The following is a 144,179-nucleotide window of genomic DNA, read 5'->3' on the forward strand; positions in this document are numbered from 1 at the left end:
CTTTTGGCCTAAGCAGCTACTCTTCTTTCCCATTCAATTTTATGTTTTCATTGTATTGTACAAATTGATTTATGTTAGGCCAAGGCCAATATATTTATATGTGAATTTGTACTATAAACCTAAATATGAAAAGATTTAAAGGGAAAAAAAACACTCAGAGAAGCACTTGTAAAGTATTTTTCCCTCAGGTTGGACAAGAGGCTACACTTCTCCAACCCTTGAACCCAATCAACAACACACAAGAAGTAGGTCAGGTTGATAGAGTTCATGTAAGGAAAAGATCTTCCTACAGCACTTGCTCTATACAAATTAAGTTTAAGCAATGTGTTAAATACTGACAAAGCAAATAAGTATCGGGTAATAAATAAAGTAATAAACAAATTTGAATTTTTAAACTTATTCTCACTCTGACCTGCAATTTTAAAACTTTTAGTCCAGGTGAGCAAGTAAGCATGAGAACTACAGAAATCAATTTTACGTTTTACTTTCCCAGGCGACCTAGACTGGTAATAAAAACATCAATTCATTTTATCTATGTATATTCTATTCTCTCCTAAATTGCTAGTGTTAAAATTCTTAATGAAGTTATGATAATAATTTTAAAATGGTGATATGGATCTTAATCAAATGATTTGCTGAAATAACCAGTCATTTATTTTAGCTAATAGGGAAATTTGCTGCTGACTGGTAGTAATGTCATAATAATACTATAGGATTTGTATAGCGCATGTATCCACCTTGCAAGGTGCTCAAGGCACTCCTATATTACGCTAGCTAGCTAGTCTACCGATTCTGGTGCTCACAGCTTTTTAAGGAATTTTTGAGGAATTACTTCCTGCTGGTACCCATAATATAGTTCTACAATATGACTACATTTAACATGCATCATTTTGCTTGGGCATTGGAATCACATAAATTGTTACCTTTAAAACAGTCTAAATGTATTTGACTTTGGGCTAATTAGAACTTTTCCAAAGGTACCTTGTACAGTCACACCCGTCTATAGTGGCGCATTGGCTGTTACTATACACAGGTTTGACTGTAATTCTTTCTAATGCCCTCAATGTTATTGAGCACTTTTAGAAACGTACGTCCAAGTAGATGACTGCTATGAGATGACGTCATTTTTTGGCGTTCCATATGCCTCATGTCCTCACACACGTCCACTATTAGAATCGAGAATCTCGCCACATCCATTTTGCAGTTCTCCTAAATCTTAGTCGACGTGCACGTGAGTGACGTCATTTCAACCGCTCAAGCTCAGCATGAAGATCAACCTTTCCCTTTTGAAACACATTTTTCAGTGACTTTTTATAAAATCAATGTAAGTTTTACGATGCATTGTGTTTATCATATTTGAAATTGCTTTTTGATCTCCAAAATATATATTGATATATATCCCAACTCGCGCAAAAAGGAATCAAAGCGAGTGAAAGGGCAAGTGTGCTCAAGTTGCACCTTCGCATCACCCAACCGGGTCACCTGGCGATGGTACGCCAGATCTTCCAGGTCGGGCAGCGTGTCATGACCCGCTGGTTATCGCGCTGTTTCACGTGGAAGTACGTACACATACAAGTCAAGTGAAATCTAAAGTATTCGCATCTGTAGTGAACAAGGGTAGACAACGACGTTGACCCGAACGATCAGACGACTGCTACGCAGTTCTCGTTCACTGCTCCTAAAAGTCTCTATAATATGAATGTTGACAGGTCTGATACCATAGACAATTGACCAAATGATACATCTAGACTATCTCTTTAGATACCTCCATCATCTGACACGCATATTGGCAAAAAAAAAGGTCAATAACTACAGGACTCAAATATGAATCCCTATGGCCCCATTTCTGTTCCCCTATATAGATCTTTCATTGTCTTGTCTTATTACCATATTATCAGACAACTACGGTCATGTCTGATAGAATGAGTTGCATTAAAATGAACCTTAAAAATATCAGGTCCACATTTGATTGTTAAATCAAATTGTGTATGAGTTTTTTTTTCAGTTTGCATTTACAAACTTTATTGGGCAAAGGCCCCAGAAATTCAATAAAACAGAGCAGAAAATCAACATTTTCTGAATGGGGCTCTCTTTCTTTCATTTAAAATAAATACCAAGGTTCTCTCTAGCTTCCTGGTAATTTACAGACCTATTTCATGACAAACACTGACTAAAAAGCCCTTGTGAATCATTTTGACTATAGTGACCAATCTAAATTTTCAATGATTTAAGATGAGGTGGAATTAAGACCAGGGTCCTGTAACACAAAGGTTAGCAATTATCGTAGAACACTTTTCTACGATTGATTGCATTGACTACAACGTACAATCTATCGTGAAAATCAAGCGTGCGATCAATTCCTAACATTTGTGTTACGGGAGACAGGTGGGATTAGGCCAAGGCTGCACGAAAACAAGACATTTTATAACAAAATAATTTGATGTGAAGGTTTTTGGTTCACCATATGATATATGAAGAAGGGAAAGGAAATACAGGCAGAAAAATTGAAATGAAAAGACGAGAAATGGTGAAAAGAGGAAAAGAAAAAAATTTGAGTTTGTGAAATGGTAAAATGGTAAATTTTCCAATGACATACGATTGGTCTGCACGGAGTCAGTTTTGTGTTTTGACTTAACCAAAAGAGCATATAAATAAATCAATTGTTTATATTCAATGGTATCACATGGAAATCATATGCGGTTGAAACAGAAGATAAACGAGTAATCATCAACTATCTTCACAACTACTGCGATTAATGACAGCATCTCTCTCTCACTTTGACTCACCAAAACCAGGTTATCCATTCAAAAACACAAGACCAGGAAAAAGGAATCAAAAAGCAGCTGTCAGTTGTACACCGTCACAAGAAGAATCGGAAGAATCATCGTAAGTAATGCCCTTGACGATCCCTCATCGTCCTACCCAGGATATACAAAGAATTGGTTTCTAGAGGATGCATTTACACCCACCCAATCAAACAAAAAAAGCCTGGGGGCACTCATAAAGAATTTACTGTGACTTATATGCTTTTCTTTAATATATCGTTTCCTTGGCCCGTACTATAACTTTCTCATAGGCCATGCTTTACACTACACTTCTTGTAATGGCACAGGTTCAAATAGTGAAATACCGTTATTCTTGTTGGCTTATACTTTATTCCAGTTTATAAATGTATGATAATAGTGTTTATTCCATTGATATTGGACCTGACATTAGTGAATTACTTCAATAAAAACAAGAAACATTGATCTGTTGGGTGTAATGGCGGGTGGGCACAATAACAAGAATATGCATCATTTGTAAAGGAATACAAGTCGTCGTGTCAGTGCAAGAACGCACTTAGCAAAACATTTTCCCACACCGCATTAGTGCAAAAACGCCCTTACGCAATACACTTATGGGTGCTGCTAAAGGAATTTGTGCACGCATGTGATGTGGGGAAAGTGTGATGTTAAGGGCATACAATTTTTTTTTTTTTTTTACTTTTTATCTTGATGTATATTAGTGATAAGATGACCAACTGATGCGGTATGTCTTCTGCTTGGTTTTTTTTTATTCCCAAATTAAATTTATTAGTACTGTGTAATACATTGTCTTATGTTTTAACAATCAATCATTCATTAATTTTAAAATAATGACAGAGCCCTGAGGAAGACCAGCTTTTAATGTTATTGTATTTTGCATATTTATACATGTATCTTGCCATTTGTATCTTATGAAATATTCTCAAATTTTACTTTTTTGTTCATCTGATATTTTTCTGTATCTCACAATGTCCTGTTACTATGTTTTTTTCATATATTGTATATACATTTTGTATGTTTATATGCTGATCTGGGCACTCTGTTTAAATATTTGAGAATGAGTGAATGAATGAATGAATATATAAAAAAATAAATAAATAAATAAATGAATAAATGAATAAATAAATAAATACATAAATAAACAAATAAATAAATAAATAATTTAATAAATAAATAGTAAATTACACTTTCTGGTTCAGAACAAAGGTTTGTAATAATACAAGTATTTTCTGTGATGAGAGGGGGTGTGATAGCACCTTTCAAATACAATCACCACACAAACTTCCCTTGCGACTGACCGCATGATCCAGAGTGTTGATTTTAACCATGAACTTTAGCCAATAGCTCAATACTTAAAGGCCTAAGGTTTATGGTGTGGTCATATAATATTAAAGATATACCAGGATTTATGAAGATAATATGACAGATAAAAGGTTAGTCTCAAAAGTATACATGCTCTCTTCATAGATAACATACAGTTTTATTCAGTGGTTTTAATATCACATTTAAAGCCAAAGATAGTAGTGTCCTTTAGTAAAGCGAACATTCTCATTACCCAGTCCCTCAGAAAGGATGTATAACTGGAAGTCCTCTGCTTGATAAAAACCATTTGAGGGAAGCTAGTAGGCTTGCAACAAAACCAGTGGAAACATCTGCATGCTGTCCTACGTTTGTAAGAATCATGGTTCTCATGTTCTTGATTTTAGTAAGGAAATTAGGACAGTACTGCTTTGAGCTAACATCACCATATTGATGAGCAAATCTATGACTCCATATTGTGTCATCATTACAAACAATATCTTTTTCTGTGCTTTATTATTTTGATATGATATACATTTGCCATTTGTTTATGAGAATAGGGGCAGACAGGGTTTGGATCACATAGAAATACAAATAATCTTTTTTATATATCTTTTTTCTTCTAAATCTCCTGTGCTTGTTTAGGATGGAGACGCCATAACATGTTCGACCTCCCATTGGGAACAAAAAATTTAATTCTTGTATGAATATTTTGATCTTAGTGTTATATGTGAGGTCCTCAATTTACTGCAAGAGTTCAATCAAGATGAAGTGATGCCATCTGGGAAATAAGCCTGAGTACGCACTCCTTTCATTATAATTAAATTCTCGCTTTCCAGGTTTTCCCCACGCACCACTCGTTCTTGCGAATTTCAACAGGATCTTCCACATTTGTACTTCATATTTTTCTCCCTACGTATATGTCTCTCCACCTCTATATCTCTCTCCATCCCCCTTCTTTCTTGCTCAATATCTCTGTCTTTCTATTTATTTCTTTCTCTTTCTCTCAATCCTTATCTCCCTCTTTTCCTCTTCTGCATCTGATAGTGTGATGTACAAACGCCTGGTGGGGCTATCCCCTATTTTTCGTCACCAAATGTATGAAGTCGGAAGTAAACTTTAATTTAAAGGGTTCGGGTCCGGGCTGAAAGTATTTATAGCTTAATAAATGAGTAGAATTCACTGAGCAAAATGCCGAAAATTTCATCAAAACCGGATATTAACAAATAACAATGTTATTGAATTTCAAAGTTGAGCAATATTTTGTGAAAACAGTCATCATGAATATTACTTAGTTGGGTTGATGATGTCACTCCTCACTTGTTCTTTTGTAATTTATTATATGACATTAGATTTATTCATATTTTTTCCTCCAAGAACTAGAAAACTTGGATTGACAACTCATTTAGTGCATTAGATATTTATTGCTGCAAGTTATTTCATTATAAGGGAGACATTTTATCAACACAAGTATAAAATAATGAAAAAATTATGATTATATGTAATAACATACAAGGCAAAAGCAATTTTGCGTCTCGTCCACTTAACCAGAAATAACCAGAAATATCATGATTTGTGAGGGCACGCAAGAGGATTATATCGAAACTTCATTGTGAAATGACTGGGATGGAACAACACTTGTCATAAGAGCCTTGCACGTAAACTTTAATGTTGACCTGAAAATGACCTTTGACCTTACAATGTGACCTCCGACTGCAGCATAACATGGAGGTCGCCTAAGTACATCTACCATCCAAGTTTGGTTGAAAAGCGACTTACGGTTTCGGAGTTAAGAGTCTTGCATGTAAACTTTAACATTGACCTGAAAATGACCTTTGACCTTACCATATGACCTCAGACTGCAGCATAACATGCAGGTCCCCCAAGTCCATCTACCATCCAAGTTTGGTTGAAAAGTAACTTACGGTTGCAGAGTTAAAGTCTTGCATGTAAACTTTAACGTTGACCCGAAAATGACCTTTGACCTTACCATGTGACCTCCGACTGTAGCATAGCATGCATGTCCCCCAAGTCCATCTACCATCCAAGTTTGGTTGAAAAGCGACATACGGTTGCAGAGTTAGGTGTCCTAAGAGTCTTGCATGTAAACTTTAACATTGACCTGAAAATGACCTTTGACCTTACCATGTGACCTCAGACTGCAGCATAACATGCAGGTCCCCCAAGTCCATCCACCATCCAAGTATGGTTGAAAAGCGACTTATATGGTTGTGGAGTTATGTGTCATTACAGGTTTGTGACGGATGGACGACATTTGGATCCCTAAGTCTCGCCTTCACCTCTGGTGGGCGAGACAATAAAACGGAAAGTGGAGATATGGCATCACCAACCCAACAAATGAATTATTCATGACGACCGTTTTCACAAAATATTGCTAAACTTTAAACTTCAATAACTTTATTATTTCTTATCCGATTTTGATGAAATTTTCGGCATTTTGCTCAGTGAATCCTACTCTATGTATTAAGATAGTATTTTCTGCCCGGATCACCCCTTTATTACTTTTCTTGCTCTCTATCACACACTCTCTCAGTCTATGTTCTATTCACTCACTCCCCTATGCCCTCTCCCTTGCCCCCCTCCCCCTTGCCCCCCTCCCCCTATTTTCCTATCCTTCAGGCTTCATCTGCTACCTGTCTCCAAGGGTGCGTTTATTCGACACTTTTTTACCCTAGAATCATGATTAGAATCATGATTCAAATCACGATTCTGCAGAATCACGATTGCGTTTAGTCGAAATTGAATATAATCATGATTAGAATCACAAACATGAAACACGAAAAAAGGGGCGTTTGGAAAGACGTTTCTGTAGAATCACGAACGAAAAAGGTCGTATGAACGATATCGTGATTTGAATCATGATTCTATGACGTCATTGTGTCGTGCTTCTTCCGGGTTCGACTCAAAGGCGCGCGCTGTGTTTCGTGCAGGTTAATTTTCGTGTAGCAGATTGCCAGTGTACTAGTACCGGTATATGCCAATTGTCATGTGCATTTAGGAATTATCATTCTGTGTATTGCACCCCGGGGTTGTACTGTAGCGTCATTTGTATATTTCACTCAGGGTGACCAGATTTTACAAAATGAAATACGGGACAATTGACAAACGAAGATCAACAAAGAAGCCCACACAAAGTGTGGGCTTCTGAGAATCCATAGTATAATTATAAGACTTTTGAAAAAAATATAAAGAATTAGAAGGGAAGGTGAACGAAAGAATGAAGGAGAGAAAGAAAAGAGATGATTGGGAAGGAAAGAAAATAAAGGAAAACAGAAAAAATAACAGAAAGTTAGAATAAAAGGATGATTAAAGAAATAATAAAAGAGATAAAAAAAGGTTTCCGTCATTCTTTGAAATGAATATAGAAAGAAAGAAAGGAAGGAAGGGAAGATTAATAAATGTCTCGCAAAATAAAGGAGACAAAGGGGGAAAGGGGAGACAAAGGGGGAAAGGTGAGAAAAAGAAGGAGGAAAAAAAGAATGAAGGAAATAAACATGTTTCCTTCATTCTTTTAATGAAAGAAAGAAACAAAAGAAACAAAATAAAAATAAGGGAAAAGAATAAGAAGGAAAAAATGAAGAAAGGAATAAAGAATGGAAGGGAAGAATGAAGGGGAAGAGAACGAAAAAATAGAAAATAATGGAAGGAGAGAAAGAACGAAAAGAAGCAGGAGACGAAGAGAGAAGGAAGCCAAGGTAATTATAAGGAAAGAAAGAATGAAGGAAATAAAAAAGTATATTGGACAAAGAAGGAAAGAAAGAAAAATGAACAGAGAGAGAGAGAGAGAGAAAAGAAAATGTCGAGGAAAGAAAGATAGATGGAACAAAAAAGGCAAGCAGAAAGGATAGGGTATATATAAAATAAAGAAAAGGGAAAAGTTCAAACTTCAAGTAAACAAAAAATCCAATCATCTAATAAAAACCATAACTTTATTTGGTGTTTTTTAAATGTATTTTTAAAATTTTAAACATAAAATGTTTTAGAAATGAATAAAATTTCAAAGTGAAACATATTGTCAAACTTAAAAATTAGATGAAACATCGCGGCATCGTGCACACCAAGACTCAAAACGAAAGCTGAAACAACTAGAAAAGTCAATAACATTTTCCTCCGATTACATCTCCAAATCATTAAACTGAGAATCCATAGTATAATTATAAGAATTTCCCGCCGATTTTGTGATTATTTTGGTGGAAAAACTGTTTATCATGTGAGGTGTTTGCACCATTGAGAATTTGCTTCGATCCTCCATGCCTAGCTAGTAGCCTGCCACACACAGGCAGGAGGCCAGTTCGTTTGCAATGTATTAGCAAGAAATCATCGCAGAACTTGCAAAAGTTTACAGTTATCGATTTAATTGTTGTCCCTGCTTCGTCAGCTGTTGGTAGAAACACGCGCGAAAATGTTGACCTATACTTCCTGGGTCAAACTGCGCACTGTGATGCGCACTGGATCGGCCCGAATTCAGGGAGAAACAGCGTTAGAAAGATGGTCGTATAAACGCTGATTCTGTCGGATCGTGATTCATGTTGCTGTTTTGAATCATGATTCAAATCGTGATTCCAATCATGATTCTGGGTTGAGGTCGCATAAACGCAGCCCAAGTTTCTTTCATTGTCAACCTCTTTCTCTCACAATTTCTCTTTACTCCAACACTGCATTTAGAAGAGAATTATTAAATACATCTAAGATTATTTATCTCCCCCTCTCTCCTCCCCCCCCCCCCCTGTAAAATAGTGTGTAGTTTTGCTTGCATGTTTATTTAGTATCAAATTCCATCCCCTTGTTTTGGTTTTGAGACAAGTGCAACCAAAAGGTATAAAAACCCTTACCCAAAGGCATAAAAAATAATGCAAATTTGGTAGAGAGGGAAATATCAAATGGAAATCAATGAAAATGTTGTGTGAAAAAACACATTGTGATTCTAAATTTTACAATCACAAAAAATGATTTCCTTGTTTCTGTTTCAACCTACAAGTACAAGATAAAGGTGAGTATTACCTAGCCCAATCAAAAAGGAAATTAGATCAGAGTTTGGGGAAGAAAATTAGAATAAATAATAATGATAAACACAGTGTTTATCATAATTCATCAATCTAGAAATTATTCTGAGGTACAGAGGGATAAAATAAGGTAAAGGAGTTAAGGAATTACAGACAATGTGTGCTTATGTTTTAATAAATCATCTGAAATGCATTTGATTTTGTTCAGTATTGAGTGAAGAATCATTTGTGCTGCTATAAAACAAAGAATTAATTCTTGATATCAAGAAATTGAAAAAGCTTGCCATAGCCTGCACTGGTTTTCAACATTCAGGTGTGACTGCGGCTTAAAATATTAATATAGTTTCAGAATTATCTATTAACGGGACGTGATGGAAAGTAATGACATCACTGATTCAAGGAAATGAACTTTGCTGGCAAGTAACATGTGATGCTATGTAATTAAATCTATGCCGTTTATGTGACACATGAAAGGTGATTCTAAATCCACATTTATAGGGGAAATTATAGATATGACGGAACTGAATGGGGGACATGAGCAAAAAAAGGGTTTAAATTCTAACAAGTGGAGTGCTTCTGGCAGTCTCGCCTGCATTACATGATTCAATGTAGCAGCAGTGCTGACTTTGAAAGTGACTATGATATAATTATTCCCCCCAAACACCATTCACATAATATACTACTGTGTTCATAGACCCTAAATGACATTTGACCTTGATCAAGTGACCTACGACTTGTGAAAGATGAGCAATGATACTGGATTACCCCTTTGTCCACAATTCATTCACTATATCCATAAACTTTCAAAGTTATAATGGCAATTCAACAATTACCTACAACAAATTCAACGAATACCCCCAATATGACCAAAGTTCATTGACCCTAAATGACCTTTGACCTTGGTCATGTGATCTGAAACTTGCACAGGATGTTCAGCATTGATTTCTCCTATGTCCAAGTTTTATGAACTTGAATAGTACACTTTCAGAGTTATGATGATAATTCAACAAATACCCCAACATGCCCAAAGTTCATTGACCCTAAATGACCTTTGACCGTGGTCATGTGACCTGAAACTCAGGCAGGATGCTCAGTAATACTTCATTACCCTTATGTGTAAGTTTCATGAACTGGGTCTATATTTTCTAAGTTATGATGTCATCTATAAAGCCTTAGGTTAAGATTTGATACTGACGATGCCGCCGCCGCTGCCGCCGTCGGGAAAGCAGCACCTATAGTCTCGCTCTGCTATGCAGGTGAGACAAAAATGAAAAGAACATATCTTTGCATGAAAATTATGAGCAAAACAGCTGGAGGTGCGGAATGTAGTATATAAAACTAAGTAATGAAGCAAAAACAATTGTAGTTTTAAGAATAATTAATCTAAAGTATTGTAAGCACTTTTGGCCTACTGGGAAAAGCGCAGTCTAAGTAATTATAACATAAATAATGACTTCTGTCAATATTTCTTGTCAACAGCATGCACGGTAGAACATATCATTTATTAATCAAAGGACTAATGGCTCTTGAATGTCCAACAAAAATCATAATAATGAGTAGTGAAAAAATCATTCACATTATACTGTATATCTACTAGAACAAAGCTGCAGAGAGCAATGAAATAGGTCATCGTGAATTGGGTTTATACAAGGTACTCATGTGGCCATGATTAAAGTATGACACCTTAGACATACCCATGAAGAGATAACAGCTGTTATGAACCCCCTCATTTAATTGTCAACATCAACAAAATTGAGACAGACTTCACAGTCACAATCATCATTTCATACTGAATCATCTATACATTGGGTCAGATTAATGTCCTGATATCAAAGCAAAAGATCAAGCCTGAGCAATTGCTTGATTTTGTATGCAAAACCTTTTAGTCAGGCAGCATTTGTCATGATTTACCGGCTACTTCAAGAAATTGGCTAAGTCAGATTTTTCACTTTTATGTGATTGGTGACATCTAAACGAACAACTTCCAACTTGGTGACAAATTTCTAATGGTCATCGTGACCATGTGAGGGGTCAAAATCGGGTCAATAGGGGTCAATTTTTGAAATTGCCCTGATTGTGTCGAGTCATACCTCAAATTGTTTGTCTTGTTATACTGAACTAGAAAGTGTACACAACCATATGCTCTTGACCTCCTGTTAAAAAGTAATGATAGGAAATGTCAAAAGGTCAACGAACTTTCGTTAAATGTCAAATTACACTGAAGGTGTTTAGAAAGCTATTTTTTCTTCTTTTTATATGTGTGTACTTTTTAAATTCAGATTTTGATAAGTTCTAGATCTTCAGAAGTCCTTAACCAGAAGATGTAAATGGTCAAGACAAGGTCAGGGAAAGGTCAAAGGTCGACAAACTTTCATTGGTAGCCAAAATTCACTCAAAACGGTTATAATCTTAGAAGTTGGTTCTTTGTTTTGAAAAGTCTAAGAAGACATCATTTCACACATAAAAGTGAAAAATCAGACTTTGTTGAAGTAGATGACATATGCTGCCTAACTATTTTACTTGCACTATCTTCCCTTCAGCGCACAAGATTGCTAGCGGTTTGATCAATAGTCACGCTGGTGCGAACAAGACTGGCAGAACAAAGGCAGCTCGTAAGCAAACTTATAATACATGTATTGCTAAATGTTTCATGAAAGGGTCTATGTAGCAAGACTACCCTAAAGCAAATGCACCTATAGAATCCCGAGCTCCTTATACCCTTTTTACACAGGATTTTCTTAACCCCAGACTATCGCTAACCCTGTACTATCCTTAACCCCGTACTATTTTTTTCCTTTTCACACATGCCAAATTGTTATTGCTAACCCCGGATAAGGAATGCTTGCTTTTTACACACGAAACTCGCTAACCCCGGACTAGTGGTTTTTGTCGATCATTCGTAGTACAAGTACTTCACTCGTACACTTTTTACACACGCTAAAATTTCCTTTACCCCGTACTATAGGTGGGGCTAAATTGCTATTTAGCCCCACCTATAGTACAGGGTTAAGCTTAGCCCACTTTCGTTTTACACTAGCGATCTTAACCCGTACTATCGCTCTTAGCACCGCAATTGCTGGGATAACCCTGCTTTTTTGCAGGGCCAAATAATCCTGTACTATAGGTGGGGCTAAATGGCAATTTAGCCCCACCTATACAGTGCGTATCAAAAAAAAGTTTACACATTGATAAAATCCTGTAAAACTATACATTTGTAATATCCTGAAAATTGTTCCACATTTTAACATTGGTACAGGTCCATTAAAGCAAATGACGATATAACTGTCAAAAATATTTCCGCTTGAGTGAGCACCACTTACTTTTGAAAAGTTAGTGAAAAATGATTTGCGCAGAAATTTGAAATAGTTATGCGAATAAAAGTAGCCCTTAATCATGAAGAACACATGGAATTTAGCTAGTAAAAGTGATTTGAAGATATCGTCTACATTGTTTGACTTGTTTCCTTGCCCAAAACACTTCGAAGAGTGCATTTTGCCCCACCCCACTACCCCACACACCGAGGCCATCGTGACGATATTTGCTTTACACTGAGCTGTGATTTACATGGAATGGCTTAAGCTTGATTTTCATTTTGTTAATCATCGCTAAGCTTGGGAAAAGTGTGGAGAAACAAGTATTAAATGAAAAATGAAATGTAAACCAACTTTCAATGATAAAAACTTAGTGAAAAAATGCTGGAGATGTCTGATATAAAATTTTGTTCAGATTCAGTTATGTCCTCAGATCCAGCTGGCACAAATAGGGTAAAGGTTGTGCTTATTGAATGTTGAAATTTCAATTTGGGTGGCAAAATTGTCACAAAATGCTTAAATCTATCCGTTTTATTCCAATTGACTGAAAGTGCAAGAGAAATGTATGGTAAATCTTTCGTAGTGTCAGTTTGATTTCGTCCTTTCGACTTGACACAGCATAAAAACGAACATTTCTGCGCAAACAGATTTCTGCGAGCTTTACAGAAATGGACAGTGCTCACTCAAGTGTAACATTCTGACAAATTTTTTACTTTCATTGGATAAATGAGACCCAAACACAAGATCATATGTGAAAAAATTACCCACGTGTTGTGTATTTTTTAATTCCCAGGACTTTTTCAAAGTGTAAACTTTTTTTTGATACGCACTATAGTACGGGGTTAAGGAAATTTTAGCCTGTGTAAAAAGGGTATTAGAGGATTCTTTTCTTTTAGGAAATATTGAAAATGTCCCCCTTATTTCTCTACTCTCCCTCCCTAGACGGCCCCTCTTTCTTTCTCTCCCTCCCTCTATCCCATCCCTCTTCAATTTCCTGACTGAGTTACAATATGAGCTCAATTAGTGATTGTCTAGATTATGAAACCAGACATAACCACAGTTACCCCCTAAAAACAATACCATAATCCTCAAAATTAACATTGGATTTATGATTCAGCTCAACAATAACAAAGATAAATCAGATTCATAACTAGTCTGATGTGCAAACCCTTCACTCGAGTTAAGAGTCTGAATGTGCAGCCTACTCATGCCTTGTGTACTGAAGGCCCTCTGAATTGAAACAGCAAGTATTGTACGTGCTAGTCTCTGCGTGGAGACACACTTCCTGATCAAAGTTTCAATCAGGGTCTGTGCCTGCAGACTAATTCATAACTATCAGCCCAGCCCCCCATACAATATAGTTGGCTCAGGATATCTTGTACTCAAGAATATACTGAAAACAAATAATTACTATTACCCCACAACATATATATATATGAAAATGTGAAAGGTTATTATTTCTTTATGAACACCATTAAATGCAACAATAACAACAACAAATCCACATTTTGTAGTCTCAATGCAAAGACTCTTGTCATACTTCTATAAAATTCTTTGGTCTTGTGAGGAGTGTAGCACTAATTCCACGAAGGGCATGCTACATGGGTTAAAGGGGAAGTTCACCCTGACAAAAAGTTTATTGTAAAAAAAGCAGAAAAAATCATAAAAAATATTGCCGAAGGTTTGAGAAAAATTCATCAAATAATTAAAAAGTTATTAGAATTTCAATTATTTGATTTGTGACGTCATATGCGAGCAGCATTCCTACACAGCGAATGGTAAAAAATCAATGAATGTCATTTTCTCAGAAAATTGAAAATGGTTTTCACTGTAACTTTTGTATATCAATAGACAAATGATTTCACACCAGATCATGAAAAGAAAACAAAATTAAGTCATCAGGAACCATACAAAATTTGAAATTCATACATTTTATATTACATAACACATGGGGCAGCTGCTCGTTTATGACGTCACAAATCCAAAATTTTGAACTCTAATAACTTTCTTACTCTTTAACAGATTTTCCTCAAACCTTCACCAATATTTTTTATTATTTTTTATGCTATTTTTACAACAAAGTTTTCTTCAGGGTGAACTTTCCCTTTAAGTTATTTATTTAAAAAATGCTAAAGGTTTGAGGTTCAAGCCCTGGTCACCTCTTTCAGATGGAAAAATTTAAATGTTAGTCCCAGAAATAAATAATATCTGATTTATTATTTGTATTAAATTAAATTGCACACACACACCCTCAAACACGTTCCTTATGTTGTCAATAATAGTTTAAAATGGATTTAATCACCTTGGAGAATTGAGATATTTATATATTTTCATTTTACCTCTTTGTATTGCAATTCCAAATGATATTGGAATATGAGTTGTACAATGATACTTATATATTCAGATAGTTTTATGACAATTATGATTTAAATCGTCTTGTCACAGCAGTAAAGCCCATTAATATTGTGACATGTATTGCTTGTTGTGCACTATCCTTACAAGCCATCACTCAAAGAGGAAATGGATATCATAATCAAACCAATCACAGTGATCTTGTTTGTTTGTACTGAAAACACTTCATTTCAATGTCATTTACAAGTGATACACTTGATCATTTTTAATACTCTTATTTCCTATTTTTCCTCTTGCATTGTTTTCAGTGTTCCATTATAAACTTCCCATTTCATTTCGTCAAGTTCTTTCCGTATTCTTAATTCGTCATTTCTTTCTTTTTGAATTATTTTTTTACTATGTCCATCACTGACGGTAATGGGGATTCCCCCATTTTTATCCTATAATTGTGATGAATCTGTTGGGGATCCTTGAAAAATTGTTAGATTACGCAGTAAAAGTGCAAAACTTAAAGGAGAATGAAACCATTGGAACAAGATAGCTTGTGTGAAAACAGAAAAATAAAAAAAACAGATCAACAAAAGTTAGAGAAAAATCGGACAAATAATGAGAAAGTTATGAGCATTTGAATATTGCGATCACTAATGCTATGGAGATAGCAAATTGGCAATGCGATAAAGATGTGTGATGTCACTTGTGAACAACTCTCCCCATTACTTTAGTATATATTTCACTTGAATTGCCTCTTTTATCACATCTATCCATAGATCATGTGTTCTTTCTACATGAGGGCATGCATTACATATTTTTTAAGAATACATCATGGATAAAGAGTTTGTATCATCATTAGAAAAAGCAAAAAGAGACATTTTGAGGGTATGTTGTAGTCCACCAAAGGGAAAGTTGTTCATCAGTGACATCACACATCCTTGTCGCATTGCCAATGGGAGGATCTCCATAGCATTAGTGATTGCAATATTCAAATGCTCATAACTTTCTCATTATTTGTCCGATTTTTCTCAAACTTTCTTTATTCTTATTCTTTGATTTTTCTGTTTCTACACAAGTCTATTTGTTCCAAAGGTTTCATTCCCCTTTAAAGTGAATGAATCCATAAGATGAAATGATGACTTGGGGAGAGAATATGTATTTGCTCTGTAATTATCAAAATAAGCATTAGATTAGGGTCAAAATATTGTCCATTTCCACCTGTGCTTATCTGTTTATCTGAAATGCAGCATTCTTGGTTTTCGGATTTATTACATGGGTAAAATTGAGATGAAAAGTATTTTTTACTCCTAAAAAGTATTGTATTTTTAAAGCTTTACTCAGGGTCGCAGCACGCAGTGATATCCTGAAACTGTCTTTAAATTCCAAGGTCAAATGTCACCATATATTCATTTAATACCAAACTAGAAATATTTCAAAATATTTTGACTTCAGATTGTAAGTTAGTGATCATCATTTTTGCATCATTCGTACTATGTATGGCAGTGAGTCCAAACTTCGCGCGTGTCCATACTTCGCGGATGGTCATTATCTCAAAAACTAGCCAATATCCTTAAAATTTGATATCACCAACATGAAAAGCGACCAAAAATTACCCTTTGGTGAAAGTTTCTTCAGTATTCATGAAAATATTGACAAAACATCAGCAAATTTGTCACCGTTAGCGGCCGTTTTTTAAGAAATCTGATATTCTCAACAAGCATCACGATATCACCATTTTGCAAGCAGAAATCATAAAAAATGTGAGTTAAATGTGGTACTTACCGATTCTATAGCATTTTGCCATCAATCTGATATAAATATTTCACTTTTTGAGCTTGAGTTTTTGTTTAAATCTCCATAAAAAATTTGGTCCGTGAAGTTAGGTCACACTTTTCTGAACGGTTTTACAGCACAGCACGCATTCGCCGATCGGAATGGAATTTTGAGATCACGACACCTGCGTAAACCCTTGACCTACTTTACATTTTCGTCTATGATTTTATAGATTATCTTGAATTGGTTTTGTATAATTATGAATATTTTGTGAAAAAATGTAAGCCTGATAATATTTTTGAAAAGTGTGCGAAGTTTGGAAACCCCATCATATGTTGGAAATCATACTCTATGATTAACTTTAAATGTTGAAAGTCACTTCAAAGCTTTATTGATATTCCCTATAACTTTACAGTCTTTCAGGAGATATGTGAATTACCCAGTATATGAATCTCTGAGCATGTTTTGATAAATATATCGACAACAATTTTTAAATGAAATGAATAATAATTCTGATTCTATGCAAAGGAAACTGATAGCATGGTGTAACCAGCAAGAGAGGGGGTTTTCATAAAATGACAATCCTCAAGATTGCATCATTTGATTCCACATATCATAGGTGGAGATCATTAAAGCTAAATGCCAGTTTTGGTAACGATATCAAAATGAGTTCGTACAGAATCCAATGAAATGACCACAAAGTGTCTATTTGTATAAATAAAGAATATGTGCCAAAGGATTCTGGAAGAAATTGTGTAATTGCTGAGAAATTAGCAAATAAGCACAAGATTCGGGTCAAGCGTCGGGCACGACATTCAAAGCAATAATAATACACTGTCCCACGTGTGCTTTATCTGTGTTGGTGATCTTCAGTGAATATTTTTCAGCGTAGATTTCAAGATTTCATAAAGTTCAGTTTATGTGACTGTACCAGATCTAGATCCTCGATGATGAACTGACAAATAAGCCTGGTTTTACAGACTTTCTCATGAAATCAGTGTTTACTGCAACTACTGGTATTTCTCTTTAATTCATTTTTTTTATCAATTTCCACGTTATTCATCAAGGGATAATACAGTAAAAGATGCACTGCTCTCAGCAAATGTGGTTGACTTGATAGTGGTGGTCCAAACATTTAACATACACAATCTGTCTTCAGAACATCATAAACAACATCACCCAAACAATTTCTTCCACATTTCAATCTGATGACCACAAGTCGCTCATCTAATAACCACTTGATTGATGTAAACTTTATATCAAGTTAAATATAAACCATATATCAATTGTTAACGAACTATTGGAATTTTCTCACACAGTAAAATGGATGCTTTGCTCTCATGAATATAAAATATTTGAACTTACCTGTTAGTATCAGATCAGTGACAGGTTGTTGATATGTAAGATGAAATACAGGGAAAGAGAGAGAGAGGGGGGGAGGGGAGAGAGAAGATGAGAGGAGAGTTAGAAAAGCAAGCGAGAGATAAAAAAAATAATTTGATTAGCATACAAAATCTGAGCTTTCAAAATTGGAGGGTATATTAGCTAATTTACTTCTTTTAATTAGTTCAGATAAGTATTCATTTTGTAAGATGAAAAAAAAATCATATCATATGGCATATATATATGCAACAATTATTGAATTAGAATTCCATACTATATGGTTTGTACTAGGTTACATGCACATGTAGAACAAAACAGTATGCAGTTTCACATCAACTATTTCTCAAAATACAACCAATGTACAATCAAATAAAGTTACTATGAAAACGTTTATTCTGCCTCTGGCAGTCTCACGTGCATTACGTGCACTCTAAAAAATAAATGTTAACTGAACATTTGAAAGGTTGGAGGAATGACAACATTTTCTAACTGTTGCATTTACCACTTTAAATGGTTCTACCCAACACTCAAAATGTTGGATTCAGCTTTATACAAGGTTGGATGTAACTAACATTTGGAAAAGGTTGTCACTCGTCCAACCTTTCAAATGTTGATTTAATGATTTCAAATTTTTAGAGTGTGATTCAATATAGCAGCAGTGTTGACTTTGAAAATGACTATCAAATAATTATTGACAAAAAGCACCATTCATATGAGAATACAATACTATGTCCATTGACACTAAATGACATTTGATCTTGATCACCTGACCAAAGACTCACCCAAGATGATCAGTGATACTTGATTACCCCTATGTCTACATTTCATAAACTATATCCTTAAACTTTTAAAGTTATGATTAAACTTCATCGGCCTTAACCGACCTTTGACCTTGGTCATGTGACCTGAAACTTAAAGGGCTGGTCCGGGCTGAAAATATCAATTTTATATCTAATACATAGAGTAGAATCCACTGAGCAAAATGCCGAAAGTTTCATCAAAATCAGATAACAAATAATAAAGTATTATTTTTTGAAAACAATCGTCATGAATATTCCTTAGGTGGGCTGATGATGTCAAATCTCCACTTTTCGTTTTCTTATGTTATTACAAAAAATCATATTTTTCATTATTTCATACTTGACTTGTGTGAATGATATGTCTCCCTTATAGTGAAATAAATTGCAGCAATAAATATCTAATGCACTAAATCAGTTGTCCATCCTATTTTTCTAGCTTTTGGAGGAAAAAAATTGAATAAACCTCATTTCATATGATAAAATACAAAAGAAGAAGTGGAGTTGTGACATCATCAGCCCGCCTAATGAATATTCAGGACGACTGTTTTCACAAAATATTGCTAAACTTTAAAATTCAATAACTTTGTTATTTGTTATCCGATTTTGATGAAATTTTCGGCATTTTGCTCAGTGAATTCTACTTTATTAAGCTATATATATATAAGCAATATATTCACTGATAATTGATTACTCTCAGTCTCATATATCAGAGTTTCATAAACTAGACCCATGGATATACTTTCACAGTTATGATGTTTAAAAAAAATAACCTTGGTTAAGATTTTGTTTTGATTCCCCCAACATAATCATCATTTTACTCTAAATGACCTTTGAACTTGATCATGTGACCTGAAACTTGCATGTGATGATCAGTGACACTTGATTAGTCTCCCTGATAGCCTCCACGTTTCATGAACTAGGTTCATATACTTTCTAAGTTTTCTAAGTTATGATGATATTTCAAAAACTTAACCAATAGTTTAAGATTTAAATGTTGATGACACTGTCGGAAAATCGGCCCCTTAGTCTCGCTCTGCTATGCAGGGGAGACAAAAATGATATTTTGACTTCCTTTAAACAAAGCCAAATTGAACAGAATAAATAAATATGCATAGTATGTTTCCAGTTTTTCTTATATAAGTGTAAAATCCAAACATGTACAGGATAAATAGCAATGTTTTAATTTCATCAGTAAAAGACTCACTAAATGAAAACACTGATATCATGAATCCCTATAGTTTTCACACTAAGGGGATGAATACGTGATCCCAGAGGAAGCTCTTTACGCAGAGGTCAATTAACAGGATTAATTTGTTAACTACACTTTATCACTAATGACTAGTATCTTGGAGGGTTTCTCATGATATCAATTCAACTTTTATCATCATAAGGTTTCCACAAAACTATTCCTAGTTTAAGCGATATCAATGGGAGGATTCTAAAATTAATGTGAAAAAATAAGACAATTTGCAAATGGATTTCATACAGGTGATAATGTAGTATCAATAACGGTCCACTATATCCATGGAAATGCTCTTAATGTGCAAAGGAACTTGAAATAAGCCTCCTCTGCAGCCCACCCCCCCCCCAAAAAAAAAAGAAGCTGCTGATGTATTTGGGTCAAATATCAGTCCTATACACAGGTCATAAATAGAACCTTCTAAGGGGCTGTTTACACAGGGCTCATGAAGGTTTTGTGAAGATTCTTTAAGGATGCAAAACTCAAGAAATGACCAAAATCCAAAATTTGTATTTCATGCGACAAAAGTGCACGAAATGTGCATTTCAATGTTTGGAAGCTTTGCCAATTGTTCATGGGGTTTGCTTGTAGTCACTTTTTCTTCAGGAGTAAATTTAAGTTTCTTCCGAATAAAAAGCAACCTAAGCAACCCCCACGAACAATGGGCGAAGCTGCCAAGCATTTAGGTGAATATTTCACACACTTTTGTTGTATCTATTACGAATGTTGTACTATACCATTTTTTATATACATGGCCTTGCAAATTTGCGAGCCCCGTGAGAATGCCGCATAATCATACGAATGGCGCCCTCTCTAAGATTCAATCAAATGCAGGGGGGCCTAACACCCTATCCACCCAGATTGAGTTGTGTATGTACTACATGCCACTCTTAACAAAACAGACCAGTTTTTTTTGTCTCGCCCACCAGAGGTGAAGGCGAGATTTATAGGGAGCCAAATGTCGTCCTTCCGTCACAAACCTTATGACACCTAACTCCGCAACCGTAAGTCACTTTTCAACTAAACATGGATGGTAGATGCACTTGGGGACCTGCATGTTAGGCAGCAGTCGGAGGTCACATGGTAAGGTCAAAGGTCATTTTACTCCCTGGGGAGTATACTGGCCAGGCAATCGTTTACCAGTACACACGTGCTAATCTAATCACATTGACATTCATATCCTCCCGGGTACCCATTTAACACCTGGGTCCAGAGTGGCAAAGTGTGAGTTAACACCTTGCAAAGGGACGCTAGGCCACTGTGAGATTTGAACACACGACCCTGTGATTACATGGCAAGAGTCAAAACCACGACACCAGGATGCAAATAAAGCTTCCATACCAATGATATTCTATTGAAGAATAACACCTTCATCAGGTCAATTAACATTACATAGCTGCATCTATGCACCTGTTCATCATTCATCAGTTAAGAGAATCTGAAATTGGCTCTACTAATTATCAACAACAGTTGATGACTCTCATCAGCTGGATCATCAGAATCTACAACCCTGTTCTCATTACCATCCTTAAACTAGTTTAGTGGGAACTAGTTGAACATGTAATCTGAACAGTCAAGGAAGTCTTGGAGGTGATCTTCTTAACTGGTTTGGAAAACACCTCGCGATGTAGTTTTCAGGATCGCTTTACCTCTTTAAACTGGTTTTAGCGTGAGGACACAACATTCTTCAGGAAGTGATCTTCGCACATTTTGAGCACGCTACTCCACACGTACACTGTGTGCGGAATGCGTACGTTGTGGTTTCAAATTTCCCGCGAAACACATCATCCCACTGACAGCGTTCCCGTGGCAACAAGACTGCTTCACATGAAGTGGGTTTTGAGAACCGTGATCGAATGGGAATGATACCCAAGCTATCTTCCAAACTGGCTGACCCTAAACCAGTTTCTTCTTAACTAGTTTTAAGATTGTTTTAAGATTGCAATGAGAACTGTGTCTAATATTAAAAAAAACTGTGCACCTGTACTCAGAACTTTTCTTTGGGTAATCTTTAGCAGGATAATTGCTTGTTCTCATAATATCAATAATGATTTTCTACATGAATATGCATTCATGTTAAAGGAGGATTATAAGGAATGTTGCATGTGAGTAATATGGAGGGGGAGGGGCAAGGTAGGGGCGAGTAAAGGGGGTTACGCCATGTTACATCTATCGCTACATGGTGATTCCATTACTAGGTCATTGGAAATGAGATAATGATTTCAAAAAGATAGATATGGTTATGGTGATTATGTAAATGATGGTGGTGGGGATGATAATGGTGATGGCAGTGGGGATGATATTGGTGGTGGCAGTGGGGATGATATTGATGGGGGCAGTGGGGATGATATTGGTGGCGGTGGGAATGATAGTGGTGTTGGTGGTGCATGTGATGGTGTTAGTGGTATTTATCGAGGTGGTAGTGATGATGGTGGTAGTGATGATAGCAGTGGTAAGAGTGTTGCCAGTGGTAGTGATGGTTGCAGAGTTGGTAGTGGTGATTATGATATAAGATGGTGATGACTGCATTGAAACAGCAATCATGGTGATAAATGCGATGACGATGATGATGACGATGATGAAGATGATGATGATGACGATGATGATGATGATGATGATGATGATGATGATGATGATGATGGTGATGATGGTGATGACGATGATGATGATGATGATGAAAACTATGTTTGGTAGAGCTAGATCTAGCTCTACGAAACTTTTCACTGGTGCTCAGAGCAAAGTTTTGTCCTGAACAGATGTAGACTGCTCAGAAGATCAACTCAAATATTCATCCTTCAACTTACATAAATACTGCTGACGTGGAATACTTTCCCTAGAAAATATACCATTTGGATATCAATCTCTGATTGCAATTTATTCAAGCTGAAGATATAATGTCCACCTGATATCCAATGGATTCCACTCATTTAAATCAAATGATGTTAATATGAACTTTCAAAACATCATCTCGCATGCATCATCACCAGGTAGCAAAGGATCATTAGACTCATTAAAACTAATAAATGTGATTGTTTGTAGAAGAAACATGATAATTACAAGCTAGCTATCCTGGGTAGATGTGAACATGGTGAGAGGTATCATCTCATTTTCAAACTATTGAAATTAAATAAAATCAGATATAGGCTGATCCGTCAAATGCCACTTTTTATAGTGGCATGTTGTAGAAGTACAAGGAGTAGTAGTAGTAGTAGTAGTAGTAGTAGTAGTAGTAGTAGTAGTAGTAGTAGTAGTAGTAGTAGTAGTAGTAGTAGTAGTAGTAGTAGTAGTAGTAGTAGTAGTAGTAGTAGTAGTAGTAGTAGTAGTAGTAATAGTATTGTAGTAATACCAGAAGTAGTAGTAGTAGTAGTAGTAGTAGTAGTAGTAGTAGTAGTAGTAGTAGTAGTAGTAGAAGAAGAAGTAGAAGTAGTAGTAGAAGTAGAAGAATAAGAAGAAATAGTAGACATGGTAGTATATGTTGTAGAAGTGTTTAGTATATAGTAGCAATAAAGAATACTCCAATGTTTTGAATCAGTTTTTCATCAATATCCTGACAATATTTTACTTCTTTCATCAATAACAAATATTTATTCAAGCCTCAATGACAACAGCCTTGACCATCATTTTTTTTATAGGGCAACCATCATTGAGCTTGATTCTATTCATAACAAGAGACCTGGGAACCACCTCAGCTTATCGTCTCGTCTCATGTGTCTCATCGTTGACAAAAGACAAACAGACGATAGGTTACTGTTATCTGTGGCACGCATTATGTCCATTTGGTTGGTGAAATGCAAGTAGAGACAAATTGCCATGTAACCATGGCAACCAAACCAGGGTCTAATTGTTGATAAGACTCTTTGCTATTCAACCTGTAGCTATCAGGGTATGATACTGATGAATGAAAATCAAAATTTAAAGGAAGAAGATAACAGAAAGGAGAAAGAGAAACTGAAGGAAGAGGAAGATGAGAAGAAGAATCATAGCTTCTGTATCTTTTTTTTTATTTTTTTTTTATAACTTCAGGGGTCTTTGCACTCCATATTATGAACACAAGCGAATCACAGTCTCGTCATCAATCTCTTATTAAAATGTAATTTTAATATGACATTTTTCTACTGAAAAGGAGACTTTCCCTGTGAAAAATAACTGGAAAACTGTATTGGTTGAGAAACCAACACCCCTTCTCACATAAAACATTCTAAGACCTAAATAAGATGTAGTATGTGTTGGCATACATGCAAGAAAACAGTACATAGTTTGGCACAGGTTCAAATATTCCACAAGTACTCTCATGTGTATTAACACTTAGTGAATAAGTCAAGGACAGTGATAGTGACATAGATAGATAGGTATCACATTAGCTTGAGATATGTACATGAGGCCCCACTCACACCTTGAAGATGATATACTCCTGGCAATGAGAGTAGGTGAAATTAGTCCACTCCCATTTGGTCTAATGTATGGTTCGATCTCTTCCCACCCTGGGAGCATTTCAATTATTTTCAGTGGTTTTCACAAAGTAATTTGCTCTTAGCCAATCAGATGCTAGGATTTCAGAAGCTTATAACAATAGCCAGTGATCAGTTTCACAAAATGTTTAATTTCTTGCTGATGCGTAAAAGAAAACAGCTTGTGGCTGGGATATGAACCCACAACCCTATGATTGAAAGATGAGAATCAGAACCACTAAACCATCCACTATACAGACCTGCCAACCAATGGGAATTAAAAATTGTATTCTTTCATTAAACAAAAATAATTTTTCCCAAAAAAGTGTATTTCATAATAAAGTGAGTGGCACACTTGCTCATCGTGGCGCTCAAGCTGCATGCAAGCTGAAATGCACACTGCTCTTGCATATGAAAAAAAAAAAACATTGAAACATGTGTATATCTCACCCTGGTTTTAACAAAATGATTGAAAAAAAAACAAGTTACTTGAAATTCATTGATCTAATAACCATATTTGTGAAATAGTGACATATAGAGATGATTTTTCTCAATAAATTATGATTTTGTATAACCAAAAAACATTAAACAAAACATATTTTTAAAGAAAAAACGTACTGTCGTATTTTGGTAGCAAAAACGTACAAAATACGCCAAAAATGTACCGCTTGGCAGGTCTGACTACAAGTATATGGAGGAGATTAGATAGTTTATTCTGTGAGCAGTGTGAAAGATCCCTTCTTATTGAAGAGGACAAGATGTAATTTATCCTGAACAATCAATATTCTCTTTCCATCAATCTGTTTCCATTTATGGTCTTTAGGGTCTACCAGCAGTAATTGCTGACACGAAATTAAGTATTTGGGACTGACAAGGATGTGAGGTACTCAATCAATGGGTACACAAACCACTATAGATGGGATTGACAATCTTTCCTATGACTATTAGGGGTAATATGGTGAATTATTCCCATTTTTTTGTCATAAATTTGAGAAAAATTAAGATGAATATGAAACAAAATTTCCTTGTGACTACACATTGCTCCTGTACATAATACTTCCATATTCGGAAGGGACCAAAAGAACTTTCACAAGCTGTTATCTGTTTAATCCCATCATGATTTGTAATTGAAATATTTAGACTGTCAAATCTGAACTGAAAACCTATCTTTTCCGGCAACTGTGTGAAATATTTGGGCAGTCAGCGGCTTTGAATTTTTTTCTACAGCAAGTGGTACTAAACAAATGCTATTCTCCATCTTTATCATCATCATTACTATAACCATCATCACCACCACTATCACCACTACTATCACCACCATTACCATCATCACCACTATCACAATTATCACCACCATTACCATCACTATCATTGTCACCACCACAACTACCATCACTACCACTATCATCATCACCAACACCATCATTACCACTATCACCAACATCACTACCACCACCATCATCACCACCATCACTATCATCACCACCACCATCATCACCACTATCACCATCACAACCATCATTACCATTACCAACATCGTCATGCTAATCAACATCTATCACATCCTTCAGAATGTCTTCAAAATCTTTCCAGGGTTGCCTTAGTAGGTCTATTTTCATGAAAATACCATTTATCTTAAATGAAAAAGAGAATAAAAATTGAAGTTGAAGAGGAAGAGAGTCAGATGATTTATCAACCACAAACTTCCTAAAATATCTGCATCTGGACAACAACAAAAGCCTTCAGACTTTATCCGCTCATATCTCGTTACATGCTGAGGAGACAGTTATAAATACTTGGGGTCTGGACTATGTAAGTCAGAATAGTCTACTTTTATTTAGTGATGACTCCTTAAAGGTTGACATCAGTTTCCTACTAGATAATGATAATACTTTGTGGTAACTTAGACAGAAGCTTACGGCCTATCACATTGTTCCGTGCAAGCTTTCTGTGTGACTTACTGGTGACCAATTTTGCTACCCACATCTCACCCGCAAGTTACCCGCATTGACAATATCTCGCACAAATCCCACACGCAGTTGCTGCTCAAGCACACGCAGTCTGATTTGCACACAGAAAAATGTTGAAGATGCATCATAACTTTGTTGCGGGTGAGTTGCAGGCAATCCCGGAACGATATGACTGGGCCCGAAAGCACATACACATTATCATTACTAAAGCCATTTGATATGTTGCATATTTTCAATATCATTATTATTATTGATAATGCATGTGTGCATGCTCCTTATTTTGCCTCTTTCTTGCTGGTTACTTGAACAAGTGAATCTCCTCTACAGCCCCTGATACATATGCATCAACTTTGAAGCTGGCCCAGAATCACCATCAAACCTGAAATTTGAAGCCAGCTCAACATCACTAGTCCCCTGTTACACATGGTCCAAGTCCTCCAAATCAAGTGCATACAGTTAAGTCGGCTTCACGCCTCCTATTCACGTGATCTTAAAATCCATAATTTATTGTTTGAAATAGACACCAGAAATGAAATACTCCGAAAATTTGTTTTGCCCAATTGATCGTGGGCCCGGCAGCCGCTGTGCAGCGCCAGATCGACGAGGCTCTATCCCTTTAATTGTTGAACGCCAAACAGGGTAGCAGCAACTCCCATCTTTTAACGTCTATTGGTCTGATGCGGCTGGGGTTTGAACCCCCGACCTCCTGGTTGTGGGACGGACGCTCTACCAACTTAGCCAAGACACTGGTTCCTGATACCAGTCACCTGACTTTTAATGTAAACATTCTACATGGTTCTTACACAGTTTGTTAGCTATTTTGTTTGTTATCATGTCAAGCTGGCCCAAGCCAACTTGAGGGTGATACACATACCTATTGCATGGGGCCATTTGATAAAGCTGTTTGTAAGTTCAGAGCGACTTTAAGAACGACTGGTGATCCTTTCTTACGCGCTAACCATCACCATTAAATATACCATCTACCATTTAAGAAAGGATAACGAGTCATTCTTAAATTCACTCTTAACTTACGAACAGCTTTATGAAACACCAACCAGGACTGAAGCCGGCACGATGCTAGCTTCAAACCACATCCAGAGGTTTGACTCAGTCCGAGCCGGCGTCAGTATTGGGGTATGTTACACATACATCAAACCGCCTCCAGAGCTGGCCTCAGTCCACTTTCTTTGTATGTATTAAATCCCCCCAATTTGCCTTGGAGTTTGTATTTAATAGCGATAATGTTATTTTTTCCAAAGATAAATTTAAACTTTCCTAATATTGATCCATTATATGTATTTCCAAATTCCCCAAATTCTCTCAATTCAGCTTTATATTTGTAAACTCATGTTGTAGTAGGTCCATGGTATAACGATGTTCTATATGATTGTTTTTGTTGTTTTTTTTGGCTTTCTCATTCCAAATTTTTTGAGCACTAAGAGACTTAACTAATTTATGCTACATAAAAACTTAGTATAATTATTATCATTATCACAAACAAGAATATTCAAAGACAAGAGGGATAATTGAATTTGTCAAAGCTGTACTTTAGCTTTAACATTTTTTGGAAATTGAAAATGATACTATGTAGGCCTACACAATAAGGGCTCCTTACTGATTTTAATGAGGGTCATATTGTGGGCATTGCAATAAAAAAAAGAATTGCACAAGTGCAAGGTCTTTGATTGTTCAAATAATCCTTGTCATTTTGATTAAATGACAAGGTGATAAGGTGATTTGTATTTGAGTTTAGACAATGACAGATTTTACAAGGTCACATCTTAATACCAAGGATTTGAAATAAATCCAGATCCACTGTGAATAGTGACCTGCAGAATGTTAAATTTAGATTTAAACCATGTTGATTTAAATATAATACCCTTTTCATAAACCTATCCTCCAATTAGCCGCCTAAGAGTAATGCGGATAATTCAATAAAAATTGCGTTCATAAACTCCGAAAATAAGCCGCATTATTTTTACGAGCGCCCGTCCTGAAAAAGGCGGATAATCGCCATGACAACTGGACACGCCCCCTCCGATGCGGTTGTGTTGGAAAAGGGTGACCTTGTGACCGCACCATGGCAATTATCCGCATTATTTGGAAATGCGTTCATAAACTCAAAATCTTATCCCGATGCCGCTATTATGCGGATAATAGCAGCATCAGAGTAATGCGGATAACTCTTGTCCTCCTCCAATTTTACGACCAAATTATGCTGCTATTAGCCGCCTAACTCATTTTAATTGGGTTTATGAAAGGGGTATAAATCTAAAAGATTTGAATTTAAATCTTTTGAGATTTAAAGGTTAATCATTAAGATTTAAAATGAATTTAAGATTTATTTCAAATCCTTGGAATGTAGAGTGCACCACAGCATACCCATGGTGCTAAAAACAGTTGTTAGCCTCCAGGGATTGCTTTCATGTTATCACAAAAACTGAACAATACCTTTAAGTCCCTTTCCCAATTTTAGATAGCTGACAGAAAAAAAAACTGAGATGAGATAGGACAGGATGAGAGGCAGCTGAAGTTTTTTTACCTTGTAAAGCGTTAATGGGTGCTAGATTTAGAGAGACTCTATAAAGTACAGAGGGTTTATGAGGGTAAAGTATGGAGAGGAATTGTGGGGTGATTCTGTGCAGGTGAATTTGGATATCACATAATACATCATTCATGCGAGATGGGAGACGTGTTCACACAAAAATTTTGGCAGAGAATTTAAACCAAATGTAAATCATGATACAAATTGCTAATTCAAACAACAAAAAAAAATTGTGACTTTGCCAAATTCTTGCTTTTTTCTATTATAAAGCAGATTCTCCTGAAGTTAGCCCATCACCCGGGAAACCTTGGACTTTCATGTAATTCAACTTTGGAGCAAAGATTCAACAAGTAGCATGCCATGGGGACAGGGTGACATTATTATTATGAATACGATTGTGTTCTCAAATGAATCAAGGCAATTACAATGATACCACATCCAACTATTCATCTTTTTCTAAATCTAAACCTACCCTTACTGATAAAGCATTTGCATGTATGTGGCTCTCAAATTATGGGACACGCTCTATAAGGGACAGTAGAGGTTCAATTTACCAGCTCATTTGACTCCCAAAACATTATTAACTGCCTGGGAAGAATAAGTATGACAGTTGTCTTCACCATTGAAGAATTAGTAAAGAGCACAGTAAACATGAGAAGCATTCACTGTACACAAAATTTTTGAAATGTTTGGCTTCCCATAATTTTAGCACAGAGTTTGACCAAGGTCTAAGTTAAACCTGACTTCAGAAAACGGGCCTTAATGTTTAAAACTCATCTCAAGGCTTATCTTCCTATAGTAATACTCTTTACAATGTACAGTTTATTTACTTACTTTCATAATATCTGTGACAGAAAACTCATCATTCAATTTATCTCCCAAGGAGTGTAATTGTAACACAAGTCAAGCCAATTTTAATGTTTAATTTTATGATGGCCTCAATGAAGGACTACTACATAAAACATGCGCCTTCTTGTGTAATGAAAAGATCGTTCGACTTTTTGTACAGGCTCATTCTTCTTACCCCTCTCAAATAGAGCGTTGAGAGTTAGGTCAGAATGTCGTCAAACGCCCGAAGACAATACCCTTCTAAAGTAGAACATGCGGATAAGAAATCAATTTCCCTCTCAAGGAGGAGTCTTTGAAAGGAAATCTTCAAAGGCCTTCCTAAGAAGGATGAATACATGTTCGTCGTGAGAGGGGGGGTTGAAACATTAGCTTATCTGGGACACGCAGTCAGTGCACGCGTGCAAGAGTTCATTAGGCACTTCTGACTTGGTTTACGTCTTTGAGAGGATAATATTTCACATGAAGCAGACAATCGCTTAATAAAGATTATTTTTATGTCAAAAACAGCATCCATTCAGTGACACTTATCTTTGCACCTTTTTGGGTTCTTTTATTCTCATGAACTCTCTACATTTGGGTTTGATAAATGTTTGTAAATACAGCATTTTTATGTCATGCTTTAATTTTGCGTGAAGAACTTGTCGCACACTGAAAATTCAAAGCAAATAATACAAAAATACTGATGTGATGATATAACACGAAGCAGATTCATGGACAAGTTGAATAGGTGTCATAGATGACTCTAATATGCTTTTCACATTGCATTTCCTTAACCCCATACTATCTTTTTTTCGATTTACATTGTCTTTCTTAACCCCATACTATCTGCTCAAGCATGGTTAATGCCTTAACCCCGGACTATCCCTCAGCTCATGAATATTGATGGTTTTACAAATAGAGCGTGATTAACGTGCAATTCGACCTCTGTGATTGGCTAATGCTTAGCCCCATGCTTAGCCCCACTTTCCTTAGCCCTGTTTCGTTTTCACACTGCATCTCTTAGCACCGCAATTGTGGTGCTAGCACCACAATAAGCCGGCTAACCCTGCTTTTTTGCAGGGCAAGATAGTACCGTACTATTTACCGTGCTAGCCACTTTGCTAAACCGTAGTGTGAAAACAAAGTGGGCTAAGCTTATAACCCCGGGAAATTGGTGGAGCTAAGACCCCCCCCCCTTAGCCCCACCAATTTAGGACAAAAAGTGCAGTGTGAAAAGCATTTAAGTTCACCTCAAGATAAAGTGTTACAACCATTTTTATGAGTTACTGGCCTCTGAATGAACCTTCATTATTAGAAGTTTATTAGACCTAATCACTGTTCCACGGATCATCAATATGCTGAGAAATCCCATGGGAAGAGTGCAATGACCCTGTCATGCAAGTAAAAATAATTTCTAATGATAAATTAATGTTTCTAGGGCTACATGAATCAGCATAAAACATCCACAGGGCAAATAAAGTTTAATCTAAAAACGAATTTAAGGAGTGACAGAGCCAACTAACTTTGACTATGGTCTAACCTAAGGCTAAATTATGGGAAGCCAAAAATTTAAACAGTTTATTTCTACACATATTTCAAGGCCTGGTTTCACTGGCCAATGGGTGCGAAACGTATTCATATAGGACACAGGGGACGAGCAAAATTTCAGGGGTGGCTCCATTCATTTTCATCCGCTCCAGAAATTGACAGATTAAGCGAAATAATTTGCGAAAAACATAACAGAAATAATAGACGTCGGTAGTATTTAGAGGGGATGTTAAACAAATGTTCATCAGAAGCCTAGTGGATAGAAGTGAATGGCAGCTCCGAAGGGGTTACTGGGGGCTTTGATACTTTATATATGAGATGCATTTGCTTACATCCTTTCTATTTCCGTGGTACTAACGATGTATAGACATTCCATGTATCTTAGATTTTCTCCCTCTTTCCATTGTTCCGCTGCAGTGAATTGGAGTTGCGAGGATGCCCAGAGGATGCAGCGGACGTTTAACGGAAGATAACGGACATGGGATGTTTGTTGCTTGTTAACCTTGTGGATTTACGTCATACACGGTGGAAAGTTCATCTGCTCTTTAAGTTTTGTGCAGCTCAAAACTTTTGCGCGGATAAAATCACTGTGGACGGAGACTTGGATAGAGCATATGTAACACCTATGCAATGAGCCTACAACAAATGCATAGCATTATACAACGGATGGCAAGGTTTTTTTAATGTTTTACATCCGCTTTGCATCCATGGGACTGGCTATTACCTTTCTTATATACCCTTTATTCTTTGCCCATGCTTCAAAAGTGAAGAAAACTATTTTATTTATTTTATACAGACATTTGATAAGGAACTGAGCATCAAATGTACTTATCACTTAAACCTCTATTGTTGAATATCCATAGTTCACAAACATACACCAGTGAAGAATGTATGCCAGTATAATTGATTTAGTGCAAAGAACGAACAACAGTAGGAACACTATATCTCACTGCCATAGTAATTTTCGTCATCATGGGGTTTTCTTATTATCCACTAGTAATTTTATATCATTTTTCTGGTTAAAAATCATCAAAAGGGAAAGTTTACTACTGAAGTCTTCAACACTTCTCTCATTTTCTAAACATCCATTATCATCTTTCGGAACCCGGAACTAAACTGATGTCCGAACCCCCCCCCCCCTCAACCCCTTTATCAATATGTAGACAATGAGACTAGAAACCATAGTAAATATACTGCCTGGTCTATGGGCATAGTGTTCTTTTAGAGTGACTTCATTCTGTGCTTGGCACATTTTTCATAGGATCGCCTTTCGCCAAACTTGAAATCTGCAATTCCAACGAGACATCGCAATAAAGCAAAACTGAGGAAGAAATGGAAGCACCATGATTTGAGTCATTATATGCAATCTGGCTCCATTCTGAATAGAATTCTGCAGCTCGCTCCACCGTCAATGCACATACGGAATCAGGATTGCCAATTTGACGCCTTGCGGGTAATCCAATGCCGCTTTATTTGGATACTGATGCCTCCAACGCTCCTTGAAATGTCAGAGCATCATAAAAATAAAACCATCAAGTGAAACTTTATTTCTACTTTCTACATTCTTTGTGCAACACGTGGAAGAACCATATGCTGTGTGTGCCTCAGGGATGTGTCAGCTCTCTTCAAGCATGCAGCCAGACATACTGATCAGTGCATAAAGGACACTATTCACATCAGCAAACATTGACTTAATGCTCTTCTGCCTCTCAACACACAGTTTTATTTGGCTCTCTTGGATTTGGTTGTTTATCAAGGGATGTTAAGAGAACCATGAAAAGTATTTCAGCTTAGTTCATATCTACCCGAGATCAGGTGCAACAATTATATAAGCATGACTGCAGTAGACTAGATTACCAGTACTTACACTGCAAAGACATGGATGATGATTGGTCTACATCAAGAACCACATTAGCCATTTTAATCCAGTGCTGATCCAGGTTCAATTTCATGCCTAGGATTAGTTTTTTAATCTCAGAGGATTTGAATTCTTATCTGAAAGCTTTAAATTTAAACCTGAATCTAGGGGAGGACTTGTAGTTGTCGGATCCTCTGTAAAGGTGGTGTCACACCTTGGCGTTTTATTCAGCGTATGCCCGACGTATCAAAATTTCTCTAAAACGTCGGCATACGCTGAACTTTGATATTTTTTGTTCAACTCTGGGCGTATACTTAGCGTATTCATAACGAGTTGGACGTATACATAACGTATTAGTAACTTATATCGAACGCTTCGTTAACTTATAAGTAACGTATTCCAACGAATGCTTAGCGTAATGCTGGCGTACACAACTTATGCCCTACGATAGCCTAACTTACGCATAGCGCGCGGCAGCGTATCGCTGACGAACACGTGTCGTAGCCTATAAAAATGCTGCCGCTCGACTATTCAAATCATAACCGCACGATACATCACCGTATCAACACCACCGCCATGCCGAAGAAAACTCCTGTGAACCCCACCTTTATATACCAATTCCTATAAACGTTGTCAATACGCCATTATACGGTAGCTGTAAGTTATACGTCAATATATTTCACGTCAAATTTCATACGTCAATATAGGTTGGAGTTTAGTTACACATACGTTCAAAGCACGTTAATCATAGGTTAGAAGTAAGTTTTAAGGTACGCTGGCCATTATCTCGACGTACATCGACTTATGAGTAACTTACGAGTAACGTGTGTCAACGTGTATCAACGATCGCGTAACTTGCCTCCAACTTATGGCCCGCGTATGCGGGACGTATGAGCCATACGCTGGCATACGTCGAAAAATTGTGTGCTTGCACAAAATTTTTCGACGACCTCGCCGTATGACGACGTATACCAGCGTGTTTAAGCGTACTCTTAACGTATGCAAAACTTACCCGTAACGTATTCGACGTACGCCAGCGTATTCGCCAAATTCTTCACACGTTGGGCATACGCTGTCTAAAACGCCAAGGTGTGACAGCGCCTTTAGACAAAATTTTGCGAGTGTTTCATAAACCTTTTTTGTTGTTAGATCTGACAACTTTTCTTCATTCTGATTGTCTTAGAACCACTATTAGTATTGTAACTGTCGGATAAATGGAACTTGTCGGATAAAATGTCTGGCAAGCCCTTTCACGAAACACTCCTTTTTTTACAGTTACCACATCAAGTGTTTCTCAGCCTAATTAACATATAAAGGACAGATTACAAATATTTATGAAACACCCCTCTGGTCACACTATTCATACCTAGAGTATATGAGTGCAAGGTAAAGGGAGGGGAGGAGTCTAGGTAAGAGTGATAGAGAAGGACAAACACAAAAAGAAAAGAGAGAGGAAAAGAGAAACCAACTGATATGAGAGAGGGAGAAAGATGAAAGAAAGAGGGATACGGGACAGAAAATAAAGAGAGGCTAATGGAGTAGAGGAAAAAAGTGGGGCCAACTTAAGAGAGAGGAACAATAGAGAGAAGGAAAGTAAAAAACAAGGTGATTAGAGAAAGACGAAAACAGATAAAGGAAAGAAAGAGATAGAGAAACAAGGGAGAAAAAGAGGAAAAGAACAAAGAAGAGAAGGTGGGGTTGATGGAGAGAGGGAGAAGACAGTCGGACAGAAGAAAGAAAGAGAAGTGAGGGGAGAAAAAGAAACAGGGAAAAGGAAAGAGATGGAGATGGTATGAGGAAAGAGAGAAAGAATAGAAACAAGAAAGCAAGATAACTAGACATAGCATGAGGTAAAAGAATAGAGTATGAGAAAGACAAGAAGAAAGATAGAGTGAGAGGAATGGATGGATGCCCCATACACTCAAAATCGACAGATGACTCGGATTTCTACCACTCAACTGGCCAGGGATAACGTTTCTCTCCATTAGAAAGAAAATTGATCTTACTCGGTCAAAAGGTAAATAATGATAGCTTCCCGGAACGCTGATGATTTTGAGGCTCCCTCGTCTTTGGAAAAAGATTGCTTTTGAGAAAGACAAAAGCATTGCCTTTGTTTTAACCAGACATTACGGGTCATGATGAGTTCACATGGTGATCGTTAATCATGCATCATTGGAAAGGAGATGAACATACTAATATTATAAATAGCAGATATCATACAGTATAATACACACAACACACACCCTTCCCCCACACACACAAATAAAACAAATAGTAGGTTAGTACTAAAGTTTTAGATATATTTTAGTATGTACAATTAGAAGTAGCAGTAGTAATGGTAGAATTGTAGCGAGTGTAGCAATAACAGATGTTGAAGTAGAAGATGTAGAAGTAGTAGATAAATTGATGTAGAAGTAGGAGACGTAGAAGTAGTTAATGTAGAAGTAGTTGATGTAGAAAAAGTTGATGTAGAAGTAGATAGATGTAGAAGTAGTTGATGTAGAAGTAGATAGATGTAGAATTAGCAGATATCGAAGTAGTAGATGTAGAAGCAGATGTAGAAGTAGTAGATGTAGAAGTAGTAGAAGTAGTATAGGTAGAAGCAGATGTAGAAGTAGTAGATGTACAAGCGGTAGATGTAGAAGTTGTAGATGTAGAAGTAGTAGATGTAGAAGTAGTAGATGTAGAAGTAGTAGATGTAGAAGCAGATGTAGAAGTAGTAGATGTAGAAGTAGTAGAAGTAGTATAGGTAGAAGCAGATGTAGAAGTAGTAGATGTAGAAGTAGTAGATGTAGAAGTAGTAGATGTAGAAGTAGTAGATGTAGAAGTAGTAGATGTAGAAGTAGTTGATGTAGAAGTAGAAGATGTAGAAGTAGTAGATGTAGAAGTAGTAGATGTAGAAGTAGTAGAAGTAGTAGATGTAGAAGTAGTAGAGATAGAAGTAGAAGATGTAGAAGTAGTAGATGTAGAAGTAGAAGATGTAGAAGTAGTAGATGTAGAAGTAGTAGATGTAGAAGTAGTAGATGTAGAAGTAGTAGATGTAGAAGTAGTAGATGTAGAAGTAGTAGATGTAGAAGTAGTAGATGTAGAAGTAGTAGATGTAGATGTAGAAGTAGATGTAGAAGTAGTAGATGTAGAAGTAGATGTAGAAGTAGTAGATGTAGAAGCAGTAGATGTAGAAGTAGTAGATGTAGAAGTAGTTGATGTAGAAGTAGTTGATGTAGAAGTAGTAGATGTAGAAGTAGTTAATGTAGAAGTAGATGTAGAAGTAGTAGATGTAGAAGTAGTAGATGTATTGTTAGATAGATGCAGAAGTGGTAGATGTATTGTTAGATAGATGTAGAAGTGGTAAATATAGAAGTAGCAGATTGAGAAGTAGTAGATGTAGAAGAAGTAGATGTAGAAGTAGTAGATGTAGAAGTAGATAGATGTAGAAGTAGTTGCTGTAGAAGTAGATAGATGTCAAAGTAGTAGATGTAGAAGTAGTTGATGTAGAAGTAGTAGTAGTAGTAGTAGTAGTAGTTGTAGTAGTAGTAGTAATAGCAGCAGCAGTAGTAGTAGATGTAGAAGTAGCAGATGTAGAAGTAGTAGATGTAGAAGTAGCAGATGTAGAAGTAGTAGATGTAGAAGTAGTAGATGTAGAAGTAGCAGATGTAGAAGTAGTAGATGTAGAAGTAGTAGACATAGAAGTAGTGGAGATAGACAATCATGCGACTTCTCAACAAAGGAGGACCTTGCTAAAACATGCAGTGAAGGTTAAAGAAATATCACCTCCTATTCCCCTTATTCTAAAATCCAGAAGTGTTTGGAGTATTATTCACCGACTCAATCATCCTTATACCAGACAGACAGAACCTGCATGCATAATGCACATCATTTGCTTTCAGCGCTATAGTAAGGAATAAATGCTCCCGAGATGAGGTAGCATAATCATGTCATTGCCATGGTAACAGTAAGTATGACAATCCAATTGGCATTTGCTCATTTTCGACCCACTTCTACTAGTTATTCAATACTTGATCAATTTGTAAATCAAATCATTGCTTTATTTTCCAATGTTAGGGTTAACCTGATGCTTGCCTTCTGCAACACTGTCAATATGTGTATGACAATCTCAATATCTCTGCATAGCTGTCTTCATGCCCCCCCCCCCCAGTTTTTTAACTCACTATGTTCTGACCCCCTCCCCTTTTGTCTATCTGTCTGTCTGTCTTCCTCTCTCTATTTGTTAATCTCCCTCACTATGTAGGGGCTTCTTTACTCTAAAAATTAAAAATTGTTGTTTATATTTTTAAAATATTTTGTCCGAACCGTCATATCAGTCAATTTTCGTCAAAAATCAATTTTGAGATTTTTGCAGAAAATTTAAGTACGAGTCCTATTCTATTCATAACTAAATTTCTAGGCAGCAGTTTATTTTATTTTCTGAGATATGAGAGGATTTTCACAGCAATGCCATACATTTTTTTAATAAAATGCGCAAATCCCTTTGGAAACGTTTACTGTAACAGAGCAATACAGCGTTTTGACTGACCGCGATTTCAATGTGCGCGGTCAGCTAAACCGTATCGGTCATCTGCACTGCACTGACTTTGCACGTGAAAAGCGATACGTTTTGACTGACCGCGCACATTGAAAATTTGAAATCGCGGTCAGGGTTGATGTATTCCCTATGGAGCTTTTGTACGGGGGAAATCTAAACCGCTCAAACCGAAATTACAATTTCATTTCATTTATTTTCCATTTCCAACAATCATTTACATTTACAATAGTTTTGTTACATACATCTTGATATAATTATAATCAATAAAACAAAGAAACTTATTATGTATAATAATCAAGATAACAGGTCGGAAACGGAGGAGGCTGCTAAAAAGCGAAGCTTGTAGGATGCAGCCTCCTATAACACACGTATGAAGAATATAAACAAAACACAAACCCAACATAGTAGACATTTGAACTTAAATCTATCTGAATGAATAATTTAAAAGAAATAAAAAGAAAGAAATAGAAAATGAGAGAAAATAGCAAGATCAGTGGTCTCCAGATTCTTGCCCCAACATTCAAAGCGAATTTACTGAACAGGAAAACAAAAAATATCATATTTCACAGCTCGTAGTGCTGAGTATATATGAAAAATATAATGTATGAGTGATGAAGAGTTAAAAAAACTAACGAGTATCTTGGAGAAACTTTTTCAACTTAAATTTAAAAGAATTTAGGCTTGGGGAATCTTTGATAGTATTATCAAGAGTGCCCCAAAGTCGAGGGCCTTCGAAAGTGAAGATGGATTTGGCAAGAATTGTCCGGGGTAGAGGAAAATGAAATTCCTCTGATTGACGTGTAGGGTATTTATGAATAGTTTTGTTTTTATTAAACGAAGAATCAAAGATTGATGGTAGCATATTATTATTTAATTGATACATAAATTGACCCAAGTTATATTGATATAATGTTTTTACTTTTAAGATTTTATTGTCAATAAACAATTGGTCTGTGTGGGATCTCCAGGACATATTAAAAATAACACGCAATGCCTTTTTCTGTAAAAGCAATATTCGTTCTAGATATGATGTATGTGTATTTCCCCAGACAATTATCCCGTAGTTTAGATAGGGTAAAATTAATGTTGAATAAAGCATTTTTAAGGAGGAAGTTGGAAGAAAAAACTTGACCTTATTTATAACACCAATATTGCGTGAAATTGTACGGCATATAAAATCAATGTGTGTTTTCCAAGATAAATTGTTGTCTACTATCAGACCTAAAAATTTTGTTGTAGTGACCACTTCAATGTCAGCGTTGTCCAATTTAATATCGTATGGTAATTTATCTAAAGAATTGCTGAAAAGCATACATTTCGTTTTTTGTACATTGATTGACAATTCATTAGATCTTATCCATTGTACTAGCTTCTCCAGTTCAATGTTCAATATATTGACTAAAATATCGGGATTAGGATGAGAATAAAGTACATTTGAATCATCTGCAAAAAGAATATGAGATAACATTGTCGAAGAATTGTGAATGTCATTTACATAGATCGAAAATAAAAGTGGGCCCAGTATGCTGCCTTGAGAAACACCGCAATTAACCTTTAGTAGAGAAGAATTTTGTTCATTTATGTTAACAAACTGTTTACGGTTTATTAGGTAATTCCTGAACCACTCCAAGGCCTTTCCACGGATTCCGTAATTTTCAAGTTTGTATAGTAGTATTTCATGATTTATAGTGTCAAAGGCCTTGGAGAGGTCCAGAAAAACACCTACTGTATGTTCAAAGTTATCAATAGCTTTTGTGATTTTTTCAACAAATGAAAGAGTGGCATGAGAAGTACTATGCTTTTGGCGGAATCCAAATTGAAAGTCAGAAATTATGTTATATTTATTCAAAAATTCTAATAGTCTTGTATATATCACTCTTTCTAGAATCTTTGATAGAGTAGGCAATAAAGATATCGGTCTATAGTTACATACATTATTCTTATCTCCTTATTTGTACACAGGTATTACCTTAGATATTTTCATATTGTCGGGAACGACGCCATTAATTAAGGATAGATTAAATATGTGTACTAAAGGATCAACAATATATTCTATGACATTTTTTAATAAAATATTTTCAATACCATCATGACGACAACTCTTTTTGTTTTTTAAATTATTCACTGTATCTATTATTTCATTCCTATGTACTGGTAATAGAAAAAGAGAATTAGGATTTGGTCGGTGAGTGAAATCGGTAAATTTCTTTTGTGTTAATGGTATATTGTCGGCTAGATTTTTTCCGATCTGTGAAAAATATTGATTGAATATGTCAGCTATCCGCGCAGAATCATGAATTTCGATATCATTGTGTTTTATTGTTCTTATGTTCGATTTTACGCTATACTTATTCAAGGCCCTGTTCATAGTTTGCCATGTTTTTCTCGCATACATTCGTAATTCCGAAGCTTCGTAATTCCGAAGGTTCGGTTATTCCGAAGGTTCGTATTTCCGAAGGTTCGGAATTCCGAAGGTTCGTAATTCCGAAGGTTCGTCAATCCGAAAACGAAATAAGGTTCGTAATTCCGAAGGTTCGTTAATCCGAAAACGAAATAAGGTTCGTAATTCCGAAGGTTCGTTAATCCGAAAACAAAATAAGGTTCGTAATTCCGAAGGTTCGTTAATCCGAAAACGAAATAAGGTTCGTTAATCCGAAAATTAAATAAGGTTCGTATTTCCGAAAATGAAAATAATTCATTTTGGTAACAAAAACGATGTTGTCATTACAAGATTACACGATATTATGCAATGATAGTAATAACGATCGATGATACATGCGTGTGTTGGGGCCAAAGCATGTATTTCATTAAGAATATAGGCGCCCTGATCAAGCATAGGCTAATTTCGATTTTATCTGAGCAATTGCTGCCTAAGCAAATGGTTTAATTAAAGATGCAGGGGATCAAGTGTGTTGGAAGCGTGCGAGCAACCTCTAGATAATAGGATTTGTATTGGAGGGGATGTCATTTTTAATAACAGCTTCTGCTGGTGGTAATAAAAATAAAAATAATACTAATAATGATCCTTGCGAGATGTTGAAAGCGCGAATCGCAAGCTCAAACTAGTAGACATTTCATGTAACAAGACGCGAAGTGAGCATTCGGAGCATTTTTTGTAATCGTGAGAAAGATGTGTATCTTTCTAAAGAATTAATGCGAGGGCGAGCTGTAATTTGTTTATATACTGACCTGGGGCCCGTTGCATGAAACTTTTTACCTGAGAAAACTCAGGTTGTTTTTACAGGAGTTTTTGCCCTGTGCTAAAGTCAATGGCGGAAATCAGACTAACCTTAGTTTTCAGTTTTTACCAGAGTTTTCTCAGGTAAAAAGTTTTATGCAACAGGCTTCAGAAAGTAATCTTTTAAGGACTGCATTTAGTGACTCATGAATAGAATATATATCTCACGAACTAAATAATGAGAGCGCGAACAGCAAGCTTAAAATTTGTGATATTCCAACCTGAAAACTGGACATTTCATACTTCTTTTTTTGTAACCAGGAATAGAATGAGTTCCTCAATGAACAATACTTGATGTGAGCGAGAAACGTGAGCCAAATTTTTCCGATTTTCCAACCTAAAAACTGGACATTCTAAGCATTCTTGTAAAAAAATAATAATAGCTGGGAGAATAGTTTTCAGAACTGAAGTGGCTTCCCTGGGTAAATAATATCTATATCAATATTATCATTCTAGGCCCACATGAAATTTCCAAAAGTTTGAGCACGTGATTCGCTCGCAACATCTCACAAGGATGCCCTTTTAACAGTAATTGACCAAAAAGGTGAATTTTACATCTTCAGATTTGACTTTTTCCCCCAAACCGCTTGCTCTCTACGCTCGCAGAAATGAAACGTAAATATATAACTTTAGTGATCACTTAAAAAAATTGTGCTCAATTTAGTTACTACAAAACACACAACCTCTTTACACAGATGATAATCTAATGGTGAAAATATCCGTTTGCACCAAATTGCCCCTTTTGGCCCCTTTTTTTTGCTTTGCCCCCCCCCAAAAAAAAAAAATACTTTCCGCCGCCATTGGTTAAAACACGCATCGTCTTCATGGCTAACTGCAAAAAGTTCTTAAAATGTCCCCTTTAGATCAGGTCAGAGCTTATATATTTAAAAATTCTGTTCGCGCTTCTTGCTAGCAGTTATTATCTAAATTTAGTTACATAGGCATCTCGCTTTGAAGATCACAAACATATTAAAAAATATATATAGCTCGCGCTCGCATTATTTAAGAAGGGTTTATCATGTTATTACATATTTACTTTATTTTATAAGGATAAAGCTAATTATTGACTGTTAGGACTACCCTTTCAAAGAAACAAACAAAAATAAACTTTAAACTGCCGATCAAGGAAAATATGGCTAAAAAAAATTGTCCCCCCCCCCTCTATTTGACGAGAGTTTGATCCGCCGGGAGGGAGGCAGGGGGCATCAAAAATGAAATAACAAACAGGGGAATTAATATTTTCCCAAATGGGAAAGTTCCTTTTTCAAAAATAAATATGCCGTTTTTCATGTTTTTTTTAAATAAAATACTCTTTTTAAAGTATACAAGTTAAGTTTTCAGGACTGGAATATTGAAAATTTTCAGCTTGCGCTTCGCACTCTCATTCGATTGGTGAAATATGCATCCTAAAGAGGTCACTAAATGCTTTCTTTAACATGTTTCTTTTCTGGTCAGTATGTTTAAGCTCGCGTTTTGCGCTCGTGTTAATTCTTTAGTTAGATGCAAATCTTTTTAATGACAGCAGAAATCTGCTCGGATTTTTAAAAACTAATTTTCATTTTTTATTGAAATAACCTAAAGTTTTAGCTTGTGATTCACGCTCGCAACACCTCGCAATAATGCCATTTTAAGAATAATTGACCACAAAAAAGTTATACAACTTCACCTTTGAATTTGTTTTACCAAGCCGCTCGCTCATTATACTCTCTCCCGAAAAATAAAGCCTAAATATACATTTTGCCATAATAAGAAGTCACTTCAAAAAAGTTTTTCTCTACTTAATCACTATCAAACACACAATGACTTCAAGCAGATGATAATCTTAAGGTGAAAATATCACCAAAGTGCCCTTTTGACGTATGAGTTTCATTTTTTGGCTTTACCCCCAACGAAAATTCGTTCTGCCGCCCTTGCCTTCGCATCCTCATAATAATTGAACGGCAACAGTGTCCCCGCCCCCCTCCCCTTGCCTCTGCCTCTGCTTTCCCGGTTTTCATTTTTCGGATTAACGAACCGTATTTTGTTTTCGGATTAACGAACCTTATTTTGTTTTCGGATTAACGAACCTTATTTCGTTTTCGGATTAACGAACCTTCGGAAAAACGAACCTTATTTCGTTTTCGGATCAACGAACCTTCGGAACAACGAACCTTTTTTCGTTTTCGGATTAACGAACCTTCGGAACAACGAACCTTATTTCGTTTTCGGATTAACGAACCTTCGGAACAACGAACCTTATTTCGTTTTCGGATTATCGAACCTTCGGAATAACGAATCGTCGGAATTACGCCACAAATGTTCGGATTAACGAACCCTTTTTCGTTTTCGGATTAACGAACATCGAGGTATAGGCAATTTACGTGTTTCGGAATTACGAACCTTCGGAATAAAGAACCTTCGGAATTACGAAGCTTCGGAATTACGAAGTGTAACCGTTTTTCTTATATCATGCTTGAAATGAATTAATTGGTTTGTGAAGTATTTTCGTTTTTCGCTGCGCAAAATTTTTGTGAGGGTATTTTTATACATGGTGTATTTGCGATGCGACTTCTCTGAACGATTTATCTTGTCGGCATAGTATAAATTGTTTTTACGATTTATTGACAAGCATGTAGCTCTTTTGCTATATTTTCTCTGATCCTTGCTTTTGTGTAAAAATAAGGATACCATTGTCAAGCAATTGTCTTGGTCTTTCCAACGATGTATTTTTCTAGCAATGATTATGTTCCAAGGCTGGGGAACTAAGTGTGAAAATTATAGCAAACTTTGAAGTCGATTTTCTCTGTGTGATACAATGGTTCGCAAGACTGCCGACGATTGATTCAAACTTTGAAATGTTAAGATAAGATAAGCCAGGTTGTATGAATTGTATACATATATGTTGTTTTAATTTTTTTTCATATTTTTTTTACTTTTATAGTGTACTATTCCATGGTAAACTTTATACAGCCAGATACTGGTGATTATGATTATAAAGAATGCACTTCTAATGGTTATGCAGATCGAAATGATTTTAACAGTGCACATTCAGCTATACATTTTGGTATAGCTGTAATATTTCATCACTTTGTTTAAAAGGCTTTTACTGTTTTCTTGATTTCATCATAACATGTTATTTCCAGATATAAATCAACTTGGCATTTAACATCCAAAAAATGCAACCTTAAAATAATGTTCCATGGCACCAAAAAAGAAGAGGTAACTCCAAAAATAGCTTTGCAAAATATTAAACCTTCAAAACATCACATTTCTCAAACGTTTTAATTTCCCCTTGATCTTTTCAAATAAAACATCTCTGACTTGCAAACATGTTTTAGAGCAGACATTGCCTCGAGGCAAACTTGTCAAGCAGACCAATTTGTCCATTGCCATATGATGTTTCGACCAATATCATTTTAAGATTATCATTGCAATTTAATATTTTTTTCCTCACGTTTTCAAGAATGATCATCTTCATATTCAGGAGGGGTTTTGCTCGCTATCTCATGTCAAAAATATTTGACATATTTTCATGTTTAATTTCATGATCACATGCAACTTATTTTTCATCAGGTGGGGGATAATAGATGTTTTAATTTCTCCCTTCCATCTACTTACAAGATTAAAAACATTCTTTATGAGTGGTGACATCCAAACCATTACAGTCAAACCTTTCTAGCAGTCAAGTACACTGTAAAACGCTGTGTAAAATTTCAAGCAGGTTGTTTAAGCATGTCACTCTAGCTTCAATTGGTTAAAGTTTGAAACAAGTTGTTTAATTTTTTTTAGCAAGATGTTGAAAAATTCCAAATAATTTTTTTTAAAAAGCTTAAACAATTGTGTAAAAGTTTAAACAACTTGTCAAAGTGACGGGTTTAAACAGCATGACATATATATTATTACTGTGTGGCCACGAACATTGTCTCCCATTGAAAGGGATATGTGTTATAGAGCCTGTCTATAAAGGCCACCTGTCTACAATGACCATTTTTTCAGTTTCCCTTGAGTGGTCTTAATAGGAAGGTTTTACTGTACTTATTTTCAATTCACTGACATCGTTCTCCCTTCTGATATTATCATCAATTGATATTTATCATGTTATCAGTAGCCAAAAGCAATCAGTCATCTCTTGCAATCTACATCTGACCAAGTTTGTGCTGGAGAATCTTTGATCATAAATAATCCCCCATAATGCCCAGTGTGCTATTTCATGCATTGTGTCGTATTATGTATGACCATGAATAGCACACATTGTGACGTATGATATGTTCACCGCAACACTGTAGCAATGTATTGAACATGCTACCTGTTGTAAATGATGATAATGTATGAATGTTGCTTTCTATCACAAATAACAACTAGAATTTAATTCGTCATGCGGACGAATTAGGTGGTCTGTCTTTATACTCGCAATCATGATCACTATTACCATGTTCATGCATGTCAATATGATCTTCATGATGACATCGAAATGCTCATTATGGATGGAATACTTGTGAAAGACGGGAGATGATAAAGCTCTGTGAAAAGGGTCTCTTTGATGTATGACAGTGCATGTTATATGAAAAAAGCAATTATAATCTGTTTTATCTTGCTAAATTTAAACTTTTATGCCTTTTAATTATCATAAAGGATCAGGTAAGAGGTGGCAAAAAGAAAAAAAAATTGAAAAAAAAATCATCTTGTTCACCCCAAGACTCGAACCTCCGCCCTCGAGAAAGCAAGTCAAATGCGTTATCCATTGAGCTACGATATTCCCCATAGAGATTACACGTAAGCAATTCTGAGAATTACAATACCAATTTTGCAAGTGAAAAACGGGCATGATCCCGGCATCTGATCAAAAAATGGAGGGCACACTTCCGAAAGCGTAGGATCTCAGCTACCACATAGTAAGAGCTCAGGGAAAACCGACAAGAAAAAATGGAGATATGGCTCACGAAATAGAGGAATGTCGAATCTAGTTTTGAGAAAAAGTCATGTCCCATAGAGATTACACGCAAAATGAGGAAAAATGACATGCCTCTTTTCATCGCTATTTTACGCAATGATGCATTTCTCAAAACGAAAATTCATGTTAATGACGAGAAAGAGTAGCTTCTAAACTACAATATATGAAAATCTGGGTGAAAAACGATCTATATTCAAGAAGTTACAACCAAATTTGCATAAATTTGATGACGTCATTTTAAAAAAATTAAAATTTTTAGTTTAGGCGCCATTTTGATGACGTCACGATATAATTGAGGGACATTGGTGACATGAAATCAAATCTACAACTCATACTCTATCGATATATGAAAAAAAAAATTGGCGTCAACGGACTATTTAAAGAGCTACAGTGAATTTTCAAAAGGCATGTTTTTGCCCATATATGGCCAATAGTGAGAGCTCGCGCGCACACGTGCTGCAAACTTTAACGGGTGTTAATTTCGTTATTAATGGTCGTAGAAGGTTGATCAAGGTATCAAATTGTTCAAAATTTTATTATCAATGCAATGATGTAAAAAAAACGGTGTTTATGTGTTGCGTTCAGGCGTTACGCGCGGAAACGCGCGCGCGTACGTGCGCGCGCGCAAATTTTTGAAATGCTTAAAATGACCTAAAACGTACCCAAAAATTTTTATAGGCCATTTGGAGAATTTTTTTACCTTTGACGCACGCGTACGCGCGCGTCATGACCTCTACATGACCTTTGATGACATTGACATTTGACCCTTGACATGAAGTTAATGTCATGTAAATATTGTTAAGTTTTGATAATTGATAATGAAGATATGATCAAATGAAGAATTTTACAAAATGGCGCGTAGATGACGTCATCATGACCATATGACCTTGAAAAGCTTATTTTGAGGTCTCTATGATAGATTCTATATATGACGAAAAAATCAGCAAAATTGATTCAGCCAATTTCGAGAAAAGTTGGCGACAAACATAGGTGCCAAGAATAAAGAAAGAAATAAAGAAATAAAGAAAGAAAATTCTGACGAAAACAATAGGTGATCTGTCATAGACAGACCACCTAATAATGTATAAAGCCCTCCCTCCACAAACCTTACAACCGGGAAATGATATGGATTTTGAATTTTTGTTATTTTCTGAAAAATAGAATGAAAAGTAGCTTTTTACTTGAGGTTCAAATTAACAACAACAATTTTGGATGATTGCAAGCCTTTGATTGGTTTGAAATCATAGCCAATCTTATGATTACAATGACGTCACTACGACTATATATTAAATTCACTTTTATTGTTATGGAAGCATAGTCAAGGATTTGACATAATACAGTGATTTGCATCATGATTTAGAAGTTTAAACCGTAAGATGATCCATGTCTCAACATTCTCATCAAATTTTACGTTTTATTCCAAAATCTGGCTTCACACCAATCTCAAGGGGCCTTAAATCACACATAACAGATTGCCACTCACTGATAAGACTCTTGTGAGATGTATTAAAACGACATCTAAAAGGAGGGAGCCTATCATAAAATAGTGACATGAAATATGCATCTAAATTATTATGATGATTAACTAAAACTGTCATTTCATTCCTAATTTACATCATGAGCACTTATCACACTTCTTTCCTTACACATTATGTTTCAGCACATACATCTCATGTTTGTTAGCACTTGTAAAGATTTTTTTTCAGGTGCAGGTTCTTGATTTGCTACATGACCTTCTGATACTGTATAAGCTGTTATTTTCGCGGGGGTTTTATTTTCGTGGATTTCGCGAATTGCCGATCGGCCGCGAATTTAACAACACGCAAAAATGTCGGGACCCCCGCGATTCGCGAAAAATTCTGTACGCGAAAATAACAGCTTTTACAGTAAATGATATAGGGAGTGAAGTTTCTCAATACCCTAGAACTCAAGAGCAGTATAATTGGTCAACCCACACATTTGAGACATGATACATTATAAGAGAATATGACTATTCATGTTTAAAGAGTACATACAATATGCATGTATATACACTGTAAAAACTGTGGTGTTAAAACTGACACCAATTGGTGTTAATAGACGACCACACCCTGAGGTGTTAAAATTACACCCTAAAGATTGAACACCAAAGAGTGTAAATGTAACAACCAAAAGTGTTGTAATAACACCTACAGGTGTAAAACTAACACCACCAATTTAACACCGGTGTAAAATAACTGGTGTGGTCCTCTATGTACACCAGTGTACACCACAGTTTTTGCTGTGTAAACAACCTGCAGATTGAAGGAGCATTAAAGCAAATAGTTGTAGAAACAGTACATGGACAAGTATCATTTCCTTGCCCTTTTATTAATCTAAGCCTGCCCCCCCTAACACTCTCTCTCTCTTTCTTTACCTTTCCTCTACTATCTTGATTTTTTTTCATTCTCTTCCTTTAATTTTATGATTAATTTCTTAGGCTTATCTATATGAAATAATTATTTTCATGTTACAAAATTAGTCATTTTTTCAATTATTATTCATTTCTTAATTATTCTTAATCATGTTGCCTGGGTTTTAGTTTGTTTTCTTTTGGGGGTTGTTTTATTCTTTTTACTTTCCAGTCTTTGTCTCTTTTTCATCTGTCATACTACTATCACAAAAAAATAAAATGGGTGCTTCTGGCAGTGTGAAACCTTTTACTACCTTGACTAGATACTTTCATCTTCATCCTTACATTCACACTCACACTTAAAACGGGTGCTTCCGGCTAGTGTGAAAGTTACCACTCCCCTCGACTAGACACTTTAGAAAGGTCTAAATCAATGACTCTCACTTCCTCTCGACCAAGACTGCTTAAAGTCTTGAGAGTCAGAATGGAAACAATAGACTCTAGTGCATCAACAATTATTGAATAACCATTCAGAGTTAAATAAAAAGAAAGATTGGAGTGTATTGACGACATGGCAACTTCAAAATTGTACAAGGGTAGATAAAACGATGGTTTGTTCATGTTCTCATGTGAACCAGCCTACTTTCACAAGCATACTGCCTCACAGATTCCAATTAAATATAAATCAGTCATGAAAACTTGATCATTTTACAACATAATGATAATAACAAACTACGTGCTTTATCAATGCTTAAATAAAATTGCACTTAGAATTTCTCCCCTTTATATTTTCTGTATCAGTAAATGCTTTGTTAAATTTTAGTCTTACATACAAAAAATAGACACATTCCAGCATCTATTCTTGCAGCAGTATGATCATAAAATTTATATTTCAGTGGATCAACAAACCTTTTCTTTCAAATGAAAAACACATTGTTTCTTGTTATAAACTATATTCATCCCTCATTTACACTATCAAAAAACACTGTTCATTTGGAAAAAACATTCTTTTGTAGAATAAGAGATTTTCTACCCCAAAAAACAGTGTTTATCAACCCATAAATAGTTTATCAGAAAAATATTGCTTTCGTTGGATAAACACTCTTTGTTGATAAACAGTGTTTTTTTTCAATATTCATTAAAAAAACATTGTCGATAAACAGTTTTTCTAAACACTGTTTATCGACTTGTTGTACAGTTGGCTTGTGAAAAAAAATGATAAACATTTATGGAGTTCATAAACATAGTGTTTTTACTAAAAATAATGTTCATCACTTAATGTTTATCGACTTGTAAACATAGTTTTTCGACAGTTTTTATGAAAAACAATATTTTTTTTACTGTTAAAAAAAACACTGTTTATCAATAAAAAGTGCTTCATGATTAACAGTGTTTTGGTGTAAAGTTTGCAAAATAACACTATTTATTGATGAATAAATTTATCGACATATAAACAATTTTTATCGAAAAACACTATTTTCATCAAAAAAAATGTTTATAAAAAACAGTTTTTCACCAATAAACAGCTTTTATATAATATGGCCTTGTTGCTGATAAATATTGTTTATCAAGTGAAAACAATATTTTTTATTAAACGTTGAAGGCAGTTATTGGCTTGCCATATACCTCTGCTATAGTAATTTAGAGTCATGACTAAGATTTCCTAATTGTGCATGATTGACAGGTCTTATCACCAGTAAAGCATCTTTGATTCATAGGTGTCTCTTAACTTCAAGATGTAATCATACCCCATCAAAGCTTGTAATAATGTCTTGCAAATTGGCAACATTCATTAATCAACAGCTCTAGGATATCAACAATATTAGAATGTCACTTCAATTGACATGATTTTCAGGAAAGTTTGTAGCATGCAAACAAACAATTCCTCTGACTTCATCTATTACATGTAATTAAAATCGCATTAGTATGTTGCATGATAGGAGTTGCATGCCTGTTTTTATACTGATTTTCTAGAGTAATTCATTGTATATGTTTTGTATCTTTATTGTTATGAAACTGTCAAATAGATTTACTAAATACTGAAAATAGTCTTTCAGAAAAATATAGAATAAACCTCCATCTTGCGAGTCGGGCATGCCTACAGTCAAAATTTTATATAACACTGTTTTACTAGTTTTTACCAGTGTTAAGAGTCTTCGGCAACAAAACGCAATTTTTAATATTAATACTTAAATGAATTAAGCATGGTTGTTTGAAATGTTAAACTGCTGTAAAGCTCATATCATACACAGTGTTGTTTAAAATGTTATATAGCACTTTTGCTCTGTATATCTCTCTTCTTTCTCCTCTTTAAGCCTCCCTCCTCCTCTCATAAATACACTGAATCCATCCATCTTTCCCTACAATCATGAAGTGGTTTATTTCGCAGATTAAGTTTATTGACTTATTATAGAGTATGCATGGTTTTCAGCTGTCCCAACCACACTGTCAATACTACTGGCCATATATTTCCTGCCGTCCTCGTCAATAAACGACAAGCTGTACTTTATAGGAATACATCCCAAGTCTTTGACCATAGAATGTCACCATAACACTGCTCTACAGTCACAAAAGGAAGTATGTGAAGATAATGATATTTCCTTTCAAAGAACAAACTATACAGGGCAATGTGATGTGTGCCTGTAATCCAAACCTAATGCGGAAGTTCAGAATTCTTCATAGCTTTAAATAACTATTTGTATCAAAGGTGCAAAAATAAAAAAATATATAAAAAGATTAACTAATATCACGCATTCATTCATTGTGAAAAAAAGAGTAAAAAAAATTGGAAAAGAATCAACTTCCAAGCTTTGAGATGCCACATGTGTCCTTATGACATTAAGTCATGTTATCTTTCTAACAGTCCCATGGGGGATTCTTGCATATTATGTTCGATGTTGACAAATCTACACATACTGATCCTCACACATTTCAAGGACATATTATTTACAAGATCAACATGGATGAGCCCCCCCCAAAAAAAAAAAGAATGTTGGCAAGCAGTGGAGGTGGGGTGATGATTTATTCTTCATCAGTGTCTTTTCTCTCCATTCATTCATTTTCTTGTCTGTTCATCCATTTACTCCACTTACTCTTTCATCCATCCCTTTATTCACTCATTTATTTAGACATTTATTTATTAATTCATTCAGTCATTATTCCGGCCTCCCTTCCTGATCTATCGAGTACATTTCTTCACTCACTCATCCAATCATTTGTCCAATTTTCCATCCATCTAATCATTGTTCTTCTTTCTCTTATTTATCAATCAACTCCTATCATTCATCCATCCCGCCTTCCTTCCTTAATTCATTCATCATGTCCTTCCTTACTTCCTTCTTTTATTTGTTCTCCCTTTCATTTCTTCATTCATTCACTAATTCATCCATCCATCATTCCTTCCTTCTATTCATTTTATTCCTCTATCCATCCATTTCTTCTATAATCTAATCATTTTTAAGTCCATCCACCCATTCCTTCATGTTTAAATTTATTCCTCTGTCCATCCATCCATCCATTTATTCCTTCTATTCATTATTTCTCTATCCATCCATCCATCTACCCATTCCTCCCTAACTTCCCACATCCATTCATCCCTTTAATTTTTCCATCATCAAAATGTTCAAATAATAACTTCATATCTTACATAGATGACAAATAGGAAAATTCATTTTTTGCATTAGGGACTGTTATGTAATAACACATTTACAAAAGACTGTAATAACAGTGATTCTTTAACTCTTTGCACCTCCCCTCGTTTGAACTTAGCATAGGTCATTACCCTCGTCATAGAGTATACCGCACACTCCCTCATCACATCTGAGTGACCTTTCATGTTCATGGCTAATGACAACAATATAGAATAAATTAATAAAATATGCACATAATAAATCAGACCTTGGTTTATGAAAAGAAGACTAGACAGAATGCCCAACGTTGTGCTCTGAAGATAATTCATGTTTGTAATTAAAAGAGACACAGAGTGGAATGATAATTGCACGGTACATCCTAAGTAAGTCTGAAGTATTTCTGGCATATACAACCTTGTGTTATATTCTTACTTAAAAGAATGTAAGTGCTTTCTTTATAAACAGTTAAAGACTAAAAGAGGTTACATTTATGAAATTACATAAAAGCATTATCAATACATTTCAACTTTGTAAGTTTTCTTATTTATTTCAAAATATGAAGTCTTTTTTTTTTAAAAAAGATTTGCCCCTTTTTTAAAGAGAATTTATGCAGGGGAGTTGTGCTTGTCATCTGCTATGCATGTCTGATATAACATGTGCCTCTCATGTGCTTATTTGTGTTGTTGACTTTTAAACATTTTCTAGCATTACTCAGTTATTTGTCATTATTTCACAGCATAAGATCAGCTCAAAATTATAAGGATATCAATTCTATTGTAAAGTAAGGATTTTTTTCTTGAAATCACCTCCAACTGTGAGTCTGCAGCTACTTTGAATCTGGCTTTAAAATGCAATGAGTCTTTCCGACTCCTACCCGCCCATGATGGCATCAACATTTCCATGAAGTTGACATTCAATTGTACTGCATAATGTCCCACATTACAGACAACAGTCGGTAGACAACGACGCCCACCTAAAAATCGATTCCTTGCTTTCTCTGCCATACCGAACACTATTCAACCCCACTAGATAATACAAGGCGACATATCGCTTACATTTGGAGTGGGTTAGGAAAGACGAGCGCATGGAATGATGAAGGATGTATTCACCTGTGAGTCAGTGACGCATCAATCTCTTATCCCATTGGCAGTGGTGATAATGGGTGCAATGCACCCCAAATAATTAAGATTCCATTTGGGTGTTAATTCATGGGGTAATATGCTATCAGTGAGTGAGGACCATCTGATTTGGTAGTATCTCTCAGTAGTGATAAACACATGTCCTATAGAAGCATCCCCATTACTAACAGATAACTGAAGCACAGCATAGATTGTCTTATACAAGTCTTTAACCCACTGAATTTAATTTATAATTTCAAACGGATTCAAACTGAAATCATCCAGGTTGCAGCAGGCCATGGGTTAAACCCAAGAATTAGACGGTTCAGAGCATAAAACGCTCAATAGTTGGCAAATTTCAAGAAGTAATCATGAAACCAAATGAAATCAAGTGTGAAAAATAAAAAAATTGCCAAATGAACAAATTGTTATTGCTAAGGTTAGAAGAAGCTTTTAAAAACATTTATCCTCTTTTGTGTTTTAATCATACAGAAAATTATAATGGTCGACCTTTCACTCTTCTTGTAAAGGGCTGAAAATGGATAACTCTGAGAACTGGAATATGTAGTGCTAAATTGTGAGTAAAAGAATTTTCCTAACATAGTAAAGAACTATGACTGTATTTCAAATTTCACGCAAGTAATTTCATTTACATGAAAACAAAAAAATTATATTGCCTAGAAAGCAAACAAATATTTTTTTGAAAAACCAAGAACACTTAATAAACGAACCATAAAACGTATTTCTACTATAAAAAAAACATAGATATGGCTTCCAAAGTTGGAACAGTCTCAACATAAGTCGATTCTTTTCCATTTAATAGGGGGAAACTTAAGTAAACACTGAAAAAGGGCAGATGTTTTGGGGGAAATCAGTCTCGCTTTTCGATTAAACTAAAATCTGTCTCAAGCTCCTTTCCACAAACATGTATCCACTGACGAATGTAAAATCAATAAAAGGAAATCTTCATATCCCTAAAAACGGAGGAATAACATGTTGACAAATTAAGTCAAAGATTGATCAGAAAGGAAAGCGTTTCCATGGATTCCCATGTGTATATACTGGGATTAAGACTGTAATGATTTAACCTGAAGTAAAGAAGGAAGGTACAGCTTTCAGGAATTCATGTTACCACTTGCAATTTCCTAATACATGTAATTTTTTTTTATTCAGAACATATTTCCCAAATGAATTTCAGATTATGGAATCTTAACAAACAAATGTACCTCTACCAGGGATAAAATTCAATGTTCTGGAAATTAATGCAGTGGTTTCATGGTACACCATATATATATTTTTTGGGGGGGTGCATGTGTTTATGTGTTTGGTCTAGAAAAAGGACTGCCCTAACTCACCTGTCTTTTCATGACCAATCATATGCCAATGAAAGATACATGTTGTAGCATCAAATATCTGCATTTGTTTATTTTCCACCATAGAATCCATCAAGATATAAAGATAATTGAAAGAAACAACCATATTCCATGAAAAAATATTCCACCTACGTGTGGCTTCTTGGCCGTGGAAACATTCCTTCCATCTTCAGGTTCATCATAAGAAAGATTTTCAAGCCATTTTGAAAGCCGTAATCATCCATCCAAGCAAAAGAATCTACGTCCCACTGAGGATTTCATGCTCAATTAAGCTCCTCAAAAACTAAGTAAAAACAAGTGACCTGAAAATTAAACTAGTGATGGTAGGGGGGTACTGTAAGGCAAAATCAAGATAGGAATCTATATTTTTCAGACTGTTTACTTCACTTCCTCTAAAATGAATTTGAAAAAAAAACATGATGAAGCTTAAACTTATAATAATTTGAGAAACTGAAACAATAAATAGCCCAAATTCTCCGCAAGTCAAATAGTTCCAAAAGTTAAGAGATATTTCTTCTCCATTTTGGTAAAGGAAATTCAGCGATTGCCCTTCCAATAATAAGCGTTAGATGGCTAAAGCATACATTTTTGTCACTCAGCTTTATCACATTAAATATATTGGGAATGGGTTGGGTGGGTGAATACCTTTTGCCTTAAGGTTTGTGAAACCACTACTCGAAGATAAGTGGAAAGGAGTGTGTATCTACATGTATAGATTGCCATCAATCAAGCAAACAGTCACCTTTAATTGGTTTTTGTTTGTAGAACACACACAGTATACTATGTGACTACCTAAGACCCTATTCATTACTACCTTTTAACAATTATTTGATTTATTCTCGTCAAATTGAAGCCATCGAGACCTATTTACAGAAAACCCCTTTTAGCTTCCCCACTTATGAAATCATTGCTGCTATGTTTAACATGTTGAGTGGTAACAGACAGAAATTAGTTCACACTGGTCCACATTGAGGCTAAGGCTGATTTACCCCCCCCCCCCCCCTCCCCTGATCCAATATGTCAAATGAGCCCATGTTTTGGTGTGGATAAAGCTTGCTTAAAGGGATACTCCAGGCGGAAGATATTTATATCTCAATAAAAAGAGTAAAATTCAAAGAGCAAAATGCTGCAAATTCGATCAAAATCGGAGAGCAAATAACAAAGTTATTGAATTTTAAAGTTTTGCAATATTTTGTGAAAACAGTCGTCGTGAATATTCATTAGGTGGGCTGATGATGTCACATCCCCACTTGTTCTTTTGCATTTTATTATATGAAATTAGGTTTATTCAAATTTTTTATCCAAGAACTAGAAAAATTGGATTGACAACTGATTTAGTGCATTAGATGAAATGAGCAATGATTTTCTTTTGTCAAGGCTTTTGGGGAGGCAAAATACCATTCATTTGTGCGTGATGACCCCTTTTCGGCATGCCAATTTTTTTCCAACAAATTCCCACACTTCAAAATCTGATTTTGGTTCCATGCCTAGAGAATTACTTCAAGTTAGAGAGAGTTACAGCATCCCATGGTGACCAATATACACAGTATATGCAGATATAAAAAAAAGTTGTATAAAATGCTCACATAGATTGTTTTTTGGGTCTAACGTCAAAATGAATTTAGCATGAGTATGTAACAAAAGCATTTTTACACTGACTCAAATACAAAATGCTGATAATAGAAACAAACAAAAATCATGTCGGGATATCTCATCTCAAACAAGCGATCACACGCCCAAATACTTTACAAACTTATAAAGACAAACAAAAACGCAGACATGTACACCCTACCCCCCCCCTACACTCCATCCCTCAGCTTTTTAAATAGTTACATTATTGTCAATGACTACTACATCAACCCCTACAAAGAGATTGATTAATGCCTTCATCAGTCTTTCATCAAATGACCACCACTTCAAGTTGAGGCTTACTCAAACATTAACTTCAGACACGATCCCTAAATCTTACCCTCTCTCCCACTCTTGTTACAATATTTGACGAGTCGCTTTCTGTGAATGCTTTTAAATGGGACGTGAATATCATGACGAAATTTCACTGTCCCGGGTTGGTATTCATCGAAATAGTGTCTTTAGTGTAAAAACTGATCTTGAATTTCTTATTTTTCTCCCACTGAAAAATAAACATATATAAATTCAAATTGGCAATGTCGATAGATAGCCTTGAAAGATAGATAGACTTGAAATATGTGGCTAGTGAATCTGTATCTATTTGCATTGATTCTGTGTAGATGTACTATTTCACATTAAAAAATATATATCAAATAACAAGAGAAATGTTAAAAAAAAAATTTCCACTTACCTGTTACAAGAACCCCCAAAAATGGCAAACGATGGAAAGGTAACAGCACATGAAAGAAAAGAGAAAAATACCAAAATATATTAAAAATAAATTTTCTTATCAACCAAACAATCACCAGGGACATTTACTCATTTCTACAGCCCTAGTCCAACACCTCAATGTGATCTAAAATCATTCAAAATTACTAAGTGTCAATCAAAATTAGATGAAAAGGAAAATTGCAACATCTCAAACTTAAAACAGAAGTAAACAAACACTGATGTTGTTACTCAATAAATATTAAATATTAAATACTAGTAGTATTTAACTGCTCCACTGGTATTTACAGCACACCAATGGTTTGACTTTTAAAAAATCTGAGCTAGAAGGTCACACTTGTCACCTGTGTCTGTGATATGTTACAAAAATGAAGCCCAGAAAAAATTGCGTTCGAAAATAATTATTTAGTGCTTCAAAAATTGAAATATAAAGTGACCGGAAACACCATCTTAATTTCATCCCATACACTTATGTGTAGTATTAAGGCGTCTATAAGACACCTATTTACAAAATCGGTGTTTGCCTTGTAGTTTTAGCTTTTCATTCTCAATAATGGTTGTTTTCAGGGTTTATTAGTTCTAATACATGCACTTGTACACATGTTTCATCTTGGTTTGAGAATTTTTTAAATCGGCTGCTCACGAAGTTAAACAATACCTTTAACAGTGTTAAATTCATGGTGTTAGTTAAACTAAATCCGTTTGTCTTCTGAACTCTACTTCAATGTAGGACACGTTATTGCCAAGGTAATGTTTTCAGTGTAGGAAATTCAACTGCATTACATGATCAAAATTAAGATCAATTATCCCTTTTGCTGGGGAAAGGAAGATTCTAGCATCTGCTAACGAGTATACATTACATCACGAGAGAAGTACATAAGGATATCCCCAAGCTAAATCCCTAATTAATTGTGACACTACTCATAATCAAGTTACGAGATGTAATTAATGGCTTTTCCAGTTGCCATAACAGTAATTATACCTGCAGCTATGTATTCTTACTCATGCCGACTCTCCACCCCCACAAAATCTATCCTTCTCTCTTTCTATGTTTCATTTTGATTTTGTTTCCTTTCTTCCTGTCTTTCTTCCTTCCTTCCATTCTATTTTTTCTTTCTTTCTTTCTTTTTTTCCTTCCTTCTTTCTTTCTTGTTTGTATTTCTTTCTTTCTTTCTTCCTTCCTTCCTTTCATCCTTCCTTCATACCTTCATACCTTCCTTCCTTCTTTCTTTGTTTAGAACTTCCTTCTTCTCTTATTTTTTCCTTTCTTTCTTTCTTTCTTTCCCTTCCTCCCTCCCGCATTCTTTCGTTCCTTTCTTGCTTTCTTTCATCATTTGGGCCTTGTTATCTCTTTTTCTCTTTATGATTCTTTCCCCTTTCCTCACAAAACTGACCTTTCTTTCCCTATGATCCCCCCCCCCCTCATAGATGCATCTGTCCAGACATGCCCCCCCCCTCTCCAAGTACAAAAAATAGCCTCTAATAGCGAAATATTCTCAGCAGCAAATTAGGGTCCTTAATCCAATTCATTTAACTTGCCCTGACCTGACGCGAATGATTGCGACCTGGCGAAAATGACCAAAATTGCCATTAGGAAGACGAGTGATCATATTGTGCTTCTCCTTTGGTAATTTCTGTTGAATTGAGACTCGGAATGACCTGATGATAAGATGAACAGATTTTTTTTTAAGTATCTATTCCTATGCCAGACTCAGTTTACGATTATGTACAGAGTAAGAGTTAACATACTGAGTTTAAGATATACAAAGTTAACATATAACCTCCTAAAAATAAGGCAAGAGATCTACTACTTTCTTTTATTCATTTTTTATTCAGGTAATTGTGAAAGATATACTGCTTTCAGTTAAAAATGAAAATTCCATCCAAAATCTATCAAGTGATATTAGACAAACACTTTTTGTTTTTCTGTAGTCGTCCGAAACAATGCTTGAAATGAAACCATCTGCTATTAGACCAACTCTGTATACCCGCTATAGTACATATTCTCCAGTGTTTTTTTTTTAATATATAACTAGTATAATATTGAAATCAAATTAAAAGATATTTCAATCATGGCACAGAAATAAAAACTATCCCAACCACAATAATCTCATTTTATAGACAAGCGATGCATTGTATTCATTTTACATAAGAGGTATTGTACAAGTGCAAAGGAGCCTATCCTATCCTAGTCAGTGTAGAAAAAAGGTGTTGAAAAGAGGCTAATAAGTTCTCCAAGAAGATTATTAGATCGGATTTTCACAGATTTTACTTTCCTTACAACCTTGTTTATGGGTATAATTTGTTCACCTTTTTCGTCTTACATCATCATCTGTAATTCTTTTTTTTTCAATCCAAAGGTCATTTGATAGCGCCTTTTCCTTTCGGTTGCAAAGCACTACGCATACACTTCTCCATTGTTGTTGTTGGTGGTGTATATAATGCATTATGCTAACACATATATTGTACATTGATGAAATTTACACTGTTGATATATGCAGTATATGTTTATAAATTATATTGATGACATTTGTTTTCTCTCAGTTCGTGCAATAGTTATAATTATTATCATTTTATTTGGCAGAATATCAAACAAGTCAAATATGATAACAAATAATTGTTACAATAACATAACAATTAATTTAGCAGTTATAAAAAGCAAGTTAATGATGCAAGTAACCTCAGTTCATATGACAGGAATTAAAAATCGCCTATCAGACAAAAAACCCAAATATTCTACAGTGTAAAACTGAGGTGTTAAAACCAACGCCAGATCGTGTCCCTAATAACCCACACTGTGAGGTGTTAGAATTACACCCTTTTGTTTGAACATATTTCACAAGAAAAGAGTGCCAAAATAACAACATGGTCTGTCATAACACCCATTGGTACTATGTGCACTGGTTTAATAACGCAATACAAATAGCAATTTATTGTTGTGCACAATATTACCCCAAGCCCTCCCTAACAACTTTCTCTCCTTTCTCTCTCTCTCTGAAAAAAACAAAAAATAACATGTTGTCCGAACTGTAATAATCAGCAAATATTTGCCCTACCCAACCCCCAACCCCCCCAAAAAAAAAAAAATATATACAATTATATAATAATAATAATAATTGGCATTTATATAGCGCTTTATCAATCTACGACTGTTCAAAGCGCTTCACAATTATTATTACCCAGTCACTGGATTCATAGCATTTCAAGCAGCCTGTTAGGCGCACACTTGCTGAATCAAACACATTGACTGTTGTTTCGTACCGGTACCCAATTAGCACCTGGGTAAGAGTGGCAATGTGTGGATTGACACCGTGCCAAAGGGCGCTAGGCCATGGTGGGATTCGAACACACGACCCTCTAATTACAAAGCGAGAGTCAGAACCGCTACACCACAGCGCTTCCACTTAATATACATATTAAATTTTTCACACCCTTAAAATTTTACATTTTTAAGATCTGTATTTATTTCAAGTTGGAGTATTTATGTATTTATTTAACCATGACCTCCTCCCTACATCTCTTCCCAAATTTTTCATATTCAATTATCAGGTACATGGGTATAAAACACGAGTCCGCACAATTTTATTTAAAATCTATAATTTACCAGGGCCCATTCATGTGGAACTACCTCCCTTCTGAAATAAAAAATTCTAAATCATTAAATATTTTCAAAAATAGGTATTGTAAATTTCTATTGGATGAAATTGACATTTTTTTACGGTTCTTAGGTACAGGCTCATATAATTTTTATATATTATGTATATTTTTTGTTTTGTCTTTTTCATGTGTGTGTGTGTTATTTTTTATAACTCATTTACTGAATTACTATCTTGAAAATATCATATTTCATGATAATTGTTGGGTCGGCCTATTCATAAGGGCCATTCTTTTCTGGCCACAACCCACTTTGCACTTTTACATACATGTATCCTTTCTTAGTTTCTTGTATTGCTAATTATCTTGTTATATGTCTACTGAATTATTATGTGAATTTCTAACTGACTGATGTTATAATGTTATGCATTTTTTTATTGCAAAGTTTAATGAATTTTTAATTGAATTTAATAATGGGTATTTGAACAATAAACCCATTGATAGAACCCTTTGGAAATTTGGTTAGGCAACTTTTCTTTATTTCTGTGAAATAAAAAACAAATAAACAAAATAAATAAGTGCTAAACTTTCCTTCTCCCCAAATTCAATGCAAATGACAAAATTCAGCAGTCAACAAGGTTAGTTAACCCATTACATACTGAAACAGGGTGATTTCTGTACAAAGCCTATGTGATTTACTGAATTTTGTAGATAGTAACTTAACCCATTGTCTACTGGCACCAGATAATTCATGTACTAAGTCAGTGCGAACCAATGAATTCAGTAGTCAACCAGTTAAACATGATTATATTGCTCATTGACAATAAAATCAAGTCAAGCAAGGTTGATGAATCACTTTGATTTCACACTTATCAAAATATTTACAGATTTTAAACCCAATTTCAAACAAATCATTGCTTATTTTTTTAAGACTGGTATATAGCAAGGGTCAGTAGTTTAATTTCACACCTGTCAAACATTTCCCTGATTTTACAGTCATTTTATACAACTTTCCGATCATTTCAAACAAGTATAGCATCAACTGAGAGAGGGTTTTCTTTTATTCATTTCACACCTTCCAAGTATTTTCTCACCTTTCACATGATCCTATTATCCTATCACATGGTTTATTGCTTTAACAGATCAATCTCTTCAGAAGGGTATTTGGATACAATTATATTTTCTCTTCATAAACCTAAAAGGACAATTCAATTCTTGTCATAACTAGACCGAAAAACCAGGAGCAGGACAACCACAACTTGTTAAACATCATGTCAATAATCGAGTAGTATAAAATAACTTTAAAAAGACACCAAGCATCTGCATGAAACTCCTTGTTATATTTCAGATTGGTTGTCCATTTTAAAAAGGTACCCATTCTCTAATCCCAGAGGATTAGTCTTCAGACTTTGAAACAGAGGGTCGTGGGTTCGAATCCCAGCCATGGCGTAATTTCCTTCAGCAAGAAACTGATCCACAATGTGCTGCACTCAACCCAAGTGAGGTAAATGGGTACCGGTAGGAAGTAATTCCTCAAAAAGCTGTGTGCGCTATGAACGCCTAGCTTAGCTGGATAATATAGGAGCGCCTTGAGCACCTAACAAGGTGGATGTGTGCGCAATATAAATACCCTATATTATTCTTATTATTATATTCAAAATTTCATCTATGAAATGATTCTGTATAGGAAAATTGTAAAGGCCTATATATGATTCAAAAGTAATATTTCATACTATTCAGAAAATTGTTGAAAAGAAAGCAAGAATTTGGAATTGCCTTGTCCAGTTTGTACCTCATCAAATAATTGTTCCAAGCATGAAAATACCAGGAAGATTAGAAATGAGCAAAAGATATTCTTGATTCAATTTAGTAACATCTCAAATCTAACCATCTTTCCAACACATATATTGCACGACTCACTTCAGGAGATTCTTTCCATGGAAGAAAACTTAAAATGTAATTGACGGTTTCTTGAATTAAAGTACTGCACTTGTTGAAGGAAGTGACATCCCTTCATAGCACGCGGCAGAAACTTAATAACAAGGCACGTCTTAATCAAGTTAAAGTCTACATAACCATATTATTCGCACTTGCAGTGTACAGGCAACCCTGTTCTCATTGTATTTTCCTTTACTTTCTTCAGGAGGACAAAAACTAGGATGGGCAGTTGAAAGAAAACAGGGTGGTTTACAGGGAAAGGCTTCATATGAGAGAAGTCACATTATCGATCGCAAAGTAAAGCGAGAAAAATTTAGGGATGGATTGATTAGTGAGAAGAGCTGTGGATAGAATAGAGAGGTGTTCAGTTATGAGGGTGTGTTCAACGTTGATTTTCAAATTTAAACACCAACACGAATCATGACTGAGAAGGCAATTACAAAACACAGAACACAAACACAATCAGTGGAACACTGTTCTGTATCAAGAATACAAGGCTGATTATAAGGTCGATTGTCTTTAAATTTCCCACTCTGGTTAGCGCAGTTTTACCGATCGCAAGAAAGGACAATTTTGGCATGTGCTTATTCAGGCTTCCACTGCGAGAGCAAATCCAAAATATGTTTCAAAAGTCAATTGTGTTTAATGTTATATTTTGTTGCATTGCGATCCTAAAATCTGAGCTGATCACATTTCCAAATGTACCTTTTTTGCGCTTAAAGTTATCTCCAAATTGTGCTCTGAAAGACGTTTACTTCACTGACCACGTGACTTTGAACACACCCTTTGTTTCTCATATCTGCATTTTGTAATAACGTTTTCTATCATGATTTATGTTACACACTCAAGGTATGCAATGCATGTTTTTTCTTCTTCTTCCTATCCGTTATGTTCTTTACTCTATCTGTTCTGTCATTTTCAATCCCAGAGCTCTCTCTCTCTCTATTTTCTTCTTTCTATCTCTAACAACCTCTTGATTATCTGTATGTCTATCTATCCATCAACACATCTTTCATTTCTCAAAATGAAAGATATTAATCTACACTTTCATCTATCTACCAGTACATCCATCCATCTATCTATAATACTTTATTCATCTATACATCTATATCTATTTATCAACATGTAAACCTACTCTTAATTCATGTACCCACCAAGCCTATCTCTTCAACTATCTATCAATCCACTTTTATCTTTAATAATCTGCCTCTAACTATCTATCAATTCACTTTGATCTTTAATAATCTGCCTCTAACTATCCATCCTTTACCATTTTTGTACATGTAGTTCCCTCTTTCCCCTCCTCTGTTTCTTCGCTAATCTATTCTTCTATCAAACTACACTTTTCCCTATTCACTCCAGCAAACATGACGCACCTATAATTAAATTATACCCTTCAATCAATCGCCTTCTAGAAGCACATGATTTCTGTGCACCCGAAACTAAGATATAAACCTCAGAGAAATTAATTCTTCTCCATGGGCTACTCGCAAACCTTGTTATTCAAAGTCCCATTTATGTGTCCGTCCAATTCCTATTTCTTTGAAGTTTTGTTCCTTTATTTGATATGAAATCATGGACCTGGGGGCCGTTTCATAAAGCTGTTCGTAAGATAAGAGCGACTTTAAGAGCGACTGGTGATCCTTTCTTACGTGCTAAACCATAGCCAATGAATATACCATTTACCACAAGAAAGGATCACCAGTCGTTCTTAAAGTCGCTCTTATCTTATGAAACACGCACCAGGTCTCTCTTCATGTACATGTATATAATTTGTCAGCGTTCATCCGAAATGTTGTTTCAGTCAATTTGGGTCAAAAAATTGATTTTGAGATTTTTGCAGAAAATGAAAGTACATGTCCTATTCTATTCATAACTAAATTTCAGATAGCAATTTATTGTATTTTCTGAAATATGTGGGGATTTTCATGGTGATGCCATGCAAATTGTTGATAAAATGTGCAAATCCCATAGGAAACGTGTACTGTAGCAAAGCAAACAACATCTGCGCGCACTTAATATGCAAATGTGCGGTCAGTCAAACCATCGTATCAACACTGCATTGACTTTGCACGTGAAAAGACAATATAACGTTTTGATTGACAGGGTGCATTGGAATCGCGGTCAGGGTTGCTGTATCGCCTATGTCGTTTTTGAACAGGGAAAATCTAAATCGCTCAAACCGAAAATACAAGCATGTACATGCAGCTGTTTTGTGATATTTTTCCTGATCCTTGGTTTTGTGTAAAAATAAAGATACCAATGTCAAGCAATTGTCTTGGTCTTTCCAAACAGGTATTTTTCTGGCAATAAATATGTGTTGTAAGGCAGGGGAACTAAGTGTGAAAATTATAATAAACTTTGAAGTCAATTTTCTCTGAAATGGGTTGGCAACGTTGTATGTGTGATGCAATGGTTCGGATGACTGTCAACGAATTATCTGCTGCCTTTATCACTGTTTTGAACTTCAATAAAGTCAGGATTAAACAACACCACCACTCCCCCTGCTAAAATTACATCCTAGAGTATAAACACAACACCAAAGAGTGTACAGGTACCACCCTAAGGTGTTATAATAACATCAATAGGTGTTGAACCAACACTCAATATTCAACCCAGAGTAAAATGACTCAGGTGGTCCTCTATCAACACCTTTTGATCTGTAAACCATGTTTTGAAATGAACACATCAATAGCATTCATCCGAACCATCATATTGGTTGATTTTGGTCAAAATATTGATTTTTAGATTTTTGCAGATGATGGAAGTACAAGACTTGTGGTTAAATTTTGAGACAGAAATTTGTTTTACTTTGTGAGATAAGTTGGGATTTTCATGGCAATGCCATCCAAATTTTGGAGAGAAAAAAATATGCAAATCTCATTTGAAACGTTGACTGTAGCAAAGCATACAGTTGCACGCACTAAATATGCAAATACGTGGTCAGCGAGTCATTGTTTATGTATGCATTGACATTGCATGTAAAAGAGAGATACAACGGTTTGCTGATCGCGCATATTGAAAATGCGATTAGTGTTGCTGTAATAATAACAAGCATACATATACAGGCATGGATCCAAGGGGTAACAGAAGGTAATTCCATTATTCTATCACATTGCACACCTCTTAAAATGAGCAATGAGCTTTCTTGCTTCTTCTTTTTTCTCCTCAAAATTTTTTTGGGAGACAAAACGCCCTTCATTTGTGACTAATGACCCTCCTTCTTTTTTGCCTGTACAATTTTTAGAAAAATTTTCACCCGGTGAAAGTCTGACTCTTAATCCGCACCTGGTAGAACTCTTTATGCGATATTCCAACTGATTCTTGGTTCTGTGTAAAAATTAAGATAGCAATTTCAAGTACTTGTCTTGAACTTGGTCTTTTCTACCATGTATATTTCTATAAATGAATATTTTGTCAGACTTGGGACAGTCATAATAAAATTTGAAGTCAATTTTCTCTGAAATGTTTTTCGCACTGTTGTATCGCCATATCACGGTTTGGATGACCACCAAGAACATTACAAAGCTCCTGTTTACAGTACAAAGGAAAATAATGAACATGTCCTTTCGGGGAAAAAACAAGACAAAGTTACAACTCATCAATCTGTTCTACTCGTTCCAAATTCATTTTCACGCTCGAGGGCTGAACGCATCCACTTAATCAGTAGATTGTATGGAAGCTGGGTAGGACATTATATGCAGTCACAAGAAAGAAAATCTTGATCTGATAAAGATACGTACTTGGGTGATACAAATTAATTCCTGTTCTCCTTTGTGTTTGGTTTCCATACAGATGTAGCAGTATGAACAGTATGAATGGATATTCACAACCATTTGGTGGACTTAATTATGAAAGTAATAAAAATATTATAATTTATATTGTGCTTTCATTGGAACATGTTATCAGTATCACCCAGGTAACAGATTCAGGCTTGAACGCACTCAATGTATACACCCTATCCACTCCCTGGGACCTCAACTCTCAATGGTATAGGCATAACAATAAAAAACATATTCTGGGACATTCTATATGAAATGTACTTTTTACAATTTATTTCAAAAATAGATCAATCCACACACACAAACCCCATGAGATCAGCACCATATCGATCAAATTAGGCATTTTTCAGACCGCCTTGAAGTTTGTCAGTGGCTTGTATTCTGTTATTGGGAAATTCACCCTGATCTACCTAAATCAGAAAATAACAGGTATTTTTACCAACGTGAAAGCAAATAACTTGGAAGTTAGTACTTGCTGAAATTACAAAAATTTTCACAGGTATTTTTTCAAAGGTCATGGGGATTTTGGCAATGTGAAAGCAAATAACAAGAACTTTCTCCATCCAATGAGTAGTTGGGCCTCGCCAACTAAAGAGACCATACTGCGCATGCTAGTTACTTCGGGAACTTACTCCAGAAGCGTGTGCTTCAGGCCAGTATGAATGTGGAAAATAATTATTGAATATTTTTTCAGCCTGAACAAGTTCTTGTAATTTTACGGGTACTTTGGTGATGGAGGCAGTGTGAATACACCTTAATAATAGTATTTATTTCATTTTCCTATAACACTACAATACACTTATTACTATTGATTATTTATTTCATATATTTCATTTTTCCTTTTTCCTATGACACTACAATACAGAGCAACAAATTCCATATCTGCTGTCCGATTTCATAGAATCACCATACACAAATCATGGAGGGTCCATGCACAAACTAATCAAAACATCTGTATGAATTTTGACCCTTACATTGACCTTTCTATCTGACCACCTGCCTCGGACCAGTCATCGTCCGGGTCCATGGTCAGAGGTCCAGGCCCCCTAGTGGAGATCTTCCAAGTTCATCCAATTAGGGCTCTTTATGTGGTCCAGTCAGTTAGTCTAGAAACCAGGCATCTCTCAATAAACAATGTTGTAAATATATCTGCCCAAAAGGATGAACAATATAATTGATTCTGGGAAAGATTACAAAATATATTCAATCTGGGATAAGATGGTTTCAGACCGCCTCAAAGTTTGTCAGTTGCAGTTATTTTCTGATCAGGAAATTTGCCCTGATCTACACCACTTAGAAAATAAGATATAATTTTGGCAGTGTTAAAGCAAATTACGCGTAATATCCCCAAAAGAAAATACCCGGTAAATAGTGGTACTTGTCAAAATTACGGGAACTTTCGCTGGATTTTTTCCAAGGTCGCAGGTATTTTGGCAATGTGAAAGCAAATTACAGGAACTTTCTTAGCCCAGCGTGTAGTTTGGCGCGGGCGCAGTGGGTGGCTGCTGAGCTACCGATTTTGAAACTCGCGTCTTGCTTTCTGATCAGACCATACTGCACATGTACGCTCGTAACTTCAAAAACTTTCCCCAAAGGGCATGATTTGGGGCAGTGTGAATGCAGGAATAATTGAGTATTTTGGGCCTGAAAAGTTCTTGTAATCTTACAGGAATTTTTGTGATCAAGGCAGTTTGAAACCACCAATAGAGGTTCCCTTTTTTACTTCCAAGATACCATTTTCTTTACCAATTCTCCAAATGTAAGTTTTTATTTTTGAGAGGAAAATGCTATTGGTATTCTAATATTTCTTCATACTGCAGGGCGCAACACTAGCGCCGGTCCCCGACTGGTAAAAATGGCTGTCGGCCAGTAATTTTTCAAAAAATAGAAATACCTTCCTCTCTCTTTTTCTTTCTTTCTTTCTTCCTTCCTTCCTTCCTTCTCTTTCTTTCTTTCTCTTTCTTTCTTTCTTTCTTTTTTCTTCCCTGTCTTTCATTCTTTCTTCCTTTCTTTTTTCCTTCTTTCCATCTCTCCTTTTACCCTTTTTCTTTTTTAGTGCTTCTTTCCTTCTTTCTTTCCTTCATTACTTTCTGTCTTTTGTTCTTTTTTTCTTTATTGCTTGGTTAATTTCTTTCCTTCTTTCTTTTCTTCATTCCTTTATCTCTTTTGTTCTTTCTTCCTTATTTTTGTTCTTTCCTTCCTTCCTTCCTTCCTTTCCTTCTTTCTTTCTTTCTTTAGTTCTTTCTTTTTTTATCCCTACCTTCGTGCATGTCTAGCCTTTCTTTACCTTTTCATTTTCCTTCCTTCCTTTCTTTTTGTCTTTTATTCATGCCCTCATTTTTTTTGGGGGGGGGGGTAACAAGAAAGGACAGCAAAATAAACAGTCAGACTGCAGGTCCCCAAAAAGTGGCTTCTTTCATCCAAGTGATATTCATGACTTGAGATGTTTTGCATATTTAATGAGCTTGATGCGGACCAAAACACCTCTTTTCATTCGGTCATTGCTGCTCTCATTGTGCATCGAATTTCATGAATTTGGTATCATTGTAAAGACAAAGAATCATTCTTTCATGTCATGTGTTTGGATTTATTCAAAGATTTTGTAATATAGGTTAAAAGTTTGATCTAAAATATGCTAAAAAAATAAATATTTTCACCTGACAAAAGCTGCTATTTTCACACTTTATTTCTGTTTGAGCCCAAATGATTTTTATATCATGATAAAGCTGAATATGTATGCTTTGAAATGATATAGGTTTCAAAATAAGAATTGGTTTAATCGGGTCAAGATCACACTTTTCATTTGCCAAGTACATAAAGCAGTTTGAAAGCAAGAATACTGCACTCTGATTGGTCAAAGAGACCACACAATGGCAAATTCCAACGGTCCCAGTGCCTGGGTTCGTGGGAAGGTCACACTTCCCATGTGGTAATCTCCTCAAATACCCCGCGCCTGTTTTTCTGTGAACCTTATCCAGCCAATCAGAACTCTGGATTTCATGCAAGTACAAAATTTCAGAAATCTCGTCTTGTACCTTGGTGGGAAAAGTGTGATCTTGACCCGATTAAAAGGTGCCGCATATCAAGAGTGGCATTGTGAGAAAGTACAGAAGTTCAGCTTTATGGTGATATAGATATCATTGAGGCTCAAAATAAAAAGTTTTGCACAATTTGCAAAAGAAAACAGAGGAAGAAAATTCAGGTTTGAGGCACATTTTCAGGCCAGATATTTACTTATTTAACAAAATATTGTATACAAAATAAATGACCAATATGAAAGAGTAACCTTTACTCTATCTGATGGTGCAATAATATTTCATTTAACTTGAGGTTAAAACAGGTAAATTCTTAGTGAAAGAAAATCTCACGAATCACGAGATTTTGCAAGGAGGAGGATTCAGCCACGAGATGATTTGGATGAATCTGGCCTTTTTGCTCATTAGCATAGGGACCTGCGGTCTGACTGTAAACTCGCGCCTGTTTTTATGTTTTCTTTATTTTTTTGGACCAGTACATTTTAGATTTGGACCAGTAAAAAATGGAAAAACTAGGTATCTACTGGTCCGACATGAATAGGTTGGACAAGTAGAAAAAAGGGGTTAGTGTGGAGCCCTGCATACTGGTACAGTCAGACCAACGAAACACACTCTAAACCAAACAATGGTATGTCATTGGTCATAATGGAATAGATTGGGTTGGACTGGTGTCAGCATTGCCAGTGAGACTGTAATGTTAGGCTGCTCATCATCTATACTAATCCCATAATGACACGCATGCTGTATCAACATTAATAGCCTAATTTGCAAGTCTTTTGCTTATTCACTTTTATTATTCATTTCATAATAGAGCTTACCTCAAGGGCCACAGTGACTAATCCTAATATATCGGCTTATGTCTACATTTTTGCTCTGATCGGATTTCCTTTTTATATCTTTCTGATTTGTTATCCTCTTGATTGCTCATTTCTGAATGATGTGAAGGTAAATGCTATTTTGAAACTTGTTTACAACACTGCTGTACTGGCACAGATCCTAAATAGTGTTGGAATCGATAGGAGGGTCTTGACAGAAGGCTAGCACAAGTCCTTACTTTTAGAATAATGCCTGTTGCTGTTTTGACAAAAATACTGATGTTTTGGTCATTACCATCTTTATCACTATCATCATCAACACCACCACCACCATGGGGGCGTCATGGTCTAGCAGTTACAAATCTCGCCTTTCAATGAGAGGGGCGTGGGTTTGAATCTCACCATGATGTGATTTCCTTCTGCAAGAAATTTATCCACATTACGCTGCACTCATCCCAGGTGAGGTGAATGAGTACCCGGCAGGATTTATTCCTTGAATGCACCAAGCACCTTCAGCAGCTGGAGCTACAGCAGGGGTAATATATAGTGCGCCATTGAATAGGCAACTAGATAAAAATCGGCACCTAAATGCTAAATATTATTATTATTATCACCATCACCATCATCGTCACCATCATCATCACCCCCACCACCATCATCATCATCATCATCATAACCACCATAATCCTTATCATCACCATCATCATTACAATATATATATCATTTTAAGTACAAACTATTTTGCTGAAGCCCATATTGTATACATTCAAAGTCTTAAAGCAGTTATCTATCATCATCATTTACATCACATTATATCTATTGTATAACATAATGAATATTTGTAGGTGGTATCATTCTGGCAAATATGAAAGACAAATGCCCCTTCATGTTATAAATACAAATTAAAATGTGAATAAAAGCAAAATATATTTGCAAAAGATGAATTTCTATCTTGAAGCAAATTCACATGATCATATCCAACACAAAACATATGGTACATCGGCCTACAGTGTATGTCTGGTATAGTGATAAACAAGCAGGCCTACCATTTAAATCTAGTTTTTCAAAAATAAATAATCAAATTTATAATGACAAGATCAAATTACAATGAAACCCAATACAACCAACTGATGGCCAACCATGGTAGAATATGGTGGTATATATAATGATATATTTCACACCCACTATGGTTTCTAGTGTAATAGATACATACTTTTTAAATATGACATTTACATGTAGGAATGGGACGATTGACACTTTGGATCTCTGTCAAAAATTCATTCTAGCTTTTTTTCTTTTATCTTCTTTTTATAACATTCAAATTTAATTTATGGTAGATATATTGTACAAAGATGTATGTTTGTATACAAAGACACTGATCTAAATACATACTCTATAATAACAAAGATATGCTGACTTCATCATGGAGTAATATGTTTGCAAAACTTTGACTATTCTCACAACTCTCCACTGATATGTTCGATGTAATGAGCACAAATGACAAATTGAACAATCAAGTTCAACTAAAAATGTACAGTATACATACATTTTGTCATTACTCATTCCAACCATTGTATCAGAAAATTTTGATTACAATATCAATTTTGAGATTTTTTTCAGAAAATGAAATTACTTGTCTATACACAGTTAAATTTCTAGGCAGCAATAAGTTTCTGAGATATGTGGGAATCTTCAAGGTAATGCCATAATTTTTTTTCATAAATTTCACAAATCCTGTTGAGTTCGAGCACAATACCAAATAGTTGCAAGTAAACAATCAAAATTTATTCTAGTCATACCAATGGTTGTTAATTCAACACTAGCGTAAAATACTTCATATGGTCAATCTTAAAACACTTTGATGTAATTTTAACATTCATCTTGATCTTAAAATGCAAAAATTTCTACATGTAAAAGAAATTTATGGTTCATTGCGACTCCTATAGATTTTGGCTTTAACCAAGTGAATTTGCTTCTCTGACAGCCATAAATTAGAATCATGCATTGCTAGGGTAGAACCAGAGCAGAGATCATTCTGATTATGTAAATTTTATTTCTACGAGTAGTGCGAGATAATGAGAGATTCACTGTGCAATCACTTTGTGATGTATGTATCTGCTCCTTTGTATTGTAACAGTAAAGCACTCTGTGACACTAATTTGTTTTGTTTCAAGATAAACAAAAGTTGTGGTAACGATCTTAAAATAAGTTTGAAAAGAATCCAATGAAATTATCACCTAAGTGTTGTATGTATGAATTAAAATATATATATGCCAAATAGCTCTGGAAGAAAATGCCTAATTGCTGAGAAGTGAGCAAAAAAAGCATCAAATGCCAGGTATTTTTTGAAGCATTATCACTGTCCCACATATATTTTTCTGTGTTAGTGATCGTAAGAATTATCAATTTTGAGCTAAGATTTCATGATGTAACAAAGATGGGTTTACATTAAAGCACCAGATCTAGATGTATGATAATATTTTGACAATTAACCTTGATTTAAAAGACTTTCTCATGAAATCATTGCTTGCTTCAACTGTCTTTTACCTTCAAATATGTATCTTTGTCTGTAATGAACATTTTGGGAAACCTGGAATTTAAAGCAAAATTCACAGCCGAGGGTGGACTTAACCAAATACCTGAAGATTGACAGCCTAGAGATCAATAAATCAGATTCCTTATTACTCCCCCCCCTTCCTCCTTCCCATTCCAATTGCCTTTTTACTATCCTAATTTAATCTGAACGATCTGGTTTGACCATTTAAAGTAAACCATTCATGCATCCGTTTAAAGAAATGCGGTTCAGGTTGTTTGCCCCCCCCCCCCCCCCCCGCCTGTTTCATGTGAGTATGTGCTTTATTAAATAGATTTTTTTTCCATTCCCTGCATGCTTCTTCTTCATATCCTGTGTTCCTTTTTTCTGTTATATTATATTCCTCCTTCCTTGCAAGTCTTCTCTGGTCTTTCTTTCTTCATACTGATTATTTCCCATTTGTTTTGATATTAATGTATAGTGTATATTGTTACATATTTCGCACTAGTATTTAAGTAATTAATTGATATGTAATTGTGTATTCAATTGTACCATTTTCATTTTTGCATTAAATGTCATGGTTGCAATGAGTTAATAAATAAATCTTAAAACCACTGGAGTCAACTCACATTATACGACATCTCCCGCTCCATCCTTAACAATAAATATCACACGTGTGAACTATAGTTCAACAGCTCTTCACTCGCAGACAGGTGTATACACAAAAGCGGAAATTTGAGCAAATTACCAGGAGGAAATGGTTTACACATTGCTGTGATTTTGTGTGAAATCAGAAAAAGAAACATACAGCAGATCAGGTAAATTCACCAAAACAGGAGAATAATTGGCAGTTGAAATAATTGATTTGAATTTATAGATTGACATCCTAGCTTTATCAAGGTGTAGGCCTATACTTTCAAATGCAGTAGGGAAAACTAGAGCATGCATCTATAGTGGCATCTTTTTCATATATATTAAGAGATATCAATACTGCAGTAGAATCTGCAAAGTCAAGTCTCTTCAGACCACAAAAATTCTGTTCAACAAAATTAAACATAGAAAATGCATACAAAAAACATTCTGCATATACATGTAAAATGTGTCAAAGAAAAAAAAGGAAACCGGGATTCTCATGTCTTTTTTTTCAAAGGAAATGAATTATGATATTTCATTTACATAATAACATAATTCAATTATTCCTCCTTAATTTGATATGTAATATAAGACAAACAATTCTCGCATTAATGAGCAAGACAAGATTGAAGTTGTATGTCAAAACCAGATTGAGCAGAAAAATTCAACAAGATTGGTTTGTGATATGACGACTATGATGCCTAAATTGTGACAATTGGCTCATTAGCATCTCTTTTGTAAGCTGTTCGTTTCAAATCAGAGATGAGAGTCCACTATTGCCACGAGTATCAAATTCATAGTAAAATCATATTTACTAATTTTGAAATCTATCTCTGAAAATGGGTTTCCTTTTTTTGTTAGATGCACTGCATAACATGCATTATTTTCTTTTAAACAATGCTTTCATTATAGTTAATACTAGAATTATGGAAGGTGGACTTATACAGCCAATAGACTATTGTGATTTTGAAAAATGCATTAAAAAGAAGAAATAGTTAAAACAAATAAAAAGAAAAGGAAAATGTGTGTACTTCCCATCTAGTTGATCATAATAATTTTTATATATCCTCAGGCAAAACTTGTCAAGAAAATTGCATTTTTACACTGTCATAATTTCTGTTAAAGGGGGAAGGAGATAAACCTCTCCCAGTCAAAAGGACTGGTTTTCTGAATTACTCAGATTTGAATTAAGGCAAATTTAATCTGATACCAAACAATTTATTTCAGAAGCACAGTCATACTAAAGGGGTTAATTTACTGAGATAATGATTCATATGATTGAATATACTAAGTACATGAATGTAAACAAATGAATATTTTTTGTTAAACCAGCGAATTCCCAGGTTAAATTGTGTCATAAAAAACAATAATTAAATGGAACTCTCAAGAGATCATTTCAGGGTGATACCATTCTGAGAAATTCTCAAGTAAAAAAGGCAAAAAGAAAATATTCAATGAAGAGCAACATAATTGATAGAGCCTGTATGACAATACATGGCTATCTTAAAATTTTCAGAGCACGGTCCTTGAGAGATATACACATTCAACCATGTCTAATTGCACTTTTGAGCAATGTTTAACCCAAAGATACTGTCATTTATCAAGATGAGCTACATTCATCACTTATCAGTCATTTAGAGTCAGAAGTCGGGATACATTTTGTTCAGATAATTACCAGCATATCATTTGATAGCGGAGTACTACATGTATTATTTACATCATTCATCATTATAATGATGCTGTACTTTTCTTTCATGATTGTGGATACTAAATGGATAACTTTCTATACACCATCACATCGGTGCAAGAATGCCCTTAAAGGGATGGTCCAGGCTGAAAGTATTTGGAGCATAATAAATAGAGTAGAATTCACTGAGCAAAATGCCGAAAATTTCATCAAAATCGGATAAAAATAACAAAGTTATTGACTTTTAAAGTTAAGCAATATTTTGTGAAAACAGTGTCATGCATATTCATTAGGTGGGCTGAAGATGTCACATCCCACTTGTTCTTTTGTATTTTATTATGTGAAATTAGGTTTATTCAAAAAATTTCCTCCAAGAACTAGAAAAATTGGATTGACAACTAATTAGTGCATTAGATATTTATTGCTGCAACTTATTAAGTATGAAAATATTATGAATTTATGTAATAACATAAAACTGAAAGTGGGAATGTGACATCATCAGCCCATCTAATGAATATTTGTGATGACTGTTTTCACAAATTATTGCTAAACTTTAATAACATAATTATTTGTTATCCGATTTTGATGAAATTTTTGGCATTTTGCTCAGTGAATTCATGTATTAAGATGTAAATATTTTCAGCCCAGACCATCCCTTTAACACCAAACTATTGTGCATTGCATTTGCACAAAAAAACGCTCTTAGCAGCGCGCATAATGATATTTGAAATTTATATAGCCAAGAGACTCTAGTGTATCACATAAGGGCATTTTTGCACCAATGCGAGAAAATATTTTGCAAAGGGCGTTTTGCACAGACAGAACATAGGGCCAAATAATGATGTAACTTATAATATTACATTAATATTATACTAAGGCTAGTTAAATAAATTGACCTCTCATTACTGTGTTTGAAATAAAGATACTGTGATATAGGCCTACACAATAAAGTTGTAAAAGAAGAAAATTGAAATAAAGCTGGAGAAAGGGAATTTTAAAACTTTTTATCCCAGGAGGAAAAATACAGTTAGGCTCAGTCAGTTTCACCTCTGAAATGTTCAAAAGAAACTTGGAAAATGAAAAAGAAAGCCCCAGGACATTCTCATACACTGCAAAGTGAAAAGCTTTATATTCATCATCCAATATTACAGATTTAGGTAGGTTGGGAATACTAGCCCATGAAAATTTTATTTTAAATGTTTGTAGGTTTTATTCTTTTCTATAACTGTGTTCTATACCAATTATGAGTCATCCTTTTTATTGTGACCATTGCCTGCCCAGGATTTTTCAGCAGAAACCGCCAAAACAAAGAAATACATTACACATACAGTGTCATCAAAGACAACGGAAACCAATTTTCAGGCCTTTATTTCTTCATTTAGATCTATGTATCAAACTTATACATATATATTTCTAAACGAAAATCCAACCAAGTATAGAGCGATTAGAATAACAGTACCGAAGCAGGATTTCTCAGTTTTCTTCCTTGAATTCATTGGCCTGAATTGTTATAATCCAAGTTGCATAAGCGCATCCATTCTGTTGCATTTGCATTGTTTGCACTTTTAGTTTACTCCACCGCAGGATTACGATATCAATCAATCGCAACTTTCTTGTTGATAGCGAATAGTTTACAGCGAATCGTAAAATCAAAGAAAGTGAATATGCCAGTTTCATGCGTAGACATAGGGCGTACATCTTTTGCACAAGAAAGAGTCACTGGTTGTGCTCAAAATTGCAAATAAGATTGTGCGTAACATTTAGTCATGTTTAATTAACAGTTTTATGAAACAGCCCCCCAGAAAGAAATTCATGATAGATTTAATAGGGACATATTTATTTCACACTGAAATAATGCCTGGTATTTTTGTGTAATTGGGTAGGTCTGAAAGCTACTTACAGTATATCATACAGCTAGGATTCAGTTGTTTTGTCACCAAGTTCAGACTGTAAATCCTCTAATGACATACTAAATTACTTCTAGTCCAGCCAGGCCAAGCTAAAAGGCCTTACCTCAGGTACTCTCCATAGCTACCATCAAATCCTGCATGAATATATGAATATATACACTCCTATATGAGCATGAATTTCAAACTAAATGAAGTTTAAATCAAATTAATCATTTTTTCATCAAAATAATATATCTTACCTCTGGGTCCTCAGCAGTGCAACCGTTCATAATCTAAAGCTTGCAATATATCCCTGTAGGTCGTTGACATCATTATACTCCTAGCAAGTCAGTAAAATCCTAAAGGTCATCCAGGGTATGCAAATCCATAAAATAAAGTAGAGGTCAAAGGAGGAATCGCTATTCAATGTGATGGTTATCAACAAATAAATTGATTTCTGTTTCTTTAATAGCGGAGAGCTTCAATATTCTATTTCACCTTTCCAGCAAACCAGTAAGGTTTGAATTAGCTGAAGCAACCACAATGAGGAAACACTAGAGATGAATATTATTCACGGAAAACCTGAGGAGCTTGAGATTGCGATGTAAAGTTTGAGAATGAAATGTCGTCTCTAGCTGCCACAGAGCTTCTTCCGCTTGATCAATAAATATCCCTGGAACTTGTGATGGTCACTCAAGAATTATCTTTAATGATGGATTATCTCTTTAATCGGATAATAACATCATGAGATAATCCTCTGACTTCCATATTGGGCCACTCTCATTCATTTTCTATTGTCGAGGACATGCATGTGCATGTATATATAGGCCCACTCCATGGTATTAAGAGACCTGTGCAACAAGGTGATACCTTTCAAGGTCAATCAGAAATAAATGCCAAATCAACTGATCCACAATCAAATAGCACGGCTCTTACCATCTTCACATTCAATATATAAAAACATCTTCTCCATCCTAATGTTTCTTCAACCAAAGAACTGTTTTATATCACGTTGTACTCCACTCCACCAGTGACCAGTAAATGTCTTTGAGGTCATTGAAGGTCATCAAATGCCCTCAAAAGATGAATCGTCATTAAAAAGTATAATCCACCAAGACTGGAAGTACTGATCTCAATGCTATGAAACAAGAATGACATCAAGTCGCTTGCTCACTCCACTCTACGCTTTCTCTACCAGTGAGATGTATAGCTGCAAACAAACAGACTCACATGTACCAGACCTGTCTCCCTGGGTAGAAGTCTCTCCATGGGTAGGCTACTTTACATAAAAATACAATCTGAGAGGTCGATCAAGGTCACCATGGGTCATCAAGGTTGCTAGGGGTCATCACAGACTAGCTCCTGGGAGAAGTTCAACAAGCTGATTAGAAGTACAGAGAGTCTTTCACAAGTTTAAAGTGACAAATGTGCTCAGCGGAGGAATAAATTCTAAGCGTTAGTTCAGAAGCTATGACTGTGTTATGTATTACCCAAGAAGGTGATGTAGCGCTGCATGTTAGAAGTATTTGTTTGAGATGACCTAAGGTCATGGGTCATGTCACATGACAAACACTTTCATTGGCTTCAGGAATAAAGTACACTTTATACAAGTGATTAACTCCCTGAATATTGTAATTTCTTGTAAAACACTCAATTTCTTGTGAAGTATGATTATAACTCCAGGCTTACTTTGACAATTATAAATGAGATAATGTTAATCATGGTCATCAAAGGACAAAGTTTAGATGTTAAAAGACAAAACAATTGAATGTATATATCCAGCCAGGGTGGTGCCATCCAAATCACAAATTTTACACCAATTTTGGTTCATGGACCAATTTCAGGAATAATTCATCTAACATTTATTTTCATTTGTGTGGTCATTCAATGTTAAGTCATAAGTTTCCAAATATATCTGTACACGATTCAGCAATTGAATGTCACACTCTATTTCTCTGTGATCACGGTTGCTCCTGATGTAAGGATGTAAAATAAACACTTGGTATTCATTCCTAATTCAATCTACCAATATTGGCACTCATCAGGCTGAACAGAGGGTCGCTCGTACAGAGAGCCATGTTCTACTGGATGCTATTCAGATGATTATACTTTCCGAAGACTGTGGAAGATCGTAATAATACAACATGCAAACACTCTCCCTCAGGCTTGCAGACAAGCGATGACGTGAGACACGGGATAATTGAATACAATTACCAACTGGAGTAGAACATGGTTTAATTGATTAATGGAAGATGCCTCCAGTAGTTAGAAAGAACAATGTTAACAGACAATAGATTCGAGAGACTCTAGTCACAGATGTACACAGTGGATGATATTACAGTTATCATTGGCAATGACATTTCTACCCATCACACCATCCACGTATCGCACGCATGCCGGTCGAAACTTGATAAAAAGCAAATTAGAGAAAATGCCCCAGAAAATTCATCCTACCTACCACTCACTGGTCTCATGCACAGAGAGAATCCATAGACAATAAAACAATAGAGCATGAAAGAATATCTCGCGAAGGTCAAAGGGGGAGAGTATGCAATAGATGCAACAGGTACTGCGATAGACCTTGAGAGTAATGCTCAATGGTTCCAAGAGTATTTCTAGATGATGGTTGTAAACTTCCCAAGCTGATGGTGAATAGAGTATTGCTTCTAGATGAAAAGGCTAATGCTAGACTTGCTCGTTCAGACAAGAACATTACTATAAGGAAGAGAAGAAGACGGAAACTGTATTTCTCATAACGCTCCAACCATCACCTGCTGCTCCATTATGTGCGGAGGATAATAATCCAGACTGAGATGCATGAAGAAGGAAAGCTAATTCTCAAGCGAGAGAGTCCAGAGGCGCATTAAAACAAGCCTGGTAGACAGGGAATGCATGGCTTACAGTGGCATGGCGTGTGAGGAGACAACAGGCAGGAAAGTGAGAGAGAGAGGAGGCAGAAAGAGCAAACAGGGAAAATATTTATTCACGAAAATTCAAAGATAAGGGGGTATAGTGACAGAAAAAAAATAAAAGAGGTAGGAGAAAAGAGAAAGAGATAGAAGACAGAAACCTGGAGAGGAAGAAAAAACAGAGAAAGAGAGGGGGGTGCCTGCTTGGATACAAGTTAGTACTGTCTATGATATTAAAAGGTTGAGTTGATAAACAATTTACATAAAAGAGCAAGAGAGAAATAGAAAAAGAAAGAAAGAAAGAAAGAAAGAAAGACACAAAAAAACAAAATAAAGAAAAACAGATAGAAAAAAAGAAAGAAAAAGAGAGGTATAGAGTCAGAGAGAGAGAAAAGATGGAGTGATGGAATGACGAAATGGATAAGTAGAGAGGAATAGACTGGGTTACCTCTAGAAAATATGTAAGATGAGATGGGATGTACAGGTTGCTATGGTAACGGTCAATTTGAAGTTTTGATCCCAATAGTATCTCCAGGCTATCATGAATGTGTTTCATAACCCTCAAATAATGTGTTCACACTCACACCTACTTTCTTGATTTGGAACAAAAACTTTTTAAAAATAAATAAAAGAGAGAAGTTTATGCTAAGCTCTAAAAAAAGAATGTTAAAGATTTGATTATCCAATGTATTATACAGATCTCATACTGAGGCTTTATTGTACCAAATCTTTTTCTTAGATTAATTACCTCTTTTGTTATTTGCAATAAACTGCATGTAAAAATTTTCAATACATTTTGTATCATGTAGAATACTATATGAATAATTCAAATCAAATCAAATGAAAACAAATGAATTTATAAAATTGAAGTATTCATCCTTATTTGTTCATTTTGTCCTGTCGGTACTAGAATGCCCTTTACCACACCATATTTCCATGAAAATCTCTACAAATGAAAACCGACATATTTTACTTGAGAGTGAAATGAACCAAAGCCTTTGCCTCCAGAGATATGAAATGTTTTCAGACAATCTCAAAAACCAAAATTACATGTTGTATGCTTATCAAAGAATACAAGAAGTATGAAAGCAAGTCACAAGAATTTTACCCACCCCATCAAGCACCTCTGAATGTAGAAAAAAAACCTGGTAATTAATCATTTCTCATGACACAAATACCATCGAACTTAACTTTTTATTCATCATTGAATTAGCAGACCTACCTTGATATGTATAACTTATCTCTATTTAACAGTGCAATGGCACCAAGAATCCAGATGAAATCAAAGAGTATACAATTTCCAAAGTTCAGAATTTATCAAATTAAAATGAAGGCTATTACTTCATTAAATGAGTATTCAAACTTTTCAGATGTTAACACACTTTCCTGGTGAATATAGTGTCTCCATACAGGTGGGAAGTGGTAGAAATTGAAATGCACTTATTCCAGATATTATTCACAAAGTCTGCTCCTAATACACAATGATGTACGGTGGATTCTACCATCATGTTCTACAAAACGGCTGTTGCAACAGAGTGATTCCACTCAATCTATTAGAGCATATTAATAATCACAACACGACACGCATGAGGGCATCTTATTACTATATAGTACGACAAGGGTCATTATGTCTTCAGCTTACAAATTTAGCGTAACGACCCCCGCGAGTGGAACGGTGATTGAACCCGGTGGCAGAGGAAAGACTACACGAAGCAGGTAAGGTGGAATGATGGAGAGCAAATATGAACGGTTCACAACTCTACTTTCAAACAAATATTGTGATAGGGAAGTTGGGAGGGTAGCTAATGAGTGTATGTCATGAAAGCTTTTAAGTACATATATAGAGTAAAAGGTAAGAGAGAGAGAGTGACAATTAAAAGGCTAGGGAAGAGTGTGCAAACATGGTGAAGATAGGGTCATAAGAACCATAGCAACTTACAAACAATTCTCTTACATGGTTGGGTTACTCTTTTATATGCTTCATTCATCCAATTCTCCCTCCTCCAACATTTTTCTTTCCCCACCCCCACCCCTCCCTCCCTCCTTCTTTCTTTGTTTCATTCATTCCTTCTTTATTTCTTTCTTTCATAACTGTTGCTCTCATTGTTTCTTTTTGTATCTCTTCCTCTCATTTTCTATGATATACTTTCTCTTTTAGTCTCTCTCTGGGTTTGTATGTCATTCCTCTCACTATATAGCCATGACTACTGAACTAAATTTTATCATCAAATCCCACTTCTATACATTCAATTGTTATCATTGTATTATTGTAGTATTTGGCAATTGGAGCTAACAAAATAGCAACATCCTTGTTAAGTTACATCCAAGTAAATAATTAAGAAAATCAACAAGTTTGGGGATGGTATCAATTCTAGTTGTAAAAAATAAATATTTTATTATTTTTAACAGAAAATTTTGGCATAATCTTTGCCCCCCAAAATCAATGAATTCAATTATTATAGATCAGTTTGTGTAGGTAACTTTTTTAATCATAATGATAATACAAAAAATTTTTAAAGTGCTTTAAACGTAAGTGCTATTAGCAAAGAAAATGAAAGAAATAAGAATATACAAAATATCTGGGGAAAAAACAAGAAAAATAGGGAAGTGAAATCATCATTACATTGTACAAAAAATTGGACATACACATATTAAGGGACAAGTCCACCCCAAAAAAAGGTTGACTTGAATAAAAAGAGAAAACAAAGATAACACTGAAAATTTAATCAAAATCGGATGTAAAATAAGAAAGTTATGACATTTTAAATTTCGCTTAATTTCACAAAACAGTTGTATGCACATCCTGGTCGGTGTGCAAATTGGCAGACTGATGACGTCACCCACTCACTATTTATTTTGTATTTTATTCTATGAAGTATTCTCATTTTCTCCTCTTTGTCAAGTGAAACAAAGTTTTATTTCCCCCTGAACAAGTGGAATTACCATTATTTTAACAGTTTATGGTTAAAGTTAAGTAGGTCCTTATTGTCAAATCTGTAAATATTGAAATATTGTATTATTCAAACAATAAAAAACAAGAGAAATAGTGAGTGATGGACATCATCAACTCACCCATTTGCATATCACTGAGTTGTGCATTTAACTATTTTTTGAAAAATAAGCGAAACTTAAAAATGTCATAACTTTCTTATTTTACATCCGATTTCGATGAAGTTTGTTAGATTTTTCTCTATCGATTCAAATCAACCATTTTCTGGGATGGACTTGACCTTTAAGTATCTTTTAAAAGCATTGCTAAACATTTGCGACTTGTAATGTTTCTCACGACAATTGGCAAGCAGTTCTTTTCCCTTCTTCTGTAATTAGTAGTGACCACCTTTTGGTGTATAATCATACTATTGAGGTTTGCCAGGGACATGCAGGTGTAATACACTGGGTGAACATCTTACTATTTGACAAATATCGTTTTGGTTTTAATGTACATCTATAGGCCTATTGCTTTCATACACACGGGACAAACATTTGCATGAAGTTTTCCGATGGACTGAGTTTTCCAGCTGTATTTCACACATCCATTCAATAAAGCAGTAAGATGAGCTTACACACAATGTTGACATCAGTTTTTTTTAGTTATTTGAAAATGTTTCAGCGAGAGCGGCACTCGAACCAACACACATTGAGGTCATACGACCTTATCCTAAACAGGAGCTCAAACAGACTGCATAACTACATGTAATATGTGGTGCTATGTTCAGACACCATGGTGTATTTTGAAACCTGAGAGTGCTGTGTTCTACACCACAGTTTTTACAATGCTAACTATTCATTTTAATCAAAATGCTTATATCAAAACTAAATGGTGTTATGTTCAAACTGTCTGGTGTATTATTAACACCTGGGGATATGGTTGCTCCCTTACACTGACTGATGGTGGTTTCAACACCAGAAAGTTTATTTCATAGCATTTTTAAAGGGTCTAAGGGTGTGTTTATGCTTCCATTGCGAGGACAGAATCAGCGTTTTCAAACATCGATTCAAAACGCCGATCGTAAACGTGGTTCTGGGAGTGCTGTTTATGCTTAACTTTTCAGAGGCGAAATCACGATCTCCAGCTGGCTTCGCAGGAAAGCGAGGTCAAATTGGGCGCGCCTTTTTTTGAAAGGTTTTTTCTGAGTGTTGTTATTACGTGGAGATAACATGGAGCAATGCGACTGTATTTGCCCGCGGATTTTCATCTCACCGGAAGCATGTACCAAATGACATCATTTAAACACGTTTACTAGATCTCGTGGTTCTGTTTATACTTCCCCAGAAAGCCTGATTCAGGTCAAACGACTTTACAAGCGTTTTGAAACAGCGTTTAAATGAAAGTAAGCATGGACGCAACCGTGTTTTGGACTAATCACGTTTGGAAACGCTGATTCTGGCCTGAAAAGTGGAAGCATAAACACGGCCTAAATTTGTCATCTCTTGCCAATCTCTTCCTTCTATTTCTCCCATGCCAAACTTCTTCTTACTTTCACTCTCTCCCTCTTTCCACCAATCTTTTCCTTCTATCTCTCCTTCTATCAAGCATCTTACTATACCCCCTTTCTATGACCCTGTCTCTCTTTTTATCCTCCCATCTCTCCCTCTCTCAAGCAAGCATCAGGTTTCTTAAACTTGCATCGTCTTGCATCAGAGATCATTGAGTCAAGCTCCAGCGATCAGCCACGTGCCCAATCGGGCGTCGCACAGACAAGAAACATAAGTGAATACTTAATGAGGAAACGCAATCTTGGGTGAACAAATTCTGATCACGTTTGAAGGCATACATAAAAACAATCTTGACCTATCACATAATCTGCACAGATCACTTTCTATAATTTTGTTTACATATCATATCTCAACAATTTGCAAAAGGGAAATGAAATACTGCCATAAGTCCATTTTACTGACTGTCGTTACATAAAATAGAAGGATGAGAGTCAAAATATTACCAGAAAATAAAAGGCAGGAATTGCAATACAACAAATAGGAGGAGACATTACATCTACACTACATATAATAACCTGTTAAGTATTGTAAATTGTTTTATTATTATTATAATCATTATTAAATTATAAAGTTTTATTTATCCCGGATAGCCTCATCAGTGATGTACACAGTTCTCCCAGAGAATTGATGATTCAGGGGGAATGATCGGGTCACCAAGAGAAAAATAAGTGTGGAGCCTTGCCTACTGCCATGCTACAAAAACAATAAAGTTTTCACAGACAGAAGGCGGTTTCAAACCGCCTCGATCACAAGAATCCCCGTTAAATTACGAGAACTTTTTAAAGCTAAAAAATACCCGTTAATTATTCCTGCATTCACACCGCCCCGAAACACATCCTTCGGGATAAGTTCCCGAAGTTACGAGCATGCGCAGTGTGGTCTGATAAGCAGGCAAGGCGGGAGATTCAAAATCTCTAGCCCAGCAGCCACCCACGCCGCCGCGCCCAACGACACGCTGGGATAAAAGTTCCCGTAATTTGCTTTCAGATCGCCAAAATACCTGCGACCTTGGAAAAATCCCACGAAAGTTCTCGTAATTTCGCCAAGTACCTACTATTTAGCGGGTATTTTCTTTCGGGGAGATTACGCGTAGTTTGCTTTCACATTCCAAAATACCTGGTATTTTCTGATCGGGGTAAATTTCCCGATCAGAGAATACCTGGAACTGGCGAACTTCGAGGCGGTCTGAAACCACCTAGAGATGTTATTCCATTCTTGGAAGATACTGCATTCTGGATGAGAAATGACATCACAGACCACCCCCCCCCCCACACCCAACCCAATCAAAAGTTCTACTGAGCTGAATCTACACCAGTGCTGATTGGAGATTCTTTCCTAATTTAGCTAGGTATCATTAAAAGTCAGCAGAAAATCTAAGAACAGTTTTCAAGATCATTACATTAAAAAAAAAGCAGCTGCAATTTTGACATTTTTTTAAATCCAAAAAGCATATTTTATCCTCTCCCCTCACTGGTGTGTGTGTGTAATTATTTTTTTCAGATGTTTATCAATCAGATATCATGACTATTTACGTACATAGTATCGACCTTGAATGTCATCATTTAAAAGACATAACCTGGGCCCCATTGCATATAAGCTACTATTATAGTAACCAATGGTAACTACCATGGAAACGCTGATCAACAGCCAATCAAAATCAAGGATTCCATGAAATTTACCATAATGTTAACTTTTATGCAACAGGGGGCCCCAGGTCTCAAACCTTGAACCTCTGCATCAATTTGTAACACCAGCTTCACAATGGCCTAACCTCAACTCAAGGTGGCAGCAGATACTTTTAATCATCATTTTACTAGTGAATGTTCAGGAGAATGCCCTCCTAAAATTGAGATAAAGTCTTTCCACGCAGGTATACTCTGGAATTATTATGCTTTGACATGATACATTAGGAGACAATTAAAAGCAATCACTCATCACCCTAAGAGGAGATGGTGACACCCTCATCATCAATGTAAAGAAATACATCTCCATGCATGTGGTCGGCCTCTACTCTATGCATTGTCCTCATCTGTTTACCCCAATACGCCTTGTTATTCTACTCCCCAACTTGGGATAAAAGTCATTAAAGGCCATTGCAATATTTATTATCATAAAGTGCTTCATAACCCCAGGCGTTGATCTGAGAGATGAAAGAGACAAACTGGGCTTCATACCTTACAATGACCTGGAAAATTACGCTCCCTTATTTTCTAAATTTCTATTTGTAATTTACAAGTGTACAAAATGCATGATACTGTTAATAGCAAATTATCCTAATTAAACTATGACGCAATTAGTGGGTGGGTAGAGTTATATTTTTCAAGCAATTTTCTTTACAATCTACGTATTTTGCGAGGGAAGGGGGTTAATTTTAGAATGCAAATAAAGCATTGCTCATTGTCTTTGCATAAAACGATTTCAGCAATAGTTCTTCACATATTTCCATGTATTACAACATAAACTATTTATCATCGGATATCAAGGATTTCTATACTTATAAATGAGAAAAATTGAAATATTTGATATAATATAAAGCATATAATGGGTGACATCATCACCTCTTTCATTTGTACAATGCTTGTGGTTTTCATACATCTGTTTTGTAGAACTAAATATTTCACAATTTTTTTTTAAACACACATTACAGGCAGTGATATGCATTTTTTAATGTTATGGATATCCTATTTCACATTAAACTTTAATTACATTTATATGCTATGCTTGTTGGATTTTCCTCTATTTATTCAAATTAACTTGTTTTTGTGGACTTGACTTTTATACAAATTCATTTCTTATCGAAAACTGGTTTAATTTTCGATTTGTTATCTACAATGTATCATTAAGTTTATAGTTAACTCCTGTAAACCTGTAAAACATATAATACATGCACTGTAGATACTGGTTTCAGGACTTTAGTATTATCTATTCTTACCTATTATTTGAGAATCCACACACCATCAGAAGCAACAACATATGGGGCAGGAACATAAAACATGAAAAGAAAGAAGAAAAAAGAAGCATTAAGAATGCAATAATAATAGACAAATATTTGATGCAAATAATGCAAGATTTCATGGTTGAACCATAAAAAATCCAAATATATTTGTTTGGGGTTTTTTATTATTATTCTGTTAAATCACATACTAACAGTATCATCCCATCACTGAAAGTCATCGACAATCATCGTCAATGATCAATGTTATCCTCATATCATCGACATCAACCATTTCCATCATCATTGCCATTATCATTATCATCACCATCGTCATAACCATCATCATAACCATCATCATCATTACCATCATCATCACAATCATCATCATCACCATCATTGCCACGATCACCACCATAACAACCACAATCATCATTATCACTATCATCATCATCATAACCCCAATCATTGCCATCATCATCACCATTACCATCATCATCACCATCTCCATCACCACCATCATTATCATCATCATCATCATCAATCATCACCATCATCATCATCACCATCATCATCAATCATCACCTTCACCATCATCATCACCATCATCATCATCATCACCATCATCATCATCATCATCACCATCATCATCATCATCACTATCCCAACCATCACCATCACCTCCATCATTTATCATATGCCAGCATCAACATCACCATTATCTACCACAATCATCATCTCGATCATTATCAGCACTGCCATCTAAGACATCACCAACCCTCTCTCATCATCTTCTACATCCCAAGTCTTTCTTTAATCATCCAAAGCAAATGTTAGCTTTCATCATCTCCATCAACTGCTACCAGCATCTTCAATCCCCTCATCATCTTTCTTCCATCAACATCTCTCCTTCCCATCTTCTGGCGGTCAGCCCTGTAACACCCCCCTCCCTTCCTTTCATTTAATCACCTTCTTAATACCCCCCACAAACATCTGCTGGGCCACTATCTTCACACTCATGCAATAATTTATTAAAAAGTCATCACAGTTCAAAGAGGGAGGGTGTTCTTTCAGGAGATGAATAGTGTTATACATGTACATAGGACCGTGTGATACCATGTTAGTCTTTGTAAATAAACCTTTTAATAACACTATGATGACAGATGCATCCATAGGATTAACCAAAGCTAAAGAGAGGCTTTAATGGTACAAAATTAAAGGCCTTCATCACTAGAGAGCTGGTGTGAAATCATCAAAGGACCAACTCCCCTTCTACTCTATCAGACCATCTATAAGGAGCACCCGTTTAAATATTATTTACATGCTATTGTGGCCGTTTCCATGGTAACCCCTCCATTTGGTATTGATTTTATAACCTGAGGAGTACTCTTTCTCCGGCCCCTCCATCTCCCTGAGTTGACTAGTGGGATCTTGGATGCCCGTTACACCTGCTAACAAGTACAAATACAGTTTATCCAGGAGGCTTTTGGATTGAGGATAATACCAGCATATAAGAAGACCCAAATGGCTTTTGAATGAGCCCCCTAGATACTTGTTCCAGTTCTCATTCTTTTGTTTGTCTCACATCCTAAAAGTTAACTGTGGTTATTTGATCGTTTTAACCTTAAAGTGATGTAAACTTATTTATAACTCAATCTTTAACTTGATATATTCTACCATAAAAAGTCTGGGCATCCCTATGCTTGTGTCTTCATTTTCATTTTATTAGAAATTCTGATTCGACAGTCAAACAAGCAAAACTGTCTTCAAGCCAACCAATCATATACCATTTGAAAAAAATATATATATCAGCTGTGATTGGTCAGGTTTCAACCAATGATATACCATTTGAAATACTATATCATCTGTGATTGGTCAGGTTTCCACCAATGATAAACCATTTGAAATGACATATCAGCTTTGATTGTTTTGTTAGTGTGAATGTATAGCCATGGAGCTATTAAAGAGATGGTATAGCCTAAGAAATGTGTGAAATGCCACAAGTTCACCCTGACAAAAAGTTTGTTGTAAAAATACCCCAAAGATAATAATAATAATAATACCTTGCTTTGATTCACCAAATCTCATCCTTTTCTAATACTTTCATATAGACCTACAAAACATGTCTCAATGTCTCTCTTTAGTATACTTCAATCTGTTCCTTTCATTTATCTAACTCTACTCAAAATTTAAATGACCTCACACATAATGATGCTTTCTTTTCTTCTTGGAAGCAGTCTTGTTTTCATTTAACATAGAGCGAAATAAAATGCAAAGATTTTGTAAAATCAAGATTATCTACACTTTTGCTCCTCGAAATAGCAATGATCATTAATTAATTCACTCACATAATTTTCAAAAGATAAATGTTAATCACTTATTAACGTTTAAGTCAAAAATAATTATGACAAATTTAACAAAAAGGTAATAATTTCCAGAATTAATCAGTGATTTTGTTGCATGAATTGAATAAGTAATCTGTATTGTGTAGATGAACCTCACTCCTATTCAGAAACAACAACACATACTGCAGTAAAAATGGATTAGTTTTGAGAATTTTTGTTCGGTTTCAGATGATACTCCATGTGTGAATGCCAACATTTAAGATACAGAAAATAGAGAAATGTATATCTGTCTCAAAAGAAAGAGAGAGAGGCACTGTAATCTATGGATCAGTACCCTTTCTCATTATCATTTCTTTCCTCATTTCAATTCCTTGGTAATTGTGCTCGTTGGAATATTATTATGTACATCAAGTTTCAATTCATTCATTGTGTGTGTATTTGAGTTTTGTCAGACGTGTATCAATCAGATATGATTATTTACGTCTGGGACCGACCTTTAACGTCACCATCCGAAAGACGTGACCAGGGTTCGAACCTCTAACCTCTGCATCAATTTGTAACTTCCCCACATAGCTTGGATTATAGGCGCACGCCACAACGCCCATTCATTCATGTATCACCACTCGCATTTATCCAGTATTCATACTCTCTCTTTACGGTCTATAGAGGGGGCTCCATATGATTTTCAACTATTCTTCATGGTGTCATGATGCATGTACATGTATACACCTTAAGTGTTGGATGTGACTGTGAAAGAGATTAATGAAACATTAAAGGAGAATGAAACCATTGGAACAAGATAGCTTGTGTGAAAACAGAAAAATCAAAGAAACAGATCAACAAAAGTTTGAGAAAAATCGGACAAATAATGAGAAAGTTATGAGCATTTGAATATTGCGATCACTAATGCTATGGAGATAGCAAATTGGCAATGCGACAAAGATGTGTGAAGTCACTGATGAACAACTCTCCCCATTACTTTAGTATATATTTCACTTGAATTGCCTCTTTTATCACATCTATCCATAGATCATGTGTTCTTTCTACATGAGGGCATGTAATACATATTTCTTTAAGAATACATCATGGATAAAGAGTTTGCATCATCATAAGAAAAAGCAAAAAGAGACATTTTAAGGGTATTTTATAGTCCACCAAAGGGAAAGTTGTTCATCAGTGACATCACACATCCTTGTCGCATTGCCAATGGGAGGATCTCCATAGCATTAGTGATTGCAATATTCAAATGCTCACAACTTTCTCATTATTTGTCCGATTTTTCTCAAACTTTTTTATTCTTATTCTTTGATTTTTCTGTTTCTACACAAGCCTATTTGTTCCGAAGGTTTCATTCCCCTTTAATGATGGTGTCAAGTAACCATTGGGGACTGAATTATCCAAAACAGTTTTAGTGTTCTCTCTTGCCCTATACCCCTACCTAACGTAAGGCCTCCAATCCACAAGTACCCATTAAAAAGGGAGAAATATGGTTGAAATTGAGAATTATCCCTGGTTGAACTAAAGCCTACTTTTTAAATCCAAAGATCAAACTTTTTCAATTTTACAAAAATTGAATTATTGTTAAGTAGAATTATGTGCAAAAAAGATGTGATCTACACCCTGACATACATGTAGGCTATACTTTCATATTAAATTTGATTATAAAGGGTTTCCAAATCAACATGTAATGTATGATTTTTTTTCAAGGTGTTTACTCAAAGCACATCTAATTATGGAATGGGACTTGGGGGTCAATGAACTTTATATTTTGAAAATTGATAATCCTACAACTAATCAGGGGCCGCGGAACGGTGTTCAATGTGGGGGGCTGACCATGCAAAAAAAATCACAATCGTATGGTCATTTTTGCGTTTTTGTACATGGTTTTGGAAAAAAACCAGCCCCCCCCCCCCCCCGGTTCCGCGGCCCCTGCTAATTACATAAAAATTATCACTGTTCTTCCCAAAATATAAACATCTCAAAATGATGGACATTACAGAGTGTTGAACTAATGTTATTAGATTGACTCTGATATATGATTTCAAAATATGGAGAAATAAAATTTACAACCAAATTTTGTTTATTCACCGGTTCCAATAGCGCCAAAGCCTTCAAAAGAAACCAGGGCCCCGTTGTAAAAGGAGTTACGATTGATCCGATCAATCGTAACTCTATGGAAATCCATCAGTGTCATAAATTTTTCTACAGGAAATTTGCAAAATGTCCTTTGTAATCAAAGGAGAACACCCCAAATTGTCAAGAAATCAATGAATTTATGGATATGCATTCATATCTAGAATTTTTTTTGAACAAACATGCATTTTATATGTTGACTTTGCTGGCTTTCCATAGTTGCGATTGATTAGATCAATTGTAACTCTTTGTAAGACGGGGCCTAGATCATATCATTTTGCAAATAAGAGAGATCATGATTTTAATATAAATTATTCTTGTTATTTGCTCTATGGGATAGCATCAGTAAAAATTTTACTTTTGAAAGAGAAAAAGAGAAAGAAAGAGGGGGATGTTTCATTTTAAAAATAACAAAACCTGACAAATTAATTAGGATGAATCAAGATATCGTTCCTCTGATTTTTCTGTCAAAACAACATTCAGCTTATCTCACTCTGAAGAAACTCAATATGAGTTTAAAATTACTCCGTTAATTTACAAAACTCTTAAAAACCTCCATCAATCACTTGTAAAACCAACAAACATCCCTTTTCAGAGTTTACTGCCCATTTTTATTGCCAAAATATTGTTTGCGATTCTCTCCAGTTATGATAGGGCAATATTAATTGCATCCAACGGAGAGCTACAATTGGACATCCATTAAACAAAACTGAGATCTATTTGAGTGATGAAAATACTCTTTTATGAATTACTGAGAAGCACCTATTACCCTTTTCACACATGCTAAAATTTCCTTAACCCCGTACTATAGGTGGGGCTAAATTGCCATTTAGCCCCACCTATAGTACGGGGTTAAGCTTAGCCCACTTTCTTTTAACACAGCATTTTTGCAAAGTGGGCTAACCCCACCTTTAGTACCGGATTATTTGGCCCTGCAAAAAAGCAGGGTTATCCCAACAATTGCGGTGCTAAGAGCGATAGTACGGGGTTAAGATCGCTAGTGTAAAACGAAAGTGGGCTAACCTTAACCCCGTATTATAGGTGGGGCTAAATGGCAATTTAGCCCCACCTATAGTACGGGGTTAAGGAAATTTTAGCGTGTGTAAAAAGTGTACGAGTGAAGTACCTGTACTACGAATGATCAACAAATGTATTTAAAGCATGAGCTACCACTAGTCCGGGTTAGCGAGTTTCGTGTGTGAAAAGCAAGCATTCCTTATCCGGGGTTAGCAATAACAATTTGGCATGTGTGAAAAGGAAAAAAAAGAGTACGGGGTTAAGGATAGTCCGGGGCTAAGAAAATCCTGTGTAAAAAGGGTATATGATGCGAGAGAGGGGGGACAGACATTTTGTTTTAATGATCCTAATACTAATAATACTCATCATAGAATGGACAAGAATCAATCTTGAAAATGCGTGGGACCATTTTAATGATTGGTGAATAACACATATTGGGTAGTGTTATACATAGGCATACATTATTTGGATGAGTTCAAGCTTCCTCTATCCCCTTCTCTCTCTTTTACTTGCTATTTCTAGTCTTTTCATCTCTATTCTACAGACTCCTCTCTATTTATATCCACTTTCTCTCTCTCTCTCCTATCTGTGTACACAGCAAAAACTGTGGTGTTAACCGGTGTACATAGAGGACCACACCAGTTATTTTACACCGATGTAAACATTGGTGGTGTTAGTTTTACACCCATAGGTGTTATTACAACACCTTTGGTTGTTTACATTTACACTCTTTGGTGTTATGTTCAATCTCTAGGGTGTAATTTTAACACCTCAGGGTGTGGTCCTCTATTAACACCAATTGTGTCAGTTTTAACACCACAGTTTTTACTATGTATCTGTCCTTTTCTCTTGCTCTCTGTCTGTCTCCCACTCCCCCCCCCCCCCCCTCTCTCTCTCTGTCTCTATCTTTCAAAAACACAAATACTGACTTCTCTCATACTGTTTTCACATCAAAGTATGGTCTCTGAGTACTGTCAAAGAGACCAATACCCAGCGACTGACTCAGAGACCGATCACGACCGAAGAAAGCTTGATATGAAAGCACATCGTACTCAGTAACCGATCAAAATGCAATGAATGACCCCCCCCATATACATTCCCATGTGCTACCTCTAATTCCGTTTCCGGCTAGGTCAGCTATACAGCAACCGATCGCTCTGAGCCTGACCAAATTTTTACCGCGGTGTGAAAGCGAAATCAGCCAATTACCATATTTTTCATACCCTTTTTATAACCAATTAAGTTTTGAATTCCCAGCGATTTCACCTCATCCTTGCCTCTTTCTCCTTAGATTCCATCCTATCCCTTCATTGATTCTCCCTACCATCCCATCTTACCATCCATGGTTATCTCACCCCTCCATCTTTCCCCCTCCCTCTTTCTCCTTAGATTTCATCCAATCCCTCCATCCCAAGACCATCCCATATATCCATCCAAGGTTATCTCACCCCTCTATCTTTCTGCCTCCCACCCCTCCCTCTTTCTCTTAAGATTCCATCTCTTCCTTCCATCTAAAGACCATACCATCTAACCATCCAAGGTTATCTCACCCTCCATCTTTTCGCCTCCAACCCCTCCCTCTTTCTCCTTAGATTCCATTCCATCCCTTCATCTCACAGCCCATCTCTCCATCCAAGGTTATCTCACCCCTCCATCTTTCTGCCTCCCACCCCTCCCTCTTTCTCTTAAGATTCCATCTCGAGACCATCCCATCTCTCCATCCAAGGTTATCTCATCCCTCCATCTTTCCGCCTCCAACCCCTCCCTCTTTCTCCTTAGATTCCATTCCATCCCTCCATCTCAAGACCATCCCATCTCTCCATCCAAGGTTATCTCATCCCTCCATCTTTCCGCCTCCAACCCCTCCCTCTTTCTCCTTAGATTCCATTCCATCCCTTCATCTCACAGCCCATCTCTCCATCCAAGGTTATCTCACCCCTCCATCTTTCTGCCTCCCACCCCTCCCTCTTTCTCTTAAGATTCCATCTCGAGACCATCCCATCTCTCCATCCAAGGTTATCTCATCCCTCCATCTTTCCGCCTCCAACCCCTCCCTCTTTCTCCTTAGATTCCATTCCATCCCTCCATCTCAAGACCATCCCATCTCTCCATCCAAGGTTATCTCATCCCTCCATCTTTCCGCCTCCAACCCCTCCCTCTTTCTCCTTAGATTCCATTCCATCCCTCCATCTCAAGACCATCCCATCTCTCCATCCAAGGTTATCTCACCCTCCATCTTTCCGCCTCCAACCCCTCCCTCTTTCTCCTTAGATTCCATTCCATCCCTCCATCTCAAGACCATCCCATCTCTCCATCCAAGGTTATCTCACCCTCCATCTTTCTGCCTCCCTCTTTTTCCTTAGATTCCATTCCATCCCTTCATCTCAAGACCATCCCATCTCTCCATCCAAGGTTATCTCATCCCTCCATCTTTCTGCCTCCCTCTTTCTCCTTAGATTCCATTCCATCCCTCCATCTCAAGACCATCCCATCTCTCCATCCAAGGTTATCTCACCCTCAATCTTTCCCCCTCCCACCCCTCCCTCTTTCTCCTTAGATTCCATCCTATCCCTTCGTTGATTCTCCCTACCATCCCATCTAACCATCCATGGTTATCTCACCGGGTGACTCACCCTCCATCTTTCTGCCTCCAATCCCTCCTTCTTCCTCCTTAGATTCCATCTCTTCCTTCCATCTAAAGACCATACCATCTAACCATCCAAGGTTATCTCACCCTCCATCTTTCTGCCTCCCACCCCTCCCTCTTTCTCCTTAGATTCCATCTCTTCCCTCCATCTCAAGACCATCCCATCTCTCCATCCAAGGTTATCTCACCCCTCCATCTTTCCGCCTCCAACTCCTCCCTCTTTCTCCTTAGATTCCATTCCATCCCTCCATCTCAAGACCATCCCATCTCTCCATCCAAGGTTATCTCATCCCTCCATCTTTCCGCCTCCCACCCCTCCCTCTTTCTCCTTAGATTCCATTCCATCCCTCCATCTCAAGACCATCCCATCTCTCCATCCAAGGTTATCTCACCCCTCCATCTTTCCCCCTCCCACCCCTCCCTTTTTCTCCTTCAATTTCATCCATCTCCTACCATCCCATCTAGCCATCCCGGGTTATCTCCCCAAACAACCCTGCTATCCTCAGACAACAGCAGTAGCGCAGCTGAATATATGCATGATAATCACGTATCACAGGCCTTTATATCACACTAGGGATGAAGGGGAATGAGAAGCGGTATTGTACCAGCCACAAAGAATCTATGAGATGGGCTGGACGGACGCCGCCGACACAGACGATGAAAAGTGCAGCATTAGGTCGTGCCCCTATGCATACATGCATAAAGCCTACGATTGACAGCATATAAACAACATCAAGAATCTCATTTCTTTATCTGTATGTGATGTGTATTGAATTTGAAAATCTGAATTTTTGCTGTTTACAAGTAAAGTCTTTAAGAGAAAAATCATTGTAATGGTCAAAAATATTTTGAGGGATGTCTACCATTTACATGTACTTGAGGTAAAAAAATGGTTAATCAATATTATAAATTATTACTCATGCCTTCATGCTTAAATAGCAATTAATGAATATTAAGATACATGTTCATATGAATACCAAATAAGTAAGAAATCGTCAACAATGTAGTCCTTTAATTCTATAAATGCATACAGTGTTATACATTTCCGTCTATTCTTTTTTTTCACTGCAATGTGATCATCTACATGTACAGAGTGAACATGGTGCATTATGAATAAATCATAAACATCACAATTACTATCATTATCCATGAATAGGAAATTATTTGTTCTACAAAAATATTGACATCCCCCCCCCCCCCTAAGTGACTGTCACTGTTAGTACAGTCCATCATTCTGTGAATGTACATACATGTCCTAAAACTCTTACGGTGTGAATGACCTCAAATAAACACATACATGTAGTTTAATACTTAGGATGTATTTTAACATTTCACAGGAACATTTATTTCAATCGGGTGCTGATCACCCGATATATCTGTGAGTAATTTCTTTCAATGAAAGCACTTATTTCTCACGTATGGAATGGGCTGTGAATTTCAAAATTTGATCATTGTATACAGATTTCTGAAATAAAATCACTATATTTGTAAGATAAATGTTTAAATGTCCCTTTTAAAGAAAAATAACAGCACAACTTCACAAGTTTGTTTGGTTTTTCTTCCCAAGAAACCAAACCCTTTCCAAATTTGCAATGATTATACAATAAAGAGAAAGGGGTATATCCGCTAAAGGAAGATCTACATCTAGATAGAATGAGGAAATGCTTCCTTTCAATATAAAACAAGGGAATGACAGTGGTTCCCTATTGTGTATGCCCAATTCATTATCCTACCCAGGCAGCAGTGACCTGTACATGTATGCCCTCATTGCCCTGTACTACAAGAGGAACAGCATCATTTGATATCCTCTCTCTTTCTCTCTCCATCCATCTTCACAATCAACACATCCCTGTCTCCTACTATTCATCCAGCCCACCCCCATCCATAGGCTCTTGTACTTTTCATCTTCCAGTGGTCGCTTCGTGAAAACGCATCGATCGTGACATGCCACATCGCTCCATTGTATCAGTGTTAATTCATCACGAAGTGGAATGGTCGATTGTAGAACAAGACCCCTGTTACATCTGAGAGATTCCCTACCTAGGGCGGCCCGGGCCTAACTCGGGTTGGAAAGAAATCAGATGTAAACATCCCAAACCTACCTCGGGCCACCTTTTAGCGAACCTACCCGAGATCACGTCCAGAGGTAGTCTCAGGTAGGTATCGGGCCAGCCCCGGTGCACCGATTCGTAGATGTAAACGCACACTTTGTTTCGAACCTATCTCGGTCCGTTCGCCAGCTGTCAAATTACGTCATAGCGAGCGCTATTCCCTCCCCAGCCCTGTCGTTCTTCGAATGTTTTGCGGCATGCGACATGTGAATTGTGATTGATAAAGTCTTTGATTTGAGTGGAAAGAAGGAAGCATTTTAAACATATCCTTTTCAAGTCGATCATATCTTGAACGACTGCTGGGATCATCAGCATTCTCCAGAATCTCGGGTAAAGGTAAAGGTAAAGAGTCGTTTTGACTCTCTGGAAATGATCGGCACATGTCCTACCCTGTCATTTCTGTGTAGCAGCCGACGAGTGTAACAAAATGTAAACAACTCCAATTAGCGCGCGCAAATTATTCAGAGCCTACATCGAGAGCACCCTTTGGTGTCAGCAATCGGATACCGCTCGAAACCGTACCGATATGGGAGGGAATGAACGCTGTGATGTAAACAGACCACATTTCGGACTTGGTCCGTTCGCGAAGCTAATCCGCCAATAATCCAGTCAAGGTTGCAAGTGGACTCGGTCAGGTCTCGGGTAGGAAACTTTCAGATGTAACGGGTCTAATCTTCACACAATTCCTCCAATGAACATAATGCACTCTATCAACTCATTTATACCATCTCCCTCAAGTACACACCAATTACAAGAACACCAAATATATTCAATCTGCTCTATATCTCTTTAACTTTCAGAAGGTATCATACACTTTTTACGGGTCAAATGGGGGTTAATTCAACATTTAGAGCTTATTTAAACTTGAGAGTTAAAGAAATGTCCCATTACCATACATAATTGGCCTGACGTTAAAATTTCAGCTTTATCTGTATTCAGTGCATTTATCGTGCAAAATGTAAAACGCTCTTCCAATTTGAGTGATACGACATTTGCTAATATCAGAGGGCATAGTGTTAGATTTAAGAATTTAAGGAGGTTTGGTTCAGAACAATAAATACTTAGGGTTTATTTAGTTTTGGAGGTTAGATCTTATGTTTGGCTTTAATAGCATGCAGATTTACCATCGGAGCAATTGTGGCCTGAGAAAATGTCATGGAACCCTACAAACTTTTTTTTTGATTAAGTATAACCATCTCATACACATATTACAAAACAATTTTAATAACAATATAAAATAACGGTGTACAGTATGGATAAGTTACATTTTGATAAAAAAATACACACAAAAACAACAAAAGGAAAAGAAAATAAACATAGAGGCAATACAGGTCCGTTCGTCTGCATTATCCAAAATCTAATAGATTCCATTTTTTAACAAATCTATACATAGTAGTGTCCCTACAAGCAATACACTTTTCTGGTACACTTGTTTTAATTTACTGATAAACAAGTCAAAACAAGGAAGGATATTAATATATCTAAACAGATATAAAGTTTTCTTTGCTACAATAAAGCAATGATTTAATAACACATCTTGCTTGTTTTTAATTCTGAATAAAATCTCTTCATCCTTTTTAAATTTAGTATGCCACCATCTTAGAAACTCATTCCGAACCCTACAAACTTGCATAATTTCATTTACTCTTTTAATTACTGTAAAAATGCCAATCTACTGGTTTAATACGGGGTTGGTATCTCAGATATTAAAAATAAAATATTTTATCTCTGTTAAAATCAGTGAGATACCATACCCTTAAAATATCTCTGAATTGGTAATCTGAGAACCATTTTACAATCATTTATCACTGTGAAACACATCTATTTTAGAAGCTCTATCTAATGCTGTTTTACAGCACTCTCATCTCATTCAACCAATGAAAATCTTTCTTCGCGGTTTCAGGAAACCCCCTCGTTAAGGCGTTTTCAAGGTCAACTCAAAACAAAATCAGCTGATAATTGCATGCGTAGGTTAAATACAAGAGGATAACAGCAAGTTTGCCCTCCTCAAAGCAAAAACTGCACCTAAAATTCCACAAATAACATGCTTTGGGGTAAATATCTTTTCAAGATACGCCCTCTATAGATCCCTCAAGATCTGCCACTAACAATATTCAAGAAAATTAATATCTATAGTAAATTTTCTACAAACTGCAGAAGAGTGATAGTTCTACTTACTGCATAAGTGTTCATTCCCCCCAAAATTAGCCCTTGAAATAATTCAAATAGCCAAACAAATTCAGCAATCACATCAAGGTGACAAAAAGGCACCTGAAAATAAGAATTATCTCCTAGCCTGATTCCCCCTTTAATGGGATAAAGTCTGGAATGAAAAATGAGATTCATTTCTCAATGAGCTGTAACCTCGAGACGCATCAACCATGTCTTACATGTCATTAACCATCAATCAAATAATAATGAGGTAGGAGGGATGATTATTTCTCCAATTTGTGGATTTCATAATATATGCGCTCTCAATGTTCATTGGGATAGGGTCCCTCCACCGAGCCTAGATTCTCTCCTGGTCCTAAAACATTCATGCTATTATCTAAACTTTTGTATTAAAAATTAATAACAGTTTATGATATCTGGTTTTGAATCAATTCATTCATGCGATGATCATTATCATAAAAGCTGAGAAGCTGGTGTGTCAGGTGAGTCAGACAAGACAGGCCAATGGTAAGAATTTAAGAATGTACATGTAAGTGCAGTAATGGTTGGGGATTTTAAGCCATTAAAACCTGGGAGGGGGAACTTCCGTTGACGAGTGGATACCAGGTGCCACCATGAGGTTTCAAAAAGCACCCTAAACAAGTATTATCCATATTCTGAAAATGAATCCCTAAACAAGTATTGACGTGTGAAACCCTACCCTTAACAAGTATTGGAAACAAAACAGTAATGGGCAGTTCCACGGTTACGTAATGGAGATATCACCCATATTTAAATAATTATTTGCAAAGAAATGGTACCTATCAGCAGTTGCTGAAACCCACTTTTCAAAATACTAACATTTGTTATTAATAAGATATGAATATTCATAAACATGGTTACAGAGTGACGTAAAATTGGACTTGCATATTTGAGGAGAAAACATATTGCTCAAACTCTGTGAACTTAAAATGGCTATCACAATGTTGAGTTATTGAGTGGATTCTATGTTGTTCTAGCTTTAATATGCTGCATTACATAAAAAATTTGTGTATTTTTCATTAATAAAGACTTAAAACATAATCCTTTTTTTATTACGTGTTTCTTTTTTGTCTCGCCTGGTATCCACTCACCAATGGAAGTGCCCCCCTCCCCCGGGCATTAAAAGTTTGGGTTTTTTTTTTAACTTATCTAATAAATTTTTGTAATGATGATTGTCTACAATACATTCTTCATCCTCTCTTACCCTTCATGTAATTTCTTTACTTCTCTTTAATGCTTCTTTATCATTTATGATTCATGCCCAACATATTCCTAGCAATCATCTATTTATCATCAAACAGTAGTATGTACATTAGACCCTGACATCTGCTTTCAATGTCAAAGCCATATGTACTATTCATTCTATCATATCACTTGGATTAATTTCTTTTGTGTGCTAGAGAGTGATATTGACTGCTTTATATATTTTCATTGATCGGCACACGTCCAAAGCAGATATCAACTGATGTAGCATTTCACTATACACTGGCCCAATGTTCAACATCAATTCTGCCATGTGTATAATACAAATGAAATGTTTTGCTTTTTAAAAGAGCTTTTTTTTTCATTTGTGAAATATATATGGATTCACAGTATGATAAACAATATGTTCAATTAAAAAAATCAAATTTTACAGGTCACTTTCTGTTTCGCCAGCAAAAAGATTGCTTGAATTTGTATAATTCCAATATTGGAAACATTAAATTATTTGAATTTATTTGCCTTCATTGATTTAGGATACCATAGAATGAAACACGTTTTTTTTATGCAAATTAAGTCCACTAAGTGGAGTTTGATGTATAAGTACGTTGACGTGGCACTCCATTTTTTAAAAGGTTCAGTAGTCAGACGCCTGTATCGGCCTCCGCAGTTTGGGGGGAAACTTTCAGTTGTTTAAAGTGATTTTGAACGTGGTTTTATGTCCCGCCAGAAAAGAATCGAAAAAATATATGTTTTACAACATTATATATCGGTACAGCAGGATGTGACGGTTTGTGTTCCTTCTTTCAACTATCCACTTTTCTTTCCGATACATACATGTATTTGACCTATCCCTTTATGACCTGACCAATTATTAAAAGCAATATTTACTTTTGATCTTAGTATTTTTGTTATCTATGGTGTATCTCTTGAATGCTTTTAATATGAGTAATATTTTTTCTAATGTTGAAAAAGATGTCTTCCATGTACAGTATAAATTATTTTTGAAATATCTCATTCATTAAATCTGCAACTCTTATTGAATTCAAGTCAATGTAAAGGCATGGGCTTGGGGGTCATATCTATTGGCCTCATGCAGTGCCCATTACACTGGTCTCAATTGATTTTTGAGCCCATTTCAATTTTTCACATTTTGGCTATAAATATTTGGAAAAGTTTTACTTTTCAGAATTTTAGAATTTGGAAATTTCATTTTCAAATTTCCTTGTAATTATTTTCGACCACTTTACTTTGTTCTGTTGAAAATGAAATAAAACAAATTAATTTGAATTTAACATAGATTTCAAGGGCAGCCTCCAGTGGCATAGCTAGGGGGGCCTGGGGGCACATGCCCCCCCCCAGATGCCCTTCTGAAAAAATTGGCAGAGCAAAAAAAAAGGGAGAAAGAAGAAAAGGAAAATAAGAAGAAAGACAGAAGAAAAAAATGAAAGGAAAATTAGAGGAGGAAGACGAGTGAATGAAATAAATGTGAGGGAAAGACTTGCAAAAAAAAATCTTTCATGTTACTACATGTATATAAAATTTTTGGCCAGAATTGCCTATTCGATGAGATTCATATCTTGCTCAAATGGCTGATATGGAGCAAGTTTTAAAGTTAATATACAAAACATATTTTAGCTGGAACATCGAGCTTTCATTATTTTTTTCATTTACAATGAGTGCTCTGTAAAATGTCTGTTTTATGGTCTACATATTAGCATTTTAAGCTCACGCTGCATGGTCACATTGTTTGATTTGCCAAGTTCCTATTGTCTATGTGTATTCCATAATGTTCCATTAAACAAATGTATTCAGAATTCAGAATGCCAAGGTTCTAGGTCTAAATCTAAAACATGCGCGATAGCCTGCACGCTCTTTATTTAAAGTGTACTTAAATTATCCAGTTTCACATCAGAATATCAATAATTGTCTGCTCACGCTTCACGATCGCATTATTAATGATACCCAATTAACTATATCCTATTTATGATTTACAAAATATGAATAGAGTGGCCCCGCTTATAGGTCTTTAAATCTCAAATCGCATCAATTGTATAGTTACATACCTATCCCATTTATCAATACAAAAGTGCTTAGAATTACCTTTTTTTAGGTCGGAATGCCAAAAAAATATGCTCGCGCTTCACGCTTGCATTATTGAAATATATACCGTCTTTGTGGGTAACTACATGTATAAGCAGTCCTTAAAGCTTGTGTATAGTTTTGGTAAATCCACCAAAATGCACCTACATGTATCACTATTCCAATTCATTGCTAGCTAATATGAATGGATATGCCCTATAACAGTTATGATGTGGAGGATATGAAATGAAAATGTGTTTTACAAGATAAATTTTGCGATTTTACATGGAAATTTAACTTGATCGGGTCACCCGATCAAATTAAAATATCTGTGTGTTTTTGTCTTTCAATTAAATCCTATTCCAAATCAAAGAATGGGCTGAAACTTTCAAGATATGTTCTTTGTCTGTAACTTTTGGATATCTAATCACTAAATTTATAAGATAAGTTCTTGAATGCCCATTTTTTAAATTTAAAACAAGCATCGCCGAGAGAGGGCGCTACATATCCAAGATTTGAATATTTGAAATTTTCTCAGAGAAGTGCAGTTGGAAAAATATCTAACGGTCTCTACGCTTCAGTAAGACTGTCATATTAGATGATATTCGATTATCAATCACATTATTGACCCTTTACCAAAGCTATTCACAGGCTTTAACAGGTCCCTTTTAGATAATGCTAGAACATTTAATAAAAATTTCTGCTCGCGCTTGGCGTTCGCAGTAACCATCTAGTTACATACGAATCTTGTTCGGGATCACACATAACATTGCCCAGAATATTAAATTTTCAGGACAAAATACATGAAAGTAAAAAAAAAAAAATTTGCGCTCGCACTTTTTATTAGGCTTATGAGATTATTTCATGTTTATGTTGTTTTATAAGAATAAAACTAAGAAGTGACTGATCGGGGAAAATATACATGTAGGTGAAGATTATTTCGGGCCCCGTCCCCTATTGGCGAAAGTCGGATCCGCCCTTGTGACACATACACACACACCGGAAAAAATGGTGCCCCCTGAAAAAGCAAGGACCCCCCAGGAAAAAAATCCTAGCTACACCACTGGCTGCCTCAATCATATCCTGTTACTATGAGTTTTTTAAAAAAGGTACGTTGTTGAAAACATGTCAGCATAGAGTAGATGTTGCATTACAAAAGTACAACAATCTTAAGTTTAGATATCACAGATACAGGTCCATGGTTAACTTTTAATGGGTAAACTTGTGTAAAAGATTGTTTCAAACCAATTGAATTGTGGCTGTATGGGCATTTTTGTATAGCCTTCATGTAATGTACATTGTTTGCGTGAACTACATAAATTAATATTTTACTTGTACCTGACTAGCGGTACTACATGCATAGCCCTCATGTAGGCCCTATCCCATTTCAAAATGCAATAATTTTCTCTGCCATTTGCTTTATATCCTGTTACAATATAAAAAGGTAGATTCCCTTTTCTGTCTTTCCATGCTAGCTACGTTCATAATGTAACAAAATACTACCAAAACAGAAACAGGAAATAAGACTTTACAATATGTACAGGTAGGCTGGTATACACAGCATGTACTGTCCGACTGGACCTTATTGCTTTGAATGTAGGGCCGACATTCAAAGCAATAATAATACACTGTCCCACGTGTGCTTATCTTTGTTAGTGATGTTCAGTGTGAACATTTTTCAGATAGTTCAGTTTATGTTACTGCACCAGATATAGATCCTCGATGATATAGGAGCAATTAAGCTTGGTTTCACACACTTTCTCGTGAAATCAGTGTTTACTGCAACTACTTTCATTTATCTTTAAGTATTATTTAACAGGGCCCTATAACATATGTGATTGATCATACACGATAATGAACACAATCAATAATATCAGCCCCACGGTGAATAGCTATTAATACTTAATAATAATAATAACGCTGTTTTTGTACAGTATTACATATATCACATTAACGTCCCTATGCGCTTCCAAAGGACTTGGATATTATTACTCTGGCTTTAGCCCCGCAGCCTTTTTACAGCGCGGTGGCATTTCAAGGAATAAATTCCTGCCAGGTGCCCATTCATCTCACCTGGGTTGAGTGCAGCACAATTTGGATGAATAAATTTCTTGCTGAAGGAAATCACGCCTGGCTGGGATTCGAACCCATGTCCCTCTGTTTCAAAGTCCGAAGACTAATCCACTGGGCCACAATGCTCCACAAAGCACTATGCTACAGCAGTCCTTCACGTTTATAATTTCGTGGAGCTCAATAAATCGCTCTCCATATTTTTTTGAGGAGCTCAATTGAGCTCCTCAGAATCGCTTTCCGTAAGGAGCTCAAATCAATTCATTACAATACATGTATGATAAATTGTAGATTTTTCTTAACATTGTATGTATGCAATAGCTGTGTTAGCTATTAATTAATCTGTGGTGAAACTAGGCCTGGGTCACGTCAATACGTTTACAAGATGTCGTACGCGCTCCTGCTAAAAAAAAAATTGCAAAAAAATTGCTAAAATTTCACATTTCATCTTTTAATCCATGAAATGGCCTGCTTTTTTCCATAATTCCTTGAAATTACTTTGATTTAGTTGAAAAATATCAGAAAAATTAAGAATATTCACTTCTTTCCCGACTCCGATTTGAACTTACCTCGGTAAATATTGTAGTCCCACATGTAGACTTCCATGGTGTTGCCATGAAAATCTACATATGGGACTACATGGGACTGCAATATTTACCGAGTTTAAATTAAAATCAGAGTCGGGAAAGAGATGAATATTCTTCATTTTTCTGATAGTTTTCAACTAAATCAAAGTAATTTCAAGGAATTATGGAAAAAATTCATGGATTTAAAGATGTGAAATTTTAGCAATTTTTTTTTTTTTTTTTAGGAGCGCGATTTTTTGCTCTCCTTATTTTTTTTAGGAGTGCCGGCGCGAGCGCGCTCCTCAAAAAAGAAGGTCTGCTACAGGGTGCCAATCACCTTTTTGTCTTCATCCTATTTAAGCTCAGTCATATTCAATTCAAACTCAATGTCAGGGTTTATGCGTTAAAGAACAAATATTCCGCCCACATTCTAGATGCAATGTAAATACTGTCAACAAGGAAGTTGACACAACTAACATGTACTATAAGAGGGATTCTTTATACACAGAATATTTATTGTGATTCAAAATAAATATTTTCATGACCATAAACTGTAAAGGGGGAAATGTAATTATTGATCTTGAAGAGAACCCAAAGTCATGTGTCCTCACATACATTGTATATGTACATGTATGAGCATTTTACTAGAAAATAAAGATCACCGAGTATTTAAGCGCAAGATGCAAGGTAATAACTGTACATGTACTACAAACAAATATAATATCATTTTAAAACCATAAGGTAAACATAGTCTGCAAGAGTAGACTCATATTTGACACTTTAACCAATCAGCACTTTAGAAACATACGTCGAAATAGACGACTGGTACGACATGACATCATTTTTTGGCCTGCCATAATATGCCTTAGATCCTCACACACGTCCACTATCAAAAATCGAGAACCTTGCCACATCCAGTTTGCGGTTATCCTAAATCATAGTCGACATGCACATGAGGGATGTCATTTTAACCGCTCAAACTCAGCATGAAGATCAACCTATCCCTTTTAAAACAGTTTTCAGTGACTTTTCACAGAATTAATGTAAGTTGTACGATGCATTATGTTTATCATACAGTCCAAACTCTCTTATCCAGCCTCCCCTTATCCGGATCTCTTTATTATCTGGACGCACACTTGTCAAGATTTTTTTTTCAATTCAATCTATCTATCACGTGAGGAAATGAGATTTCAATCTAAACTCAATCAGGATTCACAAACTCTCTTTGATTACATATATTTTCCAATACAGTCTACCTACAACAAGAATATTTTTTATGAAAATTTCTCACCCAAATCACCAAAAGAGCTTTGGCAGGATAATTATCGAGTAAATCAGGGCACAGCGCAAATATTTCATCATGTTCTCTTTTCGTTTCCCGGGAAAAACAACGCATGTCTTGCTAGCTCACGCTTGGCCTCAATACACACAGCGCCACCTATCATGTTTGAGCCTACAGTCAGTATAACATTGGCTGACATTGCGAAGCTGCGATACCCACCGCGATGAACTAATTGTAAAACTTAGTTTCATCAAGTCTTTCTTTTTCTTTCGTGGTATGCTCAATACAGTTTTGGCCATCGTTCGATTTACAGCCTACAATTTGCACTGAAACTGCAGTGAATACTGTCTGTACGCCCACAATAGATAACGTGTAGCTTGGACCGGGGAGGCAGCAGCTGCGTGTATTCAATATTGGGTCTCCCAGATCCGGTTAAATCCCTTATCCGGATCGGTGCTGGTCCCAACGTGTCCGGATAAGAGAGGTCGAACTGTATTTGAAATTGCTTTCTGATCTCCAAAATATATATCCTAACTTACATAAAAGGCATCAAAGCAAGTGAAAGGGCAAGTGTGCAAAAGTTGCACCTTCGCATCACCCTACCGGGTCGCCAGGCGATGGTAAGCCAGATCTTCCGGGTCGGGAAACATGTCACGACCCATTGGTTATCGCGCTGTTTCATGTGGACATACATGTATACACAATACTCTCATCTGTAGTGAACAAGGGCAGACGACAACATTGACCGGAATGATCAGACGACTGCGACGCCGTTCTTGTTCACTATTCCTAAAACACTCAAACAGGTCTAGAGTAAAGACTAGATTCCAAAGACTCTGTCTCTGTCTGTGTCAGACGAGAGCTGACCAAGGTACATACATGTACATGTAGTGAATCTAGTCTCACTTCTTCAGACCCTACATTATGCACACAGGTGCGAATGGCAAAAACCAAGGGTCTGTTCCAGCAAGACTATGGTAAACAGGTACATAAGATCTCAACATTAATTTGCATACAGTACATATAGTAAAGATTTATCACTAGGGACTTGGAAATATGAAGTTCGGCGTTGTTTTTCATAAAAACAACCTGCACCAAACCATACTTTGATAAAAGATAAGAATGACTATAACAAGATGATTTGCATCCACTGTCGACTCACCCATCAGACATCGCTTACGATTATTCCAACATTGTAACTGCAGTTTCCACCTCAATTATAGGCTAGGACTCACCATGAAGAAAATCTTCTGGTACACGCGGTCATTTTCACGGTGTTAACATTAGAAAAAAACATAATTTTGGGGGGTGGGGAAATCCATAAGGCAGGCTGGTGTTTAATACATGTACATTACATTGAGTAGGACTACCGGTCTGTTTTGTTAATTTTTAAATCAGCCTATAATATTATGGGCATTAATTAATTTTTACTTGTTTGTGATTCTTAGTTACTCCACTGCAGCCTTCTTGCCTCTCTGACCCCCCCCCTCCTTTTATCTCCCCTCATACATGTAGCTCCTCCTCTTCCCTCCCCCCCCCCCCCCTCCTCTCTCCCCTCCCTCCCCTCCTTTTTCTGTCCATCAAACTATATTTATTACACTGTACATGAGTATAAAGTCCATGTTCATAACATCATTGTTTACACAAGCACTTTACGTCAATACTATTCAGAGAACCAAACATGTTTCAATGATACCAGGTGTGAGAACATCATTAACATCATTATCAATAAACATGCGTTCAAATATTAAAATGACTGGTTGATTTGTAAGAGTTTAGACAAATATATAATATCTTTGTTCAATTTTCAAGCGATGAATATCATTTTTCCACAAATGTCTACGGTGGCCTTGCCTTAAAATATCAAAATTGAATGCTTTACTTCCCCTCTTCATCCATTGTCAATGTAAACCAATCACGATTCATACAGTGTAAAGGATGAATCGTGTGAAATCTGACCACATCAGCTCATTTCAGGTGTGCAGGCGTGGTGGACATTATGTACATGTACCCTCATCTTTGACTCAGACAATATAATGTACATGGGAGACTAGCCTGAATTCAAGACTAATTATAATCAGTATTCTCTACATGTAGATTAAATTTTAAGACATTTAAGAGTACATGTACATGTATGTTCAAAGAGATATACATATATATAAAATTACATGTAAGTGATGACATTCTAAAAACACAATTTTTAGAAGGCCCAAGTTCAATATCCTATCAATATTCTATGATCATACTGCATTTTCAATGCAACAAAATCTTTTTAGCAGAACAGGAGACATTTGGCTGGATTTTATGCTGTCATCATACACATACATGTATGTAACAGCCTGAAAACGTTACTGTGTATTTCTCTTAAAAAAGTATTTACATATCTGTATGTACTTTATACATGTATATAAAGCCAATTAAATATTAAGATGCCTTTTAAACACAAATCATGTTTTATAATTGTATCTAGCATCTGAAGATAACTCAAGATTTTGGAAGTGAATAACCTTCAGACTAGAACTATAAATGTAGAGAACTTTATAATACAGGCTTCAAATGCTAGTGGGTACATGTAATTGCTACATTGTACCGGTAATTTATTGTCATGCCAACAAATCAAAAACCTCATAAAACCCATTTAAAATTTATTTCAATTTTAGTTTATTTTGGAACCAAGTCTCCAGGTAGAAAATAACTTGTCTGTGTCTTCACGTCTGCTCCTAAAGTCAATGGCTTGCTTGGTAACAACCCAATTGACCCAATCCTTAATGAAATTGTCTGGGGCTATTCCCAATGTGATAGGGAAACTATCTCACAAATTGAGAAAATGGTTGAGTGGATTTGAAGATGGATTCACAGTAATAAAATGTTTTATTACATGGCTTCAGTCTTTATCCCTACTCAACATGGGCATGAAGGTTATTGTTTTAAAGCTGCAGCCCATCTTTCATCTCCTTTCAGAGATGCAGTCGAATTTCCATTTGAATTTACTATAAAAATATTCTGGTTTAAAGAATACAGTTAAGCTTCTATACATTTGAATAGTGAATTTACTAAAAAAAATATTCTGGATTAAAGACACATTTAAGTTTCCATACATTTAACATTTTCATGAAAATATTCTGGTTTAAAGATTCTGTATAGTCAAGTTTTCATGCCTTTTAATTTACTATATATTTTATACAAATTCACTTCAAAATAATCAAATCTCTACTTAATCCAATATAAATCACTGGTGAATCTTTCACAACATAGGAATTATATTTATTATATTTTTGTTATTTGGGGGGTACAAATCCCCTTGGCCTTTGGGTCTATAAACATTTGTCATTGTTTTTCAATAACTCAAATTTCCTTTTTTATAAATTATAAGATCTATAAATTATGCATTTTTAAATCAAAATGTAAAATTTTATCAAATGAGCTTGAGTATCTTTTTTTTGCTATAACTTTAATACCAGCCACATAACTGTGCACATGTACACGTACATTGCAGGGGCCGCGGAACGATTTTGAAAGTGGGGGGGCTGACCATGCAAAAAATTGCATTATATGGTCATTTTTACATTTTTTGTACACGGTTTGGGAAAAAAGTTGGGGGCTGAAGCGGCATCTGCATTGTAGTGCTAGACATACATGTATCCATAGTCATTTTTTGCAAATCAATTCTTGAATCCATTTACACTGTGTAAGTCTTCGAATGGTATGTGTTTAAAGCGGTTCTAAAACATGCCTAGTAATCAGAGGGTCATGTGCTCCAATCCCAACATGGCCTAGTGTTATTTGGTAGAGGCATCAATATGAACTCTGCAACTCTCCACCCAGGTGTTAAATGGGTACCTGGTTTGAGATGCTGTTGGTATTACAATGCTCTCATTCAATATATGTACTGCATGTGTAATAGTTGTTAATGTAATGCAGTAGCTGGTGCTCCACAGGGAGTGGAGAGTGCTTACATTGTGTGCAGGCAAGTCCAAATCTGATGATCTTGGTTATATTAAGCAATCAAGTTCAGTTGTGCTAGATACAAAAGCATTCCATGTCTGCAAAGGATAAGACCAAATCTTGCAACAAAATAGGAATTGTTTTTGCTTTGATTTATATCAAATCGATCTAATATTACAAATCAAAATTTGAGTTCCCATAGATAGATCTTTCTATTTACAAAAGCATTAAATGCAGGTGGTAAATGACACATTGACAGGAAACATGATAGGATGTAGTACTCTGGAAACAAAGATAATAGCTGATTTAACAACAGTTACTGACATATCATGATATGTATCCTGGTATGTATCAAGAGAAATGCACATAGGCCTATACATACAATGTATACAACTAAAGGTTGTATTAATTTATAGACTACCAGTAATGAATGTGCGAGAAGATTTGGTGGAGGGAAATTGTGAAGTGTCTGTTGGAGCAATACTTTATTTCAATTATACTCAAATCAAAGGATAAACAAAAACACATATATTTCACATAGAGACCTGGTCCCACTGGTCGATGGGTGCAGAACATATTCATAACGGACACCGCTGATGAGAAAACTTTCGAGGATGGCTCCATCTGTTTTTATCCGCTCCACAGATGGATAAAATTAGCAAAAACTTTGCAAAAACATAACAGAAAGTAACAAACATTGGTAGTATTTAGCGGAGCAAGGATGTTTATCGGAAGCCTAGCGGATAAAAGGGGGTGAAAGTAAATGGCAGCTCCGAAGGGGTTACCAGGGGTTTTGAATATGTTATATGATACGAGAAGCATACATGTACGGTTACATCCTTTTTATTTCCGTGCTATTAACGATGTATAGACGTTCCATGCACCTTTATGATTCCTCCCTCTTTCCATCGTTTCACTGCAGTGGATATGAGTTGCGAGGATGCCCAGAGGATGCAGAGAGGATACAGCGGATGTTTAACGGATAACGGACATGGGGCGTTTGTTTCTCGTAATGTTGAGGATTTAGGACCAACCCTACTTGTAGCTAGTCTCGCTCAAAATCTTATTTGGCGAATTACATGTATGTCTCTCACAATTAAAATTTTTGCTATTTTATCAATAAGCTGAAAATGATTTGTTATGATTCCACAAACAGATCATGGACCAATTATGTCAAAACATACTGATACAATATGGGGAGCTACTCAAAGATGGATTCATTTTTTTCTATTCTTATCTTCCTTTCTGCTTACAAGACTAACCTGACACCTCTACATGTAGGTGGACTGAAAGGGACAACTTTATATGCAGGTTGTGGTCTACATGTAACTCTGTGCTAAAATTATGGGAAGCCGAAATGTCACAAATTTGTTTAAATGCATATTTTTAGGTGGTCTGTCTACGACAGATCACCTATTGTTTTCGTCAGAATTTTCTTTATTTATTCTTGGCACCTATGTTTGTCGCCAACTTTTCTCGGAATTGGCTGAATCAATTTTGCTGATTTTTTCGTCATATATAGAATCTATCATAGAGACGGCAAAATAAGCTTTTCAAGGTCATATGGTCATGATGACGTCATCTACGCACCATTTTGTAAAATTCTTCATTTGATCATATCTTCAATATCAATTATCAAAAATTGACAATATTTACATGACATTAACTTCATGTCAAGGGTCAACTGTCAATGTCATCAAAGGTCATGTAGAGGTCATGACGCGCGCGTACGCGCGCGTCAAAGGTAAAAAAATCGTCCAAATGACCTATAAAATTTTTTGGGTACGTTTCAGGTCATTTTAAGCATTTCAAAAATTTGCGCGCGCGCACATATGCGCGCGCGTTTCCGCGCGTTACACCTTAACGCAACGCAGAAAAAACCGTTTCTTTTAATATCATTGCATTGCTAATAAAATTCTGAGCAATTTGATACCTTGATCAACCTTCTACAACCATTAATAACGAAATTAACACCCATTAAAGTTTGCAGCACGTGTGCGCGCGAGCTCTCACTATAGGCCATATATGGGCAAAAACATGCCTATTGTAAATTCACTGTAGCTCTTTAAAAAGTCTGTTGACCCCCAACTTTTTTTTCATATATCGATAGAGTATGAGTTCTAGATTTGATTTCATGTCACCATTGTCCCTAAATTATATCGTGACGTCATCAAAATGGCGCCTAAACTAAAAATTTCATTTTTTCAAAAATGACGTCATCAAATTTATGCAAATTTGGTTGTAACTTCTCGAATATAGATCGTTTTTCGCCCAGATTTCGATATGTTGTAGTTTAGAATGTACCCTTTCTTGTCAGTAGGACATGAAATATCGTTTTGAGAAACGCATCATTGCGTAAAACAGTGATGAAAAGAGGCATGTCATTTTTCCTCATTTTGCGTGTAATCTCTATGGGACATGACTTTTTCTCAAAACTAGATTCGACAATCCTCTATTTCGTGAGCCATATCTCCATTTTTTGTTGTCGGTTTTCCCTGAGCTTTTAATATGTTGTAGCTGAGATTCTAAGCCTTCGCCCGTGTGCCCTCCATTTTTTTATCAGACGCCGGAATCATGCCCGTCTTTCGCTTGCAAAATTGGAATTGTAATTCTCAAATTTGCTTACGTGTAATCTCTATGGGGAATATGCTAGCTCAATGGATAACGCATTTGACTTGTTCGTCCGTATTGCTAACGTGTAGGTACGTGTTGCTGACGTGGTGGTCCGTGTAGCTGACGTGTAGGTCCGTGCTGCTGACGTATTGGTCCGTGTTGACGACGTGCTCTTCCGGCATGATCCGTGTAGATCCGTGTGAAGCTGCCGCGTTGATGCCGTGTTCACAGTCATCTGGGGCAAAACTATCCCGGACCTCCCCGGATCATGCCGGCATTGCCGTGTTGATCCGTGAGGTATAATCATCTATCTTGTATGTATCTGTTTGAAGATGTATGTCTGACGATTGTCATCACCGCATCAATAATCACATTTAGCAATGGTCAAAACTTATTCTTAGGATGTCTACGATCAAGATTATCAATGATATCTAAATGATTCATTTCATACATCAGCCGACACTGAATGACAAATCATGACAGACCACCTAATTCGTCCGCATGACGAATTAAATTCTAGTTTACATGTAGTTTTACTTTGCTCATGTGTCATGCTTTAATGATGAAAAAACAGTAATATCAATTTGTGTTCAAGTTGTAACAGTCTCTAGGGAGATGGTTATCAATTTTTATGAGCGTAAATGAGCAGATAAACTGAACTTGTACTGGTAGAGATTTGTATCAAACATGGCTATCCATAGTTTACTACTGGTGGAGATTTGTATCAAACATGGCTATCCATACATGTAGTTTACTACTGGTAGAGATTTGTATCAAACATGGCTATCCATAGTTAACTACTGGTAGAGATTTGTATCAAACATGGCTATCCATAGTTTACTACTGGTAGAGATTTGTATCAAACATGGCTATCCATAGTTAACTACTGGTAGAGATTTGTATCAAACATGGCTATCCATAGTTTACTACTGGTAGAGATTTGTATCAAACATGGCTATCCATAGTTTACTACTGGTAGAGATTTGTATCAAACATGGCTATCCATAGTTTACTACTGGTAGAGATTTGTATCAAACATGGCTATCCATAGTTTACTACTGGTAGAGATTTATATCAAACTTGGCTATCCATAGTTTACTACTGGTAGAGATTTGTATCAAACATGGCTATCCATAGTTTACTACTGGTAGAGATTTGTATCAAACATGGCTATCCATAGTTTACTACTGGTAGAGATTTGTATCAAACATGGCTATCCATAGTTTACTACAGGTAGAGATTTGTATCAAACTTGGCTATCCATAGTTTACTACTGGTAGAGATTTGTATCAAACATGGCTATCCATAGTTTACTACTGGTAGAGATTTGTATCAAACATGGCTATCCATAGTTTACTACTGGTAGAGATTTGTATCAAACATGGCTATCCATAGTTTACTACTGGTAGAGATTTGTATCAAACATGGCTATCCATAGTTTACTACTGGTAGAGATTTGTATCAAACATGGCTATCCATAGTTTACTACTGGTAGAGATTTGTATCAAACATGGCTATCCATAGTTTACTATTGGTAGAGATTTGTATCAAACTTGGCTATCCATAGTTTACTACTGGTAGAGATTTGTATCAAACTTGGCTATCCATAGTTTACTACTGGTAGAGATTTGTATCAAACATGGCTATCCATAGTTTACTACTGGTAGAGATTTGTATCAAACATGGCTATCCATAGTTTACTACTGGTAGAGATTTGTATCAAACTTGGCTATCCATAGTTTACTACTGGTAGAGATTTATATCAAACTTGGCTATCCATAGTTTACTACTGGTAGAGATTTGTATCAAACATGGCTATCCATAGTTTACTACTGGTAGAGATTTGTATCAAACATGGCTATCCATAGTTTACTACTGGTAGAGATTTGTATCAAACATGGCTATCCATAGTTTACTACTGGTAGAGATTTGTATCAAACATGGCTATCCATAGTTTACTACTGGTAGAGATTTGTATCAAACATGGCTATCCATAGTTTACTACTGGTAGAGATTTGTATCAAACATGGCTATCCATAGTTTACTACTGGTAGAGATTTGTATCAAACATGGCTATCCATAGTTTACTACTGGTAGAGATTTGTATCAAACATGGCTATCCATAGTTTACTACTGGTAGAGATTTGTATCAAACATGGCTATCCATAGTTTACTACTGGTAGAGATTTGTATCAAACATGGCTATCCATAGTTTACTACAACGTTAGACCAGAGTTCGAATTGACCCAACTATAAAATACAGGAAATAGACTTTTTTGTCACAGGATTTCAAATTCACCAAATTCTGATATTTATTTCAATATTGTGTGGTTTTACCAACCCAATTCTTAAATTTTTTTTCATTTTGTTTATTTTGTGAGAAGCGAATCTGATCAAACACTCATGACAACTGTTGACCAAAATGGTTTTGTCTAAAATCCAATACCTGGAACATGCTAAGCGGAGCAGAGTGGTTTTGTTTTAAAGGTCAAGTCCACCTCAGAAAAATGTTGATTTAAATCAATAGAGAAAAATCAGACAAGCACAATGCTGAAAATTTCATCAAAATCGGATGTAAAATAAGAAAGTTATGACATTTCAAAGTTTCGCTTATTTTCAACAAAATAGTTATATGAACGAGCCAGTTACATCCAAATGAGAGAGTCGATGACGTCACTCACTCACTATTTCTTTTGTTTTTTATTGTTTGAATTATACAATATTTCAATTTTTACGAATTTAATGATTAGGACCTCATTGCCTGAAACACAAAATGTTAAAATAATGGAATTCCACGTGTTCAGGGAGGAATGAAACTTCATTTCACATGACAATGACGAGAAAATCAAAATATTTCATATTTCATATAATAAAATACAAAAGAAATAGTGAGTGAGTGATGTCATCAACTCTCTCATTTGGATGTAACTGGCTCGTTCATATAACTATTTTGTTGAAAATAAGCGAAACTTTAAAATGCCATAACTTTCTTATTTTACATCCGATTTTGATGAAATTTTCAGTGTTATGCTTGTTGAATTTTTCTCTTTTTATTCAAATCAAGTTTTTGTTGGGGTGGACTTGTCCTTTAAAAGGGTTACGAAGCCTGTCATGATTTATATGCTACTCACAAATATACAGTGTAACTCTACAGGAAGATGGTATTTACCTAGCCTCCTGGGACAATTCTAAATCATGCTTCTTTTAATCCTCTGTACAACAGAACAATATTATGATCAAGAAATTCAAATAAATCTCCTACAGCCAATTCTACAGTGATCGATATTAAAGACTTCTATATTGACCCCTCATACAGACTGTCACATTGTATCCTTTATAAATGGGCATGGAATAGAATGTTCTATTGACCCCATGTAAAGACCCATTGTATCTGTATAATGGGCACACTGGGTAATTGAATTCCAGGAGGGCCATTTGACAGGGTTGCTACTATTCACACAATGCAGACTAAATTTGCAACATTTGATTAACTATGAAAAAAAAAACATATATATGGTGTGAATGTGGATTTTCCAGGGGTTTTGAAGAGAATTTTGGGGTTAAACTGCCCAGAGCCAGCATACGTATGTAATATTTTTCCCCATTTACATATATGTAAGACCATGTAGCCCCTAGGCAAGCTTCTCGGGCTCAAAACATGATACATGTACTTGCAGCAATAGATTTATCCACATTGCTGCACTCATCCTGGGTGTGGTAAATGAGAATCAACATGAACTAGCAGGACCATTTCCTGACAGAAACACTGTGTGCCTAGATGGTGACTGGGCTTCACCCAAATTCATTTTAGCACTGCAGAGAAATAAAGTGTATAAGTTGCAATATCAACTTGCCTACATTTTATGGTGAATCTCTTTGATAAAATGCTTCAATTTAAAAGAAAAAAATACTAGCAAACACAGGGGCAGTGGAACAGTTTTCAAAGTGGGGGGCTGAGCCAAAAGTAGGGGGGATGACCATGCAAAAAATCACAATTATATGGTCATTTTACATTTTTGTACACGGCTTTGGAAAAAAGAGGGGGGCTGAAGCCCCCCCCCCCCCCCCACTTCCGCAGCCCCTGAAACAGTCAGTCAAAATATGCAACAAAAAAAATGAGCAAATTACATAGTAGGAAGCCAAGATTGGGTTGCCCTTTAATGAAGCATACATGTAACAACCCATTAAAATTATGTGCTAATTATGCTAAGAGGTTTGCACCTGAACAAGCTCATACTGTGGAGATATATTCAGACATCAGTGTACAATGCATTCCAGGCAAGTATCATCTCATGGTGTATTCATGGATGATGGAGCTATTAACACAGCTCCATGATGCATTTACTACAGTGAAGCAGGCCTATCTGACATTGTTTAGAGAATGTGATCAGAAAAAGGGAACCATTAACTTGATTAAGTGCATCCAAGGTAAAAACCTGACCAGAAAAAATACCTGCAGACTGCAGTGATCAGATAACTTTACCACAACCAGCTTTTTTTTCAGTGCGAAAGCAAATGAAACCAATGCAATTTTAAGACATGGGAGGCACTTTAGCAACCACCCACTTTGAAAGATCCAAAACCCCTCTACAAATGTTGATATTATCATATGATTACTTCTTTTATTCAAATTCAAAGAAGTTTCACGAGGAATTTTGCTCAGGTTTATGTACTGTATGACTGTCAAAAGAACAATGCAACATCAGTTTGAACTATTACTCATTACAATTATTTTTACTCAATACATGTGTTTATTGATTATTCTCAATTTATATGAAATATGAATTATGAAACTCAATCTTGTTACTTAAAGAATTGTGAAAAAGTTGACAATCTTTTCGCTTAATACAGTGTTTACAGTGTAGGCCTACATCATGCTACATTTGGGATTATGGAAAATTCTTGCCTACATGTTTTTCTTATCCCATCTTAATCTAGATTCATGCTATCAAAATTTAAAATACAATCTTTTTATAATTTTCTTATTTGTATCAAATATTTTATATCCATGATGGCATAAGGGTTGTTCATGGTGCAATTTGGATTTTGGACCTGACAATGTTGATCATATTCAGATTAACATTTTGGTATAAGATAAAATCAAGTCACAATAATATATATAAACAACGTAGTACATAAAATACCAGGGCCCTGTTGCATAAAAATTTATGTCATAATGACATAAATTTCGATCATGACATAAAATCATGCATAGCTTATGCCGTTGACATAAATTCCGTTGCATAAAAATATTTATGTATTGTTTTAGCTTATGACGCGAATTAATCATCATTACATAAACTGAATAGTCATGAACGAGCCTGTTGACATAAACTTGGCATAAGTCGTCAATTTTCAGCCGCAGGAAGCTCTTGCGAAAAAGGGTCTTCGGCTTCCTATTTGGACGGGATAGAGGCATATTTTGGTATGTATCAAATTTTGATTTTTGTATATCATAGATATTATATATATCTCACGTTCTGACCAAAATTCAAAGTTTCTTAGTATGAAGAGATGTTTTAAATAAATCATTATCGCCGTCAATTTTATGTAACGATTGCTCGGATACTCTCCGGCTGCTCTTCTTAGCCGTACAACGCCGGCAGTGCTAGCCGGAGGTTCTGGCGTCTGACAAAGACAAATAATGCATGGAATCAACACCAACAGAACAGTGTTAAATAATCTTCAAGACATTTGAACATTGATTTTAAGGTTCCGACGTCGGATAAATAATTAAATAAATAATTCATGGGATGAACACTGACAGAAAACAGTTTTAATTTTAATTTTATTGGACATTTTCATTGATTTGAAATTAGGCCTAAAGGTTTTTTAAGACTAAAGTCATCCCTGACCCTGTTCTTCCTGGAATTGGAAAGATCTATGTTAACATTACTCGTTAGGCCTAGTCTAACGTTAGAGCCAGATTGTCTAATAGATTCAACTAGAAGTCTAGACTAGACACTCTAGAGTCTATACAAAACAGCTCTGTCACTCACCATGAGGGCCTAGCCCAGGCCTAAATAGTTTTGCTGAGCCTATGTTCGGAGATTAAAAGAAAAAAAAACAAAACAAAACCTGAAATTTAGGCATTTCAGTGTCAATGCAGGGCCAGGCCCTAGCAAGTAATAGCTTGACCCCTTTATTAAATTCTAGTCTAGATCTATTGTTATCTAGTTTTCTATCTAGAACTAGATCAAGTCTAGGGTCTAAGTTAAACTTGTCTTACTTAGGTGAGCTGAGCTGGCTCTACCATTTAGTCTAGGCCTACCCTGGTTTGGGCCTTTCTCCTGGCCAGTGAATGAGGTGGTGCAGCCCTGCCCCTGGACTGCGTCTGGCTGGGGCTCCTTCCATTCATGCTTTTATTAATGGATCAAAATCGAGACCTAATCTAGTTTAGCAATACAAGAGATCCAGAATAGGTCTAGCTCAGGGCCCAAAATTGAAACTGTGTTTACATCATTAGTAAGCTAATCATTTGTTGGGCCTATAGACTATATCATCTATATGAAACAAGTAACATTATAGATCTACTAGAACTACAAAAGTTACTTTAGATCTATTCTATATCTAATCTTTAGCGGACTTTTTAACTCTGACATCAAAATTCAAATACAATCTAGTATGTGTAGGTTATATCTTAGACCTTTGGGAGACGGGTCCTCCGCTGCCGACGCTACGGTGATGGATCCCCCTGGGTTTATGATAGAGCTAGGGAATAGGGTGTCTAGCTCTAATATAATATTGTTTTCTAGTGCCAGGAGTAGAGGCCTAGATGATTTATTAGTTGGTAGATGTGCACTACAATAACATGTGTAGAGTATATGACCCTAGCAGCGAGTGTGGGGGGGGGGGTCAGAAAAAACAACAAAGTGATTGGTGTGTAATAAAGGTGATAAAATAATTTAGAAAATCCTGGGTCACCCTCTGTGTTAATGAAGACTAGGGACTACTAAACAGGAAGGGGGGAGAAAAAAAATTACACACTGAACTAATTAAGTTAAACACTGAACTGAAAAGACGTAACTTCACAAAAACTGATGACTACGTTCTATGTTAATATCTAATAAAGATATTATTGTACATCTATGATGGATACACATTTTAGTTCTTTGATTTGTTTTACAGGTTAAAAAAAACTTATCAAATGCCTTTTCTATTAATTTTCAAACCAGTGCACAAATAATATGCTTGGAGAAAAGGCATTTCATTACTGGTAACTACAGGATTTGGTTTCTGATCTGTGGATAAAAATAACCATGATAAATGAAATTCTCTTGATGACTGTTATTAAGAATTCCTCATAGTATATTCTATTCCTTTTACCTATTTACTGTAAAGAGGATTTCTTTTAGATCAATTAGAGGGTTGCTTTTTTTTTTTATACAAAACAACCCCTGGCAATTTGAAGTAAAGAAAATCCCTAATTGTATAAATAATAGAATTATAGGGCCTACAATTTTCTTACCTATCAAAACCTATCTTCATTAGAAGTATTCATATATTGATTGTGTAAATAATTTTTCTAACATTTAAAAAATAAAGCGTAAATGAATCACTTGTACTATCCTTTTGATATTGCACCCTAAGTGATAAAAGGTGCAAAAAAATGGCCTTGTTATTGTTTGCACCCATAAAAATCGTTTACACAATAAAAGGGGAAAGATTTAAACTTTTATAAAGGTGCATAATACTTAAAAATGTTTAAATTTTTAACCTCTATTACATGGTTCAAATCTGCACCCTATATGGTGGTTGATATAGCTTATGCTTCACCCATAAATAATTAGCACCCCTTATTGTACCAACCCCTAAGGTTAAAATTTGAATCCCGATTCTTAGTGTGTTCATCAAACCATTTCAAGGTTGAAAGACTAGACCTCATTTGCCTTAAAATAAAATATTGTGTATAGCTGTACCAACACCCCTGTCAAATATATTTGGCAAAATCTGTAATGATAAAAATATATTTTTTAAAAGAAGGGACTTCAGTTGTTTTTTTTATACAAAATGTAAATATTAATTCATTCTCATCTGTTACTATATGAAAAATTTGGTATTCACTTTCTAACAGGTGACCCACACAAACGGTGAGAAGAGGTAAAGAGAGAAAGGGGCACAGCAAGTGAAAGGAGAGGAAAGTCCAGACACTCTTCCACGGTCTGCCATTGAATAAGAAGTGTCTCTTTGGATCAGGGGGTCAAGCTTCTAGTATGAAGGTGAGTCTTTATGTAAAGTTGAGTTTATTGAACATTCTACTTGTAAATACAAGTATACTACTGTACGGTAATATTTATTCTTGTTTATTTTATTGTTCTTAAGAGCAGTTGTAAATGTGATGTCCTGTTATAGTAATTTTCAAATATGAATTTCTTGAAATTCATCCACATCTTGTAATAAATTCATCTTAAATTTACTCACAAAATGGATAATATCAATCTCATGATTTTTTATAGAAATTCAAGTTTTAATAGACAACTGAGCCCTCTTAATATTTCAATTAATGATAATATTATTATGGAATGCATTTTCAAAAATATGTACATGTAAGAGCAACAACAATGTAACTTGTCAAAGTGAAAACAAAATCTAGGAAGGCTATTGGATCCATACTATTTAACAGTTATTTTCCACTTTTGTAAGAGATTCAGATTTGGTTGATTTATATTTTATTAGAATCTCAACAAAGAGACTAACAATGAGAGCTTACAAGCATAAACGCAATTTAAGTGCATTTAAGAATAAAATAATAGTAGTAGTAGAAGGGTATATTTTCATTTTCAAGTAACACCACATATGAAAATTTTCTCAAATGACTTGATTGAAATTAAATACATTCTGACTTTAATTATAAGGATATAAAAAAATAATATTCAGAAGCTATTTACCCAATTTTTATTTAACATTCTATATTTTTTTAATTATGCTTGTAATTGCAATCTCAAAAGGCTCTTCCCTAATCTTTTAGAGATATATAATACATGTAAATGTATGTGAACACTCTGCTATTATCAAGTTGAGTTGCTAAAGTTGTTTTCACTGATTCTTCTTATTTCAGATTGTTCAAGAGTCAAGACTGTTGAAGAGGTGACGTCATGGACCTGGTAGCACCTGGCAAGGGAACTATATTACTGTTCATAAATCTATTACTCAAGTATCCTAAAAACGCTTTAAAAATTTGAACATTAATAAAAGTACCAATTTTCATTTTTCAAAGCTAATAATCATTATATTGACATTGTGAATATATTTTATGATTATCATAAAATTATTATAATGTAAATGATGATAGGTCATACTACTACAAATGAACAATAAGTAGAAAAGAAGACAACCAAGAAGGAGGAGGAGAAGAAGAAAAAGAAGAGGGGTGGAAGAGGAGAAAAGGAGAATAAGAATAAATTACAACACTGTGAGTTCCTCTTCACGATATTACAGAAATCTGCATCTTTAAGTGGAAATATTTATGAATAATATGTATAATGTATGAAAAAATTTATTTAAATCCAAGTTCCACTTTTAATCATGTTTATAAAGTCATAGGACAGGTGACAAGATAACATTGTTTCACAAATTTTAGTGTGTATTTATTTTAAAAGTAATAAATTTACATAAAATGTCATTCTTTTTGCTTCATCTCTTTGTTGCTTTTATTGAATCGTGGGGGGGGTGTGGTCAAAATATGATCCCCAGAACACACTTGTTTCCCTACTAAAAATAGTAATTAATATTTGTAGAAAATTGTAGGATTGTTTTTATGAACCCTAAATTTTGTCCCATGAATCGGCAAATTTGGAAAGTAAATGAGGGCGAGAAATGAAAATGAGATAGATCTATGTAGAGATGCAATGTATAAGTAATAATGAGAGCGCGGGCGAGGTGAATTGGAAAGGGAAAAGGGAAATAAAAAAGTATAAATGTGAAAGAGTCATTAACAGAGATAGAGAGATGTATGGAGAATTGTAAAGATAAATTTCGTGAATGATAGTGGCCTAATCTCGGAGGGAGGGAGACAATGACAGCGATAAAAGGATAAAGCATTTTTTCGGGGGGGGGGGGGTTACATTTGATGAGAGAGAGATAGAAAGAAAATGGCCTGGTGCTCAAAGATGAATAAATGTAAATGATTGGTGACAGAGGTATGGATTAAGGGATACAGGTGGTATGAACGTGTCCCAATTAAGGCACAAAGCCGTGATGAGTAGTGGCCCCTCATGTGCACTCCTCTTGGAATTGGGCAATAAGTGAGCATATTTTAAAGTGGACCCCCCCCCCCCATCGCCCCATTTCTAATCGCCAGTTTTGGGCAAGGATTAAACCCCGTCTCTTTTCTTTTTTATATAGGCTTGTTTATTTGTTTTTTTCTGTCAAATATTTTCTTGAAGAAATTCCCCCATTGTGCTTCCACATTTGTAACCCTCTCCCCAACTGCACTGGCAAGGTGGTTCCATGACAAGCTTATAAAATACAAAATTGAAATAAAGAAAACAAATTAATCATTGATTACAGGGATATATGCATGGTTTTCAATCGGTGTTCATGGTTTGGGGATGACTGACACAAATATTGTTCTCTGCGAAGGAGACCTCCACCAGCAAGTCATGAGCATTGAGTAGTTTGAACTGCAAGATTTTGCATAATTTCTGACATATATATTGTTACCACGGCAACACGATTCCGACACATTAAAAAATATGTCCTTTACTTTTTTACCTCGAGACCAATGTGTGAGCCAAATTTCATGAGAATTGGTTGAAAACTAACCAAGAAGCAGGAACCAATAGATTTTTACCTAATTTGGCAAGTAGTATGTGGTAACCATGGCAACATGATTTCCGACACACACAAAATATGTGTCTTTCACATCTTTACCTCAAACTCAATATATGAACCAAATTTCATGAAAATTGGTTGAAAATTGATCTAGTAATTAAAACTGAAAGTTTTTACCAATTTTATGTCATATAATATGCCGTTACCATGGCAACATGAATTCTGACACACAAAATAGATTTTAAAGCTACGGGAAGCAATTCAAATTCCAATACCAACGCCAACACCGGACTTGAAATCATCCAGTGTGCGTACCAAATTTCTTGTTTAATCACATTTGAATTAAGCACAAAAGGGGCGATTCTAGACTGAAAGTCAGAGTTATTATCATTATTTTGGGAGGGAGGGGTGGTGCTTGAAAAATATGTGGCGTTGATATAAATTATGTTATCATTCTAAGGAAAATGTCCTATCCTCAACGAAGTAAACACATTAACTATTATGCTTGGGACTAGTTTTGCTTATAAAAATACGGGAAATATTTATGATTGTTAGCTTTTCAAACATTGAAAGAATACATCATACGCTATCCAATGACACAAAAATTATTTCGAAAGTCCAAGTAAAACTCAAAATATCATCAAATTACAGAGGACGTAATTATAGAAAATAATCGTAAAATTACCCTTCAGTCACTTATTGCGGAAAGCCGCCGTTTATGTCTTGATTTTAATCACGACATAAATTTATGTCATTCAAATGGATTATGTCATGATTTTATGTCGTGATTTAAGACATAAAGCTTTATGCAACGGATTTATGTCAATATTTGTGTTTATGTCATGATTTATGCTATATGACATAAATCGTGACATAAATCATGACATAAATCAATACATAAACTTTTATGCAACAGGGCCCAGGATAGCTAAAAAACGTTAACAAGTGGAATGCCTCTGGCCGTCTCACCTGCATCACGCGGTTCAATATAGCAGCAGTGCTGACTTTGAATACTACTCTAACTCGCACAAGATGTTCAGCGATACATGGTTACTCTTATGTCCACTTTTTATGAACTAGACCAATAAACTTACAGAGATATGATGGTTATTCAACAAAAAACCCCAACATGGCCAAATTTCATTGACCTTACATGACCTGTGACCTTGATCATGTGACCTGAAACTCGCACAGGATGTTCAGTGATACTTGATTACTCTTATGTACAAGTTTCATGAATCAGATCCATAAACTTTCAAAGTTATGATGGTAATTCAACAGATACACCCAGTTCGGCCAAAGTTCATTGACCTTTGACCTTGGTCATGTGACCTGAAACGCGCACAGGATGTTCAGAGATACTTGATTACTATAATGTCCAAGTTTAATGAACTAGACCAATAAACTTTCAAAGTTATGATGGTAATTCAACAGATACCCCCAATTCGGCCAAAGTTCATTGACCCTAAATGACCTTTGACCTTAATCATGAGACCTGAAACTTGCACAAAATGTTCAGTGATGCTTGATTACTATTATGTCCAAGTTTCATGAATCAGATCCATAAACTTTCAAAGTTATGATGGGAATTCAACAGATATCTGCAATTCGGCCAAAGTTCATTGACCCTAAATGACCTTTGACCTTGGTCATGTGACGTGAAACTCGTGCCGGATGTTCAGCGATACTTGACTAACCTTATGTCCAAGTTTCATGAACTAGGTCCATATATTTTCTAAGTTATGATGACATTTCAAAAACTTAACCTCAGGTTAAGATTTCGATGTTGATCCCTCCAACATGGTCTAAGTTCATTGACCCTAAATGACCTTTGACCTTGGTCATGTGACATGAAACTCTAATAGGATGTTCAGTAATACTTGATTAACCTTATGGCCAAGTTTTATTAACTAGGTCTATATACTTTCTAAGTTATGATGTCATTTCAAAAACTTAACCTCAGGTTAAGATTTGATGTTGACGCCGCCTCCGCCGCCGTCGGAAAAGCGGCGCCTATAGTCTCACTCTGCTTCGCAGGTGAGACAAAAAACTTGGAAACAAGCAATCCTCAATATAAAATGAATTTTCTGATTGTGTAGTGATGGTAGTGGTGTTTGAGGTGATGATTCATGAGGGTAATGGTGGTGGACTGGTGGTGGAACCATGAAGATTCATACAGTGTAATGTCGTTGTGGTACTGGTGCCAGTAATGATGTTGTGGCTGTCGGTGGTGGTGGAAGTGATGGTGGTAAAGAATGGTATTACAAGATGGGATCATGGCAGTCAGTCTTAGTGATGATGATTGATGTTACAGTGATTATTCTTATGATGGTGGTGGTGGTGGTGATGACGACTATTGTCATGGTGATGGTCAGATGGTGGTGCTGGTGGCAGTGGTGATTTTGGTGGTGGTGGTGGTGAATGGTGTGATGGTGGTGGTGGTGGTAATGGTGGTGTTGGTGGGAGGGGAAATGGAGACTGACACGATTGTGATTATTGTGATGGTGGTAGGAGTGGTAATGGTGACCGTGATGATGGGGATGGCACTGGCTCTTGTGACAAGGAGGAATAGTGGGACTGGCAACTGTGGAATTTTAGAGGGAATATTTAATAAATTCATTTATCATTCTTGAAGACATGGAATTTAAATATTACCTTGTCAGATTGATAGTAACGGTTGCACTTCAAATGACACATTTTCTCTCATCAACCATGGCCATTTTCTGAAATGTTATGCCATATCAACCAAAACAAACTCCATTCATCGTGCATGCAGTAAAGTCCCTGATGCATGTATCCACACTATTAACATTCAAACTGAAACCATCAATGTTAGTCCAAGACTCCATCAACTCAATTCCAGGCCATTTCAATAATAAGAGTAATATCACTTATTTCAAGAAGTACCTCAGTATGTATATTTTGACCAAAACCATCCAGACCACAGCCATAAACTCACTTAGTATATTTGAATCACCATTCATGTAGGCCTACACCTTTTCGCTTTAAAATGACACTCTTCAGTCTTAGCTAACTGTCCCTCTCAATATCAACACATCACAAGGGAAACACCGTCATCCACCCTTCTCAATTATGACAATTTGACACCAGTGAACTCACAATCCACCCCTTCCGCTACCACCACCACCACTACCATTCTCTCAAAACTCTAGTGAACTAAATTATTTCAACGGCTCCTTTCTTTAGAAATGCTACACTTCTTCTGCCCCTAATATCCTTGGCCAGAATTCGAACTTCAAATTCACACATGCCGTGTTGGAGTGTATTGACTATTGTTCTGTGAAAACTCTCGAGGCCCAGGGCAGTCACTCAGGGAAGGTCACACCGGGCTGGGGTAACACCCCACTCTTCTATTTCCACACCAAAGATATTCACCACAACTACAAACAATCTCCAGCAGATGTGTTATAAATTCAACCCATAAAATTAAATTATTTAGAAAGATCCACTTGTATTCCACGGAAAATCTCACCTCAAGTCTTGGTAGACTGCTAAACAATGATGTACCTGAGCTGAAAGATATGGCCCCACGTCGTTCCAGTACATGCGATGGTACATGTCGGTCGAGTGGTAGGACGGGCAATTCATGGCACATAGCCATCGCTCTGTTCGCGCTCCTCCTGCAGATAGCCTCGAGAGCGAGCATTTAAAGCTGTTAAATTGCAGCTTTATTTCACTCTCTAGGTCTTCCGTCAAAGCTTTGTAAGCCTCTTCTCATAGTGCTTCACAAATATCGAAGGTTAATTCCGCAATAATGTGGTAGAGTAATGTCCTTTTCAATGATAAAACGACTTCATAAGAAAATATCTCAATGCATCGCTCCATTCATTTTGGGTCATCAGAATACGAGACCACATTTTGCATGCGAAAAATGCTATTGCCACGGCGTGTGGTTAAGGTTGCATGTGGATGTACATACACACACATACACACGTCCACACACACACCGCTCTCTCAACAAGGAAAACCCCCTTTTCCATTTCGGTTGTATTTTTGTATTAGCATAATAATTGCGTCATAAATGAATAAAAAGCAATATTCGTAATGGGTAGCTAGCTCTTCATATTGATCTAAAACCCATGAAGCATAGATGACAAAATAATAACGATTAATTCAATAAAAAACAATAATAATCACTGATGGAGATATTTCCAGGAGATATTTCACTGCTATGTGTTTTTTTTTCGGTTACAGGATAAGGAACACATGTTCTTCTCCGATCCTTTCTATATTACTCCTCCTCCTCTCCCCCCCCCCCCCCCTCCTCCTCCCCCCTCCTCCTTCTCGGCTCCTTCTCCTCCTACGGCTTCTCCTCCGAGTCCTTCTCCTTCCCCTCCTCCTCCTCATTCTCCTCCTCCCCTTCCCCTCCTCCTTCTCCTCTTCCTCCTCCTCCTCCTCCTCCTTCTCCCCCTCCCCCCTCTAGCTCCTCCTTCTCCTCCTCCTCCTCCTCCCCCTCCCCCCTGTAGCTCCTCCTTCTCCTCCTCTCTTTCCTCCCCCTCCTCCTCCCGGCATCCTCCTACTTGTCCTCCTCCTTCTCTCCCTCCCTCCTCCTCCTCCTCCTCCCCCTCCTCCTCCTCCTCCTCCTCCCCCCTCTAGCTCCTCCTTCTCCTCCTCTCTCTCCTCCCCCTCCTCCTCCCGGCATCCTCCTACTTGTCCTCCTCCTTCTCTCCCTCCCTCCTCCTCCTCCTCCTCCCCCTCCTCCTCCTCCTCCTCCTCCCCCTCCCCCCTCTAGCTCCTCCTTCTCCTCCTCTCTCTCCTCCCCCTCCTCCCCCTCCTCCTCCCGGCATCCTCCTACTTGTCCTCCTCCTTCTCTCCCTCCCTCCTCCTCCTCCTTCTCCTCCTCCTCCTACTTGTCCTCCTACTTGTCCTCCTCCTTCTCTCCCTCCCTCCTCCTCCTCCTCCTCCCCCTCCCCCTCGTCCTCCTTCTCCTCCTCCTTCTCCTCTTCCTCCTTCTCCTCATCCTCCTTCTCCTCCTCCTTCTCCTCCTTGGTTTCCCTAATAAATGGTCATTGGCGTGATATTAATGCCAGATCACGGCTGTTTTGTCCTTGGGTTTGGCACTTTATTCCCTAGTCCCTCGGATATGACATATTCCGCGAGGACTCGTGTTGAGAAAAAAAAACACTTCAGCCGGTAATAGAACCCACACACTTCATTCAAAAAAGAAGGGTCAAATTGCTGTGTTGGTCATACCCATTACATAATTCCATAGCCCTATGAAAAAAAAATAATTAAAAATACCCGAGACTAGATGCCTGAGGGCATGCTGGTGGTAAGTGATTTTCTAGTTCCTGTCATCCGATATGATAACAAAGCAATTAAAATAAATATAATTTTTCATAACGAAGCTATATGTTTTGTTCTGCCTTCCATAAAGCGTTGTTTATAGTCAGGTCCAGATTTGAGAAAAGTAGACTCCCTTAGGCAAATCGTGTTAATGCTGAATTGAGAAGTGCGTTAACATAATTTGAGGGCGCCGAGTCCAAATTTGCTGTTTGCCAACCTTGATTTTGATGTTAAAATCCTTAAATTGGCAAAAACAAAATGGCCGCCATTCTACACCAATTTTTACTCTATTCTGATCCCCAAAACTTGTAACAAAAATGTTTTTCAACGGTTTTTGGTACTATTTGATCTAAAAAAATAACATACTAAAAATCCACCAATATCCGTATCCAGGAAAGTGGTTATTTTTAAGATGGCGTCTAAGATGGCCGCCATTAACTGAAAATTATAATAACCGGCGCTTTATCTACCCAAGACACCTTTTTCGGTGCATACATGTATTCAATGTTGGAGGGCGAAAAAAGGAAAGAGTGAACATAAGCACTCCAGGGTACCTGAAAATCCAAGATTGCGTAAAAATGGCTGCCATGGCCTAAAAATTCATAATTCATCTTTTACGTATTTTAGTGTCTTTTATTTGGGTTGTTTATTCATTGGTGATTTCAAGGGTCAAGAAGTAAACTGGGACAAGTTACAAGGACAGTCAACAGTCCACTATGTCCAAAAATCCAAGATGGCTTTTAAAATTGGAGTCTAAAATAGCTGTTGTTATCTAAAAAACCCCAAACCCGACATAGTTTGTTTAATACCTGCCTTGGGCATATGATGTTGGTGTCTAACCCATGGTTTAATGGGTCAAGAAATACGTTGGGACAAGTAAAAAAGACAGTCTATGGTCCTCCATGTCCAAAAATCCACGATGGTTTGGAAAAAAATGGAGTATAAAATGTCTGTCGTTAATTACAAACTGACACAGTTTGTTTCATAACCGCCTGGACATGATTTTTTTAGCATAACGCATGGTTTAAAGGGTCAAGTATTAGATTGGGACAAGTTACAAGGACAGTTAGTGGTTCCATTATGTCCAAAAATCCATAATGGCTTCCAAAAATGGAGTCTATATAGGCCGTTCTCACCGAAAAACTGACATAGTTTGTTTAGTATCAGCCAGGGGTATATGATTTTGGTGTTTAACCCATGGTTTAAAGGGTCAAGTAATAATTAGGACAAGTTACAAGGACAGTCAGAGGTCCAGCATGTCCAAGAATCCGAAAAGGCTTCCAAAATTGGAGTCTAAAATGGCTATTGTTACCTAAAAACTGTCATAGTGTGTTTAATATCCGCCAGGGGTATATGATTATGTTGTCTAACCACTGGTTTAAATGGTCAAGTAATACATTAGGAAAAGTTACAAGGGCAATCTATGGTCCTGTATGTCTAAAATCAAAGATGGCTTCCAATTAAGGAGTCTAAAATGGCTGCTGATATTCAAAAATTGACATAATCTATTTAAAATCCATTTGGGAAATATGATGTTGGTGTCTACACTATGGTTTCAAGGGTTGAATAATACTTTTGGATTAGTTACAATGGTATGAAGCGGTCCATTTTGCCTATTATTTAAAGTTGGCTTTCAAAGTGAGTCTTAAAAGACTTCCATCAGCTAAACATAGTCATAATTAGGTGAACAAAATCTACACTACATGTATTGTGGTTTGAAGGCTGAAATAATAAATCGGAACAAATAAAAAAGATGGTCAGTTTCCTTTTCGTCGTAAAAAGTCCAAAGCGACTTCTAAAATTGCGTGAAAATGACTGCTGTCCCCTAATCATGAAACCATAGGATAGTCCTGAGCACAAAAATGACGTGTCTTGAAATACTTATCAGTGAATTATGGAAATTTTTAGGTGAAAGTGTACCTTATTTTTTAAAGTTTGTTTTTGGATGTTTACTTATTGTTGCACCACCACCTAATTATGTCACTAATTCTTGTAAAACATATTTTCATGAGTCTTAGAAACAGAGACACCAAAATAGTGGCACTAGATGGGATATGAACGATTGTCATTTTGTAATAATGGTGGCCAATTTGAATGTAATTTTTGGAGCGTTCTTCAATTTTTTGACAAAATGGACAACAGTGGTTCCCTGTAATCTGTCTTCACCTATATCATATGACCCTTGAAATCATGAGAAAGGCACAAAAATGTTCTTACATTGGAGGTAGATAGTATATGAACCTTGCAGCCAGATTTTTAAGAAATAGCAACTATTTTTAAAGCCATCATTTTTTTTTTGGGGGGGGCAAAACTGCACCACTGATAAACCTTGAAATTTTTCCAATGTAATTTTTCCCTTTGGAATCATGATTTTTTATATGTTTTATTTTATTCTCGGTAGACCCCAAAGTTATTTCTACCAGGTGGATATTATATGAATTTGGACCATTTCAAAGTTACAACGTCCATTATAGACGCCATTTTGGAAGGTAATCTTGGATTCTCTGACACACTCACTGACTATCTTGTAAACATGTCCTGATTCATTATTTGCCTTGAAAGCTTTTTGATGATTTTGATTTTGAGGATTTACTTTATTTTTGGAGTTGATGGTACAACGACTGCCGTTGTGGACGCTATGTTGGATTTCCAGGTAACCTTGACAACGTTTTGTAACTATAACCTGTGTCAATAGACTTTGTTTAATCCTAACATGCCTAAGTTTCATGAAATAGACATCTAAACCCTAAAAGTGATGAAATTTCAAAAATTTAACCTCGGTTAAGATTTGATGTTGACATCGCCGCCGTCGGAAAAGCGACGTCCATGTCTTGCTTCTGCTATGCAGGCGAGGAAAAATGGCGGACACGTTAAAGATATCCAATGTGAATATGCCAGCATCGCCCCCAAATTATCGAACATTTTGCCATATTATTTATCAAATCAGCAGCTGTGAATCATGGCAGCCATCTTGGAATTAAAGATTGCTGACGAATCAATCGGACACATTATGTTTGCAACCCTGGGTATCAAAAATAACGCATAGATCCCAATTTTTTAAATATAATCACCCATAAAAATCGTTTAATATGGGAAACTGCATTAAAAATGCCGCCATTTTGTTTTTTGCCGATTTGAGGATGAAAACGTCGGAATCAAGTTTGGCAAACAGCATTTTTGGGTTCAGCACCCCTGAATTACCTTAAAACAATTGATAAATCAGCATTAACACAAAATGCCTAAAGCACTTTTTCTGAGCACATTTTTTAAAATCTGGACCTGACTATTAATGATTCCTGAGGATCAAATTGATTTATATCATTTTACTATATAGGCCCCCATCTTTTTAACACACTGCAAAATAACAGAATTTGATTAGCGCTTCATTGTAGAGTACAAAACCACTCAATACTTGCGGAATACATAAGTCTATACGTAGGCTTAATTTATATTTTGATACTCAGAAATTATACCACCCCCAGCCCTTTAATGTTTGTCTGTGTATGTGGGTTTTTTTCTCCCCCTTCCAGTAAAATGCCCCCCTCCCTCTCTTTCTCCCTCCCCCTCTCCCAGTCCCGTCTCTTTCTAAGAAGATTCTAACGAGATGGGTGATCTAAATGTGTCTTCGGTTTATTTCTCTACAATTATAAAGTAGACATTTTTTACGAGCTAGGCCGCCATCATTTCAAGTTTAATCACTCACGATGGCGGCCTCCTGCATTAATATAAATTTTAATTTCAAGAGAATAATGCATCTTCATTTTTCATTGTTTATACGACTATTGTATTATATTTTAATATAATTATGTATTACCTTTCATTGCGTATGAATTCAGAAATAAAATGAAAAATATATATATATTTATGATTTTTAAAAAGATGATTACCTTTTACGACTCATTACTACTAGGACATAGGCGGATCCAGGTGGGGGCCCGAGGGGCCCGCCCCCTCCCCCCCCCCCCCTATTGGCGGAGCAAAAAAAGAAGAAAAAAGGGAAAAGAAAGAAAAAAGGAAGGAAAAGAAAAGAGAAAAAAAAGATGAGGAAGACGATTGAATAAAATAAGATGAGAGGAAGACTTGAAAAAAATATTTTATGTCACTATATAAAATTTTCGCTCGCGCTTCGCGCTCGCATTGCCTGTTAAGTGATTCACATATCTTGTTAAATATCTTGTTTGGAAGTCAATATACAAAACATATTTCTCCTCGGGAATCGAACTTTTATCAATTTGTGTGATTTACAAATTTATTTTTAAAAAGTGCTCTGTAAAAATGTAAGTTTTATGGTCTGAATATTAACATTTTCCTCTCGCGCTGCACGCTCGCGAATTTTTATTTATCAGGTACCGGCTATTATTTTCATGTATTCCATAAAGTTTTCAAAATATCCCTTTTCAGGTCTGATTGTCAAAACGTATCAGCTAGCGCTGCCATGCTTGCATTTTGATTGACAGGTTATGTATGTCTCAATATTGATTATATAACAAACTACTTAAAATCCCCTTTTCATGACAGTTTATCAAAAATTTCTGCTCGCGATTTGCGCTCGCATTAATGGTTAAAAATATATCAACTGATTACTGATGCATCCTATTCATAATAAAAAAAAGTGTTTGAAATGTACAGTGTTCAGGCCATGATATCATCAAATTCCGCGCCCTCATTATGCATTGATAAATAAGATATCAATTTAATAATTAAATTGTTCCTTTTGTTTAATCTCGCACTTAGCAAGATGAATAGGAAGATATATGGTCATCATATTTATAATGATGACATGTCCTAAGGATGTCACGGTCTTTTGTCTCAAACTCAAAGTAATAATGAAAAATATCAGCTCTTTATCAAGTGCAATTTATATCCACCTTACAATTTTCCTACAAAGTGTTTGAAATATAAAGCTGAAATTGACCCCCTTTTTCAGATCGGAATATCAAATATTTTTAGCTCGCGCTTCGCACTCGCTTTTATTTTCATGATAAAAGATGTATTTAGAGTGCCTAGATTCTAGGTCTAAATCTGAAACACGTGCGCATGTTCATTCAGTTATCCAGTTTCAGATCACAATATCAGAAATTTTCTGCTCGACCTTCGTGCTCGAATTATTTATGTAGGAAGATCCCCCTTTCTCACCCCTTTCATGATTTACAAAACATGAACAGAGTGTCCCGTTCTAGGTCTAAATCTCGATTTTTTTTCGCTCTCGCTTCGCGCTCGAATTATTTGATTGTTGAAATATGTAACATCTTCATGGCTAAGTGCAAGCAGTCCTTAAAAGGCACTTTTCGATCAGTTCAAAACGTATACAAACATTTTCTGCTCGCGCTTTGCGCTCGCATTATTAATGTAGGAAGATCCCCTCTTACTCATCCTTTTCAGGATTTACAAAACATGAATAGAGTGTCCCGTTCTAGGTCTAAAACTATAATTTTACCGCTTGCGCTTCGCGCTCGCATCAATTGTTTAGTTATATAGCTATCCTGTTCATGACTACAAAACTTGATGAAAATTTTCCATTCTTTATGTAGAAATGTCAAAAAATTTCAGCTCGCGCTTCGCGCTCGCATTATTTGATTGTTGAAATATGTAACATCTTCATGGCTAACTGCAAGCAGTCTTTAACAGGTAGGCCTACCTTTCCGATCAGTTCAAAACGTGTATCAAAAATTTATGCTCGCGCTTCGCGTTCGCAGTAATTATTGCAGGCACATCTTTTTTTCAGAATGTTCAAATATTAGGAAAAAATACATACAATTTCAACAAAAATTGGCTCGCGTTTCGAGCTCGCATTATGCAATAAGGATTATGATATTATATATTTATGTTGATTTAAAGAATAAAGCTAAGAAGTGACTTATAGGACACCCCCTTCAAAGAAAACAAAAAAATCATCTTCGAGCAGCCGATCGGGAAAAATATGGCTGAAAACCCCCCCCCCCCCCTATTGGCGAAGGCTGGATCCGCCCCTGCTAGGACACCTATTATAGTTGAGGGTAAGGGGTGGGCAAAATAAATCATTGAATAACATGAAGAGATAACAAACCAGTTTACGATATTGAAGTAAGAACACCAAATTAACGAAAATAAATCAAGAAAATTAGACCCGCAGACAGAAGAACTGAAGGGAGAACTTTATAAAGGCAAAGATGTTTATTAGAATAACACTATTATCCCGTCCCGTCACCAAACACCGTTCTGAACTGTTATACTCTATAGTTAATTCGAGGCATTAATGATAACCATATAACAAAACGAATTCATTCTTCCAAACGTTGATCTCAATTATTATTCTAGTTTCAAATTAGCCGGTTTGCGAATTCCACAGACAGGGCCATAATATCACCAATGAGGAAAAAAAATGATCTTGGTGTGCACTCGTGTATCCTTACTATAATTTGGCTAATCTTGTGTGTCCTTCCGTTTGTTTGAAGCAGCTTTTCTCCGTGGTTTTCCACTCAATAGAGCTGGAATTTTTTCTAAACATGGTTAAATTGTTCACAGATTGTCATGAGGGGGGTTGTTTGTGGTATTTTGGTCGCATTATTTAAAGTTTTTTTACAATTCGTAACTTTTTGGCATTCCTTTTCGCAGCCCTGAGTATAGCTTCGAAGTTCCCAGTCCCTTTTACCTCTCTCGGGTCAGCGAAATACAAGTGGTAACACTACACAAATGAGCTTATTGTGTGCAGATATTTTAGCTCCTTCACATCTAAAACCTTTTCTCTCTCTCTCTATCTCGCTCTTTTGTATTCTTTAATTTCTCTATCTCTCTCTTCATCTCTCTCTGATTTTCCCACTGTCTCTCGCATTCATTTTCCCAACTGTCTCTCTCATTTTCCCCACATTCCGTCTCTCTCATTCATTTTTCCCACTGTCTGTCTATCTCTCTCTCATTCATTTTCCCCGTGTGGGTCTCTTTCATTTTCCCCTCTGTCTCTCTGTCATTCATTTTCCCCTCTGTCTCTCATTTTTCCCATTCTCTGTCTCTCATTTTCCTCACTGTCTGACTCATATTTTCCACCACTGTTTCTGTCTCACTCATTTTATCACCCCCCCCCCCTTTCTCTCACTCTCACTTCTTTTCGACATCCTTCCATACTTATGTATGATTGAGCAACCTTTAATTTAAAAAGTACAAACAACCGCAGTCTAATGTACATGTGCAATGTACTTACATATTTATTTCTGACCCAATACATGTAATCATAACATTTCTATATCACAATAATTGCCTCTTGACTGCTTACTGAACACACCGTATTCTAATATACATTTTTCCATTTTATAGTTAGATTTGGATTTCATTCTAATGATTATTGAAGTTCTTCCTCCAGTTCAACCCAAGATGCTTAACTTAATTGAACCTCCTATCTATATTGAAAGAGAAGTCTGCTATGAATCAGTTGTCTAAATATATTTCATCAATAAACTGCTTGGCTTTCAGTGTGAATAGGCAGTCTAGCTGTACATACAAGAATGTCACCCCCTCCCCCCCCCCCCCCCACACACTTTGATAAATAAAAATGACTCCTACCCCCTGTGCTGCCACGGGTAATTGCTGCTAGTAAGATATAATGTAAGCTCAGTTGTATATTTTAGTTCCTGAAAATTAATGAAAGACAGATATTTTATTACGAGTGTAACTATAAATATTGTAATTATACTACAGTGCGTATCAATAAAAAGTTTACACTTTGAAAAAATCCAGCATTAAAAAAGTTCCATCATGGGGATAATTTCTTGACATATATATTTGGAGTTGAGTCTCATCTATCAGATGAAGGTAACAATTCTGACAGATTGTTACACTTGAGTGAGCACTGTCCACTTTTGTATCAAAAGCAGAAATCGGTTTGCGCATGCAGGATGCTCAATTTTTCACGCCGTGAAAAAGAAAACAGGACGAAAAACAAATTTACCTTACTGTATATTTCTCATATATTATTTTGCATTTGTAGTCATTGGAAATAAAACAAAAACATTTAATACTTTCTCGCAAATTTGCCATTCAAATAAAATTTTCAGCCCTAGGTATATAAGCACAGCTTTTACCCTTTTGGGTGCCAGCTGGATCCGAGGACATTCAAAGAAACAAATCAATGCAAATTAAAGCTTATTTCAGATAATATCTCCAGCTCTTTATAATCAGATTTATTTCAATTATTACCATACATAAGTTATTTGATACTTCTCTCTTGACACTTTTACAGGCATGACAATGAATAGCAAAAGCAAAAACAAGCTTAAGCCATTTCATGTGAATCACAATTTAAGCATATCATCGCAATGGTAGGGAGGGGAGGGGGGCATTGGTGGTTAAGAGAGTGTTTTGGGCAAGCGAACAAGTTGAAAGGGGAGAAGATATCTGAAATCAGTCTTCTTAGCTTAAGTCCATGGCCCGTACATTAATAACGTCTACTTTTAAGTTTTATTCGCATAACTTATTTCCAAGTTCTGCGCAAATCATTTTTTACAAAATTTTTTAAAGCATGGACTAAAGAGATCTGTACCAACCTATAAATGTGGAAAAAGTTTAAGGATATTACAGATATATTATTTTATAGGATTATTTCAAAGTGTAAACTTATTTTATACGCCCTGTATAATGATGGGTATGTAAAACGATACCTGCAGGTTTATAGGGTCTGTTGGAAAGTATCTTCCTCATAAATTACAAACTTTTCACTCATTATTGCTTTTCATTCAGTCATGCATTAACATAACTGTTATTATTCAGTTCGTTGTACTTTGATTAAAGTGTGTCTGTTATGACTGTGTGTTGTGTTCCTAAACATGCCGATGTGAGTTTTTTTCGGGGGGGGAGTCATCCCCCCCTCAGTTTTTTATCTTTTGAAATTTTATTGATTAAAAACTACTGATGTACATTGAAGAACAATATCAAATATCAATCTAATACAAGCAATTACAGTATAAAACACAATTACATACAATGATATATGGTGCGAATCAAGGTAATTTAAGTCATTTCAAAATCTTCAAATGGGGACCATTTCTTATAATGATTTTTTTTGTGACTTTCTCTATATAATAGTATTTTCACTTTATCTTATATGAAAAATAAATGACAACAAGTCACTGGCCTTTGATCCAATCGAATTGCAACTTTTATATGTTTTGCCATCAAGGGAAGAGCAGTCTAAAATGGAATCGCCCATCCAAATAAACAAAATCATGATTTTTTCGTAAGAAAATCACTTTTATAAAATTGAATATTTTAGGTTCATTCACTTCTCTCGATATTTACAACAATTGTTGTATAAAATCACTATCCCTACTAGCCCCTAGATAACTATTAACCATCGACCCAATTAGCACCAAGGCTAGAGGAATAATTAAATATTGCACTATTTGATTGATTGATTGATTGCATTCATCCATTATTTTTTAGAACAAATTCACTAAAACTTACAATGTAAAGAAAAAATAGAATGTACACAATTGAAAAAAAAACACTGGAAAGCACATTTTGTTTATGTGGGTTCCCTGTAATAAACTCATTAAAAATATAACGTTTCTTCAATAAAATTCAAATCGTGATTAATAAGGATCAATATTCTAACAAAAATGCTAATATAATGGAGTATACGGTAATCTTTGAATGAGTAAGAAAAAATTGATATTATTATAATTTTTAAGTATTATTATTGTCATTGACTGACTGATAGAAGGGTTAGCAGTTCAAATTGGTTGGATATTCAAAGAAAATCTAAGAAAATACCATACTGGGGGCCAGTGATTAAATTATCTTATAGAGTAACTACATTGGTGGGTCTATGCAGGAGGGGGGGTGGAATAGGGCAGAAGTAGTGTTTAAATTTGAATTATATGTATTTACATTCCTTAAAGTCGAAGGTAATGGCATTTGGTAATAAGAAAAATATGGCAATACTATTTTATCAATAAACTTTAAAAACTTACCTTTACAAAATGTAATGAAGATCAAATACCTAGTTGTTATTCTCGACTCCTGTTTGACTTAGTATGAACATGTTTCTGCTATTGTTTGCAAAACATTTCGGGTTATAGTATAGAGTTGTATAATAAGAATTAAGCATTTACTGTCATTTAAACTTAGGAAGAGTCTCGACTTTGCCATGATTTTGTCTTATTTTGATTATTTTGGTACATTTGGGAAAGTTGTGGAAATTGTGTAAAGACTCATTTGAGTATGATAAAAAAAACCTCCAAAATGAACTTGCCAGAATGATTCTGAATCATACATCTCAACGCTCCTTGTTACACATACTGAAATGGCAATTATTTGAGCAGCGAATAAGATATTAATATTGTGATTTTTTTTTGATAGGCCTACTAAAACAATCTAATACCGTCTTAGAATCATTGATATGTAAATGAACCCCAAACATCATAGGACACGCTTAATTCCTCAATTTGCGCACACACCGTCAGTAGACGCTCATGGCGCTATCCAAGCAACAGTTCTCTTTTACAATGTAAAAATTAGATTTTATAGAAATTTATATAAATACTACACAAGAACCATGAACAAGTACAATTTAAGAATAATAATTTCACATCTGCTTCATTCACGCCAACCCATCCATCAGGCCATTATTTTTCCCCATAATTTTATGAAACATTATTGCTTAGGGCCTATATGTTCAGGGTGTTCATCCTTTTATACTACAAAACATCCCATTTTCAAGTCAATATACACCAAATATGTATCCTCGTGCTTCGTCACATCTTTTTTTAATGAAATACGTATGATCTTAATGAATTCTTAAAAACAAGCCTTAGAATGCCCCTCTTCAGATCTGAATTTCAAAAACTTTCAGCTCGCGCTTTGCGCTCGCAATATTTGATTAGTGAGATACGTATGGTCTTAGTGAATTCTTAAAAAAACACAAGCCTTAGAATATCCCTCTCCCGGTCTAAGTTTCAGATATTCTTAAAAAACAAGCCTTAGAGTGTCCCTCTTCAGGTTTGAATTTTAAAAAATTGTCAGCTCGCGCTTCGCACTCGCAGTATTTGATGAGTGAGATGCGTTTGGTCTTAGTGAATTCTTAAAAACAAGCATTAGAATGCCCCACTTTAGGTCTAAATTTCAAACATTTTCAGCTCGCGCTCGCAATATTTGATGAGAGAGATACATATCATATTCATGATTACAATGACTTAAAAAGTGCTTCATGTGTTTAATTGTAATTATAACAAAATCAGCACTATAGTGAGATTATGATGTATGTATGCCCAGTAGCGGACCGTGACCCGGAGGAGACAAAGCATTGGGGGGCACTGCTTTGTTTGTGAACAATGCCGTGCCCCCCAATGCTTTGTCTCCTCGGGGTCACGGTCCGCCACTGTATGCCCTTCATTAATTCCTTAAAAAACCTTTTTTTTAAATAAGTCTTTAAAATAACCCTGTTTGGCGTCAATATACATGTATAATAAAATTCCGCTCGCACTTCGCGCTCGCATTGTTTGTTTATTGAGACAGGTATGTATCATGATTACAGAAATTAGCTTATAATATTCCTTTTTAGATTTGAATATCCCAAAAATCGCGCTCGCATTATTTTGATCAGTGAGATACATATCCGTTTAATGGCACAGTCCTTAAAATGTCTCTAATTAGGTCAGCATACCTGGCAATTGAGCGAGCTTCGCGCTCCCAATTAGTGACTGAAAATGTTGGTGCCCCCATGCCATGACCCACGGTAAGCCACTGATAATATTGATTCAGTGAGTATCCTTTTAACAGTACTTGCTAGCCATATTTATATTTCTAGATTTATCCACTCTCGATGCTTCGTTGTTTCATGTTCTTTAACAACTTGAAAAACACCCTAAACTGTTTTTTTTAAATGAAGTTTATGATGTTTATGATGTTATATTTGTTTGTAGTTTATGATGCCATGATGCATTTTCATGTTGAATGATGCAGGAAGTCTTTGTAAAGTAGTTTTTTTTTTTCAAAACTGAACAGGCCGACCCTGCAGTATAAAATAAATTTCATTTCATTTTTCAATTATTTTATTTCAACACGGTAAACGAACTTCAGCCAAAGGCTGTTCTTTTGAACGTCCGTGTGTACATATTAAAATCACATTACATGTATATACAATTAAGCTACATAAAACGAAATAGATATACCATTAAAAAATCATCAACATTACAAAGAAAAACAAACAGAACAAACAAATAATAAATAACTTACTATAACTAACAAACTTACTAGTAAATAAATAAATAAATAAATAAATAAATAAATGAATGAATAAATAAATAAATAAATAAGAGCGTGTAATACTTCTAAAACGAGAAAATGATTATTTATTCACCGACTGTACGCTTTTAATGGGAGAACAAACGAATACGACTACCAATAGGGAGATAAGATTGGATTTTTTCCTCATTCTTCATGTTCTTTCGATGTAGCTACGATATAACCATCTTCATAACTATGTGAGAGTATAAATACCAGGTAATTTATCGCAGTATACATATATGCTTCAAACAAGACATTGATATCCCCTTCCTCCTTGTATTGGACACGCTCGTACTTGAAACAATAGATATATGATAAACACGATTAAAGCGACCCATTACAGCACAGTGCAATAACCCCGGTGTTGATTTAACACCAGCCCGGAATCTATGTCCACACCAGAGATGTATTGAAACGGCTTATGTCGAAAGGGTGGGTGCTGTCGCGTTAGGGTGCGTCAACGCGAACGCGAAGATTCGTCCAAAGCCCCCCGGTTTGGCCGAAAGGGTGCGTTGGGAGCGCCACGTCGCGTCGCGTTCACTGGAACGCGCCCTTTCGTCCAAAGCCCCCCCCCCCTCGGTTTGGACGAAAGGGTGTGTTTAATAATAATGAATAAATAAATACAAATATTTATAAGAAAGCTGAATATAAGGTATTTTGTCAAACATTGCCAATTTGCACGTAAAATAGTGGATTTTCAATCATTTAAAGCATTGACAATTTGAGGAAAAGAAAGAAAAATTCAACTAATAATAATAATGATAATAATAATAATAATGATAATAAAATCAGATACCCACCCTTGCAATAAGCCACTTGGTGCCAATTTTCCATTCCAAATTCATTTCCATAAATTCACTCTTTGGGGTGAAAATTATTATATTTATCATTATTATAAGTAGTATTATTATTATTGTTATTATTTTTATTATTATAAGTATTATTATTATTATTATACAAACAACACGCACATATTATTATTATTATTATTATACACACAACACGCACACATACACAACAGATACATCTCACAAAATATACTGAGGCAGGGTCTCAAGTGTAAAATATAGTAAGGTAGGGTCTGAAGAGTTAAACGCTGTGAATGCTGACCATCAATTTTGGCCTTGCCCTTCCAGGACACATCTGCCGTAAGTTTTATAATTTGGGGGACACCAAATATCTCCAGGTATACGAATGTTTTCCTTTGTAATAAATACACACCTGCAAAGTATAAAATTGAAGGTAAGTTACTTTTTTTTTATTTGAAAGAACCTTGAAATCAGTCATAATTTTTACATGTATACACCATAAAACATTTCCACCGAAAAATCCTCATGCAGCATGCCGTCATTGTTTTTTTTTTTTTACCTTAAAAAGAATGTTTGTGCCATATGATGATCTATGTTCCAATGCAAATTTCACATATCACTCGTCTTTTTTGTTTGTTCAGCTTTCTTATAAATATTTTTATTTATTTATTCATTATTAAACACACCCTTTCGTCCAAACCGGGGGGGGGGGCTTTGGACGAAAGGGCGGACAGTGAACGCGACGCGACGTGGCGCTCCCAACGCACCCTTTCGGCCAAACCGGGGGGGGGGGCTTTGGACGAATCTTCGCGTTCGCGTTGACGCACCCTAACGCGACAGCACCCACCCTTTCGAAATAAGCCTATTGAAACAACACCATTTTGGTATCAAACCGCTGCTGTTTTCATACTTTTTTTTATTTATTGGTTACTGCAACACTTTTTCATGAACATATTAACAAAGAAAATACAATAATAATATACATATAATTGACAAGCAAAACATACAAAAAATGCATTTCTATTAAAACATCGATTATTAGAAGGTTGCAGGGGTTGCCACTATAAGCTAAGCTTGACTGCGTGGCAACCCCAGAAAACGATGATAATTATTATTCTTACTACATATCTTAACGTAAGGGTGCAGGTGCATAATGACGGGGGAGGGGGGACGCTTGGTCCTCATAATGTATGCTTTATTTTTATTCTTATAGTAGTTGCTTACGTGTTGGTTCCATGATAAATGTTTGTCTATTGTAATGCCAAGAAATTTCACAGATTCTTTTTTATCTATTGGCTCATTGTCAATTAGAATGTCTTGGGGAAAATCGTCATTCCTATGAGTGCCTTGAAAACGAACAAAATGAGTTTTACTTATGTTTAAGGATAACTTGTTAATTTAAACCACGACGAAATGGGTGTTGTATAAACACATTTCTGGTGTTAGACCAAAACGAAACTGGTGTTGTTTAACACTGACTTCTCTGGTGTGGACATATATAGGTTCCGGGCTGGTGTTAAATCAACACCGGAGTTTTTGCAGTGGCAAGGAAGATGAAAATTTTAGTTAAGTCTGCAAAAAAGGAGGGATTAAATTATTTTGTTTCTTTTCATTTCTTTCTTGAAATTTTTCCATATTCCGTATGTTGTGCCCCCACAATATTCGACAGATAATAATTATTGGGGTTTCAAATATATGATAGCTATCATTATCATTCGATTATGAATTTATACATCATTCAGGAAAAAAGCATCAGTTTTCTCCTTCAACGCATTCTGCATCGGCTCATATAGGAGAAAGACTTGTTCCGAAAAGGGAGGTGAGCAACTACTGATACTCATAAATACACTATT

General features: G+C 35.9%; 1 protein-coding gene across 1 annotated transcript; it reads left to right on the forward strand.

Annotated features, from left to right (window-relative positions):
• The first annotated feature begins 20,638 nt into the window (after nt 1–20,638).
• On the forward strand, nt 20,639–94,836 carry LOC121430621 (WAS/WASL-interacting protein family member 1-like). Its single transcript, XM_041627937.1, has 3 exons — nt 20,639–20,663; nt 22,208–22,429; nt 94,253–94,836. The coding sequence occupies exons 1-3, from the start codon at nt 20,639–20,641 to the stop codon at nt 94,834–94,836; spliced, it is 831 nt and encodes a 276-aa protein (XP_041483871.1).
• The last annotated feature ends 49,343 nt before the right edge of the window (nt 94,837–144,179 follow it).

The sequence above is a fragment of the Lytechinus variegatus genome, chromosome 17, assembly GCF_018143015.1.
Source record: "Lytechinus variegatus isolate NC3 chromosome 17, Lvar_3.0, whole genome shotgun sequence".
NCBI classification, from domain to species: domain Eukaryota; kingdom Metazoa; phylum Echinodermata; class Echinoidea; order Temnopleuroida; family Toxopneustidae; genus Lytechinus; species Lytechinus variegatus.

Bases quoted from the DNA above. Each gene is read 5' to 3' on its own strand.
- LOC121430621 (XM_041627937.1), top strand. From the start codon at position 20,639: ATGGGCGAAGCTGCCAAGCATTTAG. The intron at 20,664-22,207 runs GTGAATATTTCA...GATTTCAAAAAG, and splicing joins CGAAGCTGCCAAGCATTTAG to ATAGATATGGTTATGGTGAT. The intron at 22,430-94,252 runs GTAAGAGTGTTG...CTTTCTCCTTAG, and splicing joins TGGTAGTGATGATAGCAGTG to ATTCCATTCCATCCCTCCAT.